Source organism: Globicephala melas, chromosome 7 (assembly GCF_963455315.2).
Source record: "Globicephala melas chromosome 7, mGloMel1.2, whole genome shotgun sequence".
NCBI classification, from domain to species: domain Eukaryota; kingdom Metazoa; phylum Chordata; class Mammalia; order Artiodactyla; family Delphinidae; genus Globicephala; species Globicephala melas.
Window position 1 is genome coordinate 15,841,815 of NC_083320.1, and position 144,179 is coordinate 15,985,993.

General features: G+C 40.6%; 2 pseudogenes; both read right to left on the reverse strand.

Annotated features, from left to right (window-relative positions):
- Positions 1 to 7,393: 7,393 nt before the first annotated feature.
- On the reverse strand, positions 7,394 to 8,423 carry LOC115865714 (ras association domain-containing protein 6 pseudogene; annotated as a pseudogene).
- Positions 8,424 to 8,523: 100 nt separating this feature from the next.
- On the reverse strand, positions 8,524 to 85,363 carry LOC132597629 (ATP synthase subunit beta, mitochondrial pseudogene; annotated as a pseudogene).
- Between the last annotated feature and the right edge of the window lie 58,816 nt (positions 85,364 to 144,179).

The window sequence follows — 144,179 nt, forward strand, 5'->3', positions numbered from 1 at the left end:
TATTTACAATTGTTATGTCTTCTTGGATTGATCCCTGATCATTATGTGGTGTCCTTCTTTGTCTCTTTTAATAGTCTTTATTTTAAAGTCTATTTTGTCTGATATGAGAATTGCTACTCCAGCTTTCTTTTGATTTCCATTTACATGGAATATCTTTTTCCATCCCCTCACTTTCAGTCTGTATGTGTCCCTAGGTCTGAAGTGTGTCTCTTGTAGACAGCATTTATACTGTTCTTGTTTTTGTATCCATTCAGCCTATGTATTTCCTTTGGTTGGAGCATTTAATCCATTCACATTTAAGGTAGTTATTGATATATATGTTCCTATTCCCATTTTCTTAATTGTTTTGGGTTTGTTTTTGTAGGCCTTTTCTTTCTCTTGTGTTTCCTGCCTAGAGAAGTTCCTTTAGCATTTGTTGTAAAGCTAGTTTGGTGCTGCTGAATTTTCCTAGCTTTTGCTTCTCTGTAAAGGTTTTAATTTCTCCATAGAATCTGAACGAGATCTTTGCTGGGTAGAGTAATATTGGTTGTAGGTTTTTCCCTTTAATCACTTTAAATATGTCCTGCCACTCCCTTCTGCCTTGCAGAGTTTCTGCTGAAAGATTAGCTGTTAACATAATGGGGATTCCCTTGTATGTTATTTGTTGCTTTTCCCTTGCTGCTTTTAATATTTTCTCTTTGTATTTAATTTTTGATAGGTTGATTAATATGTATCTTGGTATGTTTCTCCTTGGATTTTTCCTGTATGGGACTCTCTACACTTCCTGGATTTGATTGACTATTTCCTTTTCCATGTTAGGGAAGTTTTCAACTCTAATCTCTTCAAATAATTTCTTAGACCCTTTCTTTTCCTCTTCTTCTTGTGGGACCCCTATAATTCGAATGTTGGTGCATTTAATGTTGTCCGAGAGGTCTCTGAGTCTGTCCTCAATTCTTTTCATTCTTTTTTCTTTTTTCTGCTCTGTGGTAGTTATTTTCACTATTTTATCTTCCAGCTCACTTATCCATTCTTCTGCCTCAGTGATTCTGCTATTGATTCCTTCTAGAGAATTTTTAATTTCATTTATTGTGTTGTTCCTCATTGTTTCTTTGCTGTTTAGTTCTTCTAGCTTCTTGTTAAACATTTCTTGTATTTTCCCCATTCTATTTCCAAGATTTTGGATCATCTTTACTATCATTATTCTGAATTCTTTTTCAGGTAGACTGCCTATTTCCTCTTCATTTGTTTAGTTTGGTGGGTTTTTATATTGCTTCTTCATCTGCCTCATATTTCTCTGTCTTCTCATTTTGCTTAACCTACTGTGTTTAGGGTCTCCTTTTTGCAGGCTGCAGGTTCGTAGTTCCCGTTGTTTTTGGTGTCTGTCTCCAGTGGCTAAGCTTGGTTCAGTGGGTTGTGTAGGCTTCCTGGTGTAGGGGACTAGTGCCTGTGTTCTGGTGGGCGTGGCTGGATCTTGTCTTTCTGGTGAGCAGGGCCACATCTGGTGATGTGTTTTGGGGTATCTGTGAACTTAGTATGATTTTAAGCAGCCTCTCTACTAATGGGTGGGGTTGTTTTCCTGTCTTGCTTATTGTTTGGCATGGGGTGTCCAGCACTGGAGCTTGCTGGCCGTTGGGTGGAGCTGGGTCTTAGCGCTGAGATGGAGATCTCTGAGAGCACTCTCGTCGATTGATATTACGTGGGGCTGGGAGGTCTCTGGTGGCCCAGTGTCCTGAACTCGGCTCTTCTACCTCAGAGGCTCAGGCCTGACACCAGGCTGGAGCACCAAGACCCTGTCAGCCACACGGCTGTTCGGACCTCTGGGGTGAGGAGCCACTGCTCTGTGACTCTGACTAGAGGGGGCTGAGGATCCCCCAGAACATTAGGGATTGCGTGATAGGTAGTATGAGTCAAACACCTAATGGACCAGTCTCATCCTTCTTGTTTTTGAAACCTACCATTCTCCCAGCCACTCTGAAGCAAAGACTCAAACTCATGTCTACCCTTTTCTCTCCACAGCTTCCTGCTGAGTCAATCCAGTCCAAATAGTAGGGTCTCTTCCACATTATTTCCTATATTTATACCCTTCCTTTCCATGTCCCCTCTTTAGCTCATTGATTCAGCCATTAATTCACTCATACTTACTTATTTATTCTGAAAACCTTTAGAGTGTTAGTGTGTGCTTTGCAGAGTAACCTAGCCACTGAAATTTAAAGATTATTAAGACTTTTTATTCTTTAGGAGTTTAGAGAGTAGCTAGAGTGACCCGTATATAAAGAGCTATACTCAAAATACAGTGGGAGATAGAGGCAGGGCGGCTAAGAGGTTTGTAGAAATTTAAATTAATTTCCCCTGCTTTAGGAAGTTTCCACAGTGTTTGCACAATTAAATACAAACTCCTCACCCAGGCATTCAAATGCTTCTACAATATGGCATCAATTTAACTTTCCAACTCCCACTTTTCCTGTGCATGTGGTACCCTATGCTCCAGCCAAATTTTCCCTCTCTGATCCCTGAAAATACCTTGAAGTATTCTTCTCTCTTCTTCTTCTGTGCAACCTCTTTCTCTGCATCTTCTGTAAAAATGCCACCCATACATCTGTGCCCCCTTGGAATGTTACCTCCTGTCTTTCCTGCCTTTTTGATATGATCTCTCCCTCCTTTCAATTCACAGAGCATGTTTTTTGCACATTCCTTATGTCATGATGTCAACCCTGTGTTATAATTATGTACATAATGGATTGTAGGTCTTTGAGGCTAACTGTGAACTACTTATTTTTGTTGATTAGAAGCTCAAAAATACATTAAATTTAATTATGTATGTGACAAGAAACACTTATTATATGAAAAGAAGGCTGAAGAGAGAGTGAGAGTGCTAGATATTTTCCACCCATTTGTGGCAAAGTTTCCCCAATTATTTAACCTCACAGTATCTATATACTCACCAACAAAATGGGAATATTAATACCTGCCTTATATATCTTTTAGGATGGTGACAAATAAAAACTTAAAATACAGATATGAAAATACTTGAAAATTGTTGAGAAATCTGTTGTTGGTGACAGTACCGAAGATGTTAACAGGGATTTCTATGGAACGTTTTAAAATATGTCCAATACAAAAAATACATATTTACTAGTTTTTAACTTAGCCTATGATTCAAACCCTTTCAACAACCAGGAGCTGTCATACAGATCCTAAAAGATTTTTGCAGATAAACTTTGATCTGAGAATGTCTGCAACCAGTTCATTATTTCTACTTAGCTATAGATATCAGATTTTTTCTCAAAGTCCAGGTTCCATCTTATTTTATTGAAATAACATAAATTGTACTGTGTTCTGGAGCAGTTGCCTTTCACCTGAGAATGTTCCATCATTAACAGACTCCTGTGTCTTCTAGGATTTGTCATCAGTATTGTTATAACCAGGTTTCCTGATTCCTTTACTACCTTTTTCTTTTATAATAGTTTTTTGGAGTTCAGAGTTTTTGTTTGTTTGTTTTGAGTTAGCTTTTTCTCAAAAAACCCAGTGTTTCCACAACACCTGCCAGAAGCCTTCCTTTTCACATCACCTCACTATGATTACTTAGGTATAGTTAAGTTGAGAACACTAATAGTGTAATCAAGAAACATGTATTGAGTAACCACCATGGCAGAGGCTTCATGCCAGACAATTTACATACATAATTGCACATAATCCTCACACCTACCCCACTGGGTAGGTGTTATTATCCCCATTTTATAGATGAGAAATCTGAAGCTCAGAGGGATTAAGTGTCTCTCCCAGGGTATGTCTTGATTCCAGTCCTTATTTGTCCTTTGATGATTCCAAAGCCAGGATTCTTATTTTCTCTGGTGCAATGCCTCCCAGATTTTCTTTAATTCCAGAGATATTTCTTCAAAGGCTGTCTTAACTTTAGTCTATAGTATGTTTGCTGATGGTAAACTTTGGGATTTTCTGCTTTTACATCCTCCGAATTCCCTAGTACAGCCCTCTTGGATACCAAAGACTCAATGAGTTAATGTTGAATGAAGTGTGTCAAGGAAAAGTCTTTCATCCTTATAAACTGTGCCTCAGTTACATTAAGTATTTTGTTAGCACTGTTCTTTTCCTGGATCAGTTCTTATAGACTAATGGTTAATCCCTAAGTTTTTCTATAATGAGTTATAACCAGTTAACTTTTTCGTCGTTTCCTTGGCCTTGTATTCAAGCATTGATGGTTGCCTGAGGCCATCAAGGATGTGCTCAACTTCATTTGATCTTAAAAAAATTCCTGAAACATCTTATAGGCATCTGTGCTCAACTTCATTTGATCTTAAAGAAATCCTGAAACATCTTATAGGCATCTGTTCCTTTGGTACAGGATTTCTCACCAGTGGCACCATTGACCTTTTGGTCTGGACAACTTTTTGTTACTGGAGGCTGTCTTGGCAGGATATTTAGCAGCATCCATGGCTATACCCACTAGATGCTGGTAACCCCTCCCACGATGTGACAAAAATGTCTCCAGCCATAGCCAGGTGTCCCCTGAGGAGCAGACTCTCCCACCACCTCCAGTGGAGAATTACAAACATGTAGTAATGGAGAGAGAAAAAAGAACAAAGACTTCTATCTCTACAACAAAACACACACTTCCTATTCACAGGTATCTTTTGAAGAAGCTGAGTATGTCAATTCTTAAAAGTGGATTTCATTTGCTTAAATGTGGAGGCTGAAATTAGGTCAATAGCCACCTTTCCCTTAAATGTATATGATACTCACTGGATTGCAAATTAGGTGCATTTTTATCCACCGTAAGCACTTATATTTGAATCACCTGTTCTGTGATAAAGAAGAAAATCCGGGATATTTTTGTTCTGCTTTTCCCCCCAAATTGTGTATTTCAATCATATTAGTGAGAGTTGAGAATACGGTTGTTACTGATAGACATTCAGGGATGCCCAGGTCACAATGGCTGTGATTTGTCTCTTCCTGAGTTAACCTGACTTTTTTTCATTCATTATCCCATCTTATTTTTCCGTTTGAAACCATTTTCTACTTGACTTATAAAATGTACTTTACCAAACAGAACAGTTAATTACCCAAAGGGGAAACACCCCACCCAAGCTGAAATCTGGAACTCAAAATAATTAGGTATCTATGTTTTCCTTAAGCTGTCAAAGAAATCTATTTTCTGCCATAATTTTGGCAAACCCTTGATTTTCTGCTGAAGTCTGATTTCTGATTGTAAGATTGATAATGAATGTGGTTTCAGAGTATTAATCCTATCCCTTTCACAGTAGTTGTTCTCAGTGTTTACATGTTCTGATAATAGGGCTGTCTAAATAATTAGGGGATTATCCAATTACACTTCATTTCTCATTCTTCAAGCATTCTCATTCTTTAAATACAAATAACATATCTTTAGGTAATATTTTAAACTTTGGGCAACATTATTTCATTTAGTCTTCATTGGAAGTCCTGTGGGATCAAAGAGTAAAAATGAAAAGAGGCTTAGACAGTTTAAATGGTGGGTCCAAGGAGCCACAGTACTTATATATGTATGGATGGATTTAATAAGTATTGGCCACCTAAAATGTGCCAGGCATAACAGAAATAGAATGGTGCTCAACAGAAATAGAATGTAAGCTGCCTAGGTAATTTAAAGTTTTCTAGTTGTCACATTAAACAAAAAATAAACAGGTAAAATTAATTTAAATATTTTTTAACATTATAGATTGAAAATATTATCATTTCAACAAGTAATTAATATAAAAATTATTCATAAGATACATTCTATTCTTTTCTTTCTACAGAGTCTTTGAAATCAAATATCATAGTACCTCCCAATTAAGAAAAGCAACTATTCAAGTGTTGTGTTTTGAGGTTGTAGTTTTGGGCAGCACCTCTCCAGGGACAAGGATATGGAGGCATCTAAGACAAGCTCTCTGGCGACATGAAGTTTGCCCTCCAGTGCAAGAGTAAGATAGTAAACAGCAATGAGTGAGCGAAAGAAGTAAACCCATGCCTTCTAGCTCAGGATCATCAACATTTTGGGGGAAGATACTGGGTGTGTAGTGCAGCTTTTCAGACTGAGTGTCAGGGCTGAGGCTGTCCAGTGAAAGTCAGCTGCTGAGAAGTGCTAGTGAAGAGCTTGGGTGAGTGAGAATGGGTCCTGGGGCCGGATGGCTTTGGGTTTGGTGAGGAGGGTGATCAAGTCTGAGACTTCAGGGAAGTGACAGGTGGAAATAGGAATGGATATTTAAGAGGAGAACATCCTGCTGGAGGCCACGGAGAGTGGAACACCCTGAGGCTGAGGGCCCTGGGGTGTCGGGGACAGAGAAGGAAGAGCCATCATGGATGGACCCTCTCGGAGAGCCTGGCAGGCTGCTGTGGGCCCCACTGAGCCCCGTTGTCTGTCTGGCAAACCACCAGCTTTCAGTGGACAGCCTGGTGTATACACTCTCAAGGGCTTTCAAAAGAAAAAAAAAAAGGCTGCTAAGAGTGTGCCTTTGTTTTTTTTCTGTCCAAATCTTTTTTTTTATATTCAATTGATTTTTATTGAGCACATCCAATACACAGGACACCATATTAAGTACAACAAAGTATACAAAGATGAATGTGACAGGTCCTCTACCATTAATAAGTATAACATTATCTAGAACTGAATTTGAACTAATATGTAACTGGTAGTGAAATATTTGGACTACCTAAAACAAGGATGAACGGTTTTGTGACAAAAGTTTATATTCTTGTATTATGTAAAGATGACTCTGAAGTGAACAGATTTTTGCCTCAGAAATTATATCAGTTATCTATTGTGATGTAACAAATTATCCTAAAACGTAGCAGCATACTACAACAAACATTTCGTACCTCACACATTTTCCGAGCATCAGGAATCCAGGAGTGGTTTAGCTGGGATTTTTGGCTCAGGTCTCTCATGAGGTTGTACTCAAGCTCTTTGCAGGGTTGCAGTCATTGAAGGCTTGACGGGGGCTGGCCGATGGCGTGCTCCCACAGCTGTGGGCTGTGGACAGGGTGCCTCAGTTCCTTGTTGGCTTTTGGGCTTTTGGAAGAAGGTCTCAGTTCCTGTTATAAAGGCCTTTCCCTAGGGCTACTCTGGATGTGGCAGCTGGCTCCCCCCAGAGCCAGCGATCCAAGAGAACAAGCAAGGAGGACACCGCAGTGCCTTTTATGACCTAGTCTCCAAAGCCACGCCCTGGCACTTCTGCTTTCCTCTGTTCCTTAGAAGTGAGTTACTAAGTCCAGCCCATATCTTGAGAGGAGGCGTATCAAAGACTTCACACATATATCTTAAAACTACCACGGTAGTGATGTTAACATCTCACTTGCATAATTTATTTGAATTTTTTTTGCATCTAGTAAAACTCTGTGCTTGCATATACTTGCTACTTTTTTGTTGGCAACCTTTTAATCATAAATTTTCTATTTCCTGTTTACTTCGAAGACATTTCAATATGATAGCCTTTTCTGTACTGAATTTTGTTATTGTTCTCTGAATCTCTCTTTTCTCTTCTTTGTCTAATCTTTGAAGGATGGATTCCAGGAGAGAAAAATGAAAGTTAATATACTGAGCCACATCACTGCTAATTTCTTCTGCATCTTTATCCATGAGGAAAATGAGAGCATTCTTTTTGGATGGTGCTTGTAGACGTCTATGCAGTAGCGGAATGTCTGTTTTCTTTAGCCGTCTCTGCTCTCCTGTCGCAAAAATAATGTAAAGTGCAAAATCCCGGGCACTATTTTCAATCTTAAATTTTTGGAGAATTTGCTTTATTACTTCTTCAGTTCTCATATCACTGTTTATTCTGACCTTAGTTTCTGATCCAATGGCTGGAGTGAAAATTGATGTTTCATGGTTATAAAAGTGTCCATTCATAGAGGCCCTATGCTTCTGTCTGTCCTTTCTGTCCATCATCAGAGGCTTCATCCTTTTTCTCACCAGGGTTGCTCCACTCTTGGTTCTATAGAGCAATGGGGATTCAGGTTCTTCATCTGCATGAAGCTTCAGAGTGCTACTGTGATAAGATAAATAATCTTCCTGGGAATCTGTTGGTCCAGACACTGGAATCTGAGTCCTGTCCAAATCACTAATACAGTAAAGATCATGAAATTCTCCCCAGCGTGTCGTTCCCCTTTTGGAAAAGACATCTGGTGACTTCAGCACAGTGAAAGAAGGGATTTGCTTCTCATCTTGTGTTTTCAGTTGTATAGGCTGCTTTACTCCCCAGAAAATGTCCAGCATTACTTACTTCAGCCATTAGTTTACCATCGTCAGTCTGTCCATATAAGATATGCAGATTTTTCTGGTTCCTATAAAAGATGTTACAGGTCTTCAATAAAGAATGAAGCTGTTTCCTGGTAACACATGTCCTCTCATCGATGTGGATCCAAGAAGAGGAGAGGTGAGCCGTCATAGTCATTTTCTCCCCCTTTCTGAGATCATCTGAGGCTCCCCTTAGCTGTTGAGCTGAACCTGCTCCGGAGAGCTTGTTCCCCTGCTCAGTTCCAAACTCTGATCATCGTTGGAGAGTCAGTGCTTGCTCACCTGTCCCGGAGGTGGAGCTGGGGTCGGAGACAAGCGCGGGAGGAGGGCCGCACACGCTCCTGCCCGGGCAGGGCTCCCTCTGCGCCTTGTTCAAATCTTTTAAAAGGCTCTTTCATGGTATTGAAGGTGAAGATGCTGAAGAGGCACCACTGACAGTACAAATAAGGACCTGATAAGTCTTTAGGTTTATACCTTTTAAGATGCCCCACCCTCCTTCATTCTTTCTTTCTTGCAGGGTTTTGTTTTGGTTTTCCTCCCGTCACTTGGAAGAGCCCCACTTGACTGGTGTCTCCTTTGGCTCGGACCACACCTGCTTGCGCTGACCTTGGCAAGTCTGGCTCTTTAATTGCCACACAGGCTTACCTGCTCCCTGTAACAACCACGTGTTTGGTCTCATTACCGCAGCCTTACCAGAGACGGGGAAGAGACTGTCTCCCATCCCATAGCATCCTATCCACGAGCAGGGAGGGGTGGCTGTCAGCAAAACTGTCCAGAAGTTGTGCTGCAAGTTCTCTTCTTTCCTCCTTACTCAATTCGTCTCTCCCCACCCCCTCCATGGACTTTATCTGATGGTGTCTGCCCCTTCCACCGAATACCTTGGCGTTGGCAGAGACTCATACTTGTTTAGTTCCTGGCAAAGTCTAGGCCGAGAGAGCATAAAAGTACGTGGTGGTTAGGCCTGTCTGAGGCAAACTAAGAAACTTAGAGTAAAAGATTTGGATTGAATGTGAAACAGCTGTGAGAAGAGGTCCTGATAAGCCCCCCTCTTTTCTCCTGATCAATCTCAGTGCAGTTGAGACCTACTTTGAACTCACTCTGAAATAGTCACACTGGAATATCCTAAGAAGTGCGTATTTCCAAGGCCGTGTGAAGTCCATTTCTTATCTTTTAGAGAGTCTCAATGTTTAGCAGAACTTTAGGCGTACTCTTGGCACACACCAAGTCTCTTATTATGGGCTGAGCTGTTGTGCCAGAGCTGGAGCTGGGCAGATGGCACGTCCCTCGTTGCCACGGCTGATGGAGCAGGTCCGGTGCATGTTTACTTTAGGGGGAATGGCGAGGCTCGTCCTGCCTCTCACAGGGTGGGCTTACACGGCAGCTTCCCTCTCAGGCACACCTGTGTCCAGTTGGGAGCAGGACAGGTCTCGGGAAGGTGGCAGCGATCCTGAAGTGTCTTTGTGCTGGTCCTCCCCTTGTTTACTATGCTTAGCTACCAGCTTGCAGTATTTTCAAGGTTGCAGAGAAGAGTCATTGCACGACAATGAGATTTCTGGCAACGGGAAACAGAGCTTTCTTTATAAATGCTTCACTCCTGATCTCTCCCTGGTAGAGTGGGTGTGTGTGTTATGTGTGTGCAATGGAAGGGTATTTCTGCACTAGCGGGTCATCTAGTTTTCACTACCATGGACTCATTTTCTTTTTTGTTTCCATGTGGAGTCCTTGTTTGGAAAGGTTTACCAAACAAAAGGACCCCCTTGCATTTATTAATGAATTTAAAAAATTACAACACAATTGACACTCATCGTCCAAATTCAAGGCATATAAAGGTTGAGAGTAGAAAGCGAAAGAGCCTGTTTATCTGTCGCTGTTTTCTTCCCCTTCCTGGAAATTACTGCTGTTACCAGTTCAGGTTACTTCTCTCCACTTCCTTTTCTATTAAAGCAATTTTGCACTTTTCTATTAACGTGTTGAGTACATAGAGAATATGCATATTGCTATCCATGTAATACATATCTCTATCCATATCTTCTTAACCTGGGTGAGAGCATAAGTCATGTAGTATCCATGTAGTAAGTGCTGTTCTGTGACCAGCTTATTTTATTCTATATTTTTCTGTATTTTTTTCTATAACATTTCTTGAAGTGATGCCTGGCCTGGCCTATTTATAGTTACATAGTGTTCTGTTGTATGAATAAGCTATAGTTTAGTTAGTTATTCCTTTATGGTTGAGCATCTAGTTTCCAGCTCCCACCCCTTTTGATACCATAACTACAGTACTGTAAGAAGCATAAACATCTTGGCACATATACCTTTATGACATTAAGTAATCATTATGTTTTTTGACACTTTTTTATTAACCAAAGACACAGGCAACTCTCAATCAGTCTTTCTGATCAAGATGAGATCATGAATACTATTGCATTGAGCTGAAGTAATTTTGGTCAAAAACTTAGGAATGTGATTATTTAGTTAGCCTGTTCTGCCTAATCTAGTAGACATATATGATATCTGTTAGACTCTTTGAAATGCTAAAAATAGTCTCTAGACCTTCCCCTGACCCCATGCCACCCCATTATATGACTGCCTTTGAGAACAGAAAAGATCTTACCCTGTTTGTGAGTATATTCTACCCATTGGTGTAACTCACAGGGAAATAAAAAATTCGATAAAAAGCATAAACAATTTGACTGACTTTCTTAATAAAAGTGTCTAATTTGCCTGACTGAATTGATTTATTTGATGAGCTTAATCAGCTTTTTTTGGTACTTTGTAATTACTGACTATATGGACTTAGCCACATATACCAAATATACTACTAATTTTATTATTTTCAATCATAAATATCATGATAACCTAGTAATTTTTATCTTTTGGAACTTTTATAGAAGTGCTTCATAAATTATAATTTTATTGGAAACAATAATCCTGACCTAGAGGAAATAACACTATAATTTGAATCCTAAAGACAGACCTGGGTTTGCATTCTGTTTACACCATGATTAGTTGTATGGTCTTGGGAATGTCTCTTGATATCTTCGAATCTCAGATCCCTCGCGTGTAAAAAATGGGTAATAATGATACTGACTTTAACTAGAAGGGTTGTGAGGATTAAATAAAATGGTGTCTTTAAAAATACCTAGTTTAGGGCTTCCCTGGTGGCGCAGTGGTTGAGAGTGCGCCTGCCGATGCAGGCGACACGGGTTCGTGCCCCGGTCCGGGAAGATCCCACATGCCGCGGAGCGGCTGGGCCCGTGAGCCATGGCCGCTGAGCCTGCGCGTCCGGAGGCTGTGCTCTGCAACGGGAGAGGCCACAACAGTGAGAGGCCCGCATACCGCAAAAAAAAAAAACCACCCAAAAAACCTAGTTTATTGCTTGACATATTAGAGGCTTATTGTTATTATTAAGCTATTATTATTATTAGCTGATAAACGGACCACGTGTTTATATATTTGGAAAATATATGACTGGGCTTCCCTGGTGGCACAGTGGTTAAGAACCTGCCTGCCAATGCAGGGGACACGGGTTCGAGCCCTAGTCCGGGAAGATCCCACATGCTGCAGAGCAACTAAGCCCGTGCGCCACAACTACTTAGCCTGCTCTCTAGAGCCCGTGAGCCACAACTACTCAGCCTGAGTGCCACAACTACTGAAGCCCGTACCCCTAGAGCCCGTGTCCCACAACAAGAGAAGACACCGCAATGAGAAGCCCGCGCACTGCAACAAAGAGTAGCCCCCGGGCTTCCCTGGTGGCGCAGTGGTTGGGAGTCCGCCTGCCGATGCTGGCGACACGGGTTCGTGCCCTGGTCCAGGAGGATCCCACATGTCGCGGAGCGGCTGGGCCCGTGAGCTACGGCCGATGAGCCTGCGCGTCCGGAGTCTGTGCTCCGCAACGGGAGAGGTCACAACAGTAAGAGGCCCGCGTACCGCAAAAAAAAAAAAAAAAAAAAAGAGTAGCCCCTTCTCGCCGCAACTAGAGAAAGCCCGTGCACAGCAACGAAGACCCAATGCAGCAAAAAATAAATAATAAATAAATAAATAAAAATTTAAAAACTTAAAAAAAAAGATATGACTGAAACCAGAAGATGCCTCATTTGGCATAATAAGTCTTGCTATGAGAATTTAAAACTGTCTTTACAGTGTCCCTGAGAGAATGAAGTGGTTATTATAATAGTCACTTTATCCATTGGAAAACTGAGATACTGTGAGATTAAGCAAGCTCCCGTGGTGACACAGAGTGTCATTCCAGAGGGCTGACCTCAATACTTGGCCATTAGACCCACTGCTTTTTAAAGGATGGTGCCCCTTGGAACCGCCTTTAAAATACCGGAGTTGGGAGATGAGATTTGTGGCCATGAGACGACAGGAGACAATCACTCTATAGAGACAGTCCCCTAGGTGACCATGGTTTGGCCCGCAGTGCATCTGAATCTTTGAAATCCCTGGCTGTGCTTTAACTAGGGAGGGGCTAATGTATTTTGGAATTCTTTTAAGAAGAGTATGATTTTTCTTTTTCAGGTGGAATCTTTTTAATCTGCCTTTTTGATCTTTCACATTGCATCTTGCAAACATCTCTTAAATGATTCAGATCAGACAATATATGTTTTACTTCTAAAAAATAGGTTTTTTAAAGTTTAATTAAGTTTGTGAGCCAGCAGTGGTCAAGGAACTAAAGACACACACACACACACACACACACACACACACACGCACACACAGATGTTTGTCTATTCCTCAAGCCTCAAGTCTAGCCCAATGTTTTACAAATTACAAGTGTTAAAGGGATATTTATTAAGAATTAGGCTCGCAGAAGGACAACACTTGGACCAAGGCTTTATGCTGGCAAACATCCTGGGACTCAATTTCTTTCAGGCATGGTGGGATTTGGCTCCCTGGGTTCTGAGTTTTGGAATGAGTGTGGGGTGAGTGTAGAGGAGGGAAGAACAGCTCAAATTCTGTGGATCAGCCTTGGGCAGACAAACAATTGTAGACACACCATTTCTCTGCAAAAATTGTTTCTTTCTCATTTTGGATTCTGAATCACATCTCATTGGCTAAAGGTTTCTTATCAACCTCAGTGCTCCACATTAGAAATTCACAAGTATAAGACCTTAAAGAGATGTTCCTCTAAACTGCTTTTCCATATTAAGTGGGGCCCAAGAGGACCATTCCTGTGTAAAACATGTTGGTTTCTAGGGTCCCTAATGAGTATGCTTCAAGGAGACAGAGGACAGCCGCCCCTCACAGTAAAAATGGAAGGTCAGAAATGTTTTTTTAAATTAATTTTTATTGGAGTATAGTTGTTAACTAGCACTCTGCTGTTTGGCTTGACCGCACATGGGGGTATTTTTAGGACCAGAACAAATATGTCACCCTTCCTTGTAGGGTAGATTGTATCTTTTTCTTTTTCTTATTGGAGGAATAGATAAAGAAGACGTGGTACCTATATACAATGGAATATTACTCAGCCACAAAAAAGAACAAAATAATGTCATTTGCAGCAACATGGATGGACCTAGAGATTTTCATACTGAGTGAAGTAAGTCAGACAGAGAAAGACAACTATCTTATGATATCACTTATATGTGGAATCTAAAGAAAAGAGGGGGGGACAATTGAACTTATCTACAAAACAGAAATAGAGTTACAGATGTAGAAAACAAACTTAGGGTAGATTGTATCTTAAGAAAAATCCATAATTATTACTTTAAACTTAAGGCAGGAAATATTTCCAAAACTAGTCAGTAAACAGAACATTATAATCCAGCTGTTGTTGTATTTGTATAGTTTAAAGAAATGTTGGTCATATATTACTTAAAATTTTAGGGAGTTGGGCACCACCCAAATGCAGAACAGATTAATTTCATGGTTTCTATATGCATTTGCACAAATTAAAATATAATCCCTCACTTGGTTTTTTGAACCTCTTTCTTCAATTCGTTCTATATGCTGAGCCAGTCAGACAGCTGTTTTCAGAAACAGTCCAGTTTCTTCTATATGTTGTTATTGTACAGTTGAATTCCTTTATGTGTGTATGTCAATGTCACAAGACTAATGCCTGAATTGTAAGTTAACCATGCTGTATCAGTTTGCCCCAGTGACAAGTCCTGTATATCCAATTTTGCAAAATCGTTAGAAAATTTTCTGTAGAATTCTTCTAAGAGTGAACATAAACTTCTCATGGGCAGTGGGAGATTTCTCATCCAAACATCGAAGAAATGATTCTTAACTTTAATCTTTTTAAAAGGAAAGCCAATTCTTGGTGAGAATATTTTAATCTTATATTTTAACAAACTTTGAAGAATTTATTGATCTCAGAAAGCTTTCTAACAGCTAAATAATGAACCAAAGAAATCAACTCCAGTGGCCTCAACTTACAGTGAGGAAATCAAAAGTTGGGAGGTTAGGTGAAAATGAACTTAGTCATCAGTTACACCCCGGTCTCCTGCATCTAAGACTAGTTACTTCTCGCTGTCCTTGCTGTTTCCTCTAATAATGGCATTTAACAGATGGACATGTATGTTCTTTAGTAATTCTTAAAGGGGAACAATTAGTGAACTATGTTTTGTTTAGATATTTTCCCTGCTTCACTTTCTCTATATAACTTCTTTTTTGTTCACAGATGTATTAAAATATTCTTTAAGAAGTGTAATCACTTTATGAAACTGGATTTTCACGCATATGACAAAGATTAGTTGTGCATCCAGTTTGTGTTTGGGTTCATGATAGGCGTTACCAAGAGATGGAAAAATGAGTCAGTCTCCTATATGGAACTCCAAACATTCAGAAAAAAATAATTGATGTCTATATATAAAATATTTTCACAGACATGATCTCCTTTATCTGCCAATGTTATAGAAAATCTTTTATGGTTATGGGAGGGTTTATGATGATATTATTATTTTTTAAATTTAAGTATATTTGATTTCTAATATATTAGTTTCAGGTATATATCAGAGTGATTCAATATTTTTTAGGTTATGCTCCATTTAAAGTTATTACAGAATAATGGCTATATTTCCCCATGCTGTTCAATATCTCCTTGTTGCTTATCTATTTTATACATAGTCGTTTGCATCTCTTAATTCCATACCCATATCTTGCCCCTCCCCCTTCCTTCTTCCCACTGGTAACAACTAGTTTGTTTTCTATATGTGATGATTTATTTAACCAATTTTTCTGTCATGTTTCTACCTGTTGGGAGAGAGAGTAGAAATTTTTAGAGGGGCTGGTTGACAAATCATTCATTCATTCATGAATAAGCAAATACATTTGAGTGCTCTGTTCCTGATACTGTGCTAGAAACTGGGAAAACAGCTGGTATCCGATAGATATGATACTGCTCTCAGGAACTCCAAGCTGGTGGGAAAGTAAATAGTTTCACAAATACATATATAATTGTAAAGTATGATAAATGCTATGAAGGAAAAGGATGGAATGCCATGAGAGAGTATTACAAGGAGACTCGATTTAGATTGGGGAATTAAAAGAGGCTTCTCCAAGAAGTAAACTTCCAGCTGAGACCTGAGGATGTGCAGTGGTTAGGCAAGGAGTGGGGAAGGGACCACTTGTGAAGTAGATGCAGAAAACAGGACAGCCTGCTTCAGGTACTGACAAGCATCATTTGTTCAGAGGCTGCGGGTGTGGGAGACAGGGGTAGAGCTGAGGCTAGCAGGTGATTACACAGCCTCATGGATGGGTTCTCAGCCACACAATGCTCCTTCACTTATATGCCAAGTCGTATGTCACTGGGAGAGAATCAAAAGTGTTAAGATGTGGGAGGGCTGACAATGGTTATTGTTGGTTTCTTCTCTCATCCTTTTGACACTGCTGTCTCCCTGTTGCCCTGGGTGTTCTCCAAGTCTGCAACTGGACCTTACAGATCTTGCTTCTGTCAATTACCTCTTTCTGTAGTTACCTGGACCACATCTATTTATACCTGATACATGACAGCTCTAAAGCTCAGGCTTGTGCTAAGTCAGGAACCTGGAAGCAATAGTGGGCTTCTGCTCTGAAATAAGATTAAGTAGCTATTTTCGTCTTATTTTAACAAGGACGACTAGAGTAGTGCAAATCACTCATCAGTAAGAGTATGAAGGCAGATAATAAATTGTACCTTGGTATCTTTCCTCTCTGACTCCCTCTCATCTCTCTCCTAACTCTCTTTCCTCTCCTCTCCCCCTCCCCCTTTCTCTTCCTTTCTTCCTTGAGAAAACATGGACAGGGAAACTCATAAAATATAAATATTCTGCGTAGTAATTATAAAGCAAATATTCACGCAATCTTCACTCAGAATGCGAGAGAATGTTACTAGCACTCCAAAGTCCCCAGCAGGTTCCTACCCTAAGTAGTATCCTCCCTCCCTGCCAGACATAACCACTACCCTATTGTGGTATCCTATTATGGGATTATGCTACCTCCATACCTATTATAGTATTTATTTCCTTGCTTATCTTTATAGTTTTACTACCTAATTATGCAGGCTTAAGGAATATAGTTTAATTTTGCCTGGTTTGCAGCTTTGTATAAATGGAATCACTTACAAGGCCTTCTGTTCAATCTGGCTTATTTTGATTAATTGTATATCATTAGAAACTTTTATTTGGAAACAATTTAAAATTTTTTAAAAATGGCAAAAATAAAATTGTGCCAAGAACTCCCATTTGCCTTTTGTCCAGATTTACCTACCGTTTACATTCTACCTCATTTGGTTTATTATTTATGTGTGCTCTTTCTCCTCATATATACATAATTTTTCTGAACCATTTGAGAGTAAGTTATATACATCATGGAACTTTATCCATAAACACTTTAGTGTATATTTCCTAAGAATAAGGTTATTCTCTTATGTCACCATAGTATAGTGATCAATATATAAATTTATATTGATACAGTACAATCTACTGCCTATAATGCAATTTTATTAAATAACCCTTTATAGCAATTTTCTCCTTTCAGTGAAGGTTTCTCTTTAGTATAGGACCCGGTTTAGGATCAATTATTGCATTTACTTGTCATGTCTTTAGTTTCCTCTAATCCTGGATAATTCCTCACCCTTTCTTCCTTTTTTTATATAATAATGACTTTTGTAATACATGCACTTCCCTACTCCTTTTAAAATAGAATGTTCCTCATTTTGTGTTTGTTTGGTTCAACATTATTGAAGATTTTTCCATGCTGTATTTTTTGCAGTTTTTTTCATTTTTATTGCTAAATCATGTGTGTAACATTTTAAACATATGGACGCAAATGTCACAGTTAATAATTATTTCACATGTTCTTATAACTTTTGTTAAAGAGAGAAATTAACTGAACTAGTATGATACTGAATTTTCCTTTTATGAGAAAATCCCAGCCAGTACGTCTACAGTGCTGTACCCAGTTTACCTGGTGGAAGCTACCTGATGCCGAAATGATGACCCAGAAGAAATAAACACTCTCTGAATAATCAGGATTGCCAACCCAAACCCACAAAATGATTGTAATCACAATCCTAAGACTTCAGCTTTAAATATTTGTTCTGAAAAGACACAAAATTATCAGTCACTGAAGACATTGAACTAGGATCAGGGGCTATTAGGATGTGCAGTTAATTGGAAAATGACTAGTGATGGATAAACCTCAGAAACTCTAATATTCAGGGATGCATATGTGAAACTTTTAAAAATACTTTTAATCAAATGGGCTCAAATCCTTTTGGTTAAACCCTTTTTCTTCAATTACTGGTTCTCTTTCTGCTCAAATGAACCAGAATTCATATGTTATTTGCCTTGCCTCCATCAAGATATTCTTTCTCATGTTTAAAAGTGATCATCTTTGTTGATACTTCACTTTGAAGTCAGTACAGGGTTGCAGTATGTGATGACTTTTATGATAATTACCTTACATTTGAGCCAAAAGAATTCCAAGAACTAATTTGGTTCCAGGAAGTGGTTTTAACTTTCATTCTTCCATGTTCAAAGTCTGTATTTATCTGTATCTTGCTTTTTTTTTTTAACATCTTTATTGGAGTATAATTGCTTTACAATGGTGTGTTAGTTTCTGCTTTATAACAAAGTGAATCAGCTATACATATACATATATCCCCATATCCCCTCCCTCTTGCGTCTCCCTCCCACCCTCCCTATCCCACCCCTCTAGGTGGTCACAAAGCACCGAGCTGATCTCCCTGTGCTATGCGGCTTCTTCCCACTAGCTATCTATTTTACATTTGGTAGTGTATATATGTCCATGTCACTCTCTCACTTCGTCCCAGCTTACCTGTCCCCCTCCCCATGTCTTCAAGTCCATTCTCTACGTCTGCGTCTTTATTCCTGTCCTGCCCCTAGGTTCTTCAGAACCCTTTTTTTTTTTTTTTTTTAGATTCCATATATATGTGTGTAACTTGCTTTTAAAAAGGTAGATGCTCTTACGTTTAATATGTATACTTCCAACTTCTCCAGAACCTTAGCTTTCTTTGTAATTCTTTTCAATTGATTCAGATATTGAGATCATAGACAATATTTCCTTCTTTCCAGATTAGATGCATCTCTTTAAGAAATTGATCACTGATGGTTGAAAACAAAGTCTGGCACTGTGCTAGGTAATTCTGGCCTGATCCTTCTAGCAAAGGTGTTTACTGGATTGAGACATAAATGGAAGGTTGAGAATTATTATAGCATTTTGGTCATAAATAAAAGATTTTGATTTAATGATATGTTAGAATTTTGATGAGGTTTAGAGATTCTAAATTTCTGGGGAGAAATAATAATATATGTAGCTTTTTGCAGTGGGGTGGAAGGAGAAGTAAAACATTGTTATTTGAAGATAGCAGTCTGGCAGGCAAAAGGGTTTCCATGTCCACAGATGACTCACATTGAGAATAATGAGAGGTAGGTTCGAACAATGAGGCTGTACGAAGGTATCGGATTTCAAGAAAGTAAATTTTGGAGAATTAAGAAATCTGGTGAATAAGGTGCCGTAAGAGGAAGTATAAAATTCACGAGCATGAAAGCAGCTGAAGAATCTTTTAAGACACCATAATTAAAGCTCAAAGAACCGCAGGCCTTCTGAAAAAAAGAATGTGGAACCTAACAAAGATAGTATGTGCCTAATACACTGGAGAAAGCAAGGAGAGCTGTGTGAAGATCTGAGAGAGAGAAACAAATCATTTCAGACCAATTGTCCTGTTTGCTAAACGGAAATGATAGGGGAGCTGGAGAGGTCTGCACAGAAGAGAAATGAATACAGAGTATTCTTTGAAGGTCTCGCTAAAAATAATGGACAGAAAGAATCAAAGTTTGTTATTTTTAGTCATTGATGATGGTTGGGAAAAAGGGTGGTAAAACAATTTTTAATCCAGAATGAAAAAGGAATTTAAAAAACCAAAAACAAAAACAGAAAGACATGCTTCAGAGAATAAAAGCCTGAAATAGCTGAAATGATTGATTTTAAAAAACAATCAGTTTAGCTCTTCAAAGGAGAAACTACACGGGCAACTGGGAACAATTAAATTGTAGTTTAATAAATAAATTATGAGCTTTCTAGATTTGGTTAGATGGATAATTCAAGTGCATAAGGCCGTGAAGTGGAGGATTTGGAGAAAAGTTCAGGAAGATTCCTTCAGTCCAGAGAAACAAATGTTTTCGGTCTAAAAGAGACCCAAGAGCAGAATCAGCATGGAGAAAGCCATTTGGCAGGAAGAAGGAAATGAAGCATTTTTCCCTTGTGATTGAATAAAATAAATGGCGGTTCTTGGGACTATATAGGCAAACAGGGAGACATGTCAGTGGAATATCAGACCAATTTTTTTTTCTTTATGATGAACTTAATTCCACTAAACATTTGTTTGTTCTCACCCCTGGTTAGATGCTACCCATCTCTAAGCTCTCTCTAATGCTGACCCCCAGAGATGTAATTATCAGAGGAGGAAGTGGGGAGCAAGTGATAGAATCTTTGAGGGCTGGAAGGAATCAAGTATTATTGAGACCAACACTCTCATTTACAGATGATGAAACAGACCTAGAAAAGAAGAGACCTACTAAAGATTAATAATTGGTGAGTGTCAATGATGGAATTATGTCCTTCATTATTTAATCTCCCTTTTTACATTGATCCCCTTCCTCACCATTTGGGGGAAATCTTTCCTTGTGGATAATCTGTCTGGGAGGAGACTGCTTCCCTCTTTCTCTGTGGCACTGCAGCCAAAGGAAGACAAATGACCTGGCCAATGACTCCCTTTTTCTGGGAACTTTGGCTCTGAGGGAGAGATGCAAAGATGTGGGAGGCTTGGAAGTCATCGTAACATCAATGGGACATTGTATGGACCTGACAGTTCTTGTTGCAAGACGTTTGTTGTGGCTCCACTTGCCAAGTCTTTAGATTTCTCTGTGTGTTGTTCACTTTCTAAGTTGGGTCTTCTGGCCTTTTGACGATTTCGCATCCTTAATGTCCTTTCAGTGATATTCTCTTTTGCTTACCATAGCCAGAGTCTTGTGACCATGAGCCATGTTTGGTACCCCAATACTAAGTAAGTTGAGGAAATAAGTTGGGGAAACACAAATGCCTCTCAGTTTATTTTGCTTCCTATGGCTTAATTATTTCCAACAGACATCAGCATCTGTCCCCCAGCACTATTTGGAGGTGATGATGTAATGAGCTGTGATGTAATGAGCAAAACTATGTGTACAGGAAAAGATTTTCTAGTGGACAAATGAACAACTCTTGTTTTGTTGCTCTTTGTTCATTGCTAACAAAAGAGAGGTATTTCCCTTTTTAGGTGTCAAGAAGATAGTCATGGTTTGTCAGATTGAAGGAATTCTCTTGCCCCAAGAGAGAACGCAACAATTTGGATTGTTCAAAGAAGAATGAAAGGATGAAAGAAGAGGGTGGGTTCTCTAAAGGTAAGCACTTGAGTCCTGCTTTAACACGATGCTTTGGAAAGTAGCAGCATCTTTGAAAAGGTCTCATAGATGCTGAGGGACAGAACACCCAGTGCTTTAGCCTTGGCAACCTCCAAAATGTCACTGCCGCTAAATTGGCCAGAGAGATGGATACAGTCCATGAGGTCTTCAGTCTCCCATGGACCATGAAAACTTGTGATACATCTTACACCTGAAGGTTGGAAAAAAAATTCATGCTCATTACCTGTTTCATAATACTAAGCATCCAAATAAAAAGCAATAGCTTCAGACAAATGGTCAAGGAATTTGTCTATAAGGTGTCAACCAATTGAATTTTGGGGGTCCAAAGTGAGTAGAATTTACCGTTACCATTTGATGTAGTGGGATGGAGCTGGTGTTGGCCCTGGCCCTTGTTGAGAAGACATAATGGTTTCTTTTTCTTTAGAGAACAGATGACGATGAGTAGGAACTGGGTGCAGAGCAAGGGCAGTGGCTGTTAGGGAAGTTTTCTTTCACGTGAGTATGTCAGAAGACCTTATTTTTTTGTATCATTTGGAATTTTTACATCTCATTCCTTCATACAAGTCATTCACTTCTTCATTTAATGCCCATAAATACTTACTGAGTAAGGCACAGTTGTAGTTTTAAGATTATTTTCTTATTGGGTCCTCACAACACAATGTGCAGTACAGCAGCCATTTTATCTTCATATTAAATCGACCAAGATAGATTGATAACAGTCACACGAGTTGTCAATTTTTATCAGCTAGCAAATGGCAGAGCTCGTCAAACCCAAATCTTCAGATGGCAGGTCCCAGTGTTTGCCAACCTCCCATCCCTGCCACCCTTGAAATTGTCACTCTGACTTAGTAACTGTGAGATTTCCAAAATCATACATAGCACAACATAGCTCTGTCCTTTGTGGCGCCATTGGTTTGTGTCTTAGCTTGTATTCCCTTAGAAGCTGTCCCTGCCTAAGATGAGGATTCAGTGTAAGTGGTTGGTTTGGGAGGTGAATGAAATACTAGGAGGGAAATGGGGAAGAGAGACAGGGAAGGGCAGCCAACAAAGTGTGGGTCACTAAGCTAGTTAGTTACTGACTTGGGCCTTTGGAGCTTAATCCCACTGGGGCATTTCTGAGAGTCACTGTAGATAGAACATATCCTTGAAATTTATCCTACCCTAGGAGTGAGGGAGCTGAGGTATTTTTATACCAACTCCTGTCTGTTCTTGTTGAGAACTGCTTCCAGGAAGGATTAATTCCTCTCACATCTGACCTGCCACATGAGTGGACAAAGTAGGCTTTGCTGCCCAGAGAAAGCAGGTTTGGGCTGTTGGGAATCAGGCCAAAATTCACTGAAGCAGAAAGGGCCTGGAGATATGGGACAAGTTTTTTTTTTTTTTTACATCTTTATTGGAGTATAATTGCTTTACAATGGTGTGTTAGCTTCTGCTTTATAACAAAGTGAATCAGTTATACATATACATATATCCCCATATCTATTCCCTCTTGCGCCTCCCTCCCTCCCACCCTCCCTATCCCACCCCTCCAGGCGGTCACAAAGCACCGAGCTGATCTCCCTGTGCTATGCGGCTGCTTTCCACTGACTATCTACCTTACGTTTGGTAGTGTATATATGTCTACCAACATATATGCCTCTCTCTCGTTTGTCACAGCTTACCCTTCCCCCTCCTCATATCCTCAAGTCTATTCTCTAGTAGGTCTTTGTCTTTATTCCTGTCTTATGCCTAGGTTCTTCATGACATTTTTTTTTCTTAAATTCCATATATATGTGTTAGCATACGGTATTTGTCTTTCTCTTTCTGACTTACTTCACTCTGTATGACAGACTCTAGGTCTATCCACCTCATTACAAATAGCTCAATTTCATTTCTTTTTATGGCTGAGTAATACTCCATTGTATATATGTGCCACATCTTCTTTATCCATTCATCTTGTGATGGACACTTAGGTTGTTTCCATCTCTGGGCTATTGTAAATAGAGCTGCAATGAACATTGGGGTACATGACTCTTTTTGAATTATGGTTTTCTCAGGGTATATGCCTGGTAGTGGGATTGCTGGGTCATATGGTAGTTCTATTTGTAGTTTTTTAAGGAACCTCCATACTGTTCTCCATAGTGGCTGTACCAATTCACATTCCCACCAGCAGTGCAAGAGTGTTCCCTTTTCTCCACACCCTCTCCAGCATTTATTGTTTCCAGATTTTTTGATGATGGCCATTCTGACTGGTATGAGATGATATCTCATTGTAGTTTTGATTTGCATTTCTCTAATGATGAATGATGTTGAGCATTCTTTCATGTGTTTGTTGGCAATCTGTATATCTTCTTTGGAGAAATGTCTATTTAGGTCTTCTGCCCATTTTTGGATCGGGTTGTTTGGTTTTTTGTTGTTGAGCTGCATGAGCTGCTTATAAATTTTGAAGATTAATCATTTGTCAGTTGCTTCATTTGCAAATATTTTCTCCCATTCTGAGGGTTGGTCTTGTTTATGGTTTCCATTACTGTGCAAAAGCTATGAAGTTTCATTAGGTCCCATTTGTTTATTTTTGTTTTTATTTCCATTTCCCTAGGAGATGGGTCAGAAAGGATCTTGCTGTGATTTATGTCATAGAGTGTTCTGCCTATGTTTTCCTCTAAGAGTTTGACTGATAGTTTCTGGCCTTACATTTAGGTCTTTAATCCATTCTGAGCTTATTTTTGTGTATGGTGTAAGGGAGTGATCTAATCTCATACTTTTACATGTACCTGTCCAGTTTTCCCAGCACCACTTATTGAAGAGGCAGTCCTTTCTCCACTGTACATTCCTGCCTCCTTTATCAAAGATAAGGTAACCATATGTCCGTGGGTTTATCTCTGGGCTTTCTATCCTGTTCCATTGATCTATCTTTCTGTTTTTGTGCCAGTACCATACTGTCTCGATTACTGTAGCTTTGTAGTATAGTCTGAAGTCAGGGAGCCTGATTCCTCCAGCTCAGTTTTTCGTTCTCAAGATTGCTTTGGCTATTCGGGGGCTTTTGTGTTTCCATACAAATTGTGAAATTTTTTGTTCTAGTTCTATGAAAACTGCCAGTGGCAGTTTGATAGGGATTGCATTGAACCTGTGGATTGCTTTGGGTAGTAGAGTCATTTTCACAATGTTGATTCTTCCAATCCAAGAACATGGTATATCTCTCCATCTATTTGTATCATCTTTAATTTCTTTCATCAGTGTCTTATAATTTTCTGCATACAGGTCTTTTGTCTCCTTAGGTAGGTTTATTCCTAGATATTTTATTCTTTTTGTTGCAATGGTAAATGGGAGTGTTTTCTTGATTTCACTTTCAGATTTTTCATTATTAGTGTATAGGAATGCAAGAGATTTCTGTGCATTAACTTTGTATCCTGCTACTTTACCAAATTCATTGATTAGCTCTACTAGTTTTCTGGTAGCATCTTTAGGATTCTCTATGTATAGTATCATGTCATCTACAAACAGTGACAGCTTTACTTCTTCTTTTCCGATTTGGATTCCTTTTATTTCCTTTTCTTCTCTGATTGCTGTAGCTAAAACTTCCAAAACTATGTTGAACAAGAGTGGTGAGAGTGGACAACCTTGTCTTGTTCCTGATCTTAGTGGAACTGCTTTCAGTTTTTCACCATTGAGGACGATGTTGCCTGTGGGTTTGTCATATATGGCCTTTATTATGTTGAGGAGAGTTCCCTCTATGCCTACTTTCTGCAGGGTTTTTATCATAAATGGGTGTTGAATTTTGTCAAAAGCTTTCTCTGCATCTATTGAGATGATCATATGGTTTTTCTCCTTCAATTTGTTAATATGGTTTATCACATTGATTGTTTTGCGTATATTGAAGAATCCTTGCATTCCTGGAATAAACCCCACTTGATCATGGTGTATGATCCTTTTAATGTGCTGTTGGATTCTGTTTGCTAGTATTTTGTTGAGGATTTTTGCATCTATGTTCATCAGTGATATTGGCCTGTAGTTTTCTTTCTTTGTGACATCCTTGTCTGGTTTTGGTATCAGGGTGATGGTGGCCTCATAGAATGAGTTTGGGAGTGTTCCTCCCTCTGCTCTATTTTGGAAGAGTTTGAGAAGGATAGGTGTTAGCTCTTCTCTAAATGTTTGAAAGAATTTGCCTGTGAAGCCATGTGGTCCTGGGCTTGTGTTTGTTGGAAGATTTTTAATCATAGTTTCAATTTCAGTGCTTGCGATTGGTCTGTTCATATTTTCTATTTCTTCCTGATTCAGTCTTGGCAGGTTGTGCATTTCTAAGAATTTGTCCATTTCTTCCAGGTTGTCCATTTTACTGGCATAGAGTTGCTTGAAGTAATCTCTCATGATCTTTTTTATTTCTGCAGTGTCAGTTGTTACTTCTCCTTTTTCATTTCTAATTCTATTGATTTGAGTCTTCTCCCTTTTTTTCTTGATGAGTCTGGCTAATGGTTTATCATTTTTGTTTATGTTCTCAAAGAACCAGCTTTTAGTTTTATTGATCTTTGCTACTGTTTCCTTCATTTCTTTTTCATTTATTTCTGATTTGATTTTTATGATTTCTTTCCTTTTGCTAACTTTTGGGTTTTTTTGTTCTTCTTTCTCTAATTGCTTTAGGTGCAAGGTTAGGTTTTTTATTCGTGATGTTTCCTGTTTCTTAAGGTAGGATTGTATTGCTATAAACTTCACTCTTAGAACTGCTTTTGCTGCATCCCAAAGGTTTAGGGTCGTCATGTCTCCATTGTCATTTGTTTCTAGGTATTTTTTATTTCCTCTTTGATTTCTTCAGTGATCACTTCGTTATTAAGTAGTGTATTGTTTAGCCTCCATGTGTTTGTATTTTTTACGGATCTTTTCCTGTAATTGATATCTAGTCTCATAGTGTTGTGGTTGGAAAAGATACTTGATACAATTTCAATTTTCTGAAATTTACGAAGGCTTGATTTGTGACCCAAGATATGATCCATCCTGGAGAATGTTCCATGAGCACTTGAGAAAAATGTGTATTCTGTTGTTTTTGGATGGAATGTCCTATAAATATCAATTAAGTCCATCTTGTTTAATGTATCATTTAAAGCTTGTGTTTCCTTATTTATTTTCATTTTGGATGATCTGTCCATTGGTGAAAGTGGGGTGTTAAAGTCCCCTACTATGAATGTGTTACTGTCGATTTCCCTTTTTATGGCTGTTGGTATTTGCCTTATGTATTGAGGTGCTCCAATGTTGGGTGCATAAATATTTACAATTGTTATATCTTCTTCTTGGATCGATCCCTTAATTATTATGTAGTGTCCTTCTTTGTCTCTTGTAATAGTGTTTGTTTTAAAGTCTATTTTGTCTGATATGAAAATTGCTACTCCAGCCTTCTTTTGGTTTCCATTTGCATGGAATATCTTTTTCCATCTCCTTACTTTCAGTCTGTATGTGTCTCTAGGTCTGAAGTGGGTCTCTTGTAGACAGCAAATATATGGGTCTTGTTTTTGTATCCATTCAGCCAATCTGTGTCTTTTGGTGGGAGCATTTAGTCCATTTACATTTAAGGTAATTATCGATATGTATGTTCCTATTCCCATTTTCTTAATTGTTTTGGGTTCATTATTGTAGGTCTTTTCCTTCTCTTGTGTTTCTTGCCTAGAGAAGTTCCTTTAGCATTTGTTGTAAAGCTGGTTTGGTGGTGCTGAGCTCTCAGCTTTTGCCTGTCTGTAAAGATTTTAATTTCTCCATCAAATCTGAATGAGGTCCTTGCTGGGTAGAGTAATATTGGTTGCAGGTTTTTCTCCTTCATCACTTTAAATATGTCCTGCCAGTCCCTTCTGCCTTGCAGAGTTTCTGCTGAAAGATCAGCTGTTAACCTCATGGGGATTCCCTTGTGTGTTGTGTGTTGTTTTTCCCTTGCTGCTTTTAATATGTTTTCTTTGTATTTAATTTTTGACAGTTTGATTAATATGTGTCTTGGCATATTTCTCCTTGGATTTATCCTGTATGGGACTCTGTGTGCTTCCTCGACTTGATTAACCATTTCCTTTCCCATATTAGGGAACTTTTCAACTATAATCTCTTCAAATATTTTCTCAGTCCTTTCTTTTTCTCTTCTGCTTCTGGAACCCCTATAATTTGAATGTTGGTGCGTTTAATGTTGTCCCAGAGGTCTCTGAGACTGTCCTCAGTTCTTTTCATTCTTTTTTCTTTATTCTGCTCTGCAGTAGTTATTTCCACTATTCTATCTTCCAAGTCACTTATCCGTTCTTCTGCCTCAGTTATTCTGCTATTGATCCCATCTAGAGTAGTTTTCATTTCATTTAATGTGTTGTTCATCGTTGCTTGTTTCATCTTTAGTTCTTCTAGGTCCTTGTTAAATGTTTCTTGCATTTTGTCTATTCTATTTCCAAGATTTTGGATCATCTTTACTATCATTATTCTGAATTCTTTTTCAGGTAGACTGCCTATTTCCTCTTCATTTGTTAGGTCTGGTGGGTTTTTATCTTGCTCCTTCATCTGCTGTGTGTTTTTCTGTCTTCTCATTTTGCTTATCTTACTGTGTTTGGGGTCTCCTTTTCGCAGGCTGCAGGTTCGTAGTTCCCTTTGTTTTTGGTGTCTGTCCCCCATGGCTAAGGTTGGTTCAGTGTTTTGTGTAGGCTTCCTGGTGGAGGGGACTAGTGCCTGTGTTCTGGTGGATGAGGCTGGATCTTGTCTTTCTGGTGGGCAGGTGCACGTCTCATGGTGTGTTGGGATGTCTGTGGACTTATTATGATTTTAGGCAGCCTCTCTGCTAATGGGTGGGGTTGTGTTCCTGTCTTGCTAGTTGTTTGGCATAGGGTGTCCAGCACTGGAGCTTGCTGGTCATTGAGTGAAGCTGGGTGCTGGTGTTGAGATGGAGATCTCTGGGAGATTTTTGCTGTTTGATAATACGTGGAGCTGGGAGGTCTCTTGTGGACCAGTGTCCTGAAGTTGGCTCTCCCTCCTCAGAGGCACAGCACTGACTCCTGGCTGCAGCACCAAGAGCCTTTCATCCACACGGCTCAGAGTAAAAGGGAGAAAAAGTAGAAAGAAAGAATTAGTAGAAGAAAGAAAGAAAGAAAGAAAGAAAGAAAGGAAGGAGGAAGGAAGGAGGGAAGGAAGGAAAAAAAGAAAGAAAGAAGGAAGATGAAGTAAAATAAAATAAAGTAAGATAAAATAAAATAAATTTATTAAAATAAAAAATAATTATTAAGAAAAATAAAAAAATTAAAAAAAAAAAAAGGACGGATAGAACCCTAGGACAAATGGTGGAAGTAAAGCTATACAGAAAAAATCTCACACAGAAGCATACAGATACACACTCACAAAAAGCGGAAAAGGGGAAAAAATCATAAATCTTGCTCTCAAAGGCCACCTCCTCAATTTGGGATGACTCGTTGTCTATTCATGTATTCCACAGATGCAGGTACATCAAGTTGATTGTGGAGCTTTAATCCGCTGCTCCTGTGGCTGCTGGGGGAGAGTTCCCTTTCTCTTCTTTGTTCTCACAGTTCCCGGGGCTTAGCTTTGGATTTGGCCCCGCCTCTGCGTGTAGGTCGCTGGAGGGTGTCTGTTCTTCGCTCAGACAGGACGGGGTTAAAGGAGCCGCTGATTCGGGGGCTCCGGCTCACTCAGGCCGTGGGGAGGGAGGGGCACGGAGTGCGGGGCGGGCCTGCGGCGGCAGAGGCCGGCGTGACGTTGCAGCAGCCTGAGGCCCGCCGTGCGTTCTTCCGGGGAAGTTGTCCCTGGATCCCGGGACCCTGGCAGTGACGGGCTGCACAGGCTCCCCGGAAGCGGGGTGTGGATAGTGACCTGTGCTCGCACACAGGCTTCTTGGTGGCGGCAGCAGCAGCCTTAGCGTCTCATGCCCGTCTCTGGGGTCCGCGCTTTTAGCCGCGGCTCGCGCCCGTCTCTGGAGCTCCTTTATGCAGCGCTCTTAATCCCCTCCCCTCGCGCACCAGGAAACAAAGAGGGAAGAAAAAGTCTCTTGCCTCTTCGGCACCTCCAGACTTTTCCCGGACTCCCTCTCAGCTAGCCGTGTTGCACTAACCCCCTGCAGGCTGTGTTCACGCCGCCAACCCCAGTCCTCTCCCGGCGCTCCGACCGACCGAAGCCCGAGCCTCAGTTCTCAGCCCCGCCACCTCGGCAGGTGAGCAGACAAGCCTCTCGGGCTGGTGAGTGCCGGTCGGCCCTGATCCTCTGTGCGGGAATCTCTCTGCTTTGTCCTCCGCACCCCTGTGGCTGTGCTCTCCTCCGCGGCTCCGAAGCTTTCCCCTCCGCCACCCGCAGTCTCCGCCCGAGAAGGGGCTTCCTAGTGTGTGGAAACTTTTCCTCCTTCACGGCTCCCTCCCACTGGTGCAGGTCCCGTCCCTATCCTTTTGTCTCTGTTTTTTCTTTTTTCTTTTGCCCTATCCAGGTACGTGGGGAGTTTCTTGCCTTTTGGGAGGTCTGAGGTCTTCTGCCAGCGTTCAGTAGGTGTTCTGTAGGAGTTGTTCCACGTGTAGATGTATTTCTGGTGTTTCTGTGGGGAGGAAGGTGATCTCCGCGTCTTCCTCTTCCGCCATCTTCCCCTCCGTCCTTGGGACAAGTTTAATAACGAATGCTACAGTTTGTGATGGGGTTAATGGGACAAAAATGGTAATAATAGTAATACCTAACATTTATTGAGGATTGGGGTAAGTTTTTTTTTTACTTGAAGTATCTTATTTAAACCTAGTAACAAACCTAGTTTTCCCACTTTACAAATGGGAAAACTGAATCTGAGAGGGCTTAGGTAACTAGCCTCAGCTCCCATAGTTAGCAAGCGCCAGAGGGAGGATTCTAACCTACTTCTGCTTGGCTCCAAAGCACCTATTTCCCATGGAAAGATGTGGTTGTGTTGATTTAAGGAGTTAGAGGCATTCACCTTCCCTCAGCTTTAGTCCAGATCTGAGGCCAGCTATTAGACTGAGGAAATGGTATGAACTGACAGAGAAAGACTAGACATTTTCTAGAAAATAGATGTTTTTGGCATCATGAAGATCAAGATTTTCTGATGTGACAAAAGCTAGCTGTCATGGAGAAACGTGCTGCGTTTGAGTGTTTCTGTCTAAGTTGTGTGCATTACCTCACTCCGGAGACAGGGTAAAGGGAGATCAAATGTGATGATAGTTGGGAAATCAATCAGGTAATTCCAGTGTGGACCACACCCCGCAAATGAGTGCCGGAGACATGCTTCCATTGCCCTCAGGCATAGAAGGGCACCCCTGAGGCCCTTCCTGTTTTAGAAGAGGGTAACCCAGCTTTCCAACTCATTCACTGAAAGTTGCTGGGGAATTGGGGGACAAGAATAAGCGGATAATGTTTGAAGGGTTTAGTGGTCAGAAATGATACTCTCCAACATGAAGGCCAGTGAGCCAAAGCTGCTCTCTCTCCAGTTGTGAGATCTGACTGTCTTCTGGCCTCTAGTAAAACTCAACAGGCTAAAGCAGGATTTAGCAATTGCAGGTAAAGAGGGATTTATCCTGGGTAAATACTTTAATTAGATTGAGAGAAAAGACCAATAGATAAGAAAGCTCCTTGAAACCCATCATGTACTACAAATTCAAAGATTTTGATGTGGTTGGACCAGAATTATAAACAGCTTCAGATCTTGTGAATACTATGTCCCAACACACACATGATAGCTCAGAGTCAAAAGTAATTTTAGTTTTCAAAGAAGATCATACTTTTAAGAACCATTAGAACACACTGTGTTCTCAAAATTTCTTATCCTTTCATTTCTCCAAAGTTCCCTGGGCATCCCCTTGCACTCTACCTTAAGATGGGTACTGTTTCAGATGATTGTGTTCCCTGAGGAGAGGATGAAGCTGTTCCTTTTGTTGTGTCTCCCAGCATCCTGAATGGTGACTATTCTCTCAGTTTCTGGATTCCCTTAACAGAGGTGTGTTCCACAGGAAGTGATCTGTGTAATGCGCGTCTCAACTCTGGAAATATAAGAAAACGTGTCTGTCTGTCATCTGTCTATTTCTCTATCTATCAGTCATCTATCATCACCTATCATCTATCTATCCATCTCTCTGTCTTTATCTCTCTGTGTGTATGTATTTGTATAGATTGATATAAATTAAGATGGCTAGCTACTGTTGGACATGGTTCTCTTCAAGTGCTATCTCATTCAATAGATAAGGAAAATGAATCTCTGTCAAACTTCACCAAGTGAGATCCAGTGGTGGGACCTAAACATTCTTCAGCCTTGTGTCACATCACTTGGTGAAAACACACACATACACACACACACACACACGCACACGCACACGCACACGCACAACGCACACTGCTTCCCCACATCAAGTTAAAATTACAGTGCAATATCACTACTTACCCACTAGAATGGCTCTAGTGAAAAAGACTAAGAATGTCATGTGTGAGTGAGGATAGGATCACCTGGAACTCTCATGTACTGCTGGTGACAGTGTAATCACTTTGGAAAACTGTTAGCAGAATTTATTCATTATAAATGTATGTTCTCTGTGACCCAGCAATTCCACTTCTAGGTATAAACCCAACAGCAGTATGTTCATATGTTTCTCAAAAGGTCTGTACAAAAATGTTCATAGCAGTACTATTCAAACTGAAAGTAGCTCCAAACTGTAAAAAAACCCAAAATGTCCATCTCCAGTGCAATAAATAAAAAGGTGTGGTATAATCATACAGTGGAGTAACTTATAGCCTGAGAATTAATGAACTACAACTATATCAACAACATGGATGAATCTTACAATGTCCAGTAAGAGAGTCAAGCACAAAGGAGTACATAGGGTATATGATTCTGTGTATATGAAGTTCAGAAACCGGTATAATTAATTGGTAGTGTTAAAAGTCAGGCTAGGATTTATCATTGGTGGGGGCCTGTAGTGATTGGGAGAGAGTACGAGGAAGTTTCTGGGTACTGATAATGGTCTGTTTGTTGATCTGGCTGCTGGTTATATAGGTATATCCACTTCATGAATAGTTATTGACTTGAGGGTAGAATATGTGTCTTTTTCTGTATGTGTATTTCAATAAATTACATTAAAATTATTGGTACCTCTGAAATTAGGTCAGGATGGTAGGTAATAGGTATAATTTCAAGAAAATGTATGTTATTTAGACATGTATAGTGTGGCATGATCTTTTGTCACAAATTAAGGTGTTCACATCTTTGTATGTTATAGCCAGACTACAAGAGAGGACAAATGGGAGAGTGAGAGATCCTCCCGAATACATCAGTTAAGGTTGAGCTGGCATTATACCCATGTATTAGAAGTAAGCTCATTTGATCTTTTCTTGCTTTTCCCATTTCCTTTTCCTCTCGTCTCTGTTTTCATACCACATAACCTATTGCTAATGTAATAGGGAAACTATTTTGTGAAATATATTCCTGTTCTTCTCTTCTTTGCATTTCCTGTTCCTTCTCTTCCCTAATTCTTTCAGACGTGCCCATTTATTTGCCTTGGGGAGGTGTAGGATTGCTACAAAGGAATACAAAGCAAAGACAAAACTTAGATTTTTCAGCAGGCCAATAATCTTGAAATCCAAGCTTATCCCAGACAGAAAGGATTTTCTAGATTCTTTTAACTCCTGTTAACATATCAAGATCAAGCCCGGAAGACTCAGATCATAGACCCAGGACTCAGCTTCTTCTATAGTTCAGGATGGACACTCCTTTTTCTGCCCTCTGTCTTTGATGTTTGGACTTGAGGTATGCTGTTCTGGGGTAGAAGGACAGGAAGGCTTAGAGGAAGGGGATGATCTGAAGCCTACCTCTTCTGGCCCTTGAAAATTATAGGCAGAAGGAAGCCAGAAGTAGAACAAGTAGGTCAGATTCCAAAAGTCTCAGCCAATCACAATCTCTCCCTTCATGACTCCCACTCTGAACTTAACCTCCATGACAACTAACTTCTTCCCTTGAAATTAGTTTTCAGGTGAAACAAATTTAACTGCCTAAGGAGGGAATGATAGCTTCTTGAAACAAAAGGTCTTATTGGAAAATGGGGTTTTAATAAGGATATCTCTGCCTCTCTTCCCTAGACTGGAAGGTTGGGAGAGACCTCCAAGATCATCAAGCCCGTTTCCTTTATTGTCCAGATGAAACTGTAGTGTTTAAATGGTTTATCCTAGGTCTTACTTATAGGTAGAAGCAAATCTAAGCCTAGAACCAGGACTACAGACGTCTAGAATCGTGTATACAAGCCTACAAGGCTGTATCTGCATTCTCATTTGACTTTTCTGTGTTCTGCAGACCAAGACTTGAGGCCATGGACTTGGTTATGATTTCTTTTGGCATTATATCCTAGTATGTGAACTGTGCATGTGAAATAAACTAGCCACTAGGATCTGTTGACAACATGTACCCAAAATAGACTTGTGCAATGAAATTAATGCTGTGCAAAAATCCTCAGCCCTTTTAAGAATGTTTCTCTATAAACTCTTTGGAAAACCATACTCTTAAAAAAATCCAGTTCAGTCATCACGGTTCCAATTTGGAGAATTCTTTATCTATTAGTGTTTTTACAGGGCATAAATTAAGATGCATAAAACAATGGTTTTTATTTTCCCACACCATTGAGTGGGAAATTAACAGAGTCTAGGGCTGAAAATAATGATGTAACATGATATAAACCTACTTTTTCAAGAAAATGAATATAGCAACTGCATAAGGTTCTATATCTGGAAGTTCATTAAATTCATCCATACACCAGTGAGTCTTCATCCACTCATGTACACAATGAAAGAGCATTCTTCCTAAAAAAATAAGTTAGGAGGGGATTGTGGGTGGAGGGAAATGGTATGGCAAAGAAACCAATGAATGAAAAAATGAGTAACCAGCTAGGACAAAGGAAATACTTACTCACATTCATAGAACGAGCTCTGGAATTCTCAGGAAATGAAGCTTCTCTTGTCTGTCTACCTTTAGCTCCTACAGTCAAAGGCTGGGATTTCAAAATGGTTCATGCTAGAGAGTAATCACATCTACTGAGAGGTCGTCCTTATGGTTCTGTGCCTTTGTACAGGCCCGACAAAGTTATGCCTATGATGGCTGGCAAAGTCATTCACCACACTTCTGCGCTGTCATGCTCTAGGTCGGTTTAGCAGCCTTCCTACCTGACCATAACAGTAGCTGCTGGAACCTCTGAGGCTTAGTGAGTGACAGTGATAAATGGGGTCTTTGTGGCCTGTGAAGAGTTGATCACAATGGAAATGAGTCTTACAAAGGGACCATCAGAAAGACAACTCAAGTAAAACTACAGTGGTTTCCCTCTAGGCAGTGAGCAGGAAGGACGAAGTATGGTGGGAGTTTCTAGACACCTTTCCCCATCTCTGGGCTCATGGAAAGACCAACTTACCTAGAAAAGCCAAGGAAAGCCTTCTTTTACTCAAAGCTTGCCAAATGCAAAAGGAAAGCACAGTGGCATGAGTGGAAGGAGTCCCATAACCCTCTTAACTGTTTCTTGCTTGTCCTTCCAGAAAAGGTTTATGCAAACGCTAGTGCATATATCCAACCATATCTATGCATATACCTATATTTCTCTCTATACTTGTTCTTTTCTTTGTTTGTACAAATGAGATTACAGACTATATATTTCTCGTACTTTGATCTTAGGAGATTCTTTTAAAATAACGTATGTAAATCTAATTCTCTTTTAACAGCTGCTCAGTACACTATTGTATGGAGGTATCATAATTTCTTGGTGCAAATTAATTTTTTTAAAAGTTTTTTGTTATAGATACATATGTTTATTCAGGAGACTATATTCATTGGATTTGTTGGGTCAAATGCATGTATATTTAAAATTTTGATAGATATTAGCAAACTGTGCTCCAAAAATATTGCACTATTTTATATGTTCATCAACAATGAGAAAACCTGTTTCCACAAAACTATCAGGCATGTCAGATTTTCATTAAAGTTCTAAATATTAAAAACTTGCATTTTATAATTGAGAAAGTAAAAGCATCCCATTGTTTTGACTTGCATATATTTAATTATGTGTGAAATCAAGCATCTTTTACATATTTATTAGCTATTTGTATTTCATTTTCTTTGAACTACCCATTGATAGTATTTGCTCATTTTTCTATCAGGCTTTTACTCTTTTTACTGATTTGTTAAAGCCCTATGTACACGATGGCAAATCTTGCCTTTTTCTGCTTTTTCATTTTTTTTGTGTGTGCTATTTACTTACATACACTCATAAACGTAGGTATATATATTCCTTTAGATGTTTCATACTTTTTCTTTATGTCTTCTAGATTTTGTGGGCTGCTAGGAAGTTTTTAGGATTAGGGAATTTAAAAACTGGATTTAAGTATAATTCAATTGTTATTTTTGGTCTCCTTCAGTTTTTCTAAAATGAAGTTCCATGGGCTTCTCCAAACAATGCCAATTTTATTTTACCTTCATGTGATAAAGTTCTAGAGGTGAACCACTGTGGAGGTGCAGAATGAAAATACACATCTCTTTTGGGAATGCTGATTAAATTCATTAAGGAAGGGATGCTTCCCCTCTTCTACAGAGAGAACTCCTCTGTTCTAGGGGGAAAGGACTTGGGCTTAAAAATTATCACACTTAACCCTACAAAGAAGGGGTCAGCAAAGGTGCCATCTAAACTTGAGCGAATTTTCAGTGTTCTCTCAAGGAAGGATGGCTTGCTCACAGACAGGCAAAATGGGGAGAGCACCACTCAGGGTGAAGAAGGGCTCTGTCATACGTCAGGTTTACCTTCCAGGAAAATATAGCTTATAGTGAGGAGATTTAGAGAGTTGGTTATTTTCCCATAAGAACTAATATAAAAAGTTTAAATGTGTTCTGACAACCACCATGCAACAAACACACATACCCATCCATACTACTCAAACTCATTAAATAACATAACATTTATATAAATAACAAACATTTTGAAATTTTATAATCTTTCTGACCTTAACAGAATTGTTTCTGGGCTTGATGAAAGAATTAGTGGGACATCTAAGATACTGGATGAAAGGCAAGGGCTATGTAAGCTATTGTAGAGACCAATGGTCATGGAAGGATGATCCACCCCCATCCCCATCAATTCCACACCTACATCCGGATACTGATAGATGAGGAGAGGTCTAAGGTAGTTGTAGCCTAAAAGTCCTTGCTCTGTCTCCTTTTCACCCTTATCTGAGAGCTTAAGCAGTGTTTCTACAATAAATCTTATTGTATGTAAAGTTTGGAGATTAATCCTTTGTCAGTTGCTTCATTTGCAAATATTTTCTCCCATTCTGAGGGTTGTCTTTTTGTCTTGTTTATGGTTTCATTTGCTGTACAAAAGGTTTTGAGTTTCATTAGGTCCCATTTGTTTATTTTTGTTTTTATTTCCATTTCTCTAGGAGGTGGGTCAAAAGGATCTTGCTGTGATGTATGTCATAGAGTGTTCTGCCTATGTTTTCCTCTAAGAGTTTTATAGTGTCTGGCCTTACATTTAGATCTTTAATCCATTTTGAGTTTATTTTTGTGTATGGTGTTAGGGAGTGTTCTAATTTCATTCTTTTACATGTAGCTGTCCAGTTTTCCCAGCACCACTTATTGAAGAGGCTGTCTTTTCTCCATTGTATATTCTTGCCTCCTTTATCAAAAATAAGGTGACCATATGGGTGTGGGTTTATCTCTGGGCTTTCTATCCTCTTCCATTGATCTATATTTCTGTTTTCGTGCCAGTACCATACTGTCTCGATTACTGTAGCTTTGTAGTATAGTCTGAAGTCAGGGAGCCTGATTCCTCCAGCTCCATTTTTCGTTCTCAAGATTGCTTTGGCTATTCGGGGTCTTTTGTGTTTCCATACAAATGCAGCTCAATATCAAAAAAACAAAAACCCAATGCAAAAATGCGGAGAAGACTTAAATAGACATTTCTCCAAAGAAGATATACAGATTGCCAAAAAAACACATGAAAGGATGATCAGCATCACTAATCATTAGAGAAATGCAAATCAAAACTACAATGAGGTATCACCTCACACCAGTCAGAATGGCCATCATCAAAAAGCTACAAACGATACGGGCTTCCCTGGTGGCGCAGTGGTTGAGAGTCTGCCTGCCGATGCAGGGGACACGGGTTCGTGCCCTGGTCTGGGAAGATCCCACATGCCGCGGAGCCATGCCGCGGAGCCATCTCACGGCCGGGCCCGTGAGCCATGGCCGCTGAGCCTGCGCGTCCGGAGCCTGTGCTCCGCAACGGGAGAGGCCACAACAGTGAGAGGCCTGCATACCGCAAAAAAAAAAAAAATCTACAAACGATAAATGCTGGAGAGGGTGTGGAGGAAAGGGAACCCTCTTGCACTGTTGGTGGGAATGTAAATGGATACAGCCACTATGGAGAACAGTATGTAATTTAAATTCCCTAATCCTAAAAACTTGCTTTAATTTTTTATTTCTAACTTTTTTTTAATTTTTAAAAAAATATGCAATTTTAAAAGGTTACTTTCCATTTACAGTTACTACAAAATATTGGCTATATTTCCCATGTTGTACAATATATCCTTGAGTCTATCTTACACCCAGTAGTTTGTACCTCCCTCCTCCACCCCTATATTGCCCCTCCCCACCTCCCCACTGGAAACCACTAGTTTGTTCTCTGTACCTGTGAGTCTGCTTCTTTTTTTGTTACATTCGTTAGTTTGTTGTATTTTTTAGATTCCACTTATAAGTGCTTTCATACAGTATTTGTCTTTCTCTGTCTGACTTATTTCACTTAGCATAATGCCCTCCAAGGTATCTATGCTGATGCAAATGTCAAAATTTCATTCTCTTTTGTGTGTTCTTTTTCTTTTTTTCTTTATTGGAGTATAATTGCTTTACAATGCTGTGTTAGTTTCTGCTTTATAACAAAGTGAATCAGCTATACATACACATATATCCCCATGCCCCCTCCCTCTTGCGTCTCCCTCCCACCCTCACTATCCCACCCCTCTAGGTGGTCACAAAGCACTGAGCTGATCTCCCTGTGCTATGCGGCTGCTTCCCACTATATCTATTTTACATTTGGTAGTGTATATATATCCATGCCACTCTCTCACTTCATCTCAGCTTACCCTTACCCTCCCTGTGTCCTCAAGTCCATTCTCTGCATCTGCATCTTTATTCCTGTCCTGCCCCTAGGTTCTTCAGGACCATTTTTTTTTTTTTTTTAGATTCCATATATATGTGTTAGCATATGGTATTTGTTTTTCTCTTTCTGACTTACTTCACTCTGTATGACAGACTCTAGGTACAACCACCTCACTACAAATAACTCAATTTCATTTCTTTTTATGGCTGAGTAATATTCCATTGTATATATGTGCCACATCTTCTTTATCAATTCATCTGTCGATGGACACTTAGGTTGCTTCCATGTCCCGGCTCTTGTAAATAGAGCTGCCACGAACATTGTGGTACATGACTCTTTTTGAATTACGGTTTTCTCAGGGTATATGCCCAGTAGTGGGATTGCTGGGTTGTTTGGTAGTTCATTTTTAGTTTTTTAAGGAACCTCCATACTGTTTCCATAGTGGCTGTATCAATTTCATTCTTTTTTGTGGCCAAATAGTATTCTGTTCATCTTCTTTATCCATTCATCTGTTGATGGACACTTAGGTTGCTTCCATATCTTGGTGAGTTTAAACAATGCTGCTATGAACATTGGGGTGCATGTATCTTCTTGAAGTAGTATTTTTGTTTTTGGGGGATATATACCCAGGATTGGAATTGCTGGATGATATGGTAGTTCTATTTTTAGTTTTTCTAGGTTTTTAAGAACCCTCCATACTGTTTTCCACAATGGCTCACCAATTTACATTCCCACCAACAGTGTACACGGGTTCCCTTTTCTCAACATCCTTGCCAGCATTTGTTATATGTGTTCTTTTTGATGATAGCCCTTCTGATAGGTATGAGGTGATATCTCATTGTGGTTTTAATTTGCATTTCCCTGATGATCAGCGATGCTGAACATCTTTTCATTTGCCTGTTGGCCATCTTCATTTCCTCTTTGGAAAAATGTCTGTTCGGTTCTTCTGCCCATTTTTAATTGTTTGGTTTTTTTTTTTGATGTTGAATTGCACGAGCTGTTTATATATGTTGGATATTAACCCCTTATCAGTCATACCATTTGCAAATATTCTCTCCCATTTAGTAACTTGTCTTTTCATTTTGTCAGTGGTTTCCTTTGCTGTTCAAAAGCCTGTAAGACTAGGTCCCATTTCTTTATTTTTTGATTTTCTTGTGTTTTGAATTTAATTTTACTTTTTTATACAGCAAGTTCTTATTAGTTATCTATTTTATATATATGAGTGTATATATGTCAATCACAATCTCCCAATTCTTCCCACCCCCACCCCCCACCCCTGCTTTCCCTCCTTGGTGTCCATACGTTTGTTCTCTACATGTGTCTATATGTCTGCCTTGCAAACGTGTTCATCTGTACCATTTTTCTAGATACCACATCTATGCATTAATATAGGATATTTGTTTTTCTCTTTCTGACTTACTTCACTCTGTATGATAGTCTCTAGATCCAACCACATCTCTACAAAAGACCCAATTTCATTCCTTTATACGGCTGAGTAATATTCCGTTTTATATATGTACCACATCTTCTTTATCCATTTGTCTGTCGATGGGCCTTAAAGTTGCTTCCATGACCTGGCTATTGTAAATAGTGCTGCAGTGAACATTGGGGTACATGACTCTTTTTGAATTATGGTTTTCTCAGGGTATATGCCCAGTAGTGTGATTGCTGGGTCATATGGTAGTTCTATTTTTAGTTTTTTAAGGAACCTCCATACTCTTCTCCATAGTGGCTGTATCAATTTACATTCCCACCAACAGTACAAGAGGGTTCCCTTTTCTCCATACCCTCTCCAGCATTTATTGTTTGTAGATTTTCTGATGATGCCCATTCTAACTGGTGTGAGGTGATACCTCATTGTAGTTTTGATTTGCATTTCTCTAATAATTAGTGATGTTGAGCAGCTTTACATGTGCATCCTGGCCATCTGTATGTCTTCTTTGGAGAAATGTCTATTTAGATCTTCTGCCCATTTTTGGACTGGGTTGTTTTATTTTTAATATGGAGCTGCATAAGCTGTTTATACATTTTGGAGATTAATCCTTTGTCAGTTGCTTCATTTGCAAATATTTTCTCCCATTCTGAGGGTTGTCTTTTCATCTTGTTTATAGTTTCCTTTGCTGTGCAAAGGCTTTTAAGTTTCAATAGGTCCCATCTGTTTATTTTTGTTTTTATTTCCATGTCTCTAGGAGGTGGGTCAAAAAGGATCTTGCTGTGATTTATGTTGTAGAGTGTTCTGCCTATGTTTTTCTCTAAGAGTTTTATAGTGTCTGGCCTTACATTTAGGTCTTTAATCCATTTTGAGTTTATTTTTGTGTATGGAGTTAGGGAGAGTTCTAATTTCATTCTTTTACATGTAGCTGTCCAGTTTTCCCAGCACCACTTATTGAAGAGGCTGTCTTTTCTCCATTGTATGTTCTTGCTTCCTTTATCAAAAATAAGGTGACCATATGGGCGTGGGTTTATCTCTGGGCTTTCTATCCTGTTCCATTAATCTATATTTCTGTTTTTGTGCCAGTACCATATTGTCTTGATTATTGTAGCTTTGTAGTGTAGTCTGAAGTCAGGAGTCTGATTCCTCCAGCTCCGTTTTTTTCCTTCAAGATTGCTTTGGCTATTCGGGGTCTTTTGTGTTTCCATACAAATTGTGAAATATTTTGTTCTAGTTCTGTGAAAAATGCCATTGGTAGTTTGATAGGGATTGCATTGAACCTGTAGATTGCTTTGGGGAGTATAGTCTTTTTCACAATATTAATTCCTCCAATCCAAGAACATGGTATATCTCTCCTTTTGTGTCATTTTTGATTTCTCTCATCAGTGTCTTTGAATTTTCTGAGTACAGTTTTTTTTACCTCCTTAGGTAGGTTTATTCCAAGGTATTTTAATCTTCTTGTTGCAATGGTGAATGGGATTGTTTCCTTACTTTCTCTTTCTGATGTTTCATTGTTACTGTATAGGAATGCAAGAAATTTCTGTGCATTAATTTTGTATCCTACGACTTTACCAAATTCATTGATTAGTTCTAGTAGTTTTCTGGTGGCATCTTTAGGATTTCTATGTATAGTATCATGTCATTGGCAAACAGTGACAGTTTTACTTCTTCTTTTCCAGGTTGGATTCCTTTTATTTCTTTTCCTTCCCTGATTGCCGAGACTAGGACTTCCAAAACTATGCTGAATAATAGTGGTGAGTGTGGACCTCCTTGTCTTGTTCCTGATCTTAGAGGAAATGTTTTCAGTTTTTCACCATTGAGAATGATGTTTGCTGTGGGTTTGTCATTTATGGCCTTTATTATGTTGAGGTGGGTTCCCTCTTTGCCCACACTCTGGAGAGTTTTTATCATAAATGGGTGTTGAATTTTGTCAGAAGCTTTTTCTGCATCTGTTGAGATTATCATATGGTTTTTATTCTTCAATTTGTTAATATGGTGTATCTCATTGATTGATTTGCATATAGTGAAGAATTCTTGCATCCCTGGGATAAATCCCACTTGATCATGGTGTGTGATCCTTTTAATGTGTTGTTGGATTCTGTTTGCTAGTATATTGTTGAGGATTTTTACATCTATATTCATCAGTGATATTGGTATGTAATTTTCTTTTTTTGTAGTATCTTTGTCTGGTTTTGGTATCAGGGTGATGGTGGCCTTGTAGAATGAGTTTGGGAGTGTTCCTTCCTCTGCATTTTTTTGGAAGCGTTTGAGAAGGATGGGTGTTGACTCTTCTCTAAATTTTTTTTTTTTTTTTTTTTTTTTTGCGGTACGCGGGCCTCTCACTGTTGTGGCCTCTCCCGTTGCGGAGCACAGTCTCCGGACGCGCAGGCTCAGCGGCCGTGGCTCACGGGCCCAGCCACTCCGCGGCATGTGGGATCCTCCTGGACCGGGGCACGAACCCGTGTCCCTTGCATCGGCAGGTGGACTCTCAACCACCGCGCCACCAGGGAAGCCCTTCTCTAAATATTTGATAGAATTCACCCACGAAGCCATCTGGTCCTGGACTTTTGTTTGTTGCAAGATTTTTAATCACAGTTTCAATGTCATTTTTGTCATTTGTCTGTTCATATTTTCTGCTTCTTCCTGGTTCAGTCTTGGAAGGTTATACCTTTCTAAGAATTTGTCCATTTCTTCCAGGTTATCCATTTTATTGGTGTAGAGTTGCTTGTAGTAGTCTCTTTTGATGCTTTGTATTTCTGCACTGTCCATTGTAACTTCTTCTCTTTCATTTGTCATTTTATTGATTTGAGGCCTCTCCCCCTTTTTCTTGATGAGTCTGGCTAAAGGTTTATCAATTTTGTTTATCTTCTCAAAGAACCAGCTTTTAGTTTTGTTGATCTTTATTATTTTCTTTTTTTCTATTTCGTTTATTTCTGCTGTGATCTTTATTATTTCTTTCCTTCTACTAACTTTGGGTTTTGTTTGTTTTTCTTTCTCTAGTTTCTTTGGGATTGTTAATTTTGAGATTTTTTTCTTGTTTCTTGAGGTAGGATGGTGTTGCTATAAACTTCCCTCTTAGAACTGTTTTTGCTGCATCACATAGGTTTTTAAATTTTATTATTTATTTATTTTTGACTCTGTTAGGTCTTCGTTGCTGCAGGTGGGCTTTCTCTAGTTGTGGCAAGTGGGGGCTACTCTTTGTTGTGGTGCATGGGCTTCTCATTGCGGTGGCTTCTCTTGTTGCTTCGCAGCATGTGGGATCTTCCCGGACCAGGGCTTGAACCCATATCCTCTGCATTGACAGGTGGATTCTTAATCACTGCGCCACCATGGAAGCCCCATCCCATAGGTTTTGGATGGTCATATTTTCGTTGTCATTTGTCTCTAGGTATTTTTTGATTTCCTCTTTGACTTCTTCAGTGATCTCTTGGTTATTTAGTAACGTATGGTTTAGCCTCCACGTGTTTGTGTTTTTTACGTTTTTTCCCCCTGTAATTGATTTCTAATCTCATAGTGTTGTGTTCGGAAAAGACGCTTGATATGATTTCAGTTTTCTTAAATTTACCAAGGCTTGATTTGTGACCCGAGATATGATCTATCCTGGAGAATGTTGCATGTGCACTTGCGAAGAAAGTGTAATCTGCTGTTTTTGGATGGAATGTCCTATAAATATGAATTGAATCTATCTGGTCCATTGTGTCATTTAAAGCTTGTGTTTCCTTATTAATTTTCAGTCTGGATGATCTGTTCATTGGTGTAAGTGAGATGTTAAAGCTGCCCACTATTATTGTGTTACTGTCGATTTCCTCTTTTATAGCTCTTAGCATTTGCCTTAGGTATTGAGGTGCTTGTATGTTGGGTGTATATATATTTATAATTGTTATATCTTCTTCTTGGATTGATCCCTTGATCATTATGTAGTGTCCTTCCTTGTCTCTTGGAACATTCTTTATTTTAAACTCTATTTTATCTAAGTATTGCTACTCCAGCTTTCTTTTGATTTCCATTTGTGTGGAATATCTTTTTCCATCCTGTCACTTTCAGTCTGTATGTATCCCTAGGTCTGAAGTGGGTCTCTTATAGACAGTATATAGATGGATCTTGTTTTTGTATCCATTCAGCAAGCCTGTGTCTTTTGGTTAGAGCATTTAATCCATTCATGTTTAAGGTAATTATCGATATGTATGTACCTATTACCATTTTCTTAATTGTTATGGGTTTGTTTTTGTAGGTCCTTTTCTTCTCTTGTGTTTCCCACTTAGAGAAGTTCCTTTAGCATTTGTTGTAGAGCTGATTTGGTGGTGCTGAATTCTCTTAGCTTTTGCTTGTCTATAAAGCTTTTGATTTCTCCATTGAATCTAAATGAGATCCTTGCTGGGTAGAGTAATCTTGGTTGCAGGTTCTTCCTTTTCATCACTTTAAATATATCGTGCCGCTTCCTTTTGGCTTGTTGAGTTTCTGCTGAGAAATCAGCTGTTAACCTTATGGGAGTTCCTTTGTATGTTATTTGTCATTTTTCCCTTGTTGCTTTTAATAATTTTTCTTTGTATTTAATTTTTGTCAGTTTGATAACTATGTGTCTTGACATGTTTCTTCTTGGGTTTATCCTGCCTGTGACTCTCTGAGCTTCCTGGACTTGAGTAGCTATTTGCTTTCCCATGTTAGGGAAGTTTTCAAATATAATCTCTTCAAATATTTTCTTAGGTCCTTTTTCTCTCTCTTCTCCTTCTGGGACCCCTATAATGTGAATGTTGTCCCAGAGTTCTCTTAGGCTGTCTTCATATCTTTTCATTCCTTTTTCTTCATTTTGTTCTGTGGCAGTGAATTCCACCATTCTGTCTTCCAGGTCATTTATCTGTTCTTCTGCCTCAGTTATTCTGCTATTGATCCCTTCTATTGTATGTTTCATTTCAGTTATTGTATTGTTCATCTCTGTTTGTTTGTTCTTTAATTCTTCTAGGTTTTTGTTAAACATTTCTTGCATTTTCTCCATCTTTGCCTCCATTCTTTATCCGAGGTCCTGGATCATCTTCACTATCATTATTCTGAACTCTTTTTCTGGAAGGTTGCCTATCTCCACTTCATTTAGTTGTTTTTCTTGGGTTTTATCTTGTTCCTTCATCTGGCACAGAGTCCTCTACCTTTTCATTTTGTCTGTCTTTCTGTGAATGTGGTTTTCATTCCACAGGCTGCCGGATTATAGTTCTTCTTGCTTCTGCTGTCTGCCCTCTGGTGGATGCGGCTATCTAAGAGGCTTGTGAAAGCTTCCTGATGGTAGGAACTGGTGGTGGGTAGAGCTGGCTGTTGCTCTGGTGGACAGAGCTCAGTAAAACTTTAATCAGCTTGTCTGCTGATGGGTGGGGCTGTTACTTCCCTTTTGGTTGTTTGGCCTGAGGTGACCCAGCACTGGAGGCTACATGCTCTTTGGTGGGGCTAATAGCAGACTCTGGGAGAGCTCATGCCAAGGAGTACTTCCCAGAGCTTCTGCTGCCAGTGTCCTTGTCCTTGTCCTGTGGCTGGTGAGCCACAGCCAGCCCCCACAGAGACCCTCCAACACTAGCAGGTAGGTCTGGTTCAGTCTCCTATGGGGTCACTGCTCCTCCCCTGGGTCCTGATGCGCACACTAATTTGTGTGTGCCTTCCAAGATTGGAGTCTCTGTTTCCCCCAGTCCTGTAGAAGTTCTGCAATCAAATCCTGCTAGCCTTTAAAGTCTGATTCTCTGGGAATTCCTCCTCCCATTGCCAGACCCCCAGGTTGGGAAACCTGACGTGGGGCTCAGAGCTTTCACTCCAGAGGAACAAAAGACCTACAAAAACAAATCCAAAACAATTATCACAATGTCAGTAAGAACATACAGATCGATAATTATCAGTTCCTTAAATGTAAACGGATTAAATGCTGCAACCAAAACACAGAGTGGCCGAATGGATAAAAAACCAAGGCCCATGTATATGCTGTCTACAAGAAACTCAATTCAGATCTAGAGACACATACAGACTGAAAGTGAGGAGATGGAAAAAGGTATTCCGTTATAACTCCCAGGGCCCCTCTAGCTCTCCCTCAACCCTCTGCAGAGTATTCCTTTACTTTTGTCATTTGAAAATGCCAGATCCATTTTAATGTGATAGAAGGCAAGCACTTCCACTAAGCACAGTTAGGCAGCTTTATTCACAGCTGAATCATGCATCCCTTGATTCATGATAATGAAAAGATGGAATCCCGTCTTCCAACAGTGGCTTAGAAAGATCCTCCAGAGTTAGCCGTGTATAGGAATCTTTCATAAATTAAGCAAGGCAAGTACAAGTTAGCTGCAATGAGGATCACATACTCAATTATTCTGTTGAAAATACTGTTGTAGAAAACATTTCCAGTTAATACCTCAGTGCTAATTGTTTTCTTCTTTTTACATTTAATTAATAGAATCTTGGAAAAGAAACAAACCTTTTTATTTATGTAGTACAGTACGTTCATGGTCCAGAAAAGGGAAATGGATTCCAAAGAGATTAAAGGAATTGTTTAAGGTTACATAGCTTGTAACAAAATTGGGTCTAGAACTTGGATTTCCTCGTTTATACTCTAGTGCTCTTTTTGTTGTCACACTCTTCCTGATTTCATCTCAGATGAACAGAGAATAATGTCCCAAGAGATATGAGTTGTCCTCTGTGCTGGCTACACATTCAGAAGCATTAGAGAAGCTTTTAAAAATACAGATGCATGGGCCGTACACTCACTGATTCTTACTTTTCCTTGGTCTGAGGTGAACATTGAACAGGAGCAGTAGTTTATAAAAATTTCCCCCACATAATGGTAATTTTTAGCTGGGGTTGAAGCTCACTGGAATAACAGATCAGGCAATTTTGTGCATTTCTCTTTTAGACTTTGTAATTCTTGTTAGTATAAGACCACAGACATTCTTTGTTAAACTTTGCACTATACAAATCTCCCATTAACCTTATTTTACTTTTGACTAATTTTTCTTTAAAATTTCTGAGTATTTAGAAAAATAAAGGGAATAATAATTTACAAAACATGGGTGTTTCCACCACCCAGCATTGACACTTCTTAATATTTAATCACATTTGCTGAGTCTTTTAAAATTATATTATTTACTGAAATGAAACTCTGCAGACAAAGTTGAAGTATACCTTTCGGGGCTCTCATTTTATTCCCAGGTTCTTCCCTTTGTGATTAAGTTAAAAGCCCAGACAAATGATTCACTCCTTTCTTCACTCCTTCCCCTCCTGACAGTCCAGAGGAAGGGCCTATTTGCAATAAGGAAAATGCCCACTAAGCCATCAGAGAGCTTTAAGAACCTCACAGTAAACAATGATACCATGATGCTATGGAGTGCGGCAGCTGAGTCAGGATAGTAAAGACCTTATCCACATTTTGGTAGGAGAAAAGTGGCTTAGTGAGAAGTTAGTGGAGGTCAGTTTTCACGCTCACAAAAGGACTTGTGAATCACAGACCACAGACATGTATTTAAGAATGCAAAAATCCAATAGCTGAAGATATGCAGAGCTATTCTTTTTCTTGACTGACTGATAATTTTCTTCTTTTCCCCATTAATTAGGGTATTAAAATTTTATTGCTACTGCTTATGTGAAATGACTTTCTTGGTTCCCGCTGCATTTTCTGTGGACCCTCTTGAGCTTCTTTTCTTGAGTAAATAACCTAACTTTTCCGTGGCTTTTATAGTAGCTTAGCACTCCTTTGGTAATTTTTTTCCTCTGGTTACAGGGTTCTGTGGACCATGTTCTTAGTAGATGTGTGTTTCTTCTTCAGTTTCTGAAGTTAAGAGTGTTTTGTTTTATTGTTCTCCAGTGGACAGTTGTCTTTTCCCCGTCTACCCTTCTGTAAGCACCTTGACCCAGACTTCTGTTCTGATTTCACACTCTGTCCATTTATAGTCAGGCAGAGGTTCCACCAAATGAAGTGATTTCCCTGGTACGCTCTCTGTGGGGTATGTTTCTGTTGAATGGCATCATGCTCTGTACTTTTATATTCTGTTGTTAAAAAAAAAAAAGAAAGAAAGACAGGTGAAAACCTCCATCCTTAATATATTTCAGTTGTCTCTTTAGGTTTCATTTCAAATCTAACCCCTCTCTCTCTCTCTCTCAACATCTTGTCCTTTATCATTATGTTCCATACCAGCCCAAATGAACTTGGGCTAAAGCTAATTGCTTTCCCCTTCTAAGTTTTTCCGCCCAGCACTTGCTACATACTCCATAGTTGTCAAATCAAATTTTTGCCAAGAAAGAACAGACCTGGAAGATCCAAGGAACTCCCGCAAGCAGATACATGTGTTTTTATAGGTTAATGTCAAGTACAGTGAAACATGAAGAAGAGGAAGGAGACCATGGGTGTGCAGTAGCTTGAAACACCACAACCACCCATTTAGGAAATTGTAATACTGAAAGTTCAGTGACTGCATTTGTTCTGTTCACAGAAGTGGTTTGCTTTCTTTTCAAAACCTTTGGATTTTAAAGTGAGAGCTTGTTTCTCTGTTCTGTGGTTTGAAGATTATGGCTGTATAAACATGAGGAAGAAAACATGATTTGTAGCATAAGAATGAGCTGTTCTTCTAATGGTTGGGAAGCATTTATTGAATACTTCTTAGGAAGGTGTAGGAAGCTGAGAGTATCACCTCGCCAGGCAGTTCCTCTTCCTCTCTCCACCTGGAAGATGGCTGGCGATATAGCTATGAGTTGTAGGGTCTCCCCATATGTCTCTGGTGCGCCTCTCAGAAACATGTCACAGGCTGCTAAATTGGGTTTATATTTTCTGAGATTAAGGTGGGCTGGTTCTAGTAGAGGACCTTGATATACGGAGGTGGTGGATTACACCCATATCTGCTTTATGTTCAATCGTATTTTGAATTATGGCTTTTAAAATAGCTTACAAATGGCTCATAGTCATTAATGTTGTTTTCCTTTTAAAAAGTTCCATTGTATACTAATGAGCAGTTTAATTCTAACAGAAGCTATTGCATTGCCATGCAAGCTGAAGTTTGCCATATGCTTAACTCCTGTTTCACACAAGCACTAAGTTTGCAGAATGCAGGGTTGCCACAAATATCCAAGTGCACAATTAAGTCCCACGTACAAGTATGTGAGTGAAGAATTTGGCTCATGCATATACCCTTGGAAAAAATTTTCCCATAGTTTTCTTTTCTCTAAGGTATTGAATGGGCCAACACTTGTCCTCATGTTTCAAACATTTCAGCCCCCCTGAAACATTTTGATTGCCTCTAACATTGGCTAGAATTGCACAACACTATGTTCCAAATGGTATCTTTTTCACTGGCTTCATACAATTCCAGAATAAAACCTCTGCTTCATCCACTATACCCTTATGGGCATGGCTTCTATTTTTACTTTGCTTCTTCCTCTGTTTTCCTTCTACCATTTCATCCAACATGTTTCGAATTTGTGTAGTTGTTTATATTTGAGACAATCATACTTGAAACCAAAAATACTTACTTTATTTAAAAAATATTTGTCTTGATGCAATTCCCAATTTTGGGACCTGGCACATCAAACTCAATAGAAAGAATGCAAGCCTTGGGAAGATGAAATAAACCCATGATGTAATCGGCAGAGTTGATGTGTTGATTCCACTCTTTTGGAATTAGGATCTTTATTTTATTATCTTCAAAACTCAACAATAACAGAAACATAAGAGTAGTCTTACAGCAGTAAAAGCCAATTTTTTTTTTTACATGAATGAGATTTGAAAATGCACACTAGTGGTCTTGTTTCTTGTTCATTTCATTTTATTCAATCATCAAATATGTGCCTAGGTACCTAAGATATGACAGGAGTCTCTCTCTCTCTCTCTCTCTCTCTCTCTCTCTGTGTGTGTGTGTGTGTGTGTGTGTGTTTTCATTTTAAAGGACTCAAATACTTACTGGTAAGTTAACAAGATACGTTAACTTAGAAATCGGGAGACGGAGATTCTAAAGCTACTCCTTAAACCTAGAAGCCACCGTGCCCCATTGGGTAGAGGGGCAATCATGAAACTTGGCTTCATCTCACTGACAAAGTAGAATCAGGCATCCAGTTTCTCTGGTGCAGCTTGACTTTCCAGGGAAAATCCAGTTTTATGACCCCATTTTCAGCTAAGATTCTACTGTAATTCCCTGGAAGTGTCATTAGTTTCTGACATGTAGACTTAAGCCGATCTATTAACTCATCTAAATTAGCTTCTGCCTCTGGCTTTTTCCTGCCTGGCTCATCTGCTCAGAACTGGCCCTTATAACTGTGGTTGACCAACCGTCTCCTGCAATTACTTCAAATCCATCAGTCCTGATCCTTGATCACCTGATTAAGTGGTAGGAAGGTCCATTTCTTTCGCTTCTTGGTGGTGCTCACACGTGTGTGTTTGACCATGCCTAAATGTTTACTGCCAATGGCCACTTTCCCCTCTCCTAACTTAGCAACTGGGGTTCTGGAACAGACTCCTTCTTCTTCTTCCCTCCCTCTGCTTGAATTCTGATAATTCCATAATCAGTTAGAGTTTTTTCTTTGTTCTTTGCTTATCTTGAACCACCCCACAGCAGATCTCAGACAAAGATTTGGAAACAAAATTAACTCAGGAGGTGATCTCAGGAGGCACTGAGAGGGAGTTGGAAAGTGAGACAGAGAGGAGAGGAAAACACAGGAGTCTGTTAATTATTGGACGACTGCTGTGGGAGACAGATCCAAGCCCCCCACCCCACCCCCGCCCCGTGACCCTATGAGAGATGGGGAAATACCTCAGGATTATCCAACTAATGAGGTGCGAAGGTTGGGGTATTTACCCACTCACATCCCTGGGGGCTTGAGGCTTGTAGTTAACTGGGTGTTAACTCCTGACGTTTCCAGCCTGCCCTGTGTGCTCTCCTTTGGTCAGACAGAGCACTCTGACAGATGGATGTAGGTGTTTGAAGTAAGAGGCTGCTAGTACATTCAAGAAGGGTCTACCAAGCTCCAGGTAACCTCCAGGGTGGGCTGTGTCAGACGTGCTTAGGATATTGGCAGCACTAATTCTCAATATTCAGGCTTAAAATAACTTATTAGAAGGAACTGCTGCCAGGAATTAGGAAGTGCTAGTGATGGAAAATTTGATTCCTGGGGGAGGATTATCTTCTGGATAGCCCTTCCCCACCAAAGGCAACACCTGAGGTTCCTGAGAGGTTAACTAAACAGCCTTTCCCACTGTGGGTGAGAGCTGAGGAGGTTAGCATTGAAAGAAAGCCAGAGTCTAGAAAGGGAGTTGCAAACTCAGTAGCATTAGCTGCTGGCCCACCAAATTCCAGGCTATTCTAAATTAGTCTGTAATTTGCATCTGTGAGAATGACTCATGTTTCCCAAATTTAAGTGTTTTGCATATCTCACAGGCCGAACAATTTTATAAATGAGAGGTCAGGTCCACATCATTGCTGTTTGTGGTTCTGTTAACTCACGTATTTGTTAAACTGGCTTGTCGAAAGAAATACTTTGCTTGTGTCTTAAGCACAAAGAAGTGCTCAGTGACTGAATCTGACATTCAACTAGCTGGACTCCTGTGAGCACAGCAGAGAGATGAACAAAGACCCGTATCAACTCTGTTTCTAATTCTGAGTTGGGGGAAGTATGGGTAATCTAAATGAAACTCACATATGCATAGTTTATTTGTAGATATGGTTGTATAAGAGATTTGTAATGAGTTGTATATGCTTAATTTGAATGCTTGGTAAATTTTGGTTATATGCTTGTGCGTATGGTATGTGCATTAAACCATTCTAAGGGTTGCCTTTCATTATAAGGTCTCAGTTTAAGAACTCTGGCAGGGCAGACCCTGCTACACATCTGGTTGTTTCTTTGTTCTTGGGCAGTGACTAATTTTGATCAGATCTGCTTGCACCTCCTACCTTCCAAGAAAAGAGAAGATAGATTCCAGAATTAAAATACCAACAGCGATGTTTATGTGTAGAAATGTAAAATTCCTCTATAGGCCATAGACTCTTAACATTCTATGCTGGAAATGAACTTTAGAGAGATTAAGTAATAGAGGTTTATGGAAGAAAAGTGATTTAACCAAGTTCATAGAGATAATGGCTTATCTTTAACTTGAATATAATTTTGGTGATATACTTGCTTTGTTGATAACAGACTAATCACAATTTTTATTAATGTTAATATCTGTCATCATGTAAAGTTAAGAGCCGTTGATGGATTCCTTTCCACACAGTGGAAGCTATTGCAGTCATGAATTTCTTCGACTGTGGCAGCTACTGTGCAAGACAGTAGTAAAAATTTCTAACATGAATCTCTCATTTTTCTGAAGATTTCAGTACTTTACAGACTTTTAAACCACCCATTTTTACAAGTTGAAGTGGGGCCATGTGGCAGTAGCTTTTGCCAGAAAGCAGCCAGTGACAAGAGGAGCCTTGATCGATGCACATTAGGAAAAAATGCTGGAAGAAACAGAAGAGAAGGAGCTGTTAATTTAGCAAAGGGTACTTGCGCAAAGCTTTCGGTCCTACCTGGGCGATGCTGCAGAAGAATGACCCGGTTGGCGATTGGCAAAAGGAAATATGAGGCTAAAAGTCACAGTAAACACTCTTTCTTTGTTTCTTCCCAAAGAGTGCCAACATATTTTTAATTCTCAACAGACATATCATACCTAGAACTAAACAAAGTACAGATTTATCTTTCTGAGAATAAGTATGTATTAACTCTGTAATAGTGTGGAGAAGGATTGAATCATTTATCCCATGGTCAGTAATAAACAAAAACACACAAAGAGGAAATTATTCCCTTAGTACACCACAGACCTCTCACTGTCTGCTTTGGTTTAATAACTACCGATGTTTATAACTATCAAAGTTTTCTGACTTCTTGTCAGAAAAGATGACTGCATTGTAGTTAGAACTTTTCCAAACAAATGTAGCAAATTTCTTTGATGCAATGGTGGTGTTTTTTAGAAATGGATTCCTTAATGGATTATAGGCTTCTTTTTTCCTTTGTAAGATTCTAAAGGCTGAACGAAGTATTTGAAATACAACATGCTAATAACAAACACCACATCCCATAAAGTAAGCAGGAAAACAAAGGACCTCATATTAGTGGTGATGACTTTAATTCAACAAGGAAAGATAAAATAAACTTAGAGCTGTAACTGATGATTTAATCTAATTTACCTTTAAAATCCATGGAATAGTCAAGAGTCGAAGACACCTGCCACCAGGATGCTGAAATCTGAGAAAATGTTGCATGCCCTCAGTCACAATCGGAGGTAATTTGATTGCAATTACTGGACAAAATTTGTTGAATGACATTCTAATAAACTCAGATGAGGTAAATATCATATTATTACAAATAGAATTTTTGATTTTCCCTGCTTGAAGTAGATGAAGGGCAAAATTAAATGCATTTCCTAAACATCTAAACAACAACGATAATCATAACAGTTTATAGCATCCTTAGTCTGTTTTCTGATCTGTGACTTAGAAGTCAGAAAGCCATAAACCTGTGTCTATTTACATGACTGGAAAATTAATTTCTCTCCTCTGGAGGAATGGAGGGAAGGCATTTTTCTCAGCTCTTTGACTATGGAGTCAATGGAATGAGAAGATGAAAATCAGAATGGAAGTGATGTACCTATCTTGAATAAGTTAGATGTGTATGCTCAATGTTGAGTCTAAATGTTAGCTTGTAGGTGTTAGGTTGAAAAGCCAAACTAAGATTTGAAACTGAACTTCATCTTAGAGTTCCTTTCAGAGTCGAATTCTCAACTGACATATTGAGGATTGATCTGAATTTACTTGAGTCTTCACTCATATGGAAACATAATTAGAAGAGGGAAACAGAGAGTTTAATTGTTTGGAAAGCAGGTCAGGCTATGCTTTTCAAGCTGAAAACAAGGAGAAAAGTGATGGAGGAGTAGGATGTGGGGAGGAGAGTGTAACAGGTTTCTACCTTGATCAAATTAACGTGGTGACTATAAAAAGCATCTATGTGAGCATAGAAATGGGCCAGTCTTTAAGAAGTATTTCTTATGGAATAATATGGGACTTTTATCTCTAGAAATCTGTAAAACAGCTGAGCCATTAGATCATTGTTTGGGCTAAAAGCAAATGGATAGTGCAATAGTTTGCTAGGGCTGCCATAATAAAGTACCACAGTCTGGGGGACTTAAATGACAGATATTTATTTTTTCACAGTTCTGGAGGCTAGAAGTCCAAGATCAAAGTGTTGGCTGGGTTAGGTCTTCTGAGACTTCTCTCCTTGTCCAATAGATGGCTGTCTTTTCTCTGTGTCTTCACATGGTTTTTCCTCTGTGTGTGTCTGTGTCCTGATCACCTCTTCTTGTAAATGTACCAGTCATATTGGACTAGAGCCCACCTTAATGACCTCATTTTAGCTTAATTACCTCTTTAAAGACCCTATCTCTACATACAGTCACATTCTGAGGTACTGGGGGTTAGAACTTAAACATATGAATATTTGGGGGCATAATTCAGCCCACGGGAGATGGGTTGTGTGACATTTGGAAGTTTTGTTGAGGCTATCTGATAATTCTGTGAAATATCTTGAATGCCTGGATCATGGTAGACTGTGTTATGAGTATACTGAGAAAGGTAAATGGAGAGTTAAGGTAGGAATTTAATTAATTAAAAAAGTTCTCTATTGAGGCAAATGGCCATTTTGACCTTTGTCTCTAGACTTTCCCCCTGACACACAGCCCTGTCCTTTGGGTGGCTCCAGAAAGAGGAAGGTAGCACAAGGGAACTTAGACTCCTGTGCTGCCTATGGAGTAAATAAGAGGCGTCATCAATATCATGGGAAGTCCTGTCTTGTCATGATCGTCACAACTGGGAAAATTGACCACTTCCTGGATGTTAGTTTCAAAGAAGGGAAAGCAGCCAGAACTCCTAGTTCACTTCCTGTTCTTCCATGTGTAACCAGCTTAGCCACCAGCCCTTGGGTTGATGCTTAGAATGTTCCTTTATTAACTAAGGCAAACATATTTTAGGAGAAAGCTCCTATTGACCCTGCTTGCCCAATCAGTTACATCCACTAATTGTTCTATCAAATCACTTGTATCAGATATGTGCCTTTAGCCATAAAAAGAGATTTCCAATCATATCTATAATTTGCAGATGAAACAGGCTAAAATAGTGTAATTAGTGGGCTCTTTTAGCGTGGTATAACTTTCCCAGTAGTTCTTCATTCTTCAACTCTTAAAATCTAATGGGGTCTCCAACTCTGGGCCAGGTGCTTCCCATGCTGTCAGGACTCTAAGAACTAATGCTGCCAAGAGCTTATTTTAGGATTTTTGTTAAAGTTGACTTTTAGGTATAGGAATTTATATAATATATACCTTAAAATACTTCTTCCGTTGATGAAGGTTAGCAGTTATACAGATGTGGGCAGTGTTAAGGGTCACCTAATCTAAATATGTTTGACCTACCTTGTATTAGTTGAACTTGAATAGCCCTTCACAGCATGTAGCCCTTAGAGTTGGTAAAGAAATTTCACATGACTTGTTTTGAGACTCCAAGCATCCACATGGGTGGAATGAAGGATTTTGCATATGAAGACATTTTGCCTCAGAAGTTAAATGATTTGTCCAAAGCAATGTATCTGTTATTGAGTGGAGGTACCATGACTCCAAGTTTGGTGTTCTTTCTAGTACCCTGTACTTGTGGAGAACTAAGTCAGTCCTTTAAGCCCAATTCACCGTGAAACAGAGCATTTTTCTTTGACTAATGACAATAATTAACACTGTATGTTGAGGAAGACTGACAGCCTTGTGTTTCCCATAATATAGAGAAAAGAATCATTGTAGATCTTCTATCTTCATTTGTAAACTTTAAAAATAATTTCCTTGCCTATTTCTCAGGGTACCTGTAGAAGAATGATATAATGAGAGCCAAAAATCTCAAAGAAATTAAAATTCTTTCTTTTTGTTTGGGTGTATTTCTTTCTTAGTTGATTATGGTTGGGAATAAATAACCACACTCAAAAGGAAAAAAAAACCCTCAAATATTTTAGGCTCAGAAAGCACCTGGAGGAAGAAGGATGAAGTGGGAAAGATTACTCCTTAGGAAGTAATTACTTCTCAAAAGTTATAGAATGTTTTAAAATTTGTTAAAATCTTGCTTTACTATCCATCCATTTAATAATTCCCTTGCCCTATTTCGTTTTTGCTCACAAACTTTCTGTCCTCGATTTTTTGTAGCTCTTTCTCAGAAGCATCCCATCCTTTGTATTATTGTTTATTCAATAGTTTGACTGAGATACAAAAGATGTGACTGGATCACACAACATGGATCTATGGTAAGAGGCCAGCCATTCTACTACAGGGTCCAGGCTTATTTGTAGATGTGCCTGATTTAGATGTTTACCTATACCTGACATTTTTCTGATTCTAATATTTATTTTTCTCTTATCTTAATGATTTTCTTTTCTGAGGGATTTTAAGATATTACAGTATTTTTGATAGCATCCTAAGAGACATCAAGTACCAAACTCTCAATATTTTGTGTCTCCTATTCCTTTATTACTTTTCCTTTGCTGCATGATAGTTAAAGGTTGTTGTACTCAGACTGTTTAGGTTGGAGTTGACAGAAACCCAAATTTAAAATAACTTAGGTAAAAGTAAGAATTTGTTAGTTCGTGTAATTAGGATGGCTGAGGTCAGGTCCATCTTAATTCGGGCAAGGTTTAAGCTAGGGGGTTCAAGTAAAGTTGAAGTTGAAGTTCATTCTCTCTCTCTCTCTCTCTCCCTCCTCGCTTTTTCTCTTCCATGTCTCAGCTTTGTTTACTTCTGGCCTGGTTTCTGTTCCAGTTCCTCTTGTCACAAAACAAACCACCCTAAACCTCCCAATACATTCATGGTGTTCTGTGGGTCAGGAATCAGAGAGGGCACAGGGAGGGCTTTTCTCTGCTACACAATGTCTGAGGCCTCAGCTGAAAAGAAGCTGAGCGGTGACTGGGGGCCAGAATTGTCTGCGGGCTCATTTACTCTCATGAACTGTGATTGATGGTAGCAGTTGGCTCAGGCCTCAGCTGGAGCTGTCGGCCAGGACACTGACACGTATCCTCTTCCTGTGGCTGCTTGGGCTTCCTCACAGCATGATAGCTGGGTTCCATGAGCAAGCGTCCTAAGAGGATCAGATCATCCTGGTTTGCCTTTTATGTCTTAGTTTCAGTGTCACTTCTGCCGTTTTCCAGATTGAAGAGGAGGAAACATAGACCCCACTCTTTCATAGGAGGCATGTCAAAGACGATCATGTGGGATGGGAGACATTTTTGTGGTCATCTTTGCAAAAACATCTGCTGCAGCTTTATTCGCAGATTGGCTCTGTCCACATGGTGCTAAAGATGGTTCCAGGAGCTCCAGACATACATGGTCCTTTATTGCTGGGGAATCTCAGAAGGAGAAAGATTCTTTCTCTCTCCCAGTCTCATTGTCAATCCCAAGAAAAGGGCTGTGATTGGCCAGCCTGGATCACGTGGTCCCCCGTGGCAGAGAAGTAAGGCCATGTGATTGATAGCAGATACTGACAAGGCTATAGTAAGCCAGGCGCAGTCAGTTTCCAAAAGGGAAACAACTCTTTTGATACAGAAGGAAAAGGGGGTACTGGCTGGCAAGCACAAGCCAAAGGTCACTATGGCTGGTTTCTCTTATCACTAAATATTTTATGCTGTCCTCTCCCTCTTAACCGAAATCAGGTCATGTGTTACCAGGAGGTCCGTATTTTCTCTGTGATAGCACTCATCAGACCATACCACAATTGTTGATTTGCCTTTTTATCTTCCCTGCTAGAATCCAGCATTGTACATTCATGACCGTACCTTAGTTGACACTATGTCTACAGTGTTACCCAAATTCTACCACAGTGGTTCTCAGAGTATGGTCCCTGGGCCAGCAGCATTAGCATTTTCTGGGGACTGAGAGAAGTGAATTCTCTGAAGCATGCTGAAGATTAAGAACCACTGTTCTAGATGCTCAAAGAAGTTTGTTGACTGTTGAATGAACCAAGTGTATCCCCCCAGGACCTTCTGTAAAAAATGTCGTCTGGCCGGCGGTTTGGATTACGTGTGCATTGGACATTTGTTTGATTGGTCAAAGTGAACATTTTGCAGTTGTCCACGGCAGAGCTGGAGCCAAAACCTGACATTGAGGCACTTCCCTTCCAATCAGCTGTAAATGGAGCAGGGTCTCCCAGGAGTGGGCGAGGGAGGAGGGGAACAGAAAGGACCCTTCCCATGGTTACTGATGGGAGCAGCAACTGCTTATAGAGTCAGTGTTGCCAGGAACCACCAGGACATTGAAAGCTACAGCAGGAAATGCTGCTTGTCCTTACATTTACATTTTCTTTTCATCATGTTGACATGAATGCAGTATGGCAAAAAGATAACTTATTCCAAATAGTGCAAGATGTTTCCCCTATGTAGCCCAGCCTCTGTGCCTGCACTTGTGTAGAGACACATGGAGACAAAGCACATGTGGCCAAATTATCTCCTCAGTTACATATGTACAACTACTAATGATTTCAATGGGAGTTGCCTGTAATAACCAAGGGTTGGATTTGGCCCATGCAATTTAAATTGAACTAAAGCCCAATTTGTAATACTTCAGTTGAAAACCAGCAGTGATTATAAGACTAGCATGTGATTAAAGCTTCACCTTCAAAATCTGCTGCCCAGAAATAGAAAAAGTTTAAAAAAATCATTATGTATTTTTTTCAACTTACAGTAAAGGATGAATTGTTAAAACTTCCAGCCTAAGAAAAGAATTAAAGTATTGGGGGAAATTGGATATTCAGGGTGGCTGTTTTTCATTACTCTGCAGCTAATGAAAAGAGTGAGACTTCAAATAGAATTCTGCTTTCATTGTTTCTGTTTCCCCACAAGAACTTTCATCACGTTTTTGGAAACCATATCTACAAATTTCTTCCTGAAGTCAGTCTAATCCTAGAAAACATTTTATGAATTTTCAAATTATTAATTCTAAATACTTTAAAATTCTCTATTGTTGTGTAATAAACTACCCCCAACAGTTAGTGGTTTAGAACAGCCATTTATTTTGCTCATGACTTTGTGGGGCAGGAATTCAGGGCGGGCTCTCTTGGTCACTTGTCTCTGCTCCACCAGGCATCAGCTGGGGCAGCAGAGGCTGGAGGGCCCACCTCCAAGATGGCTTCTTCACTCACTCTTATGCCACTCTCTCTGTGTGTGTGGTCATTCCACATGGCTTGGGCTTCACACAGCACGGACATCTCAGGAAGTTCTCCTTTCTTCCCCATTGGCTATCTTCCAAAGGACAGGAAGTTGTCCCTGCAAGTCTAGTTAATGTCTCTCCTAAGACTGGGACATCATTTCCATCATATCTATTGGACAAGTCAGTCACAGGACCCACCCAGACTCAAGGGGTGGGAAAACAGATTCTGCCTACGGAAGGGGGAATGACAAACTTCCAGTGCAAACACATGTGGGAGATGGAAGATGTTGAGCGACCATCTTTAGAAAATATAATCTGCTACATTCTTAAGCTGAATTAGCTTAACATAGCCTTATTTTAACAGCCATTATAAGCTTCTGTATTGAGTTTATTTTAATTTTTTTATACTTTATTTTTTTGACCAAATCTTTTTTTTTTTTTTTTGGCTGTGTTGGGTCTTCGTTGCTGTGTGTGAGCTTTCTCTAGTTGTAGCGAGCTGGGGCTACTCTTCATTGTGGTGCACGGGCTTCTCATTGCGGTGGCTTCTCTTGTTGCAGAGCATGGGCTCTAGGTGCGTGGGCTTCAGTAGTTGCAGCACGTGGGCTTAGTTGCTCCTCAGCACGTGGGATTTTCCTGGACCAGGGATTGAACTCGTGTCCCCTGCATTGGCAGGCGGATTCTTAACCACTGCGCCACCAGGGAAGTCCCTGTATTCAGTTTATGATACCCTATTTGGTGAGCACAAAAACCAAATAGCATATCATTTCTTATTGTTAAATATGCAGAAACCGTTCATTCTTTATACAGGAAGATGTGTAGCCGTATTTAAGTGTTCATTTAAAATTACTGATTTAATATAGATTAATATATATTATACTTATCATGTGCTAGATGGAAAGGTGGACAAAAATAAGTAGCCTAAGTTTAGAATCATGGAAGTTGACTGCTTAATTACCCCCCCCCTTTTTTTTTTTTTCTGCGGTACGCGAGCCTCTCACTGTTGTGGCCTCTCCCGTTGCGGAGCACAGGCTCCAGACGCGCAGGCTCAGCGGCCATGGCTCACGGGCCCAACCGCTCCATGGCATGTGGGATCTTTCCGGACCGGGGCACGAACCCACGTCCCCTGCATCGGCAGGCGGATTCTCAACCACTGAGCCACCAGGGAAGCCCAGTTACCCCTTTTATAGATAAAAGGGTATGGTGAGATTGCCTAAACACACAGAGCTGATGTGTCTTAGTTTGGGTTTCCCCTAAAACAAACTCTAAGACAAGCATTTGGTCATAGTAGCTGATTTGGGAAGTGATCCGCGAAAGCAGATGTGAGGAAATGGGAAAAGTGACAGGGCAGGAGGAAACCCAACAAAAGGTGAGTCAGTGAGTGAGTTACCCATGCTCAGTCTCACTGGAAACCCCTCAAGAAACTGCGTGGAATGTACCTCGAGATGTGCAGACAGAGGTTGGAGAGCCGGGTTAATTTATCCACCAACTACCATCCTCCCTTGGTGGATGGTTGCCTCTGGCTGGGTACTTAATTCCTGCTGGCTGTTGAGCAAATCTTTGTGATGCCAGAGGAAGCCCTTCAGGAAGTGAGGAGAGATGCTGGTGCTGAAGGTGGGAAGTTGACTGTGCTGGAAACTGTCCATCATACCTGCTGGTGAACTCAGGTGTCTCCAGGAGATATGGGGCAGGGCATAAACAGCATCTGCTACATGGTTGATGATGGTACACTTAGTAGAATGGATTTTGAAGGGTCATAATCACTGTCATTTTGGGGGCACTTAATATATTCCAAGTATTTTATATGTATTTTTATCGAAATACAGTTGAGTTACAGTGTTGTGTAGTTTCATGTGTACAGCTAAGTGATTCAGTTATACATATAAACATATGTCTGTATATATATATATATATATATATACACACACATACACACACACATACTTTTTCAAATTCTTTTCCATTATAAGCTATTACAAGATATTGAATATAGTTCCCCGTGCCACAGGAACTTGTTTTTTATGTATTTTGTATATAGTAGTGTGTGGTAACCATACGTTTGTTTTCTGTGTCTGTGAGTCTGTTTCTGTTCTGTAAATAAGTTCATTTGTCTCATTTTTTTTTAGATTCCACATGTAAGTGATATCATGTGGTATTTGTCTGACTTACTTCACTTAGTATGATAATCTCTTTCATTGAGTTATCCTAGCAATCATATGGAATAAATATTAGTATTACCCGTTTTTAGTAATTTGAGGAAGAAAGTGGGGCTCACAGAGGTTTAGTAAGCTCTCCAAAGCCCCTTGGATGGGAAGTGACAGAGCTGAGATGTGAACCTCCATCATTTTGTTGCCATCGTCCTTGCTCTTAACCATTGTCCTACTCGACAAACACAGTCGTGCCATCCCTATGGTATCTCATCTGGGCTCTTGCGGTGGTCTCCCAGCTATTCTCTCAGTGGTCACTCTTGCCTCCCACAAGGCAGCTAGAGTGGTTTTTTAAAAACACAAACCCAAGTAACGTCTCTCTCCTCCACTAATTTCTCACTGCCCTTGGAATAAAATCCAAAAGCCATAGCAAGCCCCAGCATGATCTAAACTGCCCCCTTTCCCCTTCAGTTTCAACATGCCACATTCACGCTGGTTCCTTACATTCCAGTTGCACTGGCTTGGCCTCCCTTCTGTCCTCGAACCCCTACACTTGTTCATGCTTAGGGTCTTCACACTGCCCCTTCCTGCAGCATGGGATGCTCTTCTCCTGGATCTTTGTATGGCTGGCTCCTTTTTATCATTTCAATCTCAGCTTAGATGCCATCTCCTCAGAGAAGGTCTATGGCCCATATTATGAACACAGCAAATCAGATTTCTGTAAGACTCACAGACTTCTGAGAGTCTTTGGTGGCTCCCTCTCGCTTTATCTAGAGGGGAAAATAAGACACACGTATAATTCACATATATTGGGTTGACCAAAGAGTTCGTCCCTATTTTTCTGTAACATCTTACAGAAAAACTCGAAAGGACTTTTTGGCCAACCCAATATAAATACACACACACACACACACACACACACACATATACACACAGACATATATACATACAGGGATATAAAGCTAGGTAGATAGATATAGATTGTTACAGCTATAACATGTTATATATACATATACATGTTATATATGCGTATGTTATATAAATACGTAGAAAGATTTTGTTGTTTGTTTATAGGAATTGACTTTACTGTTTTGCATATTTGTCATTGAGCAGCATTTCTGTCCTGGTGTCATCAGCACTAATAAAACTTATTTTAATTAAGTCATACACCGAGACGTGTGTGTTTGTGTGTGTATATCTACACTCTAGGAGGAATGGTCTAAGGCAAGAATAATACACAAGTCCTTCACGGAGATCTTCCGTCATCTTTCTGATTTCGTCCTTGCATATGGACATCCTTGAACTGTTATTTTTAACAGATTTTTTATGGTATTATTTATATGCTATGTAATTCACACATTGTGAAATACAGTTCCGTGATTTTTAGTTAATTTAGACAGTGCACACCATCACCACCATCCAGTTTTAGAGCATTTCTGTCACCCCATAAAGAGTCCTTATTAATTCCCATTTACAGTGGATTCCCATTCTACCTCTAGCCTCAGATAGCCGCTGATCTGCTGTATCTCTATACTTTTGCTTTTTTAGGAATTTCATACAAATGACATTTTACTACATGTAGTATTTTATGTCTGGTTTCTTCCACTTGGCACAATGTTTTCGGGTTCAGCTGTGCTGTTGCGTATATCAGTAGTTTATTCCTTTTTATTTTGTGGATAAACTGCATTTTTATCCATTCACTAATTGATGGACATTTTGATTGTTTTGGGGTTTTAGTTAGCCGTTATAAACAGTGCTCCTACGAAAATTTGAGTAAAAGTGTTTTCTGGGGACATATATTTTCACTTCTCTTAAGTAGATACCAGTAGTGTAATTGCTGGGTATATGGTAAGTGTGTGTTTAACTTTTTAAGAACCTGCCTGTTTTCCAAAGTGGCCACATCATTCTACATTCACACCAGCAACCTGTGTGTTTTGAGTTCTCCATATCTTTGCCAACACTTGGTATACTGTTCATCTTTTTGATTATATCTATTCTAATGGGTGTGTACCAGTGTCTCCTTCTGGTTTTAATTTTCATTTCCTTAATGATTAATGGCATTGAGCATCTTTTCATACACTTATTAGTTATCTGTATATCTTCTTTAGTAGAATGAAAACCCAATGTTTACTTGATTGTTTGTCTTTTTAAGTTTTGAGTGAGTATAATATTTTAAAAGTTCCTTTGTTTGTGGCTTTCTTCAATAGCATTAGAATTGTCCCTTGAATGATGGTGTCATGGTCAGATAATGTTAATACATTAAGTGGTCTTGGAGACCATTTCTAGTGTTTCCTAAAGCGGTGCTCCAGGGAGGAATGTCTTAGGAGCTGTTGAAAGTGTTCCTTGGTTAAGAGTTCCTTTGGAGAGCTCTATTTACTGTATCCCACATCTTGGAAGGTCATAACATATGTCAGTATATTAAAGGCCCTGAGAAATTCTGTAATAACAACCTGTTAGCTCTTTAATCTAAGATCTTCTAAACTCACCTGAGCCTAGATCACATCAACAATTAAGTAAGACTAATGATATTAACATATTTATAAAGCAGGATTTTTCTAATCTGTGTTCCATGGACCTTGTTAATAGATGAAAGGTGAAAAAGGACATCCAGAGAGTTTAAATGATTTGTTCAACTTAGTGACAAAGTTGGTGGGTAGAACACAGATTTTTGGACAGCCACCCTAGTCCTCTTTCTTCACTGCTCCCTTGGGTTGCCACCAGCTACTGTCGAAAGCCAATAGAAAAGAAAAGAAATGAAGTTGAAATATGTATGATCAATTCCAGCCAATGAGTTGACAAAGGATGCCTTCCAAAAGACCTCCTCTCACATCCAGCTGGTAGGGTACGTGCTATTCTACTAATATGCTTCTTTTCCATAATCTTTTGTTTTCAAAGGTTAATCTTTAATTTAAAAATTTATATATTTTTGTATTTATATTTTTATATAGATAAAAATTTATATATTTATCTGTGAAGTAGGGTTAGGGAGACCTTAGTCTGAAGCTCCTTTAATAGAACTGATTATAATACAGTCAAACATCGGGCCTTCCTCTACTTCCTCTTTTTCTTGCAGGATTCTTTGGTTTGTTACTTCAGTAACTACTTACTTATATCCGGGTATGTAACGGGCAAGGCCTTAGGGACAAGGAGAACAGCAGGGAACAAAGCAGAGTCCCTGTGCTCATGCGGTGGGTGTGAGGATAGAGACAATCAAGGAATAGGTAGATAGATGATGTTATGTCCGGTAGTATTATGTGCTATGAGAAAAAAAATAAACAGGGAAAGGGGAAAGGGAATATTAATAATGGAGGGAGTGATTTTAGTAGAGCCTTGGATGAAAGGAGGGTAATAGTCATGTGACTGTCTTTGGGCAGAAGGTATAAAGCACATGAATGGAAAATGTAAAATCTTGAGCCAAGGGTAGGCTTGGTGCCCTTCAGGGGGGCTAAGGGGAGTGAATGAGAGGGAGAGTGGAGGAAATGAATGAGGTTAGGTGGGTCACTAGAACCACAGCGGGGGATACAAAGAATTATAAGGTGCATCTGCTGCCCCCAAGGAGTTGATAACCCTGGAGGGTCGGGTGGGCGTTGTTTAAAACCATGAAAACGACCTTTATGATTGAATTGAATTCAAAAATATCTGTTTTTCTACATGAATTTTCATGGCACTGATTAATAATTGCTCCAAAAAAAAAAAGGTGGTAGGAAGGAAATTTCTAGATAATTTGGGGAGTTGCTCACCACACACTCATCTTGGAGATTTACAATGTACACACCCACCCACCCCCAACCCCCGACGTGCAGATGGTTCTGAGACCTTCAGCAATGAAGAAGTATCTTGACTTTTTAAAACTTCACGCATTTTACATCAGTTTATTTCATAAATTGATGCCGCTCTCCTTGGATGACCAGAATTCTCAGGGCTTGTTTTCTCTGGTTTCCAGCACACATATTCTGTTCCGTTCACAGAAGGTGCTGAATGCGGCACATTTAATATGCACTAAGTCCACGGAACTAAAAAGGTATAATTAGGAGTTTGCAAAGTTTTATCTTTATTTAAAATTAGACAACTGGCACTTTTTACTTTCAAGTACTCTCCAAATTTTTATCATGTCAGCTGTAAAGACCAAACTTAATAAAGATGAGAAGTGTACAGTCTTATTAGATCCTGGCTCAACCGTTTGGATCCTCTAAAGTCTAGTCTTCTGATTTATGACTCATCTGAAACATAATAATTTTAAAAGTCCATCGTAACAAAATTGTTAAAATGCTAGATAAATTCCACTGTGGATATCAGATGAGAAATATACCTTCTAAGAATGATATATTTGAAGACGCAAAAAAAGTGGAATTCACATGAAATGTTACGCGCTTCAGCATGAAATAATCCCTGATTCGTGCAGGGGGACCATAAACACGAATGTACGCCCATTTATGGACACGAAACTGTGAGACTTGGCATGCGGCCCCCATCTGTGATGGCTTTTCTGAAAAGGACAATAAAGTCCACCTGTTCGACTTCCATTAGACCTGCAAGTGTAAGGCAGGCCAACGAGGTCCTGAGCCTACCTTTAATATGTGACTTTTGGAAATTGGTCTCATTACCTTGAACTCCACATCAGAGGAAACACAACTACTCAAAACAAATTTGTCGGGAAAAGCAGACACATGAATAAAACGCCGGTTAACCAAGTCAATATCCTGCTTCCCTGCACAAGTACTTCTTCCTTGGGCATGTGGTAATGGTCAGTGTGTGGTCTCTGCCTGATATTATGGAAACGATGCTTGTAAACAACTGGGCTTTCATACTGGGGGCCTTGGGGAGGCTGTGCCTTCATACGGGCACCACACAGGTGGGTGCTTTTCTGAAGTCCTGCAGCAGAAAGAACGCCATCCTGGGAGGGGGTAGACGTGGATATTCAATAAGACACTGGGTTAAGGAGTTGTGTGAAATTAGGAAAGCTGTACCTTCTCTCCTGGCTTCAGTTTTCTTGTCTGAAGGGAATTTTGAGTTCTGAAAGCTCTGTGACCCTACATTTTTTATGCCAGAATTATTTCCAGGTTATTGTTCCTTTCAATGGCTTTAAGGCCAAGTAAATAAAAATAATTAAGAAACTCACTTTGGCAAATGTTTCACGTTTTTATATTCAATATTGCATCTTTTGGAACCAAAGACCCAAAGCCTCAAATTATTATTTCACTATCTCTCGCACTACACTTTTAAGCCGCACAGGAATTTCAGAGTACTCTTAGATATGTGTTGATCTCCCTGTGCTTTTTTTGGATAGCCCATTATACCAGCTCTCAGCGGGACCCAGAGATGGTTTACTTCTCCCATTTCTCCCAAATTGGGGCCACATGGCCTTCACACTGAGTTCCTGTTGGAGGAAAATGGGATTTTAATCTATGAGACTTAATTACCATCAAGGTTGGTCTGTTCTTCTACTGAAACCAGAGTCCACTTCTCTTAGTTTCAGCCATTCCAAAAAGCCCACCTACTGTAATTAGAAGGGAGGACCTCTGTGCCCCAAATGCCTGTGCTCCCTGACTTAATCTGTCACTTCCCCACTTCCTCCTGATTGCTTGCATGTCGGCCACTTTCCCAACATCCACATTTGTGTTTTCACATTCTCTGTGTGTAAGAGAGAAAGAGATCCAGCACCAGTGTCAGCGTCCTCTGACGCATGTCTGCTCCCCAGGATCAGTTTCACCCTCTTATTTGAAACACTGAGGTTAAATATCCAGGTGGAGAGAGACCACGATGGGAGGTTGCATGACAAGTTAAATAATTTTCTAGGGAACATCGAGGAATCGTCTCAGTTCTTTGACTGCTTGGCAGTTTTGTTTCAGTGCTTCTTGCCTTTTTCTGTTTTTGTAATTCTGTTTTATTGGCAATTTCTCACGATGAGTACACTGGTAGTCTTGGTGACATGTTGATTGTATTCAGGTCTTTAGGACAAGGACAATTTCTTGTAATGTTCATGAGCTTGTAGATGTTAAGATGAGAAACTTCTTTTGCACTGCCTCGTGTTTCCATGGTGTGGGAGTTGTGCGTTAGAGGAAAACCCCTATTGTTCACTGTCCCACTTTCATTGGTCTCCAGGGCATAAAGAGGGGCTTTCTGATGGGTTAGTTTGGGAGAAAAAACATGATAGAGCCCTTTCCTCCTCTCTCTCTCTGTTTCTCTGTCTCTGTCTCTCCTTTTTATACATCTATCATACTGCAGACACCGTGCATTCATTCTGGTCTACTGCTGGCTGGGGGGTTTGTATTTGCCCAGCTCCAGAGACCAGAGAAATGCACAATCCTGTTAAATTCAAAGGTGAAGTATCAACACTTTCAGTCATAACTTTAAAGCCACATCCTCCCAAATAGCCTTGCTTCCTCCTCCTTCTTCTCTTTTTCTTTTTCATAAGTAATAAACCTAATATATTGGTCTCCAAGTATCTGATTCCTATGTCTTTCAGTTTTCTCTGAACTCTGGAGGGGTACTTGGCCCTCAGTCCCCTTAAGTTTGGAGATGAATGGCTTCTTCTGCTCCTACATTTTCCACTTTTTAGAAGATTCTATTAGACTGAAAGAAACTTCCAGAAACTTTTTACAAATAGAAACTAGATTAGTCTTTCAGAATCAATTAAGACAAATAACAATGATGCTAGGGAAGTTTACTTAGCAACATAACAATCATCAGGATGGAATGATTTAATCATCTCCACCTAAAATGGAAATAGGAATAATGACCCAGCCTCAATTTTCAGAAATGTTTAAGTGAGTAAACATATGTCCTTTGGGGCTGCAGTTTTCCAGCAATCATTTTCTGTTTCTTACCCACCTGTACCACAGTAGGGATTAGTTGAAAACTTTCAATACACATCCTACCCCACACATGCCATGTGGGAAATGCAGAGTATAAAGAACACTATTTCTAGCTTTCAAAACAAACACGAAAAGGGATATTACACAGCGTGGCTCTGGAACATGGAGGAGCGCATGTAACAGTTATGGATGTGCGCAGAATTGTGGATGTTGAATTGAATAGAAAACTGGCTCGGGACAAGTGAGAGACAGGGTTTCAGAGGTGATCCTTGCATGCCCAGCTGCTTGTGTAGGGCATTCTGTAATATTCTTCCAGGAGCATTCATACTATGTATGGATTTTACTTTTAAATTTTAGCTTTCGGAGGCAAAAAAGTTTCCATACAGTATTGTACTTTAGTGATACTGAGATTGTTTGACGACTAAGGAAAAATGGTAGCTAATAAAGGTCTCCTAGAAGAAATTTTTTTCCATGAAGCTTTAAGTTGACCTGAAAAGTCTAACCTTTATTAAGGTGGAATCATTTTGGAAATAGAGGTGTATTTTCAGAAATTTCACTTGTTTTTCAAATGTTTCAACATTTCTTACAATTATGAAGATACGTATGAATGGAAAGAGTTTCCAAAAGCTTCGACTTTTCTCTTAAATATTGTACATGGCAACTGATAGAATATTTTTCTTTCTCTGGTGCTCCTGGCAAACCTTTTCAGTCCCTGGAAAATAAAGCAGGGACAGAAACATTGAGCAGAGCAGAAACAGAAACATAAAGCAGAGCAGAAAACATTGGGGTAATGCCTTCTCTGGTTGTATAGGTCAAGAAGGCTTTATCCAGGCCATTTCTGATAGCAGCCCCTCCCACCCTCATGCATGTCTTTTTGGTTGGAGATTGAATTTTTGTCCTCGATTTGGCACCCTGTTCTGCTGGCGGGGACTCTTTCCTGTGCACCTGTGAGAGTGCTCAAGGAAGCAATTCACAGTTGTTCTTGGACTTCTTGGAGAATTCACAACAGCCTGATTTTAAAAACATGGGTGCTGGAGCACTGCCTGACTGTGAAATGTTTTTGAGGTGTTATTATGTTTTGCAAGGCCCGCATTTTAGACACACAAATAAATAAAAAGTTCGAAATGGAGCCATGCATAGGTAGAAAGAAAATATCTGAAAAGCAGTAATAAAATGTTGAAAGTAATTGGATGTGTGGAGAATTGTGTCTTGGACTGTCTTCTTTTATGATTCGGAAAAAAAAAATTACTGGGCTTAAGAGAAAAGTAGAGTAAATGCATTTATACTGATGTTTCTCCAGCAGATTCTTTTTTTTTTTAAAAATTTTATTGGAGTAGAGTTGGTTTAAAATGTTGTTCTAGTTTCAGGTGTACAGCAAAGTGAATCAGTTATACATATACGTATATCCACTTTTTTTTAGATTCTTTTTCCATATATGTCATTACAGAGTATTGAGAAGAGTTCCCTGTGCTATACAGTAGGTCCTTATTAGTTATCTATTTTATATATAGTAGTGTGTCATTTGTAGCAACATGGATGGACCTAGAGAAAGTCATACTGAGTTAAGTAAGTCAGACAGAGAAAGACAAATATGATATCGCTTATATGTGGAATCTAAAAAGAACGGTGCAGGGCTTCCCTGGTGGCGCAGTGGTTGGGAGTCAGCCTGCCGATGCAGGGGACGTGGGTTCGTGCCCCGGTCCGGGAAGATCCCACATGCCGCGGAGTGCTGGGCCCGTGAGCCATGGCCGCTGAGCCTGCGTACTGCAAAAAAAAGAATGGTGCAAATGAACTTCTTTACAAAACAGAGTCACAGATGTAGAAAGCAAACTGTGGTTACCTGGGGGGTATCTTTTCATGTGCCTGTTGGCCCTCTGTATGTCTTCCTTGGGATTGACATATCCAGCAGATTTCTTTACAGTCAGCTCAACTTAAAGTCTTGTTGGTTTGATTGAAAAATAGTTCTGTATATCTGGCAAGGATGTGTTCTTCAAGGGAGCATGTATCTGTGGGAGAGGTGCACGTGGGACAGAGGAGGGAGAAGGCAGTATCCACTGGCAGAGAGATGGCCCCTGGTGTGGAGGGCATGGCTCATTGGCTCCCTAACATCCACTCCACCTCTGCCCCACTGTAGAGCTGCATTTGGTTTATGCAGGATTGATCTTCAGCTCTAGTTTATTGGGTGGACATTGAAGGGCCTGACCCCAGAGTAATTCTGCACCACTGGCTGCTGTAGTGAATGGTTCACAGGTGAACATATTATAAATAGAGTGACGTTTAGGTCAGTTGTAGAATTAGAAGCATCTTCTAAATGGGTGGTCTATAGATGTGAGGCCTGGAATTGTTATAGCCGTTTTGCTACCAAGAGAGAGGAAGCCAGCTTGAATACAACCCAGCTAAGACTAAGCCAACCAATGCATATTATTTCCTTGGTCACTGAGATTACTTCAGAGGTGGACACAGGACTAGAATTGGTCCTTAAGAGAGAATATGATGACATCTGTTCAGTGATTGAGAGGACATAATTCTCACTTCTGTGTGTGATGTGGTTTGAGAATCTAAGGCCATTTTGCCTCAGGAAGGTGGAGGAAGGTGACCTGAAGCCAGATTCAGCACACGGAGGAGGCAGAGTCTGAACAACTGTAGAGAAATGGGGCTGACACCTTGATCAAACCTCTCCTGAAGGTTTTTTTAATTGAAATATATTTGACATACAATATTACATTAGTTTCATGTGTACAATATAGTGATTCAACATTTGTATACATGGTGAAATGGTCACCACAGTAAGTATAGTCACCATCTGTTACCATACAAAGTTCAAACAATGTTCGTGACCTAATATCCCATGCTGTACATTATAGCCACATGACTTATTTATTTTACAACTAGAAGTTTGTACTTCTTGACCCCCTTCACCCATTTTTGTACTCCCCCAACTTTCCTTCTTTTAGGGAGGAGACAAACACTAGTTTGTTCTCTATATCTATGAGTCTGGGTTTTATTTTTTTGGTTTTGTTTTTTAGATTCCACATATAAGTGAAATCATGCAATATTTGTTTTTCTCTGTTTGCCTTATTTCACTCAATACCCTCAAATTCCATCCATTTTGCTGCAAGTCGTAAGGTTTGTTTCTTCTTTTATGGCCGAGTAGTACTTCATTGTATATATATGCCACATCTTTGTTCATTCATACCTTGATGGACACTTAGGTTGTTTCCATCTCTTGGCTATTGAAAATATACTGCAGTGAACATGGGGTGCATATATCTTTTTGAATTAATCTTTTGTTTTCTTGTAATTGATACCAGTAGAAATGGAATTGCTAGATCATATGGTAGTTCTATTTTTAATTTTTTGAGGAACCCGCATACTCTTTACATAGTGGCTGCACCAATTTACATCCCCACTAACAGTGAGTGAGGGTCCCCTTTTCTCCACATCTTGCGACACTTGTCATTGCTTGTCTTTTTGATAATAGCCATTCTGACAAGTGTGAGGCGATATTTCACTGTGGTTTTTATTTGCTTTTCCATGATGATTAGTGACGTTGAGCATCTTTTCATGTGCCTGTTGGCCCTCTGTGTGTCTTCTTTGGAAAAATGTCTATTCAGATCCTCTGCCATTTTTTAATTAGATTTTTTTTTTGTTATTGAGTTGTACGAGTTCTTTAAACATTTTGGATATTCATCCTTTATCAGATACGTGATTTGCAAATATCATCTCCTGTTCAGTAGATTGCCTTTTCATTTTGTTGATGGTTTCCTTTGATGTGCAGAAGCTTTTTAATTTGATGTAACCTCCTGAAGTTTTTTGCTTCTCTCCACTTTGAGTTTTGTGAGCCAGTAATTTCTGTTACAAATAAATGAATTGTTTGAGTTGGAAACATTAGTTGATTTAAATGAACTTGAATCAATGTTACTCCCTAAAGAGAAGTTAACACACTATCTTGTTATATGCTATCATACATACAAAAATGCACATTACTTTTTTAGGTGTCCTAAGAAGAATATTAACATGCAAAGGACAAAACCCAGTAAAACAGGCACATTTAAATCTACACCTTCACTATGTAGGTCAAATGCCACAGTCACTTAGTTTCAACTGATTTACTGGAGAAAACACAAAAGCATATAATAAGAATCAGATGTACTACAAGTTGCATATAACTAATTGGATTCAACAAAATCTTGGAGATGTTTCTGCTTGTTTTTTTGAGCAATCCAACAATTTAATCAAAATAGAAACGGTCTTCTTTCAGTTCAGAGCAACAAATGAAAAGTATACAGTACAACATAAGAAAACAATGCAATTTTGTTCAATTGAGAGACACACACACACATACCAAGAAAACTACAAACATATACACAAGCACACAGAAGAAATTCTGCAATGACACACACACAAATAATTTACCTAAACTCAAAACTAAACTATCTCACATGCTGAAGTCCATGGATACCAATGTACAAAGAAAGGGTATCTGCCTTATCTCAACAATTACAGTTTGCTCTAAGGTGACAACCCAAATACTTGAAATACCCAGTGGTTATTAAATTTATGATACTGTAATATTTTTATGTTTTTTGCTTCTTTAAAAAAGCAAGGGACAAAGCCATTTCATAAAATTTTTCAAGAACCAAATCAAACTCTAATGTAAAACTAATGGAATTATAAAGTGCCTTGAACTTCATTTTGTTTGTTTGTTTGTTTGTTTGTTTTTAATGTAAGACCACAAGGGGGTAGAATAAAGAGGAAGAAGACAGAGGGCTTCACAGGGTAAGAAAGATTGAAGACACAGGAAGAAGAGAATGAGAACTAGAATTGTTACTTAGCAAATGAATAATGAATAAATTAGAGGGTCAGAGGAAAATGCATAGATAGTAGTTTCAGGATCTTTAAGTCTCATCATAACATCATTATTATCATCAAGCAATCCATCAGTTTAGCTTCGGTCATGCTTATGTCAAAAAATCATTTGAGTTGGTCAAATCAATTATATTAATAATTGGCTATCTTGATAAAGATTTAAATCAAAGTTTTTGGAATTGTAAAAGCAAAACCAAAAATTGTTCTGAAGATGATTATCTGAAGATGATAATTGCTTAACTGTTTTGCTCGCAGCCCCATCTAAGGGGAAAATGCCCTGCCTACAGTGCCTGTTAGATGGATTATCATGTTTTATACTTTATCTGGGCCCTGTGCTCACAGATTATTAAACTAGATATGGGCATCTGATTCCAGGGTAGCAGCACCATAAGCTCTCTCGCAAATCTGAGCATGTTCTGGTGCTAGGAGACAAACTGGACCAATTAGATGTTTCCATCTCAGGGACTGAAATGAAGAAAGACAAAGGAATCTGTCAGTTGGCAATAAAGCAGAAGCTGAAAAGTTGCTTTGAGGTGAACTTAGGCATCATAAGCGAAAGTCACGGGCAGCCAGAAGTATGAAGAAGCAGATATTTGGAGGAAGGACAGCAGGAAGCAGACTGTGGAGGGTATAGAGTCCTATAGTCATAAAGCAGTCAAACTGTTAGCAGAACATAAAGAGCCAGGAACTTTTGCTTGCTGGCGTCCCTGGAGATACTGTGATCTCCCAATTCTTTCTGAGGTGGGGACCTATTACAGCACCTGTTTTGTGAAAGATCTAATTCCCTGGTGGTGCCAAGGGTATTTCTGCAATAAACTCTCCTATTACTTGAGCTAACTTGAGCGTGTCTCTTTCCCTGCAAACCAGAGGAGTTGGATGAAATACTTCTGAACTCATTTTGAGCATTTCTGCCTCGAAGCCTTCGATTACATGTAAGGATTAGCTGGGGAATTCGTTAGAATATGGTTTCCTGGAACAGAACTTTGGAGATTCTGATTCGATGGTACGGAGACAGCCGTGGAGTCTGTTGTTCTTTTCTGATGTAGCTGCCAGGAGACCGGTATTTGGGAAGCACTGCATTGGCTTATGTTGCCCCTTTCCTGGAAATCCTCTAATCTTGTGGCCGTCAAACTTTATGGTCTCAGGACCTTTCTTTCACTCTTGAAAATTATTGAGGACACAAAGAGCTTTTGTTTGTGTGCATTATGTGTATCAGTATTTATGATATTAGAAATTAAAATTGGGGAATTATGAATGTTTTTATAAATTCATTAAAAATACTAAACCATTGTGGGTTGTTAGTCCCCTGGTGCTGGTGTGAAGGAATGGTTTAACAACAGAAATTTGTTGTCTCACAGTCCTGGAGAATGGAAGTCTGAAATCCAGGTGTAGGTAAGTTTGGTTTCTTCCGAGGGCTGTGAGGAAGTTCTGTTCCGTGTCTCTCTCTAACTTCTGGGAGCCTCAGTTGTTCCTTGGCTTGCAGGTGATGTTCTCCCTGGATCTTCACATCATCTTCCTCCCTGTGTAGGAAATGTAAGAAATGCAAATGTCTGTCTGCCTTTGTGTCCAAATTTCTCCTTTTTATAAGGACACCAGTCACACTGGATTTGGTTTCACCCTAATGACTTCATCTTAACTTGATCATCTACAAAGACCCTGTTTTCTTTTTTTTCTTTTTTTCTTTTTTTTTTGCTGTACGCGGGCCTCTCACTGCTGTGGCCCCTCCCGTTGTGGAGCACAGGCTCCGGACGCGCAGGCTCAGCGGCCATGGCTCACGGGCCCAGCCGCTCCGCGGCACGTGGGATCTTCCCGGACCGGGGCACGAACCCGTGTCCCCTGCATCGGCAGGCGGACTCTCAACCACTGCGCCACCAGGGAAGCCCGACCCTGTTTTCAAGTAAGATCACCATCACAGGTATTGGGGGTTAGGATTTTTTGGGAGACACATTTCAACCCATAACACAAGTTAACAACAACAACAAAAAACATTTTTTTGTGAAAATAAGGATATTTTCCAATATAAAAAAATTTATTGAGAAAATAGACATTGTTTTGCATTTTTATAAATCTCTTTGCTATCTCATTTAATAGGAGATAACTAAATGCATCTTTCCACTTTGCTGGGGTTTATTGTTTTAGTTGAAATACGTGCAGAAAATCTGATCTCACACAAAAATACAGTTGGGAAAAAGGAGAGTTATTTTAAAAGCCTTTTAAGGTAATTGTGCATAATTTTCTATGATACTATACTGAAACTTGACAAATCATAGTTTCGTAAAGTTTATTGTTATGTGAAATTTGAAACCAGAGCAATAAAATTTTGAAACCTTGTTACATCAAAATTCATTGGCATCTCTTGCAATTTGAAGAGTTCTTTTACCCGTGCGTGATTTTGTAACGTCACTCAATGATCATTTAAAAAATATTGGTTTCCTGAATTATGTAGATTTTCAAAATTTACAGTGGAACACTCCACTGTATCCGTATGAGAGAATGAGAAAAAAGGCATTTAAAGTCTTAGGATCGTTAGGAAAATAATTTTTTACCTCATGGGTCATCTGAAAGGGTCCCAGGGACCACCATAGGTCCCCAGGCCACACTTTGATAACTTCTGTTCTAATCCATTCTTACTTGAGGAAATTCTCCCAGCATTTCAAGTACCACCTTAAATTCTCTTCTCCCTAGTATCCTGACTGACCTCCCCACATAGATGGGATTACCTCTTCCTTTGTATGCCTCTATTTGTGTACTCATTATATGGTCTCCATGTGAGCTCCAGGGACTGAATCTTAATATACATTTTTATTACTGTAGGGAAAGAACACAATGCCTTAAGAAAGATCCTTTCTGGTTTGAACTAGATCAAATTTATTACGTTGTTTTTATGCAGAATAGTTTTTAATAATCAAGGGACCCATCTTTAACTGTTGCTATTTCCATTGTTTATTGTAAAGCAGACTTTCTCATCAATTAAACAGTTTTTGACTTTCCTACCCTGAGATGGAAAATAGTTTGTAAAAATGTTGTTTACATTTATTTTCTTGAAATTGTACAAATGATGTACCCTTAAGTTTTTACATATGTGTTTTCCTCTCTCTAGATTGCTGTCTATCTAGCAAACTTCTACTCATCCTTCTTGATGCAAAAGTTACCTCCCCCAGCTCCATGAGACACTGTTCATTTCTCCTGAAGTAGTCGCAGTCATGCTGTATTGTGCTGAAGTCCTTTTTGCAATTTTCTCTTAAAAGAATCTTTCAAAGATGCTCAAACGGGCCAGAGAAAGAGATCTATTTCTCACGTCTGTTGTGCAGCTGGTAAGGGCAGGAGTGTTGTGTTATGTCACTCATATCTACATGAGTAGAAAAGAGTATAGTACCTTGGATGGGGTATTCCCAGCCAACTTAAGAAATGATAGATCATGTTTCAGTCAGACCCCCGTTGGTTTCCAGAGGCAGAACTTCAACTCTAACTCAAGTCAAATAAGCATTTATTTGTGAGTGTATATTGGTTGATTGGAAGGTTCACAGAATTGAAAAGCAGCTGTACCACAAGCCTCAAGCGTACAGGAACCAGGCCTGCTCCAGGGAATCCAGATATTGGAACTGGGACCAGCATGCTTTCAGGACTTCATGACTCATCTTTATTTTTTTTCTATAGACCAGCTTTCTCTATGAAGCTAGAACCATGGCTGCTACCAATAGCTCCTGGCAGCGTATCTTACCAGCACTCTCATCTACAGGAAGGGACTTTTCTCCCAGAAACAACTGAAAAACCTCAGGACCATTAGATGGCCTTGTTTTGGATTACCTGTCCAATTCCTGGACAAATTATTATGACCAGGAGGGTGAAAAACTAGACTTGGCTCACATTGGGTCATAGGCCAATCTTAAGGACAGTTACTGTGTCCAAGGAGGGGGTTCATGAAAGAAGAGGGCAGCAATCTTTTGAAGCTAATTATTGGAACTGGGGCATAAAAGACTGGGGAGAAACAGTTCCCCTCCAAAAGATGGCAAGTTCTGATTTCAGAAAAGAGGAGGAGTCCTAGGTAGACTAATCATTAAATGTCCACCATAATAACTGGCTGGTCTGTCTTTACAGAATCCCTTGTGAAGACATTTGAAAATACCATGTTAGCCAGCCATGGCCAGTTTAATCATGCTGTATGCTTTGGAATATTGACATCAATGAATATATCTGTGACTGAATGAACGTAGTTATTTAATAATTGTACTTTAATATTTCAGGTTACATGCTTTCCTAGTATTGCAAATCAACACTTCACAGAAAACGGTTATTATTTTCCTATGGTGAATAATGTAATGAAATTACATGAGCACTACTGGATTTTGCACAGAATTGGCATTCACATTAGTTTCCCCAGGATTAATTTGGGCTGGCCATACAACAAGGTCTTCCTAGGGTAGCTGTCGCCCTGATAAGACCCTCAAGATGCTTGAACGGGTGACCCAGAGCCACTGTGCCATTCAGAGGACTCTGAGTCTGTACTTGAATACCAAGCACAAGGCTTGGCACAATGGGTTGACTGCTCTCCTCAGAGCAGACCCAATGCCTAACTGCTTCACTCAAAATAATCCAATGTCATATGAATAAATCTCATGCTCCATTTTCACCTTACCCCTACTTTCTTATTTAGTTATCGATTATCCTTAATTTTCATAATTGCCTATCATTGCTGACAACCTAGTTTAATTCAGTGTACACAGAAGTCTCTCAAATACTTCTGCCCTCATCATTCTATCCTAGTTGCTCTGGCTAAGATCCCCGATGTTGATCTCAGGTTAAATGTCAGAGGTTTCAATCTACATTACATTTCCTGTATTAAACTATCTCATTCTTCCCTTTTTTTTCTTTCATCGCACCTCATATAATTTATAATTATAGACGTATGTTTATTTAACTAATGTCTTCTCTCTAACTCTAACCTCATGAAGATAGGTACCAGATCTTTGTTCATTGTTGGGCTTGATGTATTAGATGCTCAGAGAATATTTGTTCAGTGACTGAATGAATAAAAGAAAAAGTACCTTTTTGAGCCATATTCCTCCAGGAAATAAAATCTGCCTCATATGCAACGGGTAATGCTAAGTAATGGAGGAAGGGCAAATGAAAAAAGAAATAGCAGGTAGCCCAAACACGAAGGCAACATAGGTTTTAATTTTTAAAATACGTCTTCAAAAATGGCCCGTGCCCTGTAATGCTCTTGAACATTGTCTGGGAAAATAAAGTGCACATGTTTTATACTTGAATACACGGAAGCAGGAGACGTCTGTCTCCCCACTGTGAGCACTCATAGGCTGGATGGTGGTGACTAAATTCTGCTCCCCTTGAGTTCCCTTTACTTTTCGGACCAAAGAGATTGACCAACAGAAGCCAGTGGTGTGACCATCTCCAAGGACTGGTGCCCAAGCCTTTTCTTTCACATATTGATCACGTCTGAGGGGAAGAGGGAAAAATACATTGAGTCAAGGGTCATTTGCACTGAAAACATCTTCCTTTCTCTGAACTCTAGCATGTGTTTTTCAGTTAAGTTGGAATCATTTTTTTCAAAGGAAGCAGAAAAGCTATATTTGTTTTCCAACACTTCATCAACATCAAAGTATTTACCAAGTTCTCATCTGTGTGTAGCACTTTGCTACTTGCGTTCCAGCTTTGCCACTAATTATCTGTGTAACTTGGGCATGTCATTTTGTTTCATGTAATTTTTGACTCTAGCTTCCTTATTTGTGAAAAATAAAGAAAAGGTTGGAGTAGTTTAAGGTCTTTCCAGATCTAACGATCAAGGAAGAAAAACAAGCATCGTATATCTGTGAGTTTATTTAATACAACAAAGCAATCATTTGCTCAAGGAAACTAGGAACTTCACTCACTTATTCATTCTACAGTCCTGCCTAGACTTGGAGTGTAGTGAATAAGAACACTGACATGGGAGCCTGAGCTTGAATTCTGGCTTTGCCATCTCCCTGATTCTAGGCAAGTTTCTTAACCTCTTTGTGCCTCATCACCTTCGATGTAAAGGGAGAAACATGACACTAGTACTTAACTCAAAGGATTTAGTGTAAAATGTATCAGATGTTTAGAATATATAAAGATATTCAATAAATATTAGCTATTATTATTTATTGGGAACCGACTCGGTGCCAGGCACACTGTTAAACATTTGGGATATAAGAATAAATAACGGGGCAGTTAGACTTTACTGAATCCAGTCAGGCCTTTTAGTGGTTCTTAAATCTGGTTGCACATTAGAATCACCCGAGGAGCTTGTAAAATTCCATCCTTGTGTCACTCTGTGGGAATTGGGGCTCAGACACCAGCACAAGTGCTCATAATCTGGCTACTGTTATTGTTGGGAGTAATAACTGTCCTTCATCTCTGTCCCAGGAGTCTTGTGCCTTCTCCCAGCGCTCATGGAACTGAAGCAGAGTGACCTGTTAGCTTACAAGTAGGATAAAATCTCAGACTCTTCATATTTTTTTATACGGTCTAGATCTAACAATGAGTTTATAGGAAATCTAAGGGAAAGAGGACAGGGTAAACAACATTAAGAGGATATAATCAGCCAAACTCAGAATGTAGGAATTCTCCAGAAGAAATAATCCAGTTTCTTCGACAAATGAACAGCATGGTGGGGAAGGATGGAGAATTCTTAAAGAGACTAATATCAAATGAAATGCGTGAGCCTTGCACAGACCATTATTCAAGTAGGACTTGCCATTCATTCACTCATTCACTTATTCACTTTGCTTGGCTAGGAGCTAGAGCTACAAAGACATAAGATATAGTTTCTAGTCTTAAGAATATCATCATTTAAAAAAGGGAGGCAGGGCTTCCCTGGTGGCGCAGTGGTTGAGAATCTGCCTGCTAATGCAGGGGACACGGGTTCGAGCCCTGGTCTGGGAGGATCCCACATGCCGCGGAGCAACTAGGCCCGTGAGCCACAACGACTGAGCCTGCGCGTCTGGAGCCTGTGCCCCGCAACAAGAGAGGCCGCGACAGTGAGAGGCCCGCGCACCGCGATGAAGAGTGGCCCCCGCTTGCCGCAACTGGAGAAAGCCCTCGCACAGAAACGAAGACCCAACACAGCAAAAATAACTTAATTAATTAATAAAACAAAGGACTAATCTTTGCCAAAGAATGATTGAAGTTTAAAAAAAAAATTATTAAAAAAAGTAAAAATAAATAAAAATAAAAATAAAAAAGGGAGGCAGACATGTAAACAAATTATATAGAAACTGTGTTAGAAGCAGGTACTGGATCTAGTGGAGGAAAGAGGGACCATTAATTCATGGGGCCGAGAGAAAAATTAAAAAAATGAATTCATGCTGGAGCTGATCCTTGAGCTTAACTTTACAGCCACCTGGAGTAGCTGAGATAAGAGCACTGTGCTTTCCGTGCACAGAACACAACTAACTTGTCTTCCTCAGAAAGTTCATCCATACCCAGGATGGCAGGGACGTCCTGGAGGGATTTGTATTCCTGCAGGATCTTTTGCACCCCACAGGCAATATCATAACGCTCATTGCCAACAATGTTGGGATCCATGATGGGAGAGGTGGAGTCCATAGATGGATAGATGCCCAGCTCAGCGACAGCATGGGACAGCACAGTGGCAGCATCCAAATGGGCCAAGGTAGTGGCAGGGGCAGGGTCAGTCACGTCATCAGCAGGCATGTAGATAGTCTGCACAGATATGATGGATCCCTTTTTGGTGGTGGTGATTCTTTCCTGCGTGGTACCCATGTCAGTGGCCAGGGTAGGCTGATAACCACAGCAGAAGGGATTCTGCCCAATAAAGCAGCCACTTCTGAGCCAGCCTGGGTGAAGTGAAAGACGTCATTGATCAACAGCAATGCATCTCGGCCTTTTCTTGGTCTCTGAAGTATTCAGCTACAGTTAATCCAGTCAGAGCTACGCAGGCCTGAACACCAGGCAGTTCATTCATTTGACTGTACCCCAGCACTACCTCAGAGGTTGCATCTGTTAAGTTGATAACACCAGACTCAATCATTTCATGGTATAAGTCATCGCCCTCACAGGTCCTCTCACCAACACCAGCACACGCAGAGTAACCACCATGGGCTTTGGCATCGTTGTTGATTAACTCCACGATCAGTACTGTCTTGCCAACTCCAGCACCACCGAAGAGCCCAGTTTTGCCACCCTTGACCTAGGAAACCAGCAGATCCACAACCTTGATACCAGTAACCAGAATTTGCTGCTCAGCGCTCATCTCCACGAATCCAGGAGCCTCAGCATGAATACTGGCAAAGCGTTTGGTTTTGATGGGACCTCCCTCATCAATATATTCTCCAGTGACATTCATGATTCTGCCCAAGGTCTCAGGGCCAACAGGAATTTTGACTGGTGCACCAGAATCCAGGACTTTCTGTCCTCTAAGCAAGCCTTCTGTACCACACATGGCAATGGTCCTTGCTGTGCTCTCACCCAAATGCTGGGCCGCCTCCAAAACCAGACTGGTCTCCCTGCCTTGCACTTCCGGGGCATTTAGGATGGGTGGCAGTCCCTCATCAAATTGGACGTTCACCGCTGCACCAGTGACCGCCACAATGTGCCCAATGGCGGTGCCTGCCTTTGGCGAGGGATATATTTAAGCGGCATTGTCTCCAGCAGGCTGGAGCGGCTCACAGTAAGACCTAGGCTTGGGGTAGCGGCGCTGAAGGGCTGAGTCCCTGAAAGGCCCCAGAACCTGGGGCATCGGCCACACGACCCACAAGACCCAACAAGGCAGAGCCCGGGTCGGGGGTGGAATGAAGAGCATTTGACTTTAACACCTCACCTCCCAATCAAGTGAGAAAAATCCCTGCTGGGTTCCTTGTCTCAGAAAAGAGTCTTTTAGATTCAACACAAAATGTGATGCTATCGTCTGGAGCAGAATGCCATCCCTAAGTCCCTCACATCTCTAGGCGGAGCTGAGATGCTGGGCAAATTCACGACCCTCACTGATGTGTTAAGGGCTTAGATCTTGATCAGTCATCTTAAGTTGTTAGTTGTAGGACAGTGTTTTTATGCTGTTGCGTTATATAAACCTGATTTCTTTATTCTGGTGTGTAAATATTATTTCTTGGTATAAATAATTGGTTATATCAATTTGCTGGTTTTACTCATCTGTAAATCCCGAGTCTCTAGAAAAAAAATGTGTACATAAAACTTATTTGATGCATTTTTTTACAATCATATGATTTAGCCCTTTCAAGTGTACGATTCAAAGTTTATAAAGTAACTTTATCAAGTTGTGCAACTTGTATCAACATACATCTGTTGAAGAGCATTTCCTTTGGGCTGAAATTTGAAAGATGAATAGGTATTTGATAGGGAGACAAGGGAAGGGAAAGATAATCCAGGGAAAGTGGAAGGGATGAGCAAACGACTACAATATTAACTAATTAATAGAAAATTAGTAGAATTTTCATTACGTACCCAGCTAAGAGCTTTATATGGATTATTTCACTTACACCTCATAACAACAACATAACAATGATGTAGGGAGAATTATTATAATAACCCTCATCTTACAGATGGGGAAGCTGGGGCACAGTGAGTATATTGCCTTAGGTTACACCGTTAGTGAGTGGTGGGATGGAATTGTAATTCAAATCCAGGTAGTCTGACTGTAAGGACTACATCCTTTCTCATTCTGTCTTCCTGCCTGGAAGGTCCTGAGGTCTAAAAGCAGACTGGTATAAAGGAGCTTGAATGACTTGAGTGCAGAGGAAGTGGCAGTGGGCAGGAGCCATGGGGCTGATGAGAGGGTACTCCAGCTTCTGTCTGGTGTGACTAATGGATTATGAAGACAAGGAAACAAGAGGAAGGGCAGGTAATACTGAGTCTGAGATTTCTGAGGGTCACTCAAGTGGAAACATCCAGAAGGTGTCTGGATACACACAACAGGGCTTGCAATAAAGATTTCACTCTCACTTATGTATGAGTAGCTGAAGACAAGAGTGTAAATGAAACTCTCCAGGCATAAGGAATGAAGAGAGAAGGCATAGGACAGAACTCTGCAGGATGTGAACTTTTGAAGATAGAACAAAGGAAGATGCTATGGACTGAATTGTTCATAAAATAAAATTCATATGTTGAAATGCTAACCCTCAATATGACTGTTTGGGAAATAGGGCTTTTTAGGAGATAATTAAGGTTAATGAAGTCATATGGCTATGGTCCTAATCCAAAGGGGTTGGTGGCCATATAAGAAGAGGAAGAGAGAGAGAGATCTTTCCACACATAAATACTGAGAGAAGGCCATGTGAGGACACAGCAAGAAGTCTGCTATCTGCAAGTGGGGAAGAGAGCTCTGACCAGAAACGGACCCTGTTGGACCTTGATCTGGGGCTTCTACCTCCAGAACTGTAAGAAAACATTTTCTGTTGTTAAAGCCACCCAGTCTATGGAACTTTGTATGGCAGCCCAAGCAGACTAAGAAAAGGAGCCAGTTGTGCAGCCTAAGAATGGATGATCAGAGAAGGAGAAAGAGACAGAGTGGCATCATGGAGGTCAAGGTTGTAGTTCCACAATAGGAATAGTAAACCGGATTTCCCTCTAAGAGGTCATAAATTTTGACACATACTCATTTGATTTGACAAATAAGAAGTCATTGGTGACCATGCCAGGGTGTGGAAGTGGTGGGGCAGAAGCCAGATTACAGTGGATTGAAGAGTACATCTGAGTTGAAGAAGTGGATTGTCTCGAGACCCTTTGTACTGGCCTCACCCAGGAGCTTATCAGAAGTTCAAACTCTCAGTCTCCATCCTAGACCTACTGGATCATAATCTCATTTGAATAAGATGCCCATAAATGAAAGTTGAGAGTCTAGACCATTCCTTGTGGGAAGCTACGTGGGAATGAAAGGAGGGAGGATTAGGGGATAGTCAGGGGGAAGCAGAAGGGAATTTTAATTTATTTTTCAGAAGGGAATTTTTAAATGTGAGGCACTTGAATTTACTGATAGTCTGTGAGGAAGAAATCGGTTGAAAGGGGAAGACTGAAAAAAAAGGAGAAAGAAAGAATAACCAATGGAGCAAGGACATAAGAGGTGAGATCAAGAACTTAAGTGGAGAAAATAGCCTAGTTTGAGAGTAGGAACACTTCTCCATTTGGCCTGGGAAAAAGAAAATCCTGGTTATGCAGACATAGATTTTTAGGTAGGGGTGAAGAGCTGAGGAAGTATATGTCCAACAGCTTCGGTTTCTTCCTCTATAAAGTTGGAGGCATAAACACCTTCTTAAAAAGAGGAGTGAATTGATTGAAACGCAAGTGGTTAAAATGAGGGTCCATGGGATCTGGGATGGATAGGAAAGTATGTGTCCATGAATATGTAAAGGAATTCATCTTGGGTGGCCTTGGCCTGCAGCAGCTTGAAGCAGGATTTCAGTTCCCAGCCAGAGATGGAGGTCTGGCTGTGGCAGTGAGAGTGCTAAATCCTAGCCGCTAGACCAATGGCCAGTGACAAAGCCCTGGCCCAAAGGGCTTTGCAGAAATGAATTCCCACAAAGACGGAAAGTAGTGAAACAAGTAAAGCGTTTATTAAGAGGAGAGAGAGTACGTGTGGATAGACACACAGGCGGGCTGAGAAAGTCGCGCCCTCGTGGTAGTTTGAATCACTTATGTGTGGCATTTCTTCCGGGTTTCCTTTGGCCACTCGTCTTGCTTTACCTGGTTCTGAGTCTGTATTTGGTTTATCTCAGGATCCTCCCATGTGTGCATGTGCATCTCTTAGCCAAGATGTATTCTGGTGAAGAGGCCTATGGGTAGGTCGACATCACTCCCTTTTGATTTCCAAGGAGCCTTTCTGCACGTGTATAGTTGGAAAGGTGTCATTGACCTTGAGAGTGAGAAATCTGTGGTCTCTTATCTGGATGGGGCTCAGTTCCTCCTCGTCTTCATCTTGGAGTTATCTGTCCACAGGGGGCAAACTCCAGCTGCTCAGCCAGGGACCCATCTATCTCCTGCCTCAGAATGGAATGGAAGGGAAGGACCGAGAAACGGGAAGATATAAGAGCCGTGAGGTCAAGAGAGTGTGGTCAAGGATTGGTACGTTGGAGTTAAACATGTCAGAGGTGAAGCAGAAACACCTCTGGACAATGACAAAGTCTTGGGCGTGGCCATGGAGTGGGTGGTCGATGAGTGACAAAAGACTGTTAGAGTCATGAAGATTAGAGAATGTTGAGCAGAGTAGGTCAGATAGATTGTCACCGTGGATGTTAAGGTCATTCCTGGTGACAGATGGAGACAAAAGGCTGAGAGCTGGATTTGGACCTCAAAGTTCTCAAGGGGGGAATCTGTTGTGACTGTGAGGAGAAAGGCACAGAGGATGGAATGGGAAGATGCGTGAAAGCTCAACGAAGTGAAGATTTTGTACGATGGTTTAAAAGCAGCAATGGGGAGCAAGTAGAAGGAGGGCAGTGATTCTCACTCCTGGCGGTGATAAGGGGTCAGGGATGCCAGGAAGGGAGAGCACAGTGTGTCCCATGTTGCTCTGAGCTCACCAGTTCCTGCTGTGGGCTCTAATCTTGCTGTCTGCAAGTCTCACTGCTTCTCCTTCCTACCTTGTCAGTTCTTCCCATATCACTGGTGGTCACCAGGCTGAGCGGCTTCTCATCTGCAGTCTCCGTGCTTGTTTCAACCATGCAGCCTCAAGGCCCACGGTCTGGGATGGGACCCTGATGGCCAGTGAGGACTCCAGCACACGAGAGATGCTCTGTAAGTGTTGGACCTCTTCCTTTCCTTCTCTCCTTTCTCCTGGTAAGTTTTGTACACTTGAAAATGGAGTTCGGTGATTGCAGCCACAGCCCAGCCACTGCTGATGGTGAGCTGGTGAGCCCTGAGTGAACCCAGGAAGGGAAAGAATACCTACCATCTAGCAGCCATCAGACTGCAGCCCCTCCCCACAGGAAGCCCTGAGGAAACTCAGGATGTGAAAATACTACAGAATACTGGCCCCCAGATAGCTTGGGGTGCCTAACAAAGGAATGATTTCAGTGAATGATTTCATCATCCCATACATAGAAAAGCGCTACATTCCTTAACTTGAGATTTCTAGTTTTCTTTAATTAACAGGAATCTTTTGTTCCTACTACCTGCCCTTTGTTGCAAAACTCCTATACATCCTAGCTCCCCCCTCACCTCCTCCGAGCAGCTCTCAGGGTTACCCGAGAGGCCACCTCGTGGGCTTGAAATGCTAAAAATTTCTGCCAAATAAAACAGAACTCTCACAAAAAATAATAAACAGAAAGGAAGAAAAAGAAAATGGAGTTCATAAAGATGGGGAAGTGTGGGGGTTGGAGGGTTGTGAGAAACAATCTGTTGGGAGAAGAGTCTGGAGAGATTGGCCAGAGACCTACAGAGGTGACATTTGGCAGCCAGGATTTATAAAACGGAGGAAGCATTGGAGACTTTGAGCCTGGGGAGTGATAGGATCACTTGTGTATCTGGTGAAAATAATTCTGTGGACAGCTGGAAGGATGACTTGGCAGGCAAGAGGTTAGGAACCAGGAGATGAGTTAGTACCTGATGCTCAGGACTGATTAAAGGAGAGTGAGGTCTGGATCAGAGAAATACTCGGAGGGTAGTTTTGAGTCATTTAGGTCCATGACTTAAATCAATGTGGGTCAACATTGGAAAGAGAAAGGAGAGAAGGCGTGAAGGTTAGTTCTCCTTGCAAATATGGATTTCAAGTTGCGTTACACTTACCTTAGGACTGAATTCTTCTTCTTCATCTTCTTTTTAATTTTGTTTTTGCAATTACTCTTCTTTGAACTCCTCCAGTTGTTTTTGTTTGTATAGTCCTGTTTAACTAAAATAGAAACTCCAGCTAAAGTTTCATACCAGTTGTTACAGCAGAACCCAGGAAGTAAGGCACTTTGATTTGTGAAGTAAGCAAGGCTATCAAAAATATTTTTCATTGTAGAATACATCCTACATTCTTGTATTCCTTAGCTATACAGTTTTAGTCTTTTTTTTTTTTTTTGCCGTCCGCGGGCCTCTCACCGTTGTGGCCTCTCCTGTTGTGGAGCACAGGCTCCGGACGCGCAGGCTCAGCGGCCGTGGCTCACGGGCCCAGCCGCTCCGCGGCACATGGAATCGTCCTGGACCGGGGCACGAACCCACGTCCCCTGCATCGGCGGGCGGACTCTCAACCACTGCGCCACCAGGGAAGCCCGACACTTCTATTCTTTATTGCTGATTTCTGAACTTGTCTAAAACAAACTATGAGAATGTGTATCTGTCAATGTTACTGTTACGGTGATTGAAACTGGGAGGAAGGGGTGAGGTGAGGGAGAAAAGAGTTGTATGTGTCCTATAACTTTACCGAGACACAAAAATCTGAATTTACTTTCACCTGGTGATACACTTTTATCAGCTAGACCTTTGGTTTGCAATCATTAAGTGCATGTTCGTGTGATAGCGGCACATGATTCTCTTAGTAAAGCCACTTGGTTATAAATCCAGACCTGCCTCAGTTTCTTTTAAAAATGGGGGTGAGGCGAGAATTTTCTTTCGATTTACTTCTTATGTGAAGCCAAGTGAAGTATTTTAAGAGTGAGTGCGCTATGGAGAAGTAGGGTCAGATGGTCTCAGTTCAAGTTCCAACTTCCTTTCTCCTTAAGTCATTTGTCCTTCTAAGCTTTGTTAGTTTCATTTGTAAAATGAAATGTGAAATAACAGAGTGTACCTGAGAGCTGTTAGGAGAAGTCAGTGAGATAGTATCTACCAAGCTTGGCCACAGCACCTGGCTCGTAGAAACTGTTCAGCATTACAGTTTCTCTGATACCCCTTTTTATAGAGACCTGCAGAGTTTTCAGTAAGGAAAATTATTTTTCTATTCAAGCCAATAGTGGTGCAGATGTAGAGCACAAACGTATGGACACCAAGGGGGGAAAGTGGCGGGTGGAGGGGGGGTGAATTGGGAGACTGGGATTGACACATATACACTAATAGATAACTATTTTATAATAGTTATAAAATAGCAGTTCCTTTAATAAGAACCTGCTGTACAGAAAATAAATAAATTAAATTTAAAAAAAGAAACAATAGTGCCGTAACTAGGAGGTATGGAAGAATTTGGGGCCAGAAATGAGATGAAGATATTTCTAGATGCAAGAGCCAGAAAATGATTGCAGGGGGAAAGAAGAAAGGACAAACAAAATGGACAGTAATCAAAATGCTGGAAAGTGAAATAAATGTAAGTCACAAGCAATGTGATACAATGGGAAGAGCTAGGGGTCAGCAGATTGAGTTTCAAGACCATTGACATGACCTCAGCAAGTCACTACCTCTTTCTGGGCCTCAGTTTTATCATAAGTAAAATAGGGACCATATTTCCTGACCTGCCTGATGCCGAAGGTTAATGTGAAAATCAGATGGGAAATTATGAGAGTGTGAAAGTGCTTTGTAAGTATAAAGGGAAGTAAATATGTTGTCTGAATGCAGGTGTCAAGGAAACGACCAAGAGGGCATCTTTTAAAAAACTCTACAAATTACCCACCTTCCTTATTTAACTGCTATGATTTGACCACCAGTCTATCAGCATAATCTCAGAGGGACAACCTTTGTGGAAACCAATAGAATAATCTAGGAGTTCAAGATTTGGTGGTATTCACTGAGGCCTGGATTCTGTTCTTCAGATTCCTGGATGTGTGAACCTGGACTGAAGCTTTTATCCCTCTGCGTCTGTTTTTTAGCCAGCAAATGATAAGACTAGCTGTTCTTTCTCTCTCTTAGGGTTATTTTGAAGGCCAAATATATTGTAAAAGATCCAGTATAAACAACTTATACAAACAATCAATGAATGAATTCTTCATCAATTAATTCACTTGAATTGCAGATGGTATGAAAATTAGGTGAGGTAAAGCATAAAAACATATGGCCTCTACATAGGTCGGAGTATCGTGCCAGCCTGACCAACTGTGCTTGCGAAGAAAATTTAATAATGTGGGAAAATGTTTATGAAATAACGTTAAGTGGGTAAATAGACATGCACACACAGACACACACACACACAATCTTAGAATACACAGACACAGCAACAATGATTGTCTTCCTGAGTATTAGGATTAGTATAGGATATTTATTTATTTATTTTTGCTTCTTTAAACTTCCCTGCATTTTCCATTTTTTGAACAATCAAAAGCATGTATTGCTACTCAATAGGGGAAAAGGTTATTTTAAACAATGAGACAATGTGTGTCAAAGGTCTGCAAAGAGTGCCAAGCACACACTGAGTAGGGATTTCATAGGCATTAGTTGAATCTGAATGAACTCTTATAAAAGAAATCTTGGAAGGAGGCTGTATGTCCAAGGCTCTCCCATCAGTTGATGATCTTCAAAGGAAACAGAAAGACAAGACCCATCAAACGTACCCTCACTAGGAAGCCTGGACATAGGCCTTCAAGTGGATGTTAGGAAAAACTTTGACCCCTAAGCCCTGAAGGGGTACTGTGGCTTCTACTTTTTCATGACAAACAATTAACGTTTCAGCTGTTCTTGTTCTGAGTAAGATGAGAACCACGTGAAGGATTTAAAATATCACTGGGATGACATGTTACAGAGCAGCTGGCTGGCTGGAGGGGTCCCATAAATGTCACAAGGAAACATACCAATTGGGAAGGCAGGAGACAAAAATAATAACAATAATTCTCCCCATTCACATGGCATGTTTCATCTGAAGAGCTCAAAGTATTTTACAGATGTTATAGCCATTAAAACTTCTGTGGCAAGCATTATTCTCCCTGGATTACAGATGGGGAGGGGACTGTAATCCTGTCATTCAGACTAAAACTGGAATAAACATATAATTATCTTTGAGAGGAAATCTTTCTAATGTAACCCTTTCCTTCTGCCGTTTCCTACTGCTTCTGAGTGAACAGGGCACGTCACCTCCTTGGTCCTGCAATATCTGCTCCAGGTATCCAAACACTGAAATGAGATCACCTCTCCATCTTTCCTCCCAGACGAAACATATTTAACTTTTCAAGTCTTTCTTCAGAAGCCTGAGATTCCCTTTTCTCATTTCCCTACAACCTGGAGGTGGTTTTCAAGTTGAGTAACTAAAACCAGTGCCTGATACTTCAGCCCAGATTCATCAGCGACTTTACCTGAATAAATCGACAGACTTGAAGTTAGGTTTGTGTTTTTGCAGCTGGGCTTTCCACGAAGACTCGTTGTTTTTGGTTTTGACTTGTTTCTGATAAGGCAATGACTTCTATCCTATTTCTGATGTTCAAGATCTTTGTTCCTTTTTTCTTTGATTTGGGAGTTCAACTTCCTTTAAAAAGGCCAAGTATCCATTCTCCTAACAGAGCAACGATTATCATTTGTACATATTCCATTTTCTCTTTATTTATATTCTTTTAATAGCATTAGAGTAGTATTGTATATGTCATTTTGCATTCTTTGAATTGTATTCTGCTTTTGAGACTCACATTATATTGTAAGTATCTTTCTCCATTGCTTCTTGGAAAGTAAGCACAATGTTGACTGTATAATCAGGATTCTAAGTTTGTATTATAATTTGCTCAATCATACTATTAGAAGATATTAGAATTGCCTCCAGTTTTTCTATTGCTGTAAATTGTTCTTTGCTGAACATGTCCTTATATCTTCTTTTATATTTTAAGCTATTTTATTAAGAACTTTCAATATATGTTTCCAAATAGATTTACCAAATGGCTGAAGCTAATTACAGCATCCCCAATAATGCGTGGCGGTATCAGTTTCACTGCACTCTTGTTAGAATTGAATATTTCTATTTGAATTGGTGAAAATATTTACTTGGCTTTAAAACTGATTTTGAATTTCATTACTATTAGCAAAATTAGCTATTTTTATTTATTTATTTTTTAGCAGACTAAATGTTCTACCTCTTTTTTGGGGAGTTTCACATTGGATGAAGGATGGTTATAAACCTAAACTATGTTAAAAAATCTTGATATAGAAATAATTGTAATAATAAAATCTTGCACTATAAAACACCTTTCACTCAGGGACCCAGTGTGTCGCTTTAATCTTCAAAATGCTTCTGTGTGGTACATGCAAAATGCTATCCATCAGTTTTAAAGATGAAGAAAATAACATGACTAGTACTTAGTGCCATGATTTAGACCAATTGTTGTGTTATAGCAAATGGCACTGGTCACATTTTCTCACTGGTTCTCACTATATTCTCATAGCAACAGCGCTTCTGGCACGGGCTTAGCCTTACTCAAATTCTTCAGGCATTATTGCTTTTCCCTTTGTGTCTTGAATATACATATGATTATTTATCCTATGCCAGATAGTGGGAAAAAAATCAGTTGAGCCAGTCTGGCAATATGTAGGGGAGGAAAAGGCACTTGTGAATTTAATCTCTTCTCAGAACCAAAATGATTTTCATATGCATCAAAGAGCCAAACTAGTTTGTGCATGCAGACACCAGCTCAGACAGACCGATTGTCCTTAGTGATATATTTCGTATTGGGATCTAACTCAGATCCCTAGGAAACCTTATTTATAATTTATCTCTATGAGGAATCCTGGCCACAGACCATAGGCTTTTTTTAAAAAAATAAATTTATTTGTTTTATTTATTTTTGGCTGCGTTGGGTCTTTGTTGCTGTGCGCGGGCTCTCTCTAGTTGCGGCGAGCGGGGGCCACTCTTCGATGCGGTGTGCGGGCTTCTCATTGCGGTGGCCTCTCTTTGTTGCAGAACACGGGCTCTAGGCGTGCAGGCCTCAGCAGTTGTGGCACGTGGGCTCAGCAGTTGTGGCTCGCGGGCTCTAGAGCACAGGCTCAGTAGTTGTGGCGCACGGGCTTAGTTGCTCCACAGCACGTGGGATCTTCCTGGACCAGGGCTCGAACCCATGTCCCCTGCATCAGCAGACCGACTCTCAGCCAGTGCACCACCAGGGAAGCCCCCAGACCATAGATTTTAAATTTTTTGACAGTCTGAGGTTCAGCCTTTCCAAAACTGTGTTTTCACATTATCTCAGTGTGAAGCTGTCTTAGCTTATAAAGTCAGATGGCTTCTCCCTTTTGCCATCATGCGAACATGTTAACTTGTAAACTGGCACCTACTTAAACTAGGCTTCCTCCTGAGGCTTATGGGAATAGGGTTTCCAGTCTTTCAAGTCAGAGCACTGAATTTCATTCCTCTTCAGCCATCAGTGGTCCTTGATCCTTTTCAGAGTAGGCTGTACTTTAGTTAACACACCTGGGAGGGAACTGAGTTTTGATAGAATGGAGCCCAGTGAAATTTTTGGAATTTAACTAAGTTTGGGGAAAATCACTGTCTAAATAAAGAGAACTTGACGTGCTATTTATTTCCTTACGGTATCTCTCTTCCCTGTCTCTCTGCCTTGTTCACATTTATGTGAAGCAGGATGAAGGAGAGAGCAGTTTCAGGACAGACTTGTCTTGTAGCTCAAACATTTGGACTGGATTCATTAGCAGAAACGCTGCAGATTATTAAACAATGAAACCTTTTCAAGTGGGAGATAAAGTAATGAGAAGTGGCAGGAGAGACGTAGGAATGCAGACAGCAAAACAGCAGAGAGTGACTCTGATAAGATCTCAGGGAATCTGAGACAAATCGGATTCAGGCTCGGGATGCCCTCCACCTTGTGCCTTCTCTGCCCCTTGCCCATGACTTGGCCTTGGCACTTTCCAGTCACTTCTGTCGTGAAGGAGACCAGGCGCAGTTCCTTCCCTTACTTTCTGTACCTGATCCTTCAGGAGGGCTCAGAGCCCACCTACCTGCTCCTGACAGGCTTTGGTTGCCGTGTAGCTAAGACCCTGCTCTTGCTGTTTCTACTCTGACCACCTGAGAGTAATTAAGCGGCCTCTCCTACCTAGAGCTGAACGGACTGGTTCCAAAATTATATTTTCTTGGAACATCTTGTTGAACTGGAATGCTTTGGCAGTAAAAAAAGCCACTGCTCACACCTGAACAAATCAGTCTGTTTTTCCTGAAATGAGTTCATGTTCACCTCCTGGCACATGCGAAGGTAACTGGCAGACCCAGGGGTCTGGCTGAAACCAGCCACGGTGAGATCATTGTATCATCATAAAGTACAAAGTTAAAGATGGCAGAAGATCAAGAGTTATATTGATTGATTTGTAGTCTAATCATGCAGACAGGTCAGATGAAAAAACCCAGAGAGACTAGTGAATGTGTCCAAAAATACTGGGCAAAGCGAGTCTGCCTCCGATGAAGTCGATTTCCCAAAGAAACAAAATTATTGACATATGAAAGAATTCTTATGTGGCATAACACACACACACACACACACACACACACACACACACACACATACAGAACGTGTATTCTATTGCCCATACGCTACCCCTTTTGCTGGAAAGTAAGTAAACTCTTTCAAGATTCAGAGTTCTAGTCTACACTTGCCTTACCATTATTACTATTTGCCACCTCTTTTTCTTTGGGCAAAAGGCAATAATTCCATGCTAATTTGTAGGGCAATCTTAGGAAAAGAGTGTGGCCAACTTAAGTCAAAACAAATGCTTAAAAAGCACTTAACTAAATGAACCTTTGAAAGTGGTTCTCCCATATCCAGATCGAAAGGTAATAATTTCGAAAAAAGAAAAAAAAGTACAAATTAGAAGCATTTAGCAAGACACTTGTATTAGAACCGGAAGGCATGATTTTTTTCCCTAACATTCCATTCCAGGGACTGGGTTGGCTTCTTACTTTCTTCTCACTCTAGGGGAAACTGCTCTTGAGATGCTGCAAGGAACCACTGTTACTAAAGCACCCAATATATCCTTAGACTGATCCCCTCAGCCCCTTGCTGCCCAGGAGAAAACGTCTCCCTCATAACCCGTAAAGCAATACTGAAGAATCCTGGAGTCACTACCTGCAACCAATGGTGAACGGTACAAATTGTGGTGCTCTGGGACCTGGCATGCTGGCTGGGAATATTAGACATGGCAGCCAAATGATTTTGAACGCCATGTGGAAATAAATACCCCTTCTCAAGTAAACACATAAACGCAGCCACAAGAAAACCTAGAGATGAGACAAACTCCTTTTGTGATCTACTCTCATTTCATTCATTCAAGCTTCTTTGGGTTTTATTTAATACCAGCCTGCTTTCTAAGGCTGCCCTCCCCTGCATGGACCCATAAGTATTTGACCCAAAGCAGTAGAGTGGTAACGAGCATTAAGAATGGCCTCTTCAGGTTTGAGAGTTTAATTCCTTTTTTCTTTTCCTCTTCCTTGTTGGAAAGGAAAACCCTTATTTTTGTATTCATGGCAATCTTAACTTTAGGAGATGTAGTAAACATTTCGAAGGTTGCTATGTCTTGGGATGAAATTTTAAATTGGGAAAAGCTAAACACAAGTCTGGCTTTTGATGGTAAATTGAGGTATAAATATTTAGAACGAATTACCAGATTCCACACACTCAGATGTGGGCTTGTCAATCATGGCTCCAATGGCGGTACCTATCAGAGGCTGAGAGGATGAGAATACCACCTTCTCATTGATAACCAGTCAGATGCCTCCTTTTGTTCCAAACGATAAATACAGTAGCTGGCACTCATTGATTTATTTCATGTGATCTTACATGCAGTATGCAAAGTTAGGAAAAATTAACAGCAATCATGTTTTACACCAAGGGCATACAACAGTAGGACTTCAGTACTGCTAGGAATATATCTTGATAGTGCTGGCTGGTATGTTACTTTAGTTGCTAATATAATGACTGTGCTTATTTTGAGAGACAGTTTTAAACCATAGTTACATTTTATTACTCCCTTAAAAGTACTTCTCACAAATCCCATATCACTGTAGAGTGTGTTGGTCCAATTTTTTATTAAGTGCAGCCCTTGTCCTATTTATGACCCATGACTGATGCTTCAGCCCCAAAATGTGATTTCTCTCAAGCACTGCAGGACAAGTATCTCAGCTCCTATGACAGGAAGGCATTTCACAGAATCGTTTCACTACTCTAAAAATGCTTCTGTTGCCAGCATCCCAGATAGGAAGCAAGGCTTCCCATGGCTTATGTTTTTGCAGGAAAAACACAGAATGTTTTAGAGAAGGTAGTTCTAATTGGTGTGAAACATCTTGAATTACTGAAGTTCTAATGGACTTGAAAAAGCTTCTGGAGAATCAAAGGAATTAAATGATGTAATGGTCTTTAAAAGATAAAATACGAATAGAATGAAGAAAGCTTTAATTCACTTCAGAAAAAGATGTCAACTCTTAGAGTTTGTGGATAACGTTGCCACATAATCTTCTTCATTTCAAAATCAGGGGTTTTTTTTGGGGGGGGAGGTTGGTGAGGAGGTGATATGCCAGGGGAAAGATGAATATCAAACCATCAGTGCCATCTAGCGGTTTTATACGATAAAGACAGAATTTCAGCAAACGGAGAACTGGTTTTTGCAACCGCAGTGCCTGAGAAATGTTCGATCAGGCCAAACTATAGATTTCTAGAGAAGACTGGCTGCAATTTATATCTCCATTTATTCACTGCATAATGAACATCAAGTGATGCGGCAGTAGTTTTAAATAGTTTTGATGAAGGCTAAACGGAAAGAGAGTGAAGCCCTTAAAAGTCACAGATAACAAACAAGCCCTTTAACATATTTTAAATCTGTGAACTTTGCTGTTTTCAACCTTGTCTGAGTTAAAACTACCAAGTGATATTTGAGGAGGAAAATCACATCTATTTCAAAATATCCTGTTAATGAGAGGGTTTTTTTTTTTTACCTGTAAACAATACAAAAAAATTCTGAAGTTAAACAACTGTCCTGAAGGTCTGAGCAAGAGGAAGAGAGTAGAATCAAAGGATCCACAAGCTTGGATGGAAAAAATTACATCTTTATTTTCAGCACTGTGAATCTGAAAGTTAGCATTTCCCTCAATTGAGAATGTAGGCTGCAGACCACAGTAGTGTTAGCAATATCTGGGAACTTTGACACCAAAAGAAATCAGATAGTTTCATATTATTTTATATGTTCTTCACCATTTATAAAGGATAGTAATTATTAGACCTGATGCCAGGTATAATAAAGAAACAAATATAGTATCGTGTTATAAATTTAGTTTTAAGAACATTTAAATAGCTGTTTTCAATATAATTTATTTTCTTTGTACCCCTATGTATTTTATTTATGGCATTTGGTTTTCTCACCCACATCTCTGCAGAAATTAGACTTCTCTCACAAGGTTTTTGTGAGGATTAAATAAGCTAATGTTTATGAACATCTAGAAAGAAGGCTGGTCCACAGTAGGCAGGCAACAACTCTGTGGTGGATGTGGCCCTCTCTCTTAATGTTTACGTGTGGAATTAACCAAGGAGGCCGTGGGGCCTACGAGAGAAATAACTTACTTACCTTGGTGAATCTTATCTTCATCTCTAATGCAGATAGTATCTGCCCGACAGAGTGGTAGTTGAAGTACCAGCTAACGCACCTTGTAGTTTCTGGCACAGAGCAAGCAGTCGTGAAATTGTACCTATTGTGATTATTACTGCTTATGAGTCTAAGCACATATTAACTAGGCCAATTGTGAAATGTGTTACAAATTTGGATTGAGGTACTGTTGATTTTTTTTTTAAGATGTTGGGGGTAGGAGTTTATTTATTTATTTATTTTTGCTGTGTTGGGTCTTCGTTTCTGTGTGAGGGCTTTCTCTAGTTGTGGCAAGCGGAGGCCACTCTTCATCACGGTGCGCGGGCCTCTCACCATCGCGGGCTCTCTTGTTGCGGAGCACAGGCTCCAGACACGCAGGCTCAGTAGTTGTGGCTCACGGGCCCAGCCGCTCCGTGGCATGTGGGATCCTCCCAGACCAGGGCTCGAACCCGTGTCCCCTGCATTGGCAGGCAGACTCTCAACCACTGTGCCACCAGGGAAGCCCCTGTTGATATTTTTATTATAAAGACTTTGGAATATTTTGACCAGAAGGCCTTAAAACAAAGAAAACATTGAAAAGGCTAAGAACGTTAAATTCAGTGGAGAACATAGGAATAACAACTAGGAGTTCGTAAGATCATAATAAATGTCCCTCAAAAGCATATCTTCAGAATTCAATTTTTTTTCTGACTTCATGTATATATGAAAAACCACATATATACTGCTTGTGAGGTATCGGATCTCTCTAGAAGACAGGCGTGTTTATAGGGACCAGATTTTTCCCACTGACTCAGTTACCTGAAAAGTGTATGTGTATTAATGGTACAGCAGGACTGAATATTTAAAATTGAGAAAGTTTGGTACTGTAGGCACAGACTTGTTGGGAGGAGTTAAATGGGAGGGGAGTTTATTCTTAAACAGTATTTGGAAAACCAGATTCAAATTTAAGTACTTGGGCTCATGTCATCTTTACAAAAGTAGTGCCCTGGGACCGGTCCCTGTGGATCTGCCTGGGTCCAAATTTACTCCTACATGTAAAGGGTGTGTTGTCTTACAAAGGAGGGGGTTGGTTAAATGAATATATTATGGACATCATGCTTTGAAGCTTTCTGATTGGTTGAGGAGTGATTTCCTCCTCGCCCCCCCACCCCTTTCTCTCTCTCCAAACTCCATCAGCTCTTGTCATTGTGGGGTAGGTACTTGGCAATTTAAGACCTCAACCCTCACTGCATTCCTCTGGGGGACACAGGGGCTTCATCTGCAAGAATGATGTGGGAGGTAGTGGCTGCATGCTGAGTGATTCTCTCAAATGAAATGAATTCTAGCTCTGTTTGAAGGAGCTCCATGAGGCCAAGCCTGCAGCCTGGGCTTGGACTTCAAGAACTGTCCCCTCCAGGATGCAATCAGCTGGTTTCCCTCTTGTCTTCCTTTCTACCTGCTTCCTGCAACTTCCCTCTTCTGGGGTCATATAGGTGATTTCTGCTCTTTCTGGGGCACTCCCTCCTTAATTAGGGCACTCGACCTCCCTACAAGGCCCAACAGCTGATTTTTTGGTCTCTAATTGTGATTGGTTTGCTTATATCTGCTGCAGGGAGAAGCCTGTTGCCTGCAGCCAGTTCCTCTTCTGCTGCCCTTCACTGCTCCCTACTGGCCAAAGAGGTAACTTTTGTTAATTCTTGAGGTTTAGACTCTACCCCAGAGAAAACAGATAATTAAAACTTTCAGATGTTTGTGCAGTGAGGCTTCCAAGTAGAAAGTTGGTTAAAGAAAAGGAAGAGAGACGTATTATAGAGGCTGGAGTACTGTTCTTGTTTTTATTTGCATCTTAAACATAAGTAAGTATGTTGAAAAATATACTGCTTAGGTGATTTGGTTTCAGTGGAATAAGCAAAACCAAGAGGTTTATTTCATTAGAGTAGCAGCTCTTGATTCTCATTCTCTAGTTAATTGCACACTTCTGCATTTTACATAGTTCGGAGGGTTTTGCACATGAATCAGAGCTCTGACTCAGATCATAGGAGCATGATGATAAGGGTCTCCTAATACCTGGGTGTACCTTCGCTGTAATTCAGGTGCCTTGGGGAGTTCCATAACCTCTCTTGCCCAATACTGCAGCTGACAGGCCAATCACGAGGGTCTGAGTTAATTCTTGTACATATGTAACATATATGGTTCTTATGTCAACACCATCAGGTGAATCTCACAGGTCTTAGCAATCCATTATACAACCAGGTGATTTCCAGTGGAAGCAACTATTTTCAGGCCACCAGGTCCTTATGGAACATACTAAGAAGGCCAGTTTGTCTTTGGCACCTTCTCCATCCTCTGCAGTCTTTCCCACCTTAAAGACGTCTAGGAACCACATGACCTCTTGCCTGAACCAGTCAAGTTTGTTTGCATCTTTAGAAGTGCTGCGAGAGAGCCTCTCAAACATCACAGTGCATGTGAATCACCTGGGGATCTTGGCGGACTGAAGATTCTGCTTCGGGGGGGAGTGGGGTGTGCCTGAGAGTCTGCGTTTCTTACAAACTTCCGGGTGATGCCGAAGCTGCTGGTCCTTTGAGGACCACACTTTGAGTAGCAAGGCAATCAAATCATCTGATTAGAGGGGTTACTTCTAATGAAGTGTAAATGAGTTAGGTCTAACACAGCTGGTGTTTGTGTTTTAATAAGAGTTGTGTTCTTTCCAGCAACCCTTGATTACATCAGGAAGAGCAGTGGTGTGACGTGTACTCCTCCTTTTAAGGCTCCTTTTCTGAAGTGATGTGGGGGAGGATAGGGTTAATACTAGGAAATTTGCAAAGGTGTTTCTTTGACTTTCCATCCCTTTTCTGTGCCCACCGCCACCTCTTCCATCCATGGCGCGTTGTTTCCTATACCCCCTTTCTACTCTGTGGTTCAAGGACAAGAAAATGCTACACGTTTTTATAATATTTTTAAATCTTTAAATATCTTTGGATGATAAGAATGTTTGTAAACTTTTGGTAATGAATGGGTTCCTATCCCAAGTTTGCCACAGAATTTAGGTGCATATGTGGCCTATTTCTTGACCAAGAGCTTGGGCAGACAATATTAGCTTCCAAAAGCTAGGAAAGCTTCAATGATTTTAGAGACAAAAGACCAGTAAAATTAGGGTTTGAAGTTAGTGCTGTTACGCATTAACCAATATCTATTTAATGAGGACCTTACTCTAGTAGAGTGTTGAGTTGGAGCTAAGAGACCTTGGTTCTGCTCCAATTCTATGCTCTCTAGCTGAGTAATACCGAGCAAAAGCAGTGGAAACTGGGCTTCAGTTTTCCCCTCTGTCAAATCTATTTATTAGTTGAACAAATATTTATGGAATACTTATGAGGTCGTTCGATATCTAGTTAGTACCCAATAGTCAAGTGTTGATCAAGTCCTTATGTATTTTTAAGTCATCGGGTTTTTGAAGTTGCATTTATTTGCTCCCGGAAAGTGATTTAGGCACATAGAATAATGACTCTACTTCTTGCTCTGCACTCCTTCATGTGGTAAGAGGCAACCCCCTCCTGTCTCCTGCTGTTTTCTTGAATCTAAAATTATGTCTGGAAGCCCTAAAGACTCAGCAGGCTGGTTCTTGTAGCAACTTTCTCTGTTGGGTGATGGCCAAGGAAGGTGTCCTGTTGCATATGAATAAACTGTGTCTGGTGAGCTGGGGCTGTTATAACTTGGGTGGGCTTAACGGTCAGGAATGCTGCGACTGGCCAAGAGGAAGTGCTGGAGAAACCTCGGACCAGATGGGCCCAGGGCTGGGGAACTTTCTCAGCTGAAGGGCTCCAGAGCCAGTGGTACAATTTGCAGTGTCAGAAAGGTCAGCCACGTCCTGGCTCCTGAGGATAAACACATTTGGAATGGTACCCCTGCCAGCAACTGGGAATAGAGGGAACAAGCTACAACCTCCAGGGGAGGGATAAGGGCAAGGGTGCCACAAGGTGTTGGATCCCTTCCCAGTGGGCTCTGAAGGTTCCAGGCAAAGCTCCAGACCCAGCAGTAGACTGGAATAATAAGCAGGAAATTGAGGCTGCAGCCTGGTGCTCAGGGCTCATCAGATACCAGGCCTGCAGCAGCAAGATGAATTCCAGACTCTACACACTGGTGTTAATCCCTTCCCTGGTCAGGGCTGATTGAATCAGAGTCTGGGCAGGGCTGTGTCTATAACTGCCCAGGACTGGGAAGGCAGGGGTCATGAGGGAGGAATCAAAGGAGGAACTCTTGTCGACATTCTCAGTCCCAATATTGCCACCTCCATCCCATTCCTTACTGGAATATGATATTTACAGGTAGGAAATCACTTCTTTGTCCCAGAAAGGTTTTTAAACAAGAGTAAGATTTGCTAAGTGTTAATATTTCTGAGAGATGTGACATCTTAAGCCCTGCTTCCCTTTTCCTGTACTGAAAATTCTGGAGCAAATGTGTTGTGAATGCCTTCTGGTGAAAGACCATCAGGGGCGTACATGTAATTAACATGCTGAATTGATTACTCATTGCAATAAGGGAGAACACACCACATGGGGATCTGTGGGATGTCTTGGTGAGAAGGTATTAGAAATGACTTATTACAGGCTCTTGACTTTGGTTGGGTGACTTTGGGGGAGGGCCTAGAGTGGCTTCTGTTAGAAAGCAGGGACAATTCAATGATTAGACATCTCAATAAGTCTTATCTATAGGGAGAAGAGTCTAGAGCAAGCACAAAACTGTAATTAGTAAAGGAAGAGCAGTCAATCACATTAGCTATGAGCAACTGGATTGTTTGGTATTTTGTGGATTGCATAATGACTGTATTTCTGTCTGTTCTTAGATAAAATTAGGAAGTGCTTTTCTTTTGCCTCACTTATTCATGGCCTCAGAGTGACCGTGTCTGAGGCCAGTGTTCTGGGAGATTATCAAACAGGAAACCCCATGCCCAGCTGTGAGCATCAGGCCAGCTCTCAACGATGCCTAAACCTAGTTGTACGTGCCAGGTCAGTTCTCAGATGACAGTCTACTTTGGCCCATCTGCTCCTAGTAGGTTGCAAGGAGTAGGTTTAATATGTATATTTTTGATAGTTAGAGTTTTGGGAACACAGAGAAACTCATGTCCCCACACTAATATTTTGCTGTCAGTTCTCACACTTCACTTTGTTGTCGGGCAACACATCCCATAACACTTCTCCATTAATCCCACTCAGATGTTGTATTTACACTTGGCAAAAAAAGAAATAAGGGCGTAGAAATTTAGGAGGGTTATCCTAGATCATGCTAAAGGTGAATCAGGCAGGACTAGAAACAACACATGCTAAGCTTCTCTGATCACACAGTAGTGGTTGGTCATCAAATCACGGGAAGGCTGCCCTTTGCTAATAATGCATCCATGGTGGCTTTCTGAGAAATCATGCTGGGTGCAGTTGGTGAGGAAGATGATGATGGTCTTCAGGGTTAGGAATGTATCATAAGCATACCTGACTTTACTTAACATTGGTATATTCATTCTTTATATGATAACTCATGATATGATTATCTACAAACATTTTCTTAAGCCAAGTTACAGTTGTGGCCAGTTTTGTCTTTCTGGAGAATGAGTCCCTTGAGTTTACTGCCCATTCTGTTCATAGGTCTACCCTCCTTCAATTTATTTACACTTTCGTTTTTTTCACTAGATTGTGTGTTACTTGAGGGCAAAGTCAATATCCTCATGAGTTGCTAGAGTACAATACTGAATAAATGACTATGGGTGAAGGATGCTTATTTATTGTCCAAGGAGCTATATCATCCCAGTACGAAGATTTTATGACAAACTCAAAATCTCAACACTGCCATAACTGAAATTGTAATTCCCAAATTTCTTTGATCTTAAGCAAAAACATCTGCTTGAATGAAAAATAAATCCACAAAAGACTTAAACATGAATGTTTATAGCAGCTTTATTCATAAGAGCGCAAACTAGAAACAACTTACATGTCCATCGATAGGTAAATAGATAAAAAAAGCTGTGGTATATCCATGCAATGGAATACTACTCAGCAATGGAAAGGAAGTATGTACCAATCCACAGATCAACATGGATAATTCTCAGAAACAATATACTGAGCAAAACAAATTGGACATGAAAGATGACACACTGGATGATTCCATTTATGTGAAACTCAAAAAGACAAATTTCATTTATAGTGGCAGAAAACAGATCAGTGGCTTCCCGGGTCTGGGGATGAGAGGCTGATTGATGGGAAGAGGCACCTAAGAGGTTTTTGAGGTGATGAAACTGTTCTGCATCTGGATTGTGGTGGCACTCACACAGATGTACACATTTGTCAAAACTCATTGAACTATACACCCGAAGTTGATGAGTTGTATTGTATGTAAGTCACACCTCAATTAAGCTGATTTTTAAAAAAATTGTCTTGACTTCATATCCCTCTTCATCTATTGTCCTTTTCCTTGGTCCCCATTCAGAGCAAAACTTCTTGAAAGAACTGTCTATACTCTTTTCAATTCTTCTTATTCTCTTTGGAAGAAAAGACGCTCACCAAGGTCATCAGTGATCTCAGCATTGTGATCCTGGTGGTCAGTTCCATCCTCATGTCATGAGACCTCAGCAGAGCTTGACAGAGCTTTTCAGTTCCTCCTCCTGGACACCCTGTCATCAGTGCTCAAAGTACTCCCACATCACTGGCAATTCTTCCTCAGTCTCCTTCTCTGCTTCCTCATTATTGCATAGATGATTGAATTTTAGAGGCTTACCCCTTGATGACCTCATCTAGTCTCAGAGTTAAAAATGTCACCTCTATGCTGATGACTCTCAGAGTTCTATTCTCAGTGCGGATCTGTCCCCTGCCCTCCAGAGTCATATAACCAACTACTTATCATGTCTACTTGGATGTCTGACCATACCCATCATTTCCCAACTGGAACTCCTGATTTCCACAGTGTTTCCTCCCACACTGCTGCCTAGCCAACCTGCTTTTTACACTATCTCCCTCATCTCAGGAAAGGGAAACTCCATCCTTCTATTTCCTTGAGCCAAAATCTTGCAGTCATCCTTTGTTTCTTTCATATCCCACATTCATTCCATTGACATTCCGTTGACTCTACCTCAAAAATATATCTAGAATTCAACAGTATTTACCGGTCTTATTTCAGTCCAAGCCATAGTTGTCTTGTGCCTTGATTATTGCAATGGCTGCTACTCGATGTCCTTTGTTGAGTAAGCAGTTGCGTTCATGTTCCCCTATAATCTAATCCCCACACAGGAATTAGCATAATCCTTTTAAAGTGCAAGTCAGATCATGCCACTCTGCTGAAAACAAACACTCTAAGCTCTGATGCTCTAAGTCTGGTGCTTTAAACCCACGTCCTTATAATGTCCTAAAAGGCCTGACAAGATCTGGCCTCCTGATGCCTCCTCTTTGCTCACTCAGCTCCAGCCCCACTGGTCACCTTGCCATTTTTGGAATGCACCGGGTGTCCTCGCAGCCCAGGGCCTTTGCATTTCCTTTTTCCTCTGGAATGCTTTCCTCCAGATATCCACATGGCTCATTCTCACTCCTTCAGAACTTGGCTCAAATGTCACCTTCTTAGGAAAAGTCTTGAACAGCTGCATTTAAAATTAGAATGTCTTTCATGCCCTTCTACACTAGGATTCTCTATTTTCTTTACTGTTTTATTTTTCATAGAATTTATCACTATCTGACATTCTATATATTACACTTACATATTTGTTTGTTCATTGTACACTTTCCTCCACTTGAGTGTAAGCTCTGTGAGGCAAGGTTGTTTTTTTTTTTGTCCATTTCTTTGCCATTTTATCTATAAAGCTTACAGTCTGGCACATGGGAGACTCAACAAATACTTGCTAATTAATGAGTGGAAGGAAACCTGAGGCATGGAGGGGCTGAGTAAATTGATAAACGTTTTCTAAAGGAGAGGGAGAATTGCTTTCAAGAAAAACCAATACCCTGAATTTGGACTTGGTCCTTACGCCAGATTTACTTCTAGTAAACTAACCCATATGTATAATAAACTTCTCCACATCGGCAAGATGGCTCTAGAAATTAGTTATTATTTCTAAGTTGATTGACTTCAGCAAAGCGTTCAGAAAATTTCTAGAGGATGATCACCGACTGTTCAATGAATATTTCACTGTCAAGGGGCTTGTGGTCACTAATGAAAAACGAACAGCCATTATCCACCAGCCTCTGAAATGCTTATATTTTTAGATATTTCTGTATTATTTCTATGTAAAAAAGCTGAAAGTTTGCTCAGTGGTGAAAAGATTCATATGAAATTTCCACCTAATTCCTGCAAAGAGGAACACTTGGTGGTGAGGTCAAAGATTCTTAGCCTTGGGTCTCCTTGGGCAGAGGAAGTCCCTGATTTGGAAGTTGTGAATCTGGACCAAACTCTAGTGGGTATGTTCCTGAACTAACTTATAAGTAAAAAATCACTTTCAAGGTCCCCAGCATCCTAAAAAAGAGTGAGCAAATACCTACAATGTGGTTTTGGAGCAGGTGGTTTAAGCCTGCACAGAAATAGAGCAATCATTTTGACATATTCTTGTGATTAAAGATAATAGTGTTTTAACGACTGTAAGCTTACTCAGGTGTGCCGTTTGTTCCATATGTCGTAACACACGGCTTAGGTGTCCGGACGGTGCAGGTTTGCTGGATAATTACCTCACTGAAAACCAGATTACTTACTGTTCAGGTGTCAGCTACTGAGAGTGTGCCAAATGACCCTGAGACAGCTGGGAATTACCCAGCAATACTTGCCTAATGGAGGTACCTGCATTTTTCATGTCACGTGTGATGCCAGGGTAGGCAAACTGGTTCAGAGAAGTGAACTTCATTGCATTCCAGGGGAGGCAGCAGGCCTCCCCTGATCCACCTCCACCCCAGCTGGGCAAACATCATGACAATCATTTTCTCTGATGGTGTGGTGCTCTGAGACAGCTCCTGAGCCTGCAACCAGGAAGAACAGAAAATCTGATATTTGTCTCTCTGACAATATCCTCTGCTTGGGAACTTCTGCAGTCCTATCGACATCATGACATCAGAAAATTTGATATTCTAGACATTAGATCAGTTTTGAAAACTTGAATACACATATATTTAAATAGTTACAAATAAATATATGTGCACCCAAAACACAAGTCTTAGAAATGTCTGCTTTTTGTGATAAAGGGTTATTAAAAGTCAGGAGTTAGTTTGCTGGATTGAAACATGCTTCGACCTTCTGCTTGTTACTTAATCTCTCTAAACTCATTTTCTTCTTCCAAAAATGAGGATATAATAGTAATTTCTCATAGACTTTTTTTTCAAAATTAAATGAGGAAAAATACATGTACAGATATCTGACAAGGAACCATGCATTAGGTGTGAACACCAACTCACATATATTGGGAGTTTATTATCAACCAAGTTCAAACAGAAATCCAACTGAAGATAGGTCGGGATTATTTTTCTAATTCCCTAATTTAATACCCAGTGTCCTCATTTGCAGTCCCTGAGTAGTGCTGAGCATAATTCCTGGTCCACAAACAGAGATTAGGAAGCATCAGCTATTACTATTATTGTTGTTGTATTATGCTCTGAGGTTTAGGAGGCAAAGATCATCCAATCAATAAACAATTATTCTAAATCTTACTAAGTACAGGGGTAGGAGTGAGAGAATGGAGGAAATTAAAACACGGAAATTGCAGTTTAGTTGGTGAGGCTGACTTATATACATTTATAGATATCTGGGCTACAAGACCTGAGTTTTAAGGAAGAACATGAGGTTTGAAGCTAGAAGACTTCAAGTTCCAGTCCACCACTTACCAAGTGGTTCCTTGAACAATCCAGGTACTCTGACACTTGGACTTTTGAACCTGTGAAATCACTGTAACGAAAACTATGTTTGAGGTCAGGATAAAATGAGATAATGCATGTGAAACTCTACTAAAGCACACACACACACACACACACACACACACACACACACACATATACACACACATATATATATATTAGCTATTGTTATCAGGCACTAAAAACTGAAATCTTATATAACAGGTATCTAATTAGGCATACAGTAAAAGGTGTTCAGAGAAAGGGGAGATTACTGTGGCTAGAATAATCTTAGAAAATTTCATGGAGAAAATCCACCTAAAGCTAAGGATCAAATGAAGGATATGGTTTAGGACAAAAAAAAACAGAGGGAATAAATTTCCCAATGGGGAAAGCAGTATGAGCAAAGGCAGAGAAATAGAAACGCAAGGCACATGGCTAGCAACTGTGAGTCGACCAGTACTCTGGGGATGTAGAATTCGGGTAGGGATGTCGTGGCAGTCGGGGTCACATGTTTTTTGCAGAGTGTGTGATCAGTAGTGATATGGTAAGAAGCCAGCCCAGAGCTTGCTTCTGGGTCCTGCTGCTTACAGTGTAATCTTGGGTAAGTCAAGTCTTCATGGAAATGGTACCTAACTCTCAGGATTGTTGTAAATATTAAATGGATCAATACATATAAAGCATATAAACATCATGCCTGGTACGTAGTAATCACTTAGAAAATGCTAGATATTACCCAGTGGCACTTAAGCATTCTGACCCATTCACGTTGATCTTTATTAGTTATTATCAGACAGCTGAAAGCAGGATATATGTAATTACTCATGGCATAAATAAAACAGGAATGGAAAACGCCCATGACTCCATGAGCCAAACAAATCAACCACTTTATTGTTTCAGATTTTCTTTTGATCACATATAGATCAATATGTCTCTCATTGCTTTAAGAGTAGTATAGATAAACGTTTGCTAGCAAAGGCTGTGTGGATAGTTTTTCAATGATACATTCAAATGCTAGGTATAAGTTTTTTTCTAATCTTGAATCTACTGGAATTTTGGTAACCTGAACACTTGAAGGTATCTTTGAAGCTTCAGATCATTTCTATCAATTTCAAGGGAGTTTTTATGAACTTTTGTTTATTTTTTGCATCTATTTATCTGTATTCCCTCACATGAATTTCTTGGAATTGACCCTTGACCCTTGAACAACATAGGGTTGAACTGCGTGGATCCACTTCTGTGTGGATTTTTTTCAATAAATACAGTACTGCACGGTCTGTGGTTGGTTGAACCTGTGAATTTGGAATCGTGGATATGAAGGGGTGACTGTGGGATTTGAGTATGGGCAAATGTTGATATCTGGCCAGGTCCTGAAAGCAATCCCCAGAGGATGCTGAAACACAGTTGGTGGTGGGTTTCTGACCGTGTGAGGGTTGGCGCCTTAACTTCGGTGTTGTTTAAGGGCCAGTGGCACCACAGGATGGGAAAAGACCTGGAACAGTGGTTCTATACCTTGGTGATTCCGCCCCACACCCCAACCTTTGGCAAAGTCTGGAGAAATTTTTGGTGTCAAAACTTGGGGGGAGGGGATGTTGCTACTGGCATTTAGTGGGTAGAGGTCGGGGAGGTTGCCAAACGTCCTCTAATGCGCAGGACAATCCCTCCACCCCCAACAAAGAATTATCTAGTCCAAAATGTCAATAGCGTGGAGGTTGAGAAACCCTGACCTAGAAAATTCTTTCATCCTCGCCTTCTTGAGTTAGATACTATGACACGGCCAAAGGTACTTGAAATAAGAAACTGTGGCTTAGATGATGTAACTCGGCAATGCTTTTTACTCCTTCATGTCTGTGTCAACCACGTTAAGCCTATCTTCATTGGCCACAGTAGACCAGGAGCAACTGGAAAACCCTGCTTTACAATCGGCAGACACAGCCCCCATGTTTGTGTTCAACTTGGTGCAACCAAGTGAATCATTCCTATTCAGTCTTAATAAATTGCGAAGTGAAACAGTTAATTAGAACCTCTTCAACTGCCCACAAACACCATCTAACAGAGGTCTGCTTCCTACTGGGTGTTATCTGTTGTTTCCGGAGCTCGTCTCACTCCTAATATTTCTGGTTCCTTTCCTAATGCTGCATTTCATCAAATTTAATAAGCCATCGATTCTAAGACGCAGCATTATTTCTTTCTCAGTGGTGTGTATTCCACTGAGAAAGGGCAAAAATGGTACCATTTTCCATTGTAAGATGCTATTGATGGTAAGATATATGCCAATTTCGGATATGCTAAAATGTGAAAAAAATGTGCATCTTAAAGTTGAGGAAGTGTGGTCACTACTGCCCATATTATTAAACTTACTTTGATTTTAGAATATCATATCCTTTCAACATTTAAATTTTACTTTTGAGTAACTTCAGTATTTAAAAACTGAAGTGCTCTAAAATGTGACCATTGTAACAGTGAGTAAAAATTTTGTTCAACAATAATAGATTGCCATCCTGGGTGAAGGGTACATACCCAGCAATTCTTGTATCCTGAGGAATATAATGGTAAACATATTTTAAAATTCCTGGAAAAATTATATTATGCTGTAACGTGGGTATAGCGTTCCATAATATTTATGTCCATTAGTATGTGTTCTTCTATTAGACTTTCGATTATGGCCCCTCACTCACTCATTTTGACTTTTAGATTCTATTCAGTTATTTTGTTACAATTCCTTAATCTTCCATAATAATATTGATCTATTCCTAAAAGTTCCTAAACCTCTTCTCAGTAGCCCTAAATTAGAAACCTGACTCATTTTAGCTGCAGAGATGATTACTCCTCTGGGCTCATTTCATTTACTTGTTCTTTGCAGCTATAGGAAAAGCACAGAGAGGCAGAAATGTCAGGGTGTATAATAGGTGATGATGGAAAATCAAGGTCCAAGTCCAGTGATGGGGAGCCCTAGCCAGCCATAGAAAGGAAAGCTTGTGTTGTTGGGACTCAGCCTTAGGTTAAATCTGGAAATCTGAAAATGACGATTGTTTTAAAACAGCGAAGTTCCTTAACAGGTCATTTAAGAGTCTTACCAGAATCTGGGCCCATCAGCCCAACATCATTGGCTGTTCACACATAGTAACAGGTTAGTTTGGGCAGCCTTTCAGACTAACTAGGGAAATATAATTTTTAAAATAGTTGCTATTTGAATGAAAACCTGCAAAACCCATTTCTGTGGAGCAATTTGCTATGTTCAAGATGGCTTTCTTCAAGTTTTCTCCTCCAATGAACAAAAATATTTTTATAATAAAGTAAAACAGTAAAGCAGTAGTGTAGTTGATACTTAAAATGGCTTGCTACGTGTACTTCCATGTCCTGTATAGCTCCACAATCTTTTCCTGAGAAAATAATCCAAGATGTTTGCCTCTTTGTACAAAGAAATGTGAAAAAACAGAAAATGAATAATTTCCATATATTTAAATCTAATTAAGGAAAAAAGATTGCAGTTTTTGAATATCATGCAACTAAATATTTGTAGCTGTTCAGGTTGAAATATGGAACCAGAAGATAAAAACAATTTATATGAAAAAGAACCAAATCAGGCAAAGCAGTTTAATGAAATGACTGAAAAACAAGCTTGTAGGAAATTATTATCGACTCAACCAGGGAGATAGAATGCCAAGACTGGTGAATTTCTCAACTGAAATGAACACTTAACAGTTTCTTTTAAGCTGTAAAAACAGCTTCTTTTTGACAAGGGACAGAATTAAGCACAAAGCCCTATACCGTAGTCAGCTCTCTTGTGGCAAATACAGATAATGACGGAAATAATAATTAAAAAGTTCTGTACAAGACATTTTTCAAGAGTCAGAATTATCTTTCTCTATACTAAATTTCAGAATACGTTTACTTAAAAAAAATCATCATAGGTGTTTGCAATCAGAAAATAGAGTGTAAGTGTCTAGGCTTTGGAGTAAAAACACTTTTGGAAAAATCCCCATTTTTGCCTCTCAGCGGCTGCCGCCAAACCTCTTGGGCAAGATTCTTAAACCTCTGTTTCCATAAATGTGAAATGGGGTGGAGTACTTGTTTGACAATCTCAACAAGATCCTTTGGAGGAGGGTTAACTGAAATGATGCATGTGGAAGCATTTTTAAACTGTAAAGTACCACAAATGCAATGAGCAAAAGAAGTGACTAAACACCCAATCCAAGATACTGGCTTGAAAAGCAGAATGTGTCTGACCTCATTCTAAACTTAAGAACCTTTCAATTCTGAAATAGCTGCATTTTTTTTTTTGGCGGTACGTGGGCCTCTCACTGCTGTGGCCTCTCCCCTTGCAGAGCACAGGCTCCGGACGCGCAGGCTCAGCGGCCATGTCTCACGGGCCCAGCCGCTCCGCGGCATGTGGGATCTTCCCGGACCGGGGCACGAACCCGTGTCCCCTGCATCGGCAGGCGGACTCTCAACCACTGCGCCACCAGGGAAGCCCTGCATTTTTAAATTAACTGTTCTTTTCTTTGCATTTCTCTTCCTTTACTCTTTCGGTTTTTAAATTCTTGCAGTTTCCTTTCAGCTTTTTATTGGCTTTAATACTAACTATATTTCATATTGTTTAAAGTTTTGCTGTTCCCATTGAGATCCTATCATTTCTATTCTCATCTTACATTTTCATTTATAGATTCTCTGGTCTTTTTGTAACGAAATGCCTATAGTATGACAATTACTGTTCTATGTTCTGGGGATACAGGGGTAAAAAGACAGTGTTCCCATGTGGAACTTATGATGTGTGTGTGTGTGTGTGTGTGTGTGTGTGTGTACTGCTAGGTAGTGTTAAATGTCACAAAGAAAGAGAAAGCGGTAGCTCAGAAATAATGGGAGTGAGGTGGTGGAGGAAAAATTATTTCAAGCTGAAGGAAGAATAAGTGCCGACGTTCTGAGGCAGAAAGAGAAAGAAGGCCAGTGTTAGTGGTATGAGTGTCGTGGAGACTGGGAAGGAGTCGAGGAGAGACAGGCCAGTGCAGCTCACGAATAAGTTTGTTGGCGATGGAAAAAGGTCTGTGGTTTATTCTGAGTGTGATGGAGGCCACTGGGGGATTTAAAGTAGGATAATGAAATGATCCGATGCCTACTTGCATGGATGGCATGGCTGCTCCATGAAGGACTGACAAAGATGAGACAAGGAAGAGATGGCTTTTGCTGTGTTCCCTGAGAGGTGACAGTTGTTGGGAGTTGGGTGATGTTGGTGGAGAAGATCCACAGAGGTCAGTTTCAAGGTACATTTTGAAAGGATATGGGGAAGGCTTCAAGGGATATCTTGGGTTTTTGATCTGTGCAACCTGGTGATCTGCAGTGCACGCCATACAGCTGAAGGAGATGGAGGAAGAAGTCGAGTTTTGTGATGGTGGCGGGGAACTCAACATCAAGTTTGAGGTGTTAAATAGATAGATATTTGAATCTGGAGTTTGGGGAAGTCTGGGATAGAGATATAAATTTGACATTCTTTAGTTTGTAGATTTAATCCTGTAACACTGGGAAATGGGTTCTTGATAAAAACAAAAAACCCGAGTGTGAAGCCACCATTTTGGATGAGTATTAATACTCATTTTGGATGAGTATTAAGCCCTGGAGCAGTTCAACATGTAAAGACTGGGAAGAGGAAGAACCAGCTAGGGAGGGTAAGAAGGAAGAGCAGAAAAGGTAGAAAGAGTATCAGAAGGCAGTAGTGACCCAGAAGCCAAGTGATGAAGTGTTTCAAAGATGAACCAGCCTCAGACTTTGCAGAGAGGAGTAAGATGAGGGTGAGAGCGAACCACTGGATAGGGCAAGAGGAGGGTACTGGCGATTGTACTGAATACCCTGGGCACCACCTCAGAATCCTCTCAACCCATCTCTGACTCTGTATCACTGCAGTGGGCAAGTTCCAGGCACTTGCTCTGCACTCACACAGGAACAGTCAGCAAGTGGAGGGGATTTACTGTGCACAGGACCGCCCTTGACCAAAGGGGAATAGGAACCTATGGACTAAACCTTCCTACTTTTATCCTCCTGATGAACACTTCTGAGGTGCATCTCCTAAGGGTCCTCAGAAGGTCTCAGAGGGACTTAGCACCAGTCATCTGAAATGGTGGCCAACTTCATATTATAGCCTTGCACCCCTTTCCCTGTTTCCCTGTTCGCCTCCACCGTTGTTTACTCCTGCTCTCTGGGATCACAGCCCAAAATAAAATTCCTCAAGCCACATTCCTCTCCATGCCAGAAGGTGACACTTGTCCTCGTCACTCCCATCCCCTCAAGCCTGGCCTGGGTCATGGCCTAACACAGTGAACCTGGGATATGGAGCGCCTGTCCTAGAAGAAGATCTTACAGGCTTGAAGAAGTGATAGCACCTGGCTGATATGTACTGGGAGGAATTAGGAGACATGCAGACATCAGCTCGTCTGGCAACATGCCTAAGTGATGGGTGAGGGGTTAGAGTGGAATAGAAAAACTGTATAGGTAAGAATTTATTAACGTGAAAAGGCTTTCTTTTGACCTGGAGTTTGACATTCTGGCAAAGATGCTAGGATTGCTCCCAGAACACTTCTGGGTTAGCTCCTGAAACTTGGCCCCAATGGTGGCCTTCCGTAAGTTAGGTGGAGGTGCTGGAACTACCATAGCGTGGTACTGAGGAAGGGGTCAGGGAAGAGGAAACGTTGGGTTGGTTTTATCACGTGAGATTGAGAACCAGGTGGACCCAGAGGACATTCCCTTTTTTCACAAAGGGTAAGGAGAGTTCTGGGGAGGGGCACTGGTGTCTTTGAGAAGCTCCGAGGATGGCTGTTCTCTGTAGGTCGGGGCTGAGCAGGAGATGCTGCCCTTGGCCTGGGCTCCCTGGCATTATTAAGAATGATGGGATTCTGGTGCACAAGAGGTCAGGGGCCAGAACTTAGCCATCAGAGGCAAAGTGGGTATAAGCTACAATGAGCAGCAAGGCTGGAGGGCGGTCATGATGGCTTGGTTTCTGGGTTTTGTGGAGAGGGCTTCTGATCACAGTTTCTGGGGGAGGAGATAGATGGATAGCGTATTGGGCTGCTTATTAATGTATTTTTTAAAATCCTGTGAGTTAGTAAGACCCGTAACAGGACTGTCAGCTACTGCAATAGAAAATTGCAGTTTCTTCACCCAGTCTCTAAATCAAAGTCAGTTCAGAGACAGGGAGCCCATTGACTGAAGGGAAGTTCAAGCCCCCTGGAAGAACCACTATGGTCTGAATGCTTGTGTCCCCCCTAAACATTCATGTTAGATTCCTAATGCCCAGTGTGATGGTATTGGGGTGGGGAGGTTGGGAGGTGTTTAGATCATGAGAGTGGAGCTGTATGAATGGAATTAGTGCTCTTATAAAAGAGAACCCCACAGAGTTCCCTACCACGTGAGGACACAGTGAGAAGTTGACAGTCTGCAACACACAGGAAAGGTATTCCCCAGAACCTGACCATGCTGGCCCCTGATCTTGGACTTCCAGGCCTCCAGAACTATGAGAAATACATTTCTGTTGTTTCTAAGCCACCCAGTCTGGGGTGGTTTTTTCTTACAGCAGCTGGAACAAACTAAGACAAGAATGTTCCAGGTTATATTATAAACATGCTCCTGAAATTTCCCCAAAGAAGCCTGTGGCCACCTCCCAGGCAACAGGGTACTGGGACAAAGGGAGTGCCCAGACTTTTCAAGGACTGCTGGATCAAGGGTGTCTGAGCTCTCAGTAGTACCAGAACTTAAACATCTCAGTCCTTCTGTTAGAGTGGGGCTTTTGGAGACAAGGAGATACATGGAGGTCTGGTCCAAGTCTGTCGTCTACTGGGGCCAACACATGTTCATCACTGGGGAGAGAAAGATGTTGAAATCGATCAGAGAATAAGGGGTAATAAGCAGGAGGGGGCTAGGTTATTGCTAAAGGGAAGGGTAGCAGTGGGACTGGTCTGATGGCATGGGTTTCAACCATCCTGGGATTCTTGAGGGAGGAGAAATGGCCTGGAAGCACGGGCAAAAAAGGTGTTTCCCTCCCTCCAGGCCCATTCTGGAAAAAACAGCCATCACTTTAAGAAACGATAAACTGATACATGGCACCGTGAGACAGGGACTGTGAATCGTCCTCATGGTTTACCACACGTTTCGTCTCACAAGTCACTTAACCCTGCCGTCTGACAGCTCCCCAGGTGATTCGCTTAAACACCAGTAACCATTAGACTTCAGAAACAGAATGGCAACTGTACGTTCATTGCTGTTCAGCTCAAAGTCTAAAGAAAAATGCTTTTCAACCTCCTCTCCTGCCTGCCCCCTGGCAATTGAGAGCACTAATGAGGTAATATTGTTCAAAGGGCTTTAAGCTCCTTGGAAGAAAGGCAGTCCATAAATAAAAGGTATCATTATTTCTCACTGCCAGGTGATTCTGCACGGGTGTTCCTCTCCTGCAGCCTTTGGTTTCCCAATGCTTTGTCATACCCATAATGGATGTCACACCTGAACCGGAAGAGTCCTGGTAAAGGGGAATTCTGCAGTGTGTGTTCCTTACTAGTCTTATCTACTCTGGGTACCCACATCCTGACTTCAGTCCTCAGGCAGGTCTCAGGTACCACTCCTTAACAATACCTCAAGACGTTTGGTAGAGGCGACAGAAGGTTTGTTAGACCAAACAGAATATATACTATATATGATAGTATATATTATGTATTTATTTACTCTCTCTCTGCATATATATATAAAATCAAATGACATGAAACAGACCAAAATTGGGGGTAATATTGCTATGAACTCTCCCTTAAGATACTGATGAACCTTTAAGTCAGGAGGAGCTGAGAGATGGGTATGTCTCTGTTCTCCTATTCAGATCGCTTTCCGCTGCTCATCTTTTGTTTTTGTTTTTGTTTTTGCGGTACGCGGGCCTCTCACTGTTGTGGCCTCTCCGTTTGCGGAGCACAGGCTCCGGACGCGCAGGCCCAGCAGCCATGGCTCACGGGCCTAGCCGCTCCGCGGCATGTGGGATCTTCCCGGACGGGGGCGCGAACCCGTGTCCCCTGCATCGGCAGGCGGACTCCCAACCACTGCGCCACCAGGGAGGCCCCTGCTGCTCATCTTTTGATCCGCTTTTGTGTCCCTCACTGGTTTATATTCCAGCCTGATTCATATAGATAATTGACCCTCTTGACAATACTTGAAGTTCAGACCATAAGGTATAGATTTCTACTCTCTTCTTTTACGATTAGCTTCTGTGTAGGTCATTGCAACACTGGAATATCAAAAGATGTGAGTCTCCTTCAATCCACACTAAAAAATATCCAAGTTTGAGCCCTTTCAAAATAGCTGCCACATGGCTTCTCTCCCCTCTGCCCAGAAGTGTGGGACCCTTTTTGCCTGAGTGGACAGGTGTTTAACTTGGTAGGCTGGATGTTGCCTAAGAAAGTCAGCCTCGTCATAGTAGAGAAAAGGCAGAACCGGTGTGAATTGAGGGCTCACCATGGACCAGACCGTCATCTCAGAGTTGTTGAAATGCCACCTTCTTTTATGATCTCTTTTTCTGTCACACCACCAAACATCCCCCTCTTTAACCCCCAACCTAAACTGTGGTTAAACTTTTTATTTGTTGCCTCCCTTGAGTTTCACTGTGAATTTCACATTTAAGTTACAGTTTTCATGCATTTCTCAGTATTCCCCAGAGAGAAGTTGCAGGAGCCAATGAGAAAGCAAATTCTGTGCACTTCTGTACTCTTTTCATCTCTGGACTGTGCAGCTGACAGTTCATATTTTGGAGACCCCGGGTACCCTGTGAGTGTTGAGATGGGGCTCTCGAGTCTGTCTTGTTTCTCTCCCACCAGCCCTTGTGCACCAAGGCCCTCCACATGCATGTTCTCTTCTATATTTGGTGACACTTGAAGGCTCCCAGCCTTCTCCCTGACTTCCTACGGGAGTCCTCATACTTCCGTCTAATTTAATGTCTTATTGTCAGTGCTAGGGGCTCGGGGCTGTCTTTCTCCTGCTGTGGAGATATTTTGTGGCTGTTCGTCTTATAATTAAGGGGATCTGCTACCACCATTCCACTGGCTCTGTTCAAGGTTAAATTACCTCCCATCATTATAGGCAGGAGGGGAGGAATGTAGTTACATGAGGCAAGACCTTTCAGATGCATGGGGGCCAGAGAAAGGCCCAGAAATAATGTTCTCTCCTATTTTCCTGTCCTCGTTTGACTGGTTGAAGCAAGTTACTTTGGTTGAGCTAAGTTGTTTAAGTGGGCACGGTAAGTGGCTGTGTGTGTGTGTGTGTGTGTGTGTGTGTGTGTGTGTGAGAGAGAGAGAGAGGGTTAAAACAGAGAAATACAAACAGACTAGAAAAGAAACAATGAAAAATAAAACATAAAAAAGGAAGCAGAGAGAGAAATGAAGGTTTCCCAATCCTCAACAGAGCTATAATAAGTTATATTTCCTCTATTTGCCCAGTAAACCTCACCTCTTTATTTACTTTTGCCTTTTATTTTCCCCCTGAACTCTGCCCAGGGAGCTGCCCTCTGCATCTCTCTGCCTCTCTGTGCGCCTGCCCACCAACTTCTATTCCCTTTTCTTCCACAGATTTAATACAGTCTGTTCAGCTCTAGCCCAGGAGAAGGCTCTTTGTGGCTTGTATTTTTAGGTCATCTCTGCAGTCTCTAGTCTCTGCACCTGCCTTAATCTAAGGGTATCACTCAGGATGTTCTCTGGAATGTTCTACCACAGGATCTCCAAAAGGTTTGGCCTCTGTGGCCAGCACTTGGGAGTTTCATCTTAAATATGCCTGGTCTGCCTTTTCTGAAATTGCCTGGGTGTGGAGGCATCTGGGGACTGTAGGGTGGCCAGACTTCTGCATAGACTTGAGGGTGCTGATGGTGGCGTGAAGGGGAGTGCCAAAACCAAAACAAAAATACACCCAAGAAAAGCAGAGTCGGAAAACAGAGCAGAAAGTCCTGACACTGCAAGGTAGACGTGTTGTGTAAGAGATTATCTCTTCCCCTCCAGCAACCGCCTGTGTGGGATGAGAAGGGTGTCTTTCCCCAGCTGTTCACCCAGTCTCCACCTAGCAGGAAAGGGACTCCAGAAGTGCTGATTCTTCTCCAGCCAGCAGCAGCCAGTGCAGTGACCTGGTCACCAGTACTGCCAAATAGAACTTTAACTCACCCCAAACGTATGAAGACACTAAGATGTGGAGATCCCGTGCCAGATGCTGGTGTTCTGAAGGCTGACTACGGTAGAGAGGGAGAGCAGGGTTTGTTGCTTCACTGGACTTGGAGAGTTGCAGCGAGGGTGGAGTAGAGGGTGACTCCCAGGTATCCTGCTTGGGCAATAGGAGGAAGGTGATGATATCAGTGGAGCAGGTTTGAGCAAGGTGGGGCAGGGAGGGAGCAGGGGGTGATATGTTTGGTTTGGTAGGTGTTGAGTGAAGCAGGCTGCTGAGGCATTCAAGTGGATATTCCAGAAAGGGGTGGAAATATAGGTCCAGCGTTCAATGGAGAGTTCAGAATCGAAAACATGATTTAGGAGTCAGCACTGTAGAAAGAGTGTAGAATAGCTCTGATTTTAGGTTTCCCAATGTGGATAAAGGGAATAAATATCTGTTGCAAACTAATATATATATATATGTATATATGTCTCTCCTGCTGGTTCCTGGCACAGAGCTCCTAAAACCCTCGTCATTTCCCAAGTGATAAGAACACTAGGAGCAGGGCTTCCCTGGTGGCGCAGTGGTTAAGAATCCACCTGCCAATGCGGGGGACATGGGTTCGAGCCCTGGTCCGGGAAGATCCCACATGCTGCGGAGCAGTTAAGCCCGTGCGCCACAACTACTGAGCCTGCACTCTAGAGCCCGTGAACTACAACTACTGAGCCCAAATGCCACAGCTACTGAATCCCGCGTGCCTAGAGCCTGTGCTCTACAACAAGAAAGTCACCGCAATGAGAAGCCCGTGCACCGCAACGAAGAGTAGCCCCTGCTAGTCGCAACTAGAGAAAACATTCACGCAGCGATGAAGACCCAACGCGCCCAAACATAAATAAATAAATTTATTTAAAAAAACACACTAGGAGCATCTATTTTCCTTATATTTGATCTTTGACCCCAGTTTCTGATACAGGGCTCTTGAAACCCTTGACATTTCCTGGGTGATGGATAGGAGTATCTTTTGTTCTAACGAGGCAATTCTGAGTGGGCCCCTGAATAGCTTCAGGATGTGGACTTGTCATCAGAAAGACCAAAAGCCATGATTAGAAACTTGGAACTACCCGCCTCACCCACGCATCCTCCGGGAAGGGGAGAGGGAGGAGAGACCGAATTAATGATTGAGCCTGATTAGATGAAGCCTCCATGCACATCCCCAAATTACAGGGATTGGTGAGCACATCTACACGCTGGGAGGGTGGCACACCTCAACTCCACCAGGACAGACGCTCCTATCCTTTTCTGTATCCTTTATAACAAACATGTACAAGTAAATGAGTGTTTCCCTGAGTTTTGTGAGCCTTTCTAGAAATTATCAAACCCAAGGAGAGGATCATGAGAACCCCAATTTATAGCTGGTCAGTCAGAAATACAGGTGACAACCTGGGGCTTGCGATTGGTATCTGAAGTGGGGACAGCCTTGTGGGACGAACCCTTAACTAGTAGGATCTGACACTAAGGCCAGGTAGATAGTGTCAGAACTGAATTGAATTGTAGGAGACGCAGCTGGTGTCGCAGAATTGCTTGATGTGTTGAAACCCCAAGCATCTTGTGTCAGAAGTATTATGCTTGTGAGTAAAGGGGAAACACAGGAGTGTTTTCCCTTTACAGATGACCCCCTCATGGGGTCATTGCAATCATCAAATAAGACGATTTACGCAAAAGTATTTTTAACATGCAAAGGGATGCAATTGTAAGATCTTACTATTATTGTTGACCACTGTGTTTATAATAGGGCACTTTGCGGTGTGGGATGTAAAGGGAGAGAAGGTGAAGCCCGTCTCTGAAGGAGCTTGTAGTTAAAGAGGGGTCTAGAAAGAATAACTATGCCTACAACAACGAGGAAGGTGAATTTTGGGGGGGGGGTTCTTCTAGGATTTGGATGGAAGAAAGGGTACAACGTGGCGAAAAATTGCTGGTGGGGAAATGGTAAAGTGTTCAGGCTCTGCTTCGTGATCCGAAGAATGGTAAAGTGTTCAGGCTCTGCTTCGTGATCCGAAGAATGGTAAAGTGTTCAGGCTCTGCTTCGTGATCCGAAGCCTAGGTGTGGCGTTGTACGGTTGTTGGAAGAAGACTTTGTCCAAGTTGAGACGCTTTTCTCATGTTCTCTTCCATTATGCAGGCAGTTTTTAGGATGCCTCCTCTATTTGGAAGATGGCCCCTTGTCCATAACCCTGAAACACCCTGTCAGTACCTACTCCACAGGGACCAGTAGTGTCCTTTGGCAAAGGATAAAAGCTACAGCCAGATTGCCTACATAATTTGCAGGGCTCAGTGCAAAATGAAAAGGCAGGCCCCTTGTTCACAAATTATTAAGAAATTCAAAAAGGCGACAGCAGAGCACGACACCAAGCACAGGGTCCTTCTAAGTGTGGACCCAGTGCTACTGCAGAGGCTGCTCATCCAGAGGCTGACACTGCCTGCAGAATTTCCAGCATCTGCTAGAGGACATCATCTGGCTCTCCACTTAAATTGAGGGGAAGCTCTTGAGTCTCCCTGCATTCCACAGATGGTTAGATCACCACATCAAGCATCCCTTATGCGGTGGGCCAGCTCAGAAGTGGGCACAGAGATAGGAGGGTAGATAAGGCTTTCTTCCCTTGACAAGCTTGCATGATAATAATAAAAAAACACACATAGTCTTCCTTGAAGGTTCAGTTTAAATGCTACTCCCCCAATCACTCATTTAGAATTTTCTCCTTTCTTCTATGTCCCCACAGTACTCTGGACCTTGACTGCAGTCTTTCTTAGGGGAAATGGACAGAACTTCATGGCTGACTGGATGAGGGCTTGAACCCACCTTTCTGTCCAGGGGGTCTTTCCATTAGCAGGACTTCCCATGGCAACATGCCGTGATGGGGTGAGAGGGTTGAGGAGGTACTGGTGTGCTAGGGGTAGCCAGGTGAGGCTGTGGCAGTCTAAGTCCCCAGCTGGCCCCTCTGGCCACGAGTACTGTACTTTCCATGCATGCCACCATCTGGAAATGATCAGGAAGCCCCGTATTCCAACACAGTTCTTCTCAGGCACCAGGGCTGATCAACCATGGGAACTCTCCACACCCACATTCACATACAACCTTCCTCCTGGGTTTTCACTGAGTTCTTACATGTCTTTTTACTATGGTATTTTAGGGCTTGCGACCAGGCCACGGGACACAGGAGTCACGGTCAGTGGGCCAGACCACAGCCCCACAGAGCATACTTCACTGATCTGAACTCCCTCCTCTTTTCAAATGTAGGCAGACACTGAAATCCTAGAAAGGGTTTGGCTGGTCTTCCTTCCTCCTAAATGGGAGAGACAGTGTTAGTGTAACTGAGTCCAAGCTTGTATTGCTCGCAGCGTGACAGGCCAATAAATTGAGAGACGAGTTTTTTAGGCAAAGAATAGAGACTTTATTTGGAAAGCCAGAAGACCAAGAAGATAGTGGACTACTGTCCAAAGAACCATCTTGTCTGAATTAGAATTCAGGCTTCTTTTATACTCAAAGAGGTGAGAGTAAAGTCAAACATTTCCTAGTTCCAGAGGTGATGTGTTCATTTCTTCCTTCCAGCAGCCATTCATAGGTGGGCCTGGTCAGGATGTTTCCTGTGAACTAAACAAAGGTATTTTAGCTTAATGCTCATTACCTGGGAGGCAGGGTTCCCAGGGATAGGCCATTATGTATAATTTAAACTTATAGGCAACATCCCTTTAGGGATTAACTTGTAATAGAATACAGAGATTCTTCCCTATGACATTAAGATCTGCCTGAGGAAGAGGATGACTTTTAAGCCCACATGTCCCTTCTCTGCTTCCCTTCTACTCCCTCTACATCCAGAAGATGTTGATTCTGCCCCGTACATCCTGCTACATCCCTTCTTTTCTCTTTCCTTCCTCTATTTGCACCCCCCTGCCCCCGCACAGCATTGTCTAACCTCTACATTGCTTTTCCCTCACAGAACCCCTTTCTTTAGGCTGAGTTTTATCATTGGGCCACCAGCCTACTACAGATCTCCAAAGCTTACTTTGTTGAGCTTACTGTTGGGGTGGTGCCTACAAGTTGAGAACTGAAGGAAGAGATTTCTCAGAGGCCTTGGTACCCGGATGAACTGGGTCTCTTTGGAAGAGCTGCTCTGCTCTTTAATCTGATGTAAATTGTGTAACCAACAGTGTTGCCCCTTTGGAATGGCTTGCTGAGAACCAAACCCGTTTAGGATTTTAAAAGCCTGCCTGATATTCAGGAATATCTTTCTAGAAATATTTTTGCGGAACTCTACCAAAATGTATAGGATTTTATCACATGTTATTGGAATACTAACCTTTCCCTTATCTTAGTTTCTTTTTCTCTCCTTCCCTCCGATTTTCTATTTTCATAATGATGTGGTGCTTGTATCATATGCTGCTTTAAATATCTTTCTAGAATGAGGCAAGGTAATAAATACATAAACAAACAAGTGAATACATAAATAGAAAGTAAACAAATTTCTAATATGTACTCAGAAAACGTCTCTCCTTTTTTGTTTCTTGTTTTCCACCAATTTCCTTTTCATTGCACCTCTTCCCCAAGCCCTCTGCAAAGAGGGGAGAAACACTGTGGACAAAACAAAATGCCTGACAGGCATGTGAGTATCTGCCCAAGAGTAGGGAACACGTGACTAAATCATCCAATCACACGCGTTATATTGCTCAGTCCCATCGCTGGTGGTTTGCTTGTGTGTTGCACGAGGAGGCACGTAAGCACCTGGTGATGGGTGGGACATAAACTCCATGAAGGGAAAGACCGACCGAGTCTTTTCTTTAATCAGCTCTGGGCATCTGCTACATTTCTGGGCACAAGTGGAATGCGTTGTGGAGGAGGAGAATGGCGCTTCCGTAGGAGGCTGTGGATACTTCTGACGGCTGTTTTCAGAACTTAGATACTTAGTTCCAGGTCTGCAACTGGGGGCAAGGGAAAGAACCAGATGAAACTTTAGAATCATTTCAGCCTCACCATTTATGGGCCGGAGGTGGAGCCATACGCCGCTGTAGATTCTTTCCCATGTGGTATTTTCCATAAATTTAAATCTTGCTGCTATACAAAGTACAGTGCAGATGCGTCTTGGATAACAGCTCTGTTTCTGGGCATTTTCTATGTAAATTGAGTCTTGCATAGTAAATGGCATCATTTAACATACAGCTGGGCAGCTCTCGGTTCAAGGGAACCCTGGAGTGAATCCTTTTGAAAGCAATGGTTCCTCTGTGACTTAAGTAATCACATTCTAATTTATATTTTCTCTTAATTTGGATTGGAACTTAAAGAGTTTCTTTATAAAGCTTTATTTAATGTAAGTAAATAAATGAGTGCATACCCTATTATATTCTTCCCGGGGCAAAATGATCATCCATGTATCATAATTGTATTTTAAGTCAATGATTTAAACATAGCCTTAAGAGAGATAACAGATGTCAGGAAAGGTTTCTGCTCATTAGCTCTTATAAAGCAGGGACATCCAGAGTCTAGTTTGTTCATGTAAGAATGGCTAGCCTGATTTCTGCCCTGGGATGTCCTGAGTTCTTCGATGAAAGGCTACTGAGGATTGTGGGGTGGGCGACAAGCATGAAAAGAGAAGAACTGGTTTAAATCGTGCCTTGACTCAGTTGCTTCCTTTAAACCTGTTTGACCTTGAGCTGATTTCTTAAAATCCCTGAGCTTCAATTTCCTCAGCTTAAAAATGGACTAAAACATATACAGTCTCTGTAAGAACATGGAGGGACAAATTTCATCACACACTTTATAAAGTGCCAGATACAAAGCTTATTAATCATTGATGCAGGACAGGGTATTCTTTTGTTTGTTTTGTTTTGTTTTTCAAATTGGCTTCTGCTTTTAAAACACTGTGTTTTCCTGGCAGCCTTTGATTCCAGTTTTTCTAATTGCTTACTCAGTTGTTTTAAAAAGTCCCTGAAAATTAGCAATCTTCCTTAGCCAAGACCGTCTTACCCCTTTATAAAGATGTGCATTGGGAACATTTATAGAGAAGACAAAGTTCGCCCTCTAGTGTGGTCCATGAGAAAGACAGAATAAGAATATGAACTAGTTGCAATGTGCATCTTAAAACACGCTGCTCTCCAAATGATATTTTATTCTATCATTTGCATTGACGCCTCACTTCTTTACTAATTTAGCTTGGCTACTAGGTATTTACTTAATCGCTCTTCAAATGAGCTCTTTATGTTTTATCATATTAGATATTCTGCTGGCTTTTTTTTTTTTAACATCTTTATTGGAGTATAATTGCTTTTCAGTGGTGTGTTTGTTTCTGCTTTATAACAAAGTGAATCAGTCTGCTGGCTTTTTAAGCCATTGAAGACAAGTAAAATTTTCAGAATTAGTTCAGTTTTATTCTTTCCAGGTTTTTTATAGTCATAGATGTAATGTGAATGCTAAGAAGAATCTGCCTTGATTTATTTAGCTTTGATGTAATTTCAGATTAAATAAACTTAATCAAGATTATGAACTAGGGCTTCCCTGGTGGCGCAGTGGTTGAGAGTTCGCCTGCCGATGCAGGGGACACGGGTTCGTGCCCCGGTCCGGGAAGGTCCCACATGCCGCGCAGCGGCTGAGTCCGTGAGCCATGGCCGCTGGGCCTGCGCGTCCGGAGCCTGTGCTCCGCAACGGGAGAAGCCACAACAGTGAGAGGCCCGCGTACCGCAAAAAAAAAAAAAAAAAAAAAGTTTATGAACTAAAGTGGCTGATGCTGTGACTTGTAGAAGATCCTGCTCCTGGTGAATAAAGAAAGCACAGAGAAATGAACGCTCTCAGAAGTTCAGAATGATGCATTTAATCACATTAGTGTACAATACACTGCATAAAATTTCTCTCCATGGACTTACTGGCTACTTATATTGTTTCAAATTGACATGGGCCTGTCTTCCCCAAGCTTTGAGCTTTATGCTAACATTTTTCACTCCTTCTTGAAACACCTCAATAAAGAAAATGTAGCCATGTAAGTTTTAAGTTTTATTTATTTATTTATTTTTGGCTGTGTTGGGTCTTCGTTTCTGTGCGAGGGCTTTCTCTAGTTGCGGCAAGCGGGGGCCACTCTTCATCGCGGTGCGCAGGCCTCTCACTGTCGCGGCCTCTCGTTGCGGAGCAACAGGCTCCAGATGCGCAGGCTCAGTCGTTGTGGCTCACGGGCCCAGTTGCTCCGCGGCATGTGGGATCTTCCCAGACCAGGGCTCGAACCCGTGTCACCTGCATTGGCAGGCAGATTCTCAACCACTGCGTCACCAGGGAAGCCCGCAATGTAAGTTTTAAAAGCCACACAGTTAAATGTGCAAATATTTTACTATCTTTGTTTTCCTATTACATGACATATTATGTATCCTGATTCCTCCTTCTGCCTTTTAGCAAAAAACTTAACCAAGTCACTCCCAGGTCTGCTGGTGCATCGGAGCTGGCTCCTACCAGCTAGAGTCATTGTTAAATTTTGAGGAATTTTACATGCTAGGTTATTATTAAAAATTAAATTGTATAAACTTACAAATAAATTATATTAAAAGCAAAGATTATAACTATGCAAAACTCATAACTTCCTGATTAGCTTAGGTTGGCATTATAATGTAACGCAAAGGTCTCCACACTTGCTATCCACTTCTGTGTCCATCCATCCCCAAACTTCTCCTCGTCCTGATATCTCAGTCTTTTTCATTCCAGGTCTTTGCCCAGATGGCCAGGCCATTCATCACTACCCGTGAGTCAGGCCCCTTCCCTTTCCCCACAAAGGGGACGATCAGGTGCTGTACCTAACTCTCTGCCTGTTGGATGGTTTTCCCTCACCTTTAGCTTTCAAAGCCGCCTCCCGAGTGAGGCTGTAGTGCAGCTGCCAAACACTTTCATCCTTTACCCACAAAACAAGGATTAACCATCTGAAACCAAGCTCTGGCTGTTCCCCCTCCTCTAGCTGATCATATAAGAGTCACCATTTGGAGATTGGTTCAAATGGTGGAGTAGAAGGATGTGTGCTCACTCCCTCTTGCGAGAGCACTGGAATCACAACTAACTGCTGAACAATCATCGACAGGAAGACACTAGAACTCACCAAAAAAGATACCCCACATCCAAAGACAAAGGAGAAGCCACAATGAGATGGTAGGCAGGGCACAATCACAGTAAAATCAAATCCCATAACTGCTGGGTGGGTGACTCACAAACTGGAGAACACTTATACCACAGAAGTCCACCCACTGGAGTGAAGGTTCAGAGCCCCACGTCAGGCTTCTCAACCTGGGGGTCTGGCAACAGGAGGAGGAATTCCTAGAGAATCAGACTTTGAAGGGCAGCAGGATTTGATTGCAGGACTTTGACAGGACTGGGGGAAACATAGACTCCACTCTTGGAGGGCACTCACAAAGTAGTGTGTTCGTCGGGACCCAGGGGAGGAGCAGTGACCCCCATAGGAGACTGAACCAGACCTACCTGCTAGTGTTGGAGGGTCTCCTGCAGAGGCAGGGGGTGGCTGTGTCTCATCGTGAGGACCAGGACACTGGCAGCTGAAGTTCTGGGAAGTACTCCTTGGCATGAGCCCTCCCAGAATCCACCATTAGCCCCACCAAAGAGCCAGGTAGGCTCCAGTGTTGGGTCACCTCAGGCCAAACACCCAAAAAGGAGGGAACCCAGCCCCACCCATCAGCAGACAAGTGGATTAAAGTTTTCCTGAGCTCTGCTCACCAGAGCAACACCCAGCTCTACCCAGGATCAGTTCCTCCCATCAGGAAGCTTGCACAAGCCTCTTAGATAGCCTCATCCACCAGAAGGCAGACAGCAGAAGCAAGAAGAACTACAATTCTGCAGCATGTGGAAGGAAAACCACATTCACAGAAGGACAGACAAAATGAAAAGGCAGAGGACTTTGTACCAGATGAAGGAACAAGAGAAAACCCCAGATAAACAACTGAATGAAGTGGACGTAGGCAACTTTCTAGAAAAAGAATTCAGAATAATGATAGTGAAGATGATCCAGGACCTCGGAAAAAGAATGGAGGCAAAGATTGAGAAGATGCAAGAAATGATTAACAAAGACCTAGAAAAATTAAAGAACAAATAAAGAGAGATGAACAATGCAATAACTGAAATGAAAAGGACACTAGAAGGAATCAATAGCAGAATAATTGAGGCAGAAGAACAGATAAGTGACCTGGAAGACAGAATGGTGGAATTCAGTGCCACAGAACAGAATAATGAAAAAAGAATGAAAAGAAATGAAGACAGCCTAAGAGACCTCTGGGACAACATTAAACACACCAACATTCGCATAATAGGGGTCCCAGAAGGAGAAGAGAGAGAGAAAAGACCCGAGAAAATATTTGAAGAGATTATAGTTGAAAACTTCCTTAACATGGGAAAGCAAATAGCCACCCAAGTCCAGGAAGTGCAGGGAGTCCCATACAGGATAAACCCAAGGAGAAACATGCCGAGACACATAGTAATCAAACTGACAAAAATTAAAGACAAAGAAAAATTATTAAAAGCAACAGGGAAAAATGACAAATAACATACAACGGAACTCCCATAAGGTTAACAGCTGATTTCTCAGCAGAAATTCTACAAGCCAGAAGGGAGTGGCATGATATACTTAAAGTGATGAAAGGGAAGAACGTACAACCAAGATTACTCTACCTGGCAAGGATCTCATTCAGATTCAATGGAGAAATCAAAAACTTTACAGACAAGCAAAAGCTAAGAGAATTCAGTACCACCAAACCAGCTCTACAACAAATGCTAAAGGAACTTCTCTAAGTGGGAAACACAAGAGAAGAAAAGGACCTACAAAAACAAACCCATAACAATTAAGAAAATGGTAATAGGAACATACATATTGATAATTACCTTAAACGTGAATGGATTAAATGCTCCAACCAAAAGACATAGACTGGCTGAATGGATATAAAAACAAGATCCATCTATATGTTGTCTACAACAGACCCACTTCAGACCTAGGGACACCTACAGACTGAAAGTGAGGGGATGGAAAAAGATATTCCATGCAAATGGAAATCAAAAGAAAGCTGGAGTAACAATACTCATATCAGATAATATAGACTTTAAAATAAAGAATGTTACAAGAGACAAGGAAGGATACTACATAATGATCAAGGGATGAATCCAAGAAGAATATATAAGAATTATAAATACATATGCGCCCAACATACAAGCACCTCAATACATAAGGCAACTGCTAACAGCTATAAAAGAGAAAATCGACAGTAACACAATAATAATGGAGGACTTTAACACCTCACTTACACCAATGGACAGATAATCCAAAATGAAAATAAATAAGGAAACAGAAGCTTTAAATGACACAATAGACCAGATAGATTTAATTGATATTTATAGGACATTCCATCCAAAAACAGCAGATTACACTTTCTTCTCAAGTGCACATGGAACATTCTCCAGGATAGATTACAACTTGGGTCACAAATGATGCCTCGGCAAATTTAAGAAAACTGAAATCATATCAAGCATCTTTCCTGACCACAACGCTATGAGATTAGAAATCAGTTACAGGGGAAAAAATGTAAAATACACAAATACATGGAGGCTAAGCAATACATTACTAAATAACCAAGAGATCACTGAGGAAATCAAAGAGGAAATCAAAATATACCTAGAGACAAATGACAATGAAAACACGATGATCCAAAACCTATGGGATGCAGCAAAAGCCCTTCTAAGAGGGAAATATAAGACACTGATGAAAGAAGTCAAAGATGACACAAACAGATGGAGAGATATATACCATGTTCTTCGATTGGAAGAATCAATATTGTGAAAATGACTATACTACCCAAAGCAATCTACAGATTCAATGCAGTCCCTATCAAATTACCAATGGCATTTTTTACAGAACTAAAACAAAAAATCTTAAAATTTGTATGGAGATACAAAAGAGCCCGAATAGCCAAAGCAGTCTTGAGGGAAAATAATGGAGCTGGACGAATCAAACTCCCTGACTTCAGACTATACTACAAAACTACAGTAATCAAGGCAATATGGTACCGGTACAAAAACAGAAATATAGATCAATGGAACAGAATAGAAAACCCAGAGATAAACCCATGCACCTATGGTCAACTAATCTATGCCAAAAGAGGCAAGGATATACAATGGAGAAAAAACAGTCTCTTCAATAAGTGGTGCTGGGAAAACTGGACAGCTACATGTAAAAGAAAGAAATTAGAACACTCCTTAACACCATACACAAAAATAAACTCAAAATGGATTCGAGACCTAAATGTACAACCGGACACTATAAAACTATCAGAGGAAAACATAGGAAGAACACTTTTTGATATAAATCACAGCAAGATCTTTTTTGATCTACCTCCTACAGTAATGGAAATAAAAGCAAAAATAAACAAATGGGACCTAATGGAACTTAAAACTTTTGCAAAGCAAAGGAAAGTACAATCAAGACAAAAAGACAGCCCTCAGAATAGGAGAAAATATTTGCAAATGAAGCAACTGACAAAGGATTAATCTCCAAAATATACAAACAGCTCATGCAGCTCAATATGAAAAAGAAAAAAAATGCTAGCAACAAATTGATACAGCCATTATGGAGAACAGTATGGAGGTTCCTTAAAAAACTAAAAATAGAATTACCATAGGACCCAGCAATCCCACTACTGGGCATATACCCTGAGAAAACCATAATTCAAAAAGAGTCACGTACCACAATTGTCATTGCAGCTCTATTTACAATAGCCAGGATATGGAAGCAACCTAAGTGTCCATCAACAGATGAATGGATAAAGAAGATGTGGCACATATATACAATGGAATATTACTCAGCCATAAAAAGAAATGAAATTGAGTTATTTGTAGTGAGGTGGATGGACCTAGCATCTGTCATACAGAGTGAAGTAAGTCAGAAAGAGAAAAACAAATACTGTATGCTAACACATATATATATGGAATCTAAAAAAAAAAAAAAAAAGTAGTTCTGAAGGACCTAGGGGCAGGACAGGAATAAAGATGCAGACATAGAGATTAGTCTTGAGGACATGGGGAGGGGTAAGGGTAAGCTGGGACGAAGTGAGAGAGTGGCATGGACTTATATATACTACCAAATGTAAAATAGATAGCTAGTGGGAAACAGCCACATAGCAGAGGGAGATCAGCTCAGTACTTTGTGACCACCTAGAGGGGTGGGATAGGGAGAGTGGGAGGGAGACGCAAGAGGGAGAAGATATGAGGATATATGTGTATGTATAGCTGATTCACTTTGTTATAAAGCAGAAACTAACACACCATTGTAAAGCAGTTATACTCCAATAAAGATGTTAAAAAAAAATAGATATATGCACCCCAATGTTCATTGCAGCACTATTTACAATAGCCAGGACATGGAAGCAACCTAAATGTCCATCAACAGAGGAATTGGTAAAGAAGATGTGGTACATATATACAATGGAATATTACTCAGCCATAAAAAGGAAAGAAATTGGGTCATTTGTAGAGTCGTAGTTGGACCTAGAGACTGTCATACAGAGTGAAGTAAGTCAGAAAGAGTAAAACAAATATCGTATATTAACACTTATATGTGAAATCTGAAAAAATTGATATAGACGATCTTATTTATAAAGGAGAAATAGAGACACAGACATGGAGAACAAATGTATGGATACCAAGGGGGAAAGGGGGAGGTGGGATGAATTGGGAGATTGGGATTGACATATATACCCTATTGATACTCTGTATAAAATAGATAACTAATGAGAACCTACTGTATACTGCAGGGAACTCTGTGCTCTGTGGTGACCTAAATGGGAAGGAAATCCAAAAAGAAGGGATATATGTTTACGTATAGCTGATTCACTTCGTTGTACAGTAGAAACTAACACAATATTTTAAAGCAACTATATTTTAATAAAAGTTAAAAAAGAAAAACATATGCACACAAAATTGTGCATATATTCCAATGTTAAAAAAAAACACAATGCTAACAATAAAGTATTTTTAAATTAAGGTATGTACATTGGTTCTTTTGCTTCACACTTAATAAACTACAGTATAATGTAAACATAACTTTTACATGAAGTGGGAAACCAAAAAATTCATGTGACTTGCTTTATTGTGATATTCCCTTTATTGTGGTGGTCAGGAACTATGCAACCGAACCTGCAATATCTCCAGGGTGTGCCTGTAAACCAGTAATCTAGTAAACAAAATGTCCTCTGAGTTATCTGAGTTGCTCTAGCAAACTAATTGACCCCAAAAGGGGGTTGTGGGAATCTCTGATGTATAGCCCATCGATCAGAAGCATAAGTGACAACCTGGCTTGTGAGTGGCATGTGAAGGGGAGGGGCAATCTTGTGGGACTGAGCCTCAACCTGTGGAATGTGATGCTGTCTCTGGGTTGTGTCAGAATTGAGTTGAATTGTAGGACCTCCATCTGGTGTCCAGGAATTTCTTGGTGTGGAAACTGTCCCCCACTCCACACACTGGAATTGTGTATCAGAACCTTTATCAGATCACTCACATTTGCCATCCTCCAGGGATGCAATATTGCTTGTGATTTCTTTTCTTGGCCAGAGGAGGTCAGGTTCAGAGACTTCTACTTTGATTTCCCTTCTTTGAAAGCTCTTAACCCACAGAACAAGGTGTCAGCTGCCTAATATGTTGATCTCAGTTATATATTTTGAGACTGGAGAAATGACGTGAAGTGGGTCCAGTAGACCCAGTTTGACCCACTGTATGCTAAATGTGGTCAGGATTCTAGTTCTTACATGGCTTCTATATGCCCCGACTCTAACAGGGGGAGAGGCCTGGGGTATTTCATGTGTCTGGGTGTTAATTTCCATTCAGATCCTGTGTCCAACCATTCTTGAGATGTCTGGCTAGTCCGTTTTCTCCAGGGTGCAGTTATACATAATTGGCTGTGGGTCCCTTTGCAGAAGGACTGGGGGAATCACCATTGTGTGTATTTGACGAGATGTTTCAGATCCTTCTGAGGACCTGGCCACTTCATCAATCAGAGGGATGCAGGTCGGAAAACTGGCTCAGGTCTGGGAACTGGGAAAGAGATTGTGACTGTTTATTGGGTAACTACCCTTAGCCTACTGGTAATCCACCCTTGATTTCTTCTGCTGGTACAAACTGAGTAGGATCTTTGTCAGTTGTCCATCTTTATTTCCCCCAGGGCCCCTGTAGTCTCTTAGCCATCTCTATAACTTGTAGAGACTCCACAACAGTTTTGCCAGCCCCCTGAGACCCCTCAGACTTTCGGCAGTTACGTCTCATCACCAGACCACTACTGTTTTGGTATTGCATCATTTGATTGCTATTGGTGAGGCAAGTTCTGTAAACAGCTTCTCCTACTGTCAGCCTGGACCTACGCAAGGGAACCACTGCCGAACTTCTTAGTGATGCTGGTGCCCCTCTCACCAGCACATTCTTGTGGCCTTGGTGTGTTTTGTGTCCTCTGGGTCCTCCCATGGGACATAATCATCTGGAGGGTCTTCTGGCCACTATGGACATAGTATAGGTCCATTCCTCTTCCTTGAGCCTTTTAATCCCCTTCTCCACCACAATTCTGTCCTTTTGGCATCAGCCATTGCTTTTTCATGTCTCTAGGACCATGCTAGTAATGAGTTAGCACTGTCTCCTGGGGTCATGGTCAGGGTAGTAAATCTTATCACTTGGGACAGAGAGATAGGATTCAACTGAGGCAACAAACTCTTCCTTATCCAATTTAATGTTCTGCCTCCTTAATCAAGCATTTCCAGAATTCAGCCCCCTGTGTACCTCCCCTGCTAGTGCATGATGGCTTAGGCTGGTGACTCCTTTGGGAGATAGCCCTTTCCTCCCTTATCAGGTCAGCACATCCCCAGCTGTGTGACGCGATGACTTAACCCTAGTTGTAAACCTAGTGGCCAGGATCCTGAGAGGACACCCACTGATTCTGTTTCTATTACAATCTCTGTAGAACTTTCCTGAGTTCCTAGAGTTGTTAGTGGCCTGGCTGTCTCTTTTCACAGGACCCTTTGCATCCTCTCCTGGAACACTAGTTACATGATGTAGTCTTCCCCGCTAGACTGTAAGCATTATGACATGGGTAGGAAAAAACCTCCATTTTATCCACTAATGTATTCTCTATGCTTAGTTTCATGCCTGACATGGATGTTTAATAATGTGTGGCTTGAATAGGCTTGTAATAAAGGCCAACATGACAGAGTGGTCACCATGGGCCGGGTTCTGTTTAAGTTCTTCCGTGTGCCTTAGCTCCTTTAATCGTCATCTTAAGCCTCTAAGGTAGGAACTATTACTAATTCCTGTTTTTCAGAGGAGGTAGTTAGCCTGGTCTTCACCTATATTCTCACCGCATCCTATACATTCCACTGTCACAGTAATTATTGCATGTTCACCTTAAATTATTTTCTACCTTAGACTTTGAGCCGTATGTGAGTATGGAATCATAGAAATTCAATAATTTTTTTGGTGTGTATTTATGACTAAATGAATGAATAAATTAACTCCCAGAAATTAACAAGAGGAGTTGAAGCATTTTATAATTTCATTCTTTTTGTTGCAGGCATGTTGTATTAGATATTGTTCTTAATTCATGCATGCTGTTAAAGAAAGGTCAGATCTTTTAATTTGAAGTTCATTAAGCCATTACCGCACTCACCTTTACAATCATCTGTGACTAGTAAACAAGCAATATATTTTATAGAGCAGTATATTAGAAACTTTATTCCACATGAGGAACACGATTCTTTTATGTGTGCCCTCCTCCTCTTGCAAATGCAAATCAATTTTTTATGTCTGTCAAATACCAGCACACATTCCAGTGATTAACAGCCCAGTGTTAATGTGATGAAAGAAATTAATTTTAGATGTGTTTTGAGTTTAGAAGTAATTTGTGTAAAAATAAGATCCTGCTGTGATTCAACGATTTCCTAACAATCTGAACTATGCTGCCCTGGAAAACGTGTTATTGGCCCATTTATCATAGATCACAGCTCATTATTTCAAGGGCTGACAAGTGTCTCGTTGCACATTTATTAGGGAAGTGAGCCTTGATCGTATCTGTGGTTTTAAGGGTTTCTGTCCTATTAGATTTGTGACTTTTTTTACAGAAGAATTTTAAAAGGGAAAAATCCCCTAGACCCGGAGATGAAAGTATGATAATTTTATAGAGTATTAAAAAAGAGTTATAAGGACTCACCGACATAAAATATGTGGCTCCTGCTTTATTTTTACGTTCTGATGAGCCAACTCAGGTTTTTTGATTCCATTCAGTAGTTCTAAGCACAATTATATTTTGAGGTTCTTCAACTTGCTACTTTCTAGAAAATTCACAGCACTTGCTTTTTTGTTTTCTTTTAAGATCAAAGAGGGGAAATAATAAGTTAGAAATACAAAATTAGGAACAAATCTACATTGCCCAAAACAGTACTTTCAAAATGTTGCACTTCTTAAACATTTTTTCTTTAATTATTTCAACAGTATTTGAGCCTTACCATGTAACTGTCACTGTTCTGAGTGCCTTGGATATATCAATGAAGCTTCAATTATGTGCCTGGGGAAGCTTACATTCTATTGAGTAGACATCAAACAATAAGCACAATGTATAATCAAATTATAAAGTGTATTAGAAGGTGCTAAATGCAATGGGGAAAGTAATGAGATCAGAAGGAACAGGGGTCCTGGGGAAAGGTCTGCAATTTTATTTATTTATTTATTTAGGCTGAGCCAGGTTTTAGTTGCAGCATGCAGACTCTTAAGTTGTGACATGCATGTGGGATCTAGTTCCCTGACCAGGGATCGAACCTGGACCCCCTGCACTGGGAGCACGGAGTCTTACCCACTGGACTACCAGGGAAGTCCCAGGTCTGCAATTTTAAATGACGAAATTGCTTTTAATGAGATGTTGACATTTGAGCTAAGATTTAGAGGGAGGGAAGTAGGACTTAAAGACATCTGGAGAAGCGTTCCAGATATAAGGAACAACTAGATCCAAGGTTCCAGTTTGGGTCTGTGTCTAGAATGTTCAAGGATAAGCCAGGAGGCCAGTGTGGGAGGAACAGAGTCATCAAGAAGGAAAATCATAAGACATGAACTCAGAGAGGGACCCCCGGAGCCAGATCATACAGGGTCTTGTGGACCATTATAAGGACTTCTCTGAGGGAAAAGGGGAACAAATGAATTTAAGCAAAGAAATGACATGATCAGTCATGAGGATGACATTGCTAGGTTAAGAATAGAGTGTAGATACAGGGAGACCAGTTAGGAAACTTGAAACAATTCAGGTAAAAGATGATGGCGGCTCAGACCAACATAATGATAGTGGAGGTGATTAGGAGTCAGCATAATTTGGATATAATTTAAACATAGAAACGATGGACTTTCTGACAGATGTGGTATGATATGTGAAGGAAACGAAAAAATCAAGGATGAATGCAAAGTTCTCATCCTGTTCAAGTAGCAGGATGGAGCTACCATTAATCGAGATGGGTAAGAGCACAGGTGGAACAGGTTTGGGGTGGTGGTTGTTGTAGTGGAGGTCCAAAGCTCAGTTTTGAATACATTAAATTATCTATTAGACATTCAAGTGAAGATGTCAAGGAATGACCCAGACAGGAGAAACAGCCTTGTAAATGATCAGTACATATAGATAGTAATTTAAGCCATGACGCTGGTTGGGATCACCTATAGAGTCATGCAGATTCAAATGAGAGGAATTTCATTTTGTATTTATATTTTAGAGTTGATATGATAATTAAATAGCCTAATACAACAACAAGTACAACTGACATAAACAGGTTTAGAAACAAATACGTTGATTCTTGGGAAGCTGATGACACCTGTTGAGAACAGAATTGAATGGCAGCCCACTGGGTACTTAGTACTGGTACTTAGAGGGGATGGAGAATGTTGGTTAATCTGGAGAGTTGGTTAAGAGGAGAATATTTAGGAGGGTTTTTACTCTATTGATGTAAATAAGCACAGAATGAGAATAGGAGTTATAGTCAACTCCTTCATTGGACAGCTTCTTCTAATCTCTATTCCATGACAAACCCAGGCAGAGTCAGGGTGTGTCCTGGTTATCATGTATTTGGCCTCCTACTCTCTGTCCTTCTCTAACTTCCAGAATGCATGACCTACATTCCCTTGCATCCTGGCTTCCAGGTGGGTTTTTTTAAGGGGAGGGCCCTGTGGGAGACTGAGGGAGCAAAGAGGGAAGTCTGGAGAATTTATCCCTCTTTCTTTGTTGCAGTTCACTCAATGCCTGTCGTCCAAGCTCCTGTTACCTGATGCACCATTTCCTCCCCTTCCACCTTCAGTCCTAGGGCTGGTATTGGCTTCCTGCTGCTGATAGCCCTTTGGGGCTCAGTATTCATTGTCCACATCCTGTAAAATCCCTTCATTACATTTTCTTTGTTAAACTCTGAGAATGCCATCTGTTTTTTTTTGCTGGCATTCTGACTCATACTGAGCCTGGGGAATGGCTCAATAGAGTTGCTTTAAGACGCATAGTATATAAGCTAATAAATACAAATTCCTACTTCCTCTTCTTTCTTCTAGTATTTCCCCACTGGCTCACCTGACCAGAAATCAAGGAGAGGTCACTAAGGGATTGTTTATTAATTTTAGAAAAAATAGTTGACAAAAATATGATTCTTATTATTATACAGGAAGATATATAGACTGTTGGTAGATAATATTTATTACTTGAGTTCAACAATAAGTGTCATGCAGTTATTATCTCAGGAACAGATTAAAAATGAAGCTCCAAAGTGCCATCTCAGCTTACAGATTTATGAGGAAGTAATTCTAGAACGTTGTTCTGTATTACTTCACAAATAGTCCAGTGTATGAGTCTGCAATAATCAACAACCACCATTCTTTTATTCATTCAATAAACTTTGATTGAATATTTTTTATGTGCCAGCTACAAAAATAACTACAACATAATTACTGCGTCAAGGATTTTACAGTTTTAAGAGAGCTATAGCAACAGATAGTTCCTATACAGTGTGATAACTGCTTTGATTGAGGAGAATGCTGCAACACAGAAGCATTAAACAAGAGAAATCAAGAAAGGCTTCCCGGAAGAGGATGCTTGAGATGAATGCTGAAGGGTGAATAGGAGTTAGTTAAGGAGAGAGGTTGGAGGACAGGCGCTTAGGAAGGACACTGGATAGGCTGGAGATATAGATTTTGAAATCTATAACATATCAATAGATGTGAGTATAGCCAGGGATGTAGACAAGATCTCCAATGGAAGAGGTTAAGAGCAGAACCAAGGAGGACTCCAATATTTGTAGGTTGGGGGATATAGAGAGAAATAAACATGGGGAAAAAGCTGAGAAGGAGCTAGCAGAGAGGCTGGAGGATAACCAGAATAGAATAGTGTCATGTAAAGGAAGAATTTAAAGAGTAAACAATGGCAGTCACAACTATAAAATCAAGGAGACTGGACTGGGGAAAGTTCCTTGTATTTGGCAATTTGGTGGAGTATGTTCACCTTTTCGGGGGTAGTTTGAATAGTGTGAAGTTAAAGAGGGGATACAGTGTTTGGAAATCAATATTTTGAGGGGATTGATTGTGAAGGGAGTGAGAGAGACAAGGAGTAGCTAGAAAAGAACACTAGGTCATTCAGGAATTTTCTGTCTCTATGTTCAGAAATACATAAATACGTTTAAATACTTTGAGACAGAAGACAATAGAGAAGGAGAAGGTAAACGTAGAGGATAAGGAGGAAATTATGATGAAACAAATCTGTTCTCACCGTGAAGGAGAAGAAAGGGAATATTATCATAGGCATGGACAGAGGACCTCCCTCAGTGTCAAGCAACAAAAAGCCAACTCACCTTAGCTTAACCCTAAGAAATACCTAGGTTTACCTAACTGGGAAGTCTCGGGACAGGATCCAGGAGGTTATCAAATAGTGTCATCTCTATTTCTCCATTCTATTTGACTTAGTTACTGTATATGCTGTCTCTCTATGGAGAAAGTTGTCCTTTTTGTTCTTATTTAATTTTCAGATATAGACTATTCAGCTGTTGTATCCCTAGTCTCCAGCCTCCACTTCTTCACACACAAACACACAAACATAATTCAAACACACAGACACGTTTCTATGTGTTTTATATATATAGTGTATGTTTGTGTCTATGCACATTTACATATGTGTGTGTAATCTCATCAGGACATTTTCGGTAATTTACTAGACTTTTAAAAATTATTTAGGTACTTGGGAATGTTTGTCAGGCAGAAAATCGAAGTATTTTTAAAAGGACGTCAAATGCATTTATATTATAGTTAAAAATGTCTGAAGGTATACAATTAAGTTTGCAAACTGGAGTACATTTATTCAGAGCCCCTACATTTTTAAACTTATAAATAAAATAAGAATAATAAGTTAAACTGAAAACTTAAGAAAGAAGAGTGTAAATTTAATACACTGAATGTTACTTTATTAACCGAAGCACCCCTCTGGATAGACTTTTCTGCACACAAAAACGGCTTTGCAGGGCAGCAGATGCCTACATTATATCCAGAAACTTCTTTTTTGCTGAAATCCCAGCCACTCCGTGGTCAACTTCAGCCTATCTCTGGACTTCCTGTTAGAAAAGAAAAATAAGACTCAGTTTATTGGAGCCATTTGTAAGTGGAATTTTTATTATGCTGGCTTTCTTCTAGTTCTTATTTAATTTTCAGATACAGGGATCTCTGAGTCCAGATATCATAATACCTACCCCAGTGAGCAATTGCAGAATTCAGAGGCAGGACAGAAAAAATCCCAGAAGCGCCCATTTCCACCCCCAGGCTCAGCATTTGAATCTCTTCAACAGTATCTTATGCAAGAGGCCATCTAGTCCCTGTTTGAACAGCTCCAGTAATGGGAAGTACAGTACCTTGATAGAATCTTCTCATTTTTGGATAACTCCAAAATTTAGAGAGGTCTTCCTTAAAGTATGCTGAAATAGGCCTTTCTGCCTTTTCCCTCCAATTGTCTTCAGTTTTCCTTAGGACCTACCCCATGTAGCAGCGGCTTTGGAGTTCTGGGTTTTTTCTTCTTCTCTCACTTCCACTGCTATTTACATGACATTGAGCAGACCCTTCTTGATGCAGTGTTTAGAATTGAACGCAACACTCCCTGTGTGATCTGAGAAGCCCAATCTGGAGCCAGCTGTTGTCCCCTCCGTCTTCACTTCGGCCACCCTATTTGTAATACTGTTTCCCCATTGAATCTCACCTTGTCCTTCTTTCCTGTCCGAAATCTTTGGCTTGGAAAATTTAGAAGCTTATAAAAACCAAATAATTTACTTCCTTGAATCTCCCTATTCTGATCCCCTTCCTCATTTTAACTGGTTTTTATACCAAGGGCTGCCATTATTTCTATTCAAATTTATGGCTAAAGTTGAGACTGAATTCTTAGAAATAATAGATCAGTGAGCCATTTAGAGCTGACTCTGTGAAGGCCTTAAAACTGAGGGCAGGGGAAAAAAGAAAACACTTCCTTTTCTACACTCTTAAGCTTGAAAAGCTCAGAAATGTCTTTGTTGCTACATTAAAAATCCCTGCTTTGGGGATGGAGGGTTCAGACCTAAGCATCACTTGAAGAATCCTTGCAAAGTTTATGGTTCTGTTAAAAGAATATGCCATGCATCAGAGTATTTTCCACACTCATTTATAATCAGAAGTCATACTGATGTAAAAAAATAAATATGTAGGGCTTCCCTGGTGGCACAATGGTTGAGGGTCCGCCTGCCGATGCAGGGGACACGGGTTCGTGCCCTGGTCCGGGAAGATCCCACATGCCACGGAGCAGCTGGGCCCGTGAGCCATGGCCACTGAGCCTGCGCATCCGGAGCCTGTGCTCCACAATGGGAGAGGCCACAACAGTGAGAGGCCCGCGTACCGCAAAAGATAAATAAATAAATAAATAAATAAGTAAAATCAGCAAACTACAAAGGAAATATGAAATTTAACCTTCAAAAGAATGCAGATCGTGAGCCACTGGACGGTTATTTGCTTTACCTGTTTCTTCTGGGAAAAATATATTAAATGGAGTAGAACTGCTCAAGGAATAGATGCTGGTGAATTTGCCTGGGGTTGACGCTCTCTATATTTGGTTACGATTATGTATTTATCTGTTTCAACTGTCCCTCTTAGCTCATCATTGTTCAGGTCTTTCAGGAAATTAGGTCTTCCTAAGGAAGGATCTAATGACCACATTCACTAAAGGAAAAGTAATAGAATTTTTGCTGACTGATATTTTCCCCCTCACTATTAATGCTTCCTGTGATGGTAATGAAAACTTTGAAATATTAACTTGGTTAAATGTTTTATAGTGAGAAAGAATTACCATTTAATAGAAGTTGAATTTCTGGCCCTACCAGGGTTTTAGTGTGTTGGCAAAATCGAGAAAGGTGGTTAAAAGAATCAATGAATGAAACACAAATCTCAAAGTGCAGACTTTGGAGGGATTTTTAAAAGACATATTTTCTTCTGATTAACTCTCTTTTTCCCAGAAGCAAAGAGGATGTCCTCTGATGGGGCAAGGCAGCCAGGACAATCCATCATCCTTAATAATACCACTAATAAGAAGAAAGCCACTTTCAGGCTCTTTCGTTTTAATTAGATGCCGGGTAACTATCATCATAGCTCATTCCAGTCTTTCTTCAAGAGCTTATATATTACAATATTTTGGAAATTGAAGCCATTTTATAGACAATGGTTTAATGTCATTTTGGCTAAAGCATGCAACTTTTATATATTATTCACTCAAGGAGGAATTTTTTAATTTTTAATTTTGAGATATGAGTGAGCCTGCCCACAAGAACAGCTCAGGGGTGTTAATAGACCTGTGGTAACCTGGCCAGTCACAAACATAAGGTTTATTTTGGTAGGTATCAGAAGCCTTCAATAGCTTGATGTTGGTAAGGGCTGTAGGTTTCCTCCCCTACAGCTTTGCAACCACGTGGTAAAATTACTGAAGTTTTCCATTTATGCAAGCAATTATCAGCAGGCAGCCACAAAACAACCATTTGTCTTGCTCTTGTAAGGCCAGTGAAATCCCATTCTCTGTCCTTCAGTCTGTCTTTCATTGTATCACGCCATCTGGTAGCAAGTTCCCTGAATGAAAGGTTCTCTGGAGGCAGATTCAACACTATTCTGCTAATTCATCCTTCCTACCCCCGTTCCTTCCTTCCTTCCTTCCTTCTATTTTTCCCTCTTTTCTTTTCCCCACTTTCTCTCTCTCTGTCAAGAAGTATTTGTTGAATGACTACTTGGAGAGTCAGAACACCTGGGTCGGAAACAAACCATTACTATTTTACTAGTGTTAGGGTGACCAACAGTCCTGATTTGCTCGGGATTGAGGAGTTCCCCAGGACCAGGAATTTTCTGTATTAAAATAGGAACAGTTCCAGACAAACTGGCATGACTGATGACCTTAGTTATAATCCTGAATTATTTAATTTCTGAAGCTTTGGCTTCTTGTCTTTAAAACAGGAAGTGGGGCTTCCCTGGTGGTGCAGTGGTTGAGAGTCCGCCTGCCGATGCAGGGGACACGGGTTCGTGCCCCGGTCCGGGAAGATCCCACATGCCGCGGAGCGGCTGGGCCCGTGAGCCATGGCCGCTGAGCCTGCGCGTCCGGAGCCTGTGCTCCGCCACGGGAGAGGCCACAACAGTGAGAGGCCCGCGTACCGCAAAAAAACCAACCAACCAAACAAACAAACAAAAAAAACAGGACGTGATAATACCTATCTAACAATGTTGTAGTGGAAAACTATTAACAGTCTATACAAAGTGCAGTACAAACCTTCAGTTGTATAATAAATAAGTCACAGGGATGTAATAATAATAGTAAAAGGCCAAAGTGCATTAAACATGTTGTGATGATGTGGAGAACACTTCATTCTCTTGGTATCAGATTTCTCCCCTAAGGAAAGGCTGGCTGCTTGGATGAATAATTTGATAGGCAGCTAAGGTAGAGCTATAATGGCCTGCTTGCGTGTGTGGGGGAAACAGATGGCACCTAAGCTGTCTCCAAGGCGTAGCTGGTGGGTAGCAGCTTGCTTCTGTCTTGCTGAGTGGACTTCATGCCGAGGGCCTGGATAAGAGAATACATTCTAGAGGATGTATGTGTGAAGAGGGTGATACGATGAGAACTAAAGTGTCTAATGTGGAAATGTATGAAGCCTTGTACTATGTGTGGTATATTTTTTCATCTTTCTGTGAAGTCCTTTTAATATATATATATATAAAATTCTGTGATATATCTATCTAGATAGATAGATATATCTATCTAGATAGATATATCTATATAGATAGATACATCTATCTAGATAGATATATCTATCTATATAGATAGATATAATGATACATTCATCTTTCTGTGAAATCCTTTCTAATAGATATATAATTATATATATATATATAATTCCCTCATGTGTTTGCAGTTATGTCTTTTTTTTGTGTGGTACGCGGGCCTCTCACTGTTGTGGCCTCTCCCGTTGCGGAGCACAGGCTCCGGACGCGCAGGCTCAGCGGCCATGGCTCACGGGCCTAGCCGCTCCGCGGCATGTGGGATCTTCTCGGACCGGGGCACGAACCCGTGTCCCCTGCACTGGCAGGCGGACTCTCAACCACTGCGCCACCAGGGAAGCCCTATGTCTTATTTTTGGTTGTGATAGAGAACAGAGTCTAGCGTCAAGAAAAGCACAGGACAAGAACATAGGCTGCCCTCTGAAGGATAATAGTGGTACCTACCCACTTCATGATGTTACCAAGTCCAAGCTCATACTGCTCACTGCACAACAGGCCAATAAATGGAGAGAAGAGTTGTTGTGGTAAAATAGTGACTTTATTTGGAAAGCCAGCAGACTGAGAAGATAGTGGACTAGTGTCCCAAAGAGTAAGAATTCAAGCTTCTTTTATATTAAAAGGGGAGGGGGTGTGGCTGGTCGTTGCAGGAATCCTTTGTTCTTGCAGCTGTCCAGGTAGGTCTGGTTACAATGTCCTTATAAACCTCCAACAAGACAAATGTTACTCTCTGTTCTGCAACTTTTTATCTCTATATGAATGGAAAAGTGTTATACCTTTACAGGTCAGCACCTTGAGAAAGGGCTATCATGTATATATCAATATCAGGCTACAGGCAATATTCTTTTATAAAGGTATAGAGCCCACATGACTACGCACAGCAACAGCACAAAGGTTAGAGATAAAGGAATAGGTCCCATATGCAGTCAGGTTTGTTCTTCTGTTACAGTGGGCTTCTTAGGATTAAATGTATATGTGACATGACGTCTAGAGAAAATTCACATTTAAAGTATCCTGTATTTTCTAGTTTTTTTTTGTATTATTATTATTATTAGAATAGCCTGTTCTCAATGAACACTAATTTCCTTTTCCCTCCTTTAGTCTTGGGCCTTGCTTCCACTCTCTGCTTTTTCTGTTTTTAATTAGCTCTCAGTGTTGGATTAAAATCTAGAAGTGGTTGTTGCCGGAACCTCAAAAATCTTGGCTAATGTAACCCTCATCTATGCTGGAAATACTGCCTCTCTCTGGCTCAGCAAGTTCCTGATAAAGTCTTTCCCCCGTGGGGACCAAGCTGGTTATTCTCTGAGGCCCCATTTTCACTTTTTCAGAATTCCCAAGGCTTAGTCTCAGAGGTAGCTGGATCTAATATATTTTTATAACTGATTGATTCCTTTTTTCTGAAGTGGAGGAGAGGGGATAAAAAAGACATTTGGTAAAGATACACCAGCTGACATGTAGCACAAGAAGAATAAGTAATTTGGGGTAGTTATTGGTATCCTGGACGGAAGCTAAGTCTTTTGATCTCCAGGATTTCATGGGTCAAGCTTCCATGCTCAGAACCTCATGAATAATTACACAGTTCTGTAAGAAACCTCACTTGATTTATTCAGCTTCTGGTTGTCTCACTTCTGGGTCATTCATTCAGAGCTGCTTCTAGATAAAATCGACAGCTTCAGTTACCCAAACCCTAGATCTGTGCATTGATGCCTATATATCTGAGTACTTTGACGGGCAGCTCTTTGAGTCAAACCCAGGATATACTGTGATCATGTAAGAGTCTCAAATGTTTTCATATCCTACCCCAAACTCCCTTTGTACAGTGACTAAGTTATCACTACACAGTTCCATAATGTTACTGTTGAGAGCTTAAATCCTGGTGAGTAAATCATGCCCAACCAGCAATACAAGGTCAAGCTAGATCTTTCATGGGACCCTATGTTAGCATTGGTAGATATGACCTCTGGGGACAGGAGACACAAATACTATTTGGAAAAAATAAATTTAGGATAATATCAGAAAGGAAATCTATCTAAACAATGCCTCCTACTGAATACACTTTTTTTTTTCTGTGCTTTGTAGCATAGTAGCTAAGGATTTTTGCATAGAATTGGATGAAGTTACTCATAGATCCATGTTTTTCAGTGTTTAATGTAGATGAAGTATTTTGGAGCCATAAAAATTCTTTTAAAATATTAAACCTAATTCAATGGTCAGGATAGTTTTCTCTGCTGTGTTGAAAATCAATCTGACCACTCATGCATGCCTAAAGTCAGAATTTATGACATCCCAGTTAAATATGGAAACACAAGAAAAACATAGTTATCGTATGATCCAGGAATCCCACTCCTGGACACATATCTGGTGGAAACTCTAACTTGAAAAGATAACATGCACCTCAGTGTTTATAGCAGCACTATTTACAATAGCCAAACAAGATATGGAAGCAACCTGAATGTCCATTGACAGATGAATGGATAAATAAGATGTGGTAATATATATATGTGTGTATGTATATGTGTGTGTGTATATATATATATATATACACAATGGAATATCTCTCAGCCACAGAAAAGAATGAAATAATGCCATTTGCAGCAATCTCTAGGATGGACCTAGAGATTATCATACTAAGTGAAGTAAGTCAGAGAAAGACAAATATCATATGATATTACTTGAATGTGGAACCTAAAACAATGATACAAATGAACTTATTTACAAAGGAGAAATAGACTCAAGGACATAGAAAACAAACTTATGGTT